The sequence below is a fragment of the Oncorhynchus clarkii genome, chromosome 1 (genome assembly GCF_045791955.1).
Source record: "Oncorhynchus clarkii lewisi isolate Uvic-CL-2024 chromosome 1, UVic_Ocla_1.0, whole genome shotgun sequence".
Taxonomy (NCBI): Eukaryota; Metazoa; Chordata; class Actinopteri; order Salmoniformes; family Salmonidae; genus Oncorhynchus; species Oncorhynchus clarkii.
The window spans coordinates 31,492,991-31,615,823 of NC_092147.1; the positions used below are offsets into that span (position 1 = coordinate 31,492,991).

At 42.1% G+C, this 122,833-nt stretch overlaps 2 protein-coding genes across 15 annotated transcripts; one reads left to right on the forward strand and one right to left on the reverse strand.

Annotated features, from left to right (window-relative positions):
• The first annotated feature begins 30,092 nt into the window (after positions 1–30,092).
• Positions 30,093–50,139, forward strand: LOC139405762 (receptor-interacting serine/threonine-protein kinase 3-like). 12 transcript variants are annotated; one of them, XR_011633908.1, is made up of 13 exons: positions 30,112–30,196; positions 33,292–33,460; positions 33,649–33,979; positions 34,243–34,394; positions 34,489–34,541; positions 40,516–40,683; positions 40,863–40,945; positions 41,123–41,198; positions 41,313–41,377; positions 44,867–44,906; positions 46,014–46,262; positions 46,493–46,933; positions 50,038–50,139. XR_011633908.1 is itself a non-coding variant. In XM_071148208.1 (12 exons), exons 2-12 carry the CDS (start codon positions 33,309–33,311, stop codon positions 49,590–49,592), a joined length of 1,389 nt encoding a protein of 462 aa, XP_071004309.1. In that variant the 5' UTR covers positions 30,093–30,196; positions 33,292–33,308; the 3' UTR covers positions 49,593–49,739. The 12 variants fall into 12 exon arrangements, 9 of the variants coding, with proteins under 9 accessions (XP_071004309.1, XP_071004336.1, XP_071004290.1 ...); XR_011633913.1 differs by having other exon boundaries at positions 33,309–33,460; XM_071148208.1 differs by lacking the exons at positions 46,493–46,933; positions 50,038–50,139 and adding an exon at positions 49,573–49,739 and having other exon boundaries at positions 30,093–30,196.
• Positions 50,140–57,039: 6,900 nt separating this feature from the next.
• On the reverse strand, positions 57,040–79,073 carry LOC139405823 (protein FAM107B-like). Of its 3 annotated transcripts, none has more exons than XM_071148269.1 (4): positions 78,879–79,073; positions 64,684–64,858; positions 62,702–62,858; positions 57,040–59,033 (listed from the first exon to the last, which is right to left on the reverse strand). In XM_071148269.1, exons 2-4 carry the CDS (start codon positions 64,809–64,811, stop codon positions 58,914–58,916), a joined length of 405 nt encoding a protein of 134 aa, XP_071004370.1. In that variant the 5' UTR covers positions 64,812–64,858; positions 78,879–79,073; the 3' UTR covers positions 57,040–58,913. The 3 variants fall into 3 exon arrangements, with proteins under 3 accessions (XP_071004370.1, XP_071004362.1, XP_071004377.1); XM_071148261.1 differs by having other exon boundaries at positions 57,908–59,033; positions 78,465–79,018; XM_071148276.1 differs by having other exon boundaries at positions 58,000–59,033; positions 78,875–79,056.
• Between the last annotated feature and the right edge of the window lie 43,760 nt (positions 79,074–122,833).

Genomic DNA, 122,833 nt, shown 5'->3' on the forward strand with positions numbered 1-122,833 from the left:
AGCAGTCATTTCAGAGGGTTATCAGACTTCATTTGTCACTCTTTACAGTTTTAAAATGTGTTTCTATGGTCAGACCTAGCTAGAAGCCAATGCAGCTGGAGAACATGCTCGCTAAACTTGCTAATTTACACATAGTTTTTTCTTTCATAATAACTATGCTACCCCTAACATGTTCATATAAACACATTTTGTAGTTTTGCTTCTCTGACTCCTTACCTGTAAAAATAGTAATGTTAGCAGTACTTGAATCAAGCTAAACTGCCTGGCAGCCATTTCCCAACCGTCAACAGTTGCTATGGTGATCAAGGTGTCACATGATCGTTTGTCTTTTAAATAAATTGTTCAAACGTTGTTTTTGGGGGGTGGAATAAAAAACTAGTTAGCTAGTTACAAAATGATGTGCACTCATCTCCACACACACTTTATCTCCTCATTCAGCAGTTTTACTATCCAAAGACCCTTAGATATGTAATGTTCCTAGAACTTATTTTCTGCCAACAACTAAATGGGAACCACAGGGGAACGTTTTGTAAAAATTCACAAAAAAATAGGTTATTATTATTTATTTTTTTGTTGAATTTTACCCCTTTTTCTCCCCAATTTCGTAGTATCCAATTGTTGTAGTAGCTTGTCTCATCGCTACAACTCCCGTACGGGCTCGGGAGAGACGAAGGTTGAAAGTCATGCGTCCTCCGATACACAACCAACCAAGCCGCTGCTTCTTTAACACAGCGCACATCCAACCCGGAAGCCAGCCGCACCAATGCGCCGGAGGAAACATCGTGCACCTGGCCACCTTGGCTAGCGTACACTGCGCCCAGCCCGCCACAGGAGTCGCTGGTGCGCGATGAGACAAGGACACCCCTACCGACCAAGCCCTCCCTAACCCGGGCGACGCTAGGCCAATTGTGCGTCGCCCCACGGACCTCCCGGTCGCGGCCGGTTACGACAGAGCCTGGGCACTGCAGTACAGCAAAAATAGGTTATTTTAACATTCTTAGAACAGTGCGTTTCTGCCTTACCAAAATAGTAATGTTCACTAAAGATTCTCCTTTGGTCCCTATGTTCTCAGAACATTCTGTAAAAGTTATTTTTCTAAGAACCAAAGGAGAACCTTTGCAGAACGTTACAGGAAAGTTCTGTGCTAGCTGGGCTGTGTGCTCCTGTATGAAGTCACTCTGGCTCGGTCTCTTAGCAACAGTCGTCAGGGGTAACCACGGCCTCTGCAGATGACACACCGTGCTCTGCTGTGTATGTGTGTGTGTGTGTGTGTGTGTGTGTGTGTGTGTGTGTGAGCCCGGGTACTCATGTAGCCCAGTGTCCATATGCCTCAAACCATATTCCAAACTACAGGCTCTTATTCATCATCTGTCAGTCCTACATATGACATACAGCCATGGAGCAGCATGCATAGCATACTGATTCAAGTTACGCTAGCGAGACCCATTTCGGCACTGATGCTCACACACGCACGCACACGCACAGACACACACACACACACATACACACGCACACAATAATGTATAATCCCACAGCCTCTCACAGACATAAACAGATACTGCCCCCTACTGCCGAATATCATAAAAAACAGTTTCATAGCTGTGAGGGGGAGAGGGAGAAACCATCTGAGATGTCCAAACATAACATTCAGGTTGACCTATATACAGACCTGGACTTCAATGCTATTTCAACACGCTGGTGTTATGTTCTATCTGTCAACTATGTTGTAACTGGCCCAACATCAGACCAAGAGAAAACAGCTTATTTGGTTTATTTTACAGTTGGCTATTTACAGTTTATTCACCATCCTTCTACACATGACACGGTTAAATTGTATGGGAATTCAGAATGTATTAGAATCGAATAAATATTATTAGGAGTCACTGTGTTACTGCTGTTGTTACTATGGTAACAGATTGGAATGTTAATGTCGAGAATCTAATCACAGTATTCCATAATTATACTAAGTTAGAATCATCCTATGTTATTCCTCTCATCGTCTCTCCTCTCTCATTACTCACTCCTCTCTCATCCTGCCTTATCAAAAATCGGACTTTAATTAAATGTATATCCGTCTCTCGAAGCTAACATTTAAGAGGAGGTTCATATTGATGTGTAATCATCCTGTGAAATGTATTTATAGTAAGATATGTACATTAGTGCGATTCAGGTTAATTATGTTATAGCCAAACATTAGCAGGACTGTCTCTATACTCATTGAATATTTGCTGTCTGATGTCCTTTTTTTGAACATATTGAAAGCAGTAACTCCCTTCAATGTGTTCTGAACATTTCATGACTCTAGGACCAACAAAATGGATTCAAAATAACTTCTGAATTTTCATAATTGTAGGTTTGTTTATGGGAAAATATATATTTTTTTCAATTTCCTGAAAATGATCTGTTTTGGAGATAAGCAGTGAATCACAAACACCCCCTCGCCCCTACCATCTTGCTCGGTGGGCCCTCTGTCTTTACATGTTGCTGACGAAACTCTGAGGGTGACTTCCATAGAGTGGCGAGGGGATCAATAAACCCATCAACTTCGGGACACGCTTGTGACTTAAAACCTCGACAGGATCGGTGTCCCCACCGCGGCACGGTTCAGCTAACTTGCGCTAATGTGATTAGCATGAGGTTGTAAGTAAGAAGAACATTTCCCAGGACATAGACATATCTGGTATGGGCAGAAAGCTTGAATTATTGTTAATCTAACTGCACTGTCCAATTTACAGTCGTTATTACAGTGAAATAATACAAAGCTATTGTTTGAGGAGAGTGCACAGTTATGAACTTGAAAATGTATTAATAAACCAAGTTGGCACATTTGGGCAGACTTGATACAACATTTGAACAGACATGCAATGGTTCATTGGATCAGTCTATAACTGTGCACATACACTGCTGCCATCGAGCGGCCAAAATCTAAATTGCGCCTAAGCTGTAATAATACATTGTGGCCTTTCTCTTGCGTTTCAAAGATGATGGGAAAAAAAGAAGAAGACGCATGTTTTGTCTTTGTATTATCTTTTACCAGATCTAATGTGTTATATTCTCCTACATTAATTTCACATTTTCACAAACTTTAAAGTGTTTCCTTTCAAATGGTATCACGAATATGCATACCATTGCTTCAGGTACTGCGCTACAGGTGGTTAGATTTGGGTATGTTATTTTAGGCGAAAATTGAAAAAAAATGTCAGATCCTTATTAAGAGGTTCTGCCTTCCCTTTGGTACCTTTTGGACTCTGAAATGGTTTGGACCCTTTTGCCTGTCCACGACCATTCTCTTGCCTTACCCTATTGGATTAATAAATATTATGACTCCAACCATCTGCCTCCTGTGTCTGCATCTGGGTCTCGCCTTCTGTCATGATACTATACTGCTTGATAGGGAGATGCATTGATATAAAACAGGATCTGTTTTATGGGAAGACTAGGGACATTTATACTGATAGTAGTTTTGCCAGACTATACTGATAGTAACAATGAATTGACTGAAATATTTACATTGATCCATTGTTGTCTATCATTTACACTTACGCAAACAGTCTGTATTCAGTATACATGTAAGAGGCGATTAGGGCATTTTAAATTATTTTACTGTTTGATTACTCACCTTAAATTATTATCTTGCAAAACAAATCTGAGTTGAGAATATCTAATGCATGCACATTGATGTTAATTAGGCTTATGCCAGCAATTATATTTTAGTCTTAACAATTAACCAAGGTTTCTGATTTCTCATTTAATTCAACAATGAAAAGAAGTGCAGTTTGAAATGTATTTATTGAAGATGTCAAGGGAGGAGAAACACAATGAATGCAAATATATATATTTTTGCAATAATGCTAAAATACATGTAAAACGAAAAGTAAAAATAACGAACAATGATTAACAAATGTATTTAAAAAGTTACAATGATCGTTAACTCTGAAAGCACCAAGAGAGGTACATTTTGACCACAACGGGTCTATCGATGCCATAATTAGTATTTCTTTTATTTTTTAAATATTTCAGAAATCTGAGGAGTTTTTCAAGAAACGACTTACCAACCAAAAAAGCACCCTCTGAGAAATTAGGTATAAGTGCCTTGCTCAAGGGCACATCGGCAGAATTTTCACATTGTCAGCTTGGGGATTCGAACAGCAATATTTTTGTTAATGGTACAGTGCACTAACCGTGTGTCAAGTTTCAAAATCAGACATTAACAAATGCACATGACATATAATTAGGCACACCGCCATTATTTTGTGTGGAATTGCAAAATCTTTAAAACAATGGGAGTCCCTTATAGACAGTTTGGTTGTTTAGCAACAAAACTATAGGGCAAAACAGAGAGGGTTGGCTTAGATTGTGGACAACATGTTAACTATATTTTGTTTCCAATGTTTATTGGAAACAAATACATTTGCACAGTGAGCACTTGTCTCTCAAAGACATTGTTACAGTTATTGTTGGCTAGCTAGTGAAATTTTGCTACATTAGCATAGACGTGACATCAGTCAAAACACATCAAAAGAAGACATGGTATCAAGAACAAGATAAAACTAGCAAAATAGATTCCAAACCTTAGCAGGACTATTTCTCTCAAAATTTGTGCACAAACATCTTTAGGCCCCTGTTAGTGAGCATTTCTCCTTTGCCAAGATAATCCATCCACCTGACAGGTGTGGCATATGAAGAAGCTGATTAAACAGCATGACCATTACACAGGTGCACCATGTGCTGGGGACAATAAAAGGCACTCAAAAAATGTGCAGGTTTGTTACACAACACAATGCCACAGATTGGCATGCTGACTCCCGGAAAGTCCACCAGAGAATTGAATGTTCATTTATTTACCATAAGCCGCCTCCAACGTCATTTTAGAGAATTTGGTGTTACATCCAACCGGTCTCACAACCGCAGACCACGTGTATGGCATTGTGTGGGCGAGTAGTTTACTAATGTCAACGTTGTGTACAGAGTGCTCCATGGTGATGGCGGAGTTTGAGTAGGCATAAGGTATGGATAACGAACACAATTGCATTTTATTGATGGCAATTTGAATGCAAAGAGATACCGTGATGAGATCCTGAGGCACATTGTCGTGCCATTCATCCGCCTCCATCACCTCATGTTTCATGTTGCAAGGATCTGTACACAATTCCTGGATGCTGAAAATGTTCCAGTTTATCCATGGTCTGCAAACTCACCAGGCATGTCACCCATTATTTACAGTACAAGTCAAACGTTTAGAGACACCTACCCATTCAAGGGTTTTCTTTATTTTGACTATTTTCTACATTGTAGAATAATAGTGAAGACTATGAAATAACACATATGAAACCATATAGTAACCAAAAAAGGGTTAACCTTTCTAGGGCAGCGGAACCCCTCGAAAACATTCCACTGAAAAGGCAGTGCGCGAAATTCAAAAATATTTTTTTGAAATATGTACCTTTCACACATTAACAAGTCCAATACAGCAAATGAAAGATAAGCTTCTTGTTTATCTACCCATCGTGTCCGATTTAAAAAAGGCATTACAGCGAATACACAACATATGATTATGTTAGGTCATAGCCAAATCAAGAAAACACACAGCCATTTTTCCAGCCAGAGATAGGAGTCACAAAAAGCAGAAATATAGATAAAATGAATCCCTAACCTTGGATTTGTTCAATAATGTGCATATTTATATCCAAAAATCTCAGTTTACTTTGTCACGTTACGTGCAGTAATGTTTTGATTACAAAACATCCGGTGATTTTGCAGAAATACTTATAATAAACATTGATAAAAGATACAAGTGTTATTCACAGAATTTAAGATAGACTTCTCCTTAATGCAACCAGATGTCAGATTTCAAAAAAACTTTACGGAAAAAACATCATCTGAGAACGACGCTCAGAGCCCAATCCAGCCAAATAAATATCTGTTTTTGGAATCAACAGAAGTTAGAAATAACACTATAAATATTCACTTACCTTTGATGATCATCAGAAGGCTCTCCCAGGAATCCCAGTTCGACAATAAATGACTGATTTGTTCCATAAAGTTCCATAAAGTCCATCATTTATGTCCAAATAGCCACTTGTTGTTAGCTTGTTCAGCCCAGTAATCCATCTTCATGAGGCGTGAGCACTTCGTCCAGACAAAAACTCGAAAAGTTCCGTTACAGGTCGTAGAAACAAGTCAAACGATGTATAGAATCAATCTTTAGGATGTTTTTAACATAAATCATCAATAAGGTTCCAAACAGAGAATTTCATTGTCTGAAGATAAACACTGGAACGAGAGCTAACTCTGTCAGGAGCGCGCGTCACGAGCCCGAGACACTCTGCCAGACCCATTACTCATTCAGCTCCCATTACCCTCTCCTTTATAGCAGAAGCCTGAAACAAGTTTCTAAAGACAGTTGACATCTAGTGGAAGCCGTAGGAAGTGCAACTTGAGTCCATAGACACTGTGTATTCGGTAGGCCAAGCTTTGAAAAACTACAAACCTCAAATTTCCCACTTCCTGGTTGGATTTTTCTCAGGTTTTCGCCTGCCATGTGAGTTCTGTTATACTCACAGACATCATTCAAACAGTTTTAGAAACTTCAGAGTGTTTTCTATCCAATACTAATAATAATATTCATATATTACCATCTGGGACAGGGTAGGAGGCAGTTCACTCTGGGCACGTTATTCATCCAAAAGTGAAAATGCTGCCCCCTATCCCATAAAGGTTAAACAAAAAAAACCAAAAAAGTATATTTCAGATTCTTCAAAGAAGCCACCCTTTGCCTTGATGACTGCTTTGCACACTCTTGGAATTTTCTCAACCAGCTTCATGAGGTAGTCACCTAGAATCCATTTCAATTAACAGGTGTGCCTTGATAAAAGGTAATTTGTGGAATTTCTTTCCTTAATTAAGGATTAGCCTCTTTTTTCAATTTTCGTCTAAAATGACATACCCAAATCTGCCTGCCTGTAGCTCAAGCCCTGAAGCAAGGATATGAATATTCTTGGTACCATTTGACAGGAAACACTTTGACGGTTATGGAAATGTGAAATGAATGTAGTTTAATATAACACAAGAGATCTGGTAAAAGATAATACAAAGAAAAAACCAACCGTTCTTTTGTAAAACATTTTTACCATCATCTTTGAAATGCAAGAGAAAGGCCATAATATATTATTCCAGCCCAGGTGCAATTTAAATTTTGGCCACTAGATGGCATCAGTGTATTTGCAAAGTTTTAGACTGATCCAATGAACCATTGCATTTCTGTTAAAAATGTTGTATCAAGACTGCCCAAATTGCCACATTTGTTTATTAATAACTTTTCATATTTCAAATTGTGCACTCTCCTCAAACAATAGTATGGTATTATTTCACTGTAATAGCTACAGTGCAGTACTGGACAGTGTACTGGACATTGCAGTTAGATGCAGTTAGCAGTTAATTTACTCTTTTTGACAATATCAGATATGTCTATGTCCTGGGAAATTTTCTTGTTACTTACAACCTCATGCTAATCGCATTAGCCTATGTTAGCTCAACGTCACGTGGAAGGGACACCGATCCAGAATAAGTTTTTAATGGGACTCTCATTCATTTTTCAACAGGACAACGACCCAAAACACAGGGCTTTTTGACCAAGAAGGAGAGTGATGGAGTGCTGCATCAGATGACGTGGCCTCCACAATCACCCGACCTCAACCCAATTGAGATGGTTTGGGATGAGTTGGATCGCAGAGTGAAGTGAAAGCAGCCAACAAGTGCTCAGCATATGTGGGAACTCCTTCAAGACTGTTAGAAAAGCATTCCAGGTGAAGCTGGTTGAGAGAATGCCAAGAGTGTGCAAAGCTGTCATCAAGGCAAAGGGTGGCTTCTTTGAAGAATCTAAAATCTAAAATATATTTTGATTTGTTTAACACTTTTTTGGTTACTAAATTATTCCATATGTGTTATTTCATAGTTTTGATGTCTTCATTATTATTCTACAATGTAGAAAATAGTAAAATTAAAGAAAAACCCTTGAATGAGTAGGTGTGTCCAAACCTTTGACTTGTATTGTATGTTTGGGATGCTCTGGATTGGCCTGTACAACAGTGTTCCAGTTCCAGCCAATATCCAGCAACTTCGCACAGCCATTGAAAAGGAGTGGGACAACATTCCACAGGCCACATTCAACCGCGTGAAGAACTCTATGCAAAGGAGATATGTCGCACTGAATGAAGCAAATGGATGGTCACTCCAGATGCTGACTGGTTTTCTGATCCAGTCCACTACCAATTTTTTAAGGTATCTGTGACCAACAGATGCATATCTATATTCCCAGTCATGTAAAATCCATAGATTAGGGCCTAATGTATGTATTTCAAATGACTGATTTCCTTATATAACTGTAACTCAGTAAAAAATAGAAATGGTTGCATATTGCATTGACATTTTTGTTCAGTATATATTTTGTTAATATTAGCCAACATCTGGATCCAGTCTTCTCATCATACACTGTAGCTAAAACAAATAGACCCTAGGCCTACCTACCACTTATTTTTGCACCTGATACTGACTACGCCTCAGCTGTTGTTGCTGCTCAATGTAGTCTAGTTGATCTAAAACACGCACCCATGGGTGCATCCCATGAATATCTCCTTTCTCCTGAAGTGTTCACTGAGGCTACTTCCTACAAATCTAAACGTGTTGGATTGGTGACATAGGCGTTGGAGGCATGGGCTATAGAGGGAGTTTACACCAGTCATTTCCTTTCAAATCAGTTATGGAAAGTGTACAAGTGCACACTTTGGATAGATAGGAGAGGAGGAGAGATAATTGGGACATATCCCCAGAGTAGACGTACTCGCCTAGTATGGGCAGAAAGGAAGAGGCAAAGTGCGAGGGTTTACTCCACCCAAAATCTGTCCACAAAAAAAAGACCACCAGTGAGGTATTTTTGTTTGGAGGTCGATGAGAGTGTCAAATTTGGTCAACAGAAATGCAGTTGCTACGTGAGTCTTACTCGGTCAAGCAGATGTTTCGTAATCGTTAGGTCGTCACAAATGCACTGATATAAGTGAACGCATGTGGCATTTCTGCAACTTTGAAAAAATCGAATTAATATCGTAGTTGTGCTTGTTGTTCACATGCGTATCTGCCCTCTCATTGGCTAAAATGGTCTCACCTGATCTCGCCTCCTCCCGCCAACCTTCCATCGTTGCATGTATTTCCATTGTTAGAGTGATCACTAGAATATCTTGTCAATATAATAGAAAATCTTTGGTATGGTTATTGGAACGTTTTCATTAGACAGAGAGCAGTATGAGTAATTTGGTTTAGTGTACTTTATCTCCCTCTATAGGAAGCTACTGCATTAGAAGTAATATCTCTCTCTCTCTCTCTCTCTCTCTCTCTCTCTCTCTCTCTCTCTCTCACACACACACTCTCTTTATCTCTCTCTGTAGGTGAGTAGGTGGGTGGTAGGGGAGGAACAGAAAATACTGCAATACACAGTTTGACATTGGTTGCTATGACAACCAAGGTGAAGCACTCATCTGTCTAATCATGTGTGTAGGTATGCCTCATTTCTGTCTCTGAGAGAGAGAGAGAGAGAGAGAGAGAGAGAGAGAGAGAGAGAGAGAGAGGACCGACCGGCTGTGTAATTACATGTGTGTAAGATAGTGCAGATAGTAAAGCATACATTCCCTCTTAAACTGGAGTAGCCATGTGACTTGTAAATGAACAGCATCTGTCACAGCTCACACACAGCCCACACTCCCACACAATTGGTCCCATGTGGCTCAGTCAGTAGAGCATGGTGCTTGCAATGCTGTGGTTGTGGGTTTAATTCCCATGGGAGACTTGTTTGAAAATGTATGTACTGATTGCTCTGGATAAGAGTGTCATGTGAATGTTTGTTGATTTTTGCAGTTCAAACAACATCTGTGTAAAAAAATGTTTTTGATGAGCAACGCAGCATCTGCCAGCCACACATGGGGCACATCTACCTCATTACTGGCTTTAATTAGTTCCTCAATTACATCATGTCTCACTCACTCGCTCGCTCGCAAGCACACACGCACTCACGCACACACAATATTTCAGCAGTGAGCTCAATTGAAAACTTTTAACCAGCCAGTCAGGCATGAGATTCACATAGAACCCTCTTACACTCTACTCTTTTCATTAACATGCAGCTAGAGAATACCTTTCATTACACACACACACACACACACACACACACACACACACACACACACACACACACACACACACACACACATACACACACACACACACACACACACACACACACACACTTCTCACAGAAAAATGCACACACACTCCATTATAATGAGATGTATTCCCCTCCAGCTCCATCAATATGCCTTAACAGTCTGCAGAGTGAACACAGAGGACTTAACAGTCTGCAGAGTGAACACAGAGGACTTAACAGTCTGCAGAGTGAACACAGAGGACTTAACAGTCTGCAGAGTGAACACAGAGGACTTAACAGTCTGCAGAGTGAACACAGAGGACTTAACAGTCTGCAGAGTGAACACAGAGGACTTAACAGTCTGCAGAGTGAACACAGAGGACTTAACAGTCTGCAGAGTGAACACAGAGGACTTAACAGTCTGCAGAGTGAACACAGAGGACTTAACAGTCTGCAGAGTGAACACAGAGGACTTAACAGTCTATTTTGGTTAAGTGCACCATTCACAGTCAGAGCACACGCACACACACACACACACACACACACACACACACACACACACACACACACACACACACACACACACACACATATACACACACACATAAACACACACACACACACACACACACACACACACACACACACACACACACACACACACACACACACACACACACACACACAATACATGCACTGTGCACACATACAGGCCTTTATGCATTCTAATGCATGCAGTGCAGTCACACACTGGTGTGAGAGTTACAGTACCTACCCGTGGGTCTAACGTGAATATCTGTCTTTCTCTCTTTCTCCCTTGCTGTCCTGGACGGACAGAGGATTGCAGCAGTAGAGACAGGAGAAGAAGTATAAGACCACAGTAAGCTATGTGAGATATGAGATATGAGGTATTTACATTGATGATTTGGTTTTGTTGTACAATGCATCTAAAACAGTAATGACGAGGTGTTTGCAGTATGTCCTTCTCCCGCAATATAGCATTGGCTATAGAACTAAGCTGCTTAGTATTGAAATGAGCCCAACCTTTCATCATTATTCCTCCAGCCTGGATATGCCCAATCATGCCAGGCCATACTAAGCCATGCCAAAGAGCAGGGGCACAACTTTCACCCCCACATTCTAAAATGGCATTTTTGGCCCTCCCCGTTTTACCATTTCTCTGTGATAGAAAAAGCGGCATCGGTGTGCTTTAGGACCATGTGGAAGACTCCGAGCGGTCTGGTAGGCTGTATCAGCAGGCTGGATTTAGGACCCGCGGACACCATAGAGTGTGCAAACAGAGGCAGCTGTTGTCTGTGTTTCTTAGCAGGATCAGATGGTGACAGGTGTCCCAGCAGGGTCAGCCAGCCAGGGAAGACCAGTCTACAGAGCTCAGGTGAATTTTTCAGTATATTATAACAATCAGTGAACGGATACATAGTTCCATCTTGAGTTGATGGGTAGGGTAGAGTCTGGAATCTGGGAATAATGGTCATTTCAATTATTAAACCTTTGATTATATTATTGGATAATATAATGTATAAATGTACACCAAGGTAATTCTTTGTCATGTCTCATCTGAGCAGGATTGATGGTGACAGGGGTCTCAGCAAGGTCAGACAATCAGGGAAGACCAGTCAGTGACGGAGCTGAGGTGAACTTTTACAAATGTAACACTTTATTCTCTCTGTGCAGCAAACACTGGACAAGCCAGAAGCTTCAAAGATTGAAACCATTTTAGAGCAGTCTGACAAACCTCTAAAGTTGATTTCCAAACTGTATCAAGGGTTGATAGAGACTTTCCCCAATGACACAAAACATGTCAAACAAAAATGTGAGGAGGACCTAGGAGACACTGTTGATGATGATGAATGGACACAGATGTGTTTCAATGCCTAGTCATGATCATAAAATCTCAGACATAATTTACTGCAGTTTAAACAATCCATAGAACATACTATACATCAGTGAAAATAAATATCATGGACACAGATTCTCGCTTCACCATGTTTTTGTTTGCTTGGAAATGTTGATACTGGATACTGTTATCAGAAGAAACTGTGTAACCTAGCATTTATAGCAGCTAAGATATGCCCTTGCCAATAGTTGGAAGGTTGTTTATCCCTCGGCAATGTCACAATGGATGTCAGAAATGTCAAGTTATGGATCACTAGATTTGATTTATTACAATATCAAGAGTATACTGTGCAACTTTCATAAGGTATGGATGCCTTATATGAAATACTGTACCACAAAAGGAATCTGTAATAAAAACCTGCCCACGTCAGGGGGGATACCTATTTAGGCAATCCCTAGCTGCTGGGCTGCTCAGTCCTGGCCCTGGGGGTCTGCCATAATGTTGTGTTGGTTGTCACTCTGGCCTAAGCTTAACACATCTGAAACCAATAATGAATGTTTCACTATGCTGAGTAGGGTGTGTTGGGTTTTGGCATTGCAGGGCAGTGGATCCCTAGTGGCAGGACGGGGTGATATTGTGTGTAAGTAAAAAGAGTTCTACACTACTATTAGGCCCATGTTATGAATTACAGGATTAGCTCAGTTTCAAGGGTGTTTATTTAAATAATAGATCAAAAAGAAAATGAAATGTATTCCCCATGAGACCCTCTCTGGGATGCCGTCTTCTGGGTCTGGCGATATCCTGTCGGGAACAAAACTGAACTCCCTCTTCTTACCTCTGCAATCGTCAGCCATACCACAGGAGTGCTTTCTTCACCCCCATTCCTCCCTGTGTGCTGCCTTTCTGGCAGCTTTATGGGCCTTGCACAGCTGGTGAGCAATCCGCCCTTGATTACTCACCAGCTCCCAATCAGCCCCAATTAGTCCTGGCTGGAGAGCACGTCGAGACCTGACACGTCCAGCAGATGGAGCCATCGCCTCGTGATGTATACTCCATCTGTTACCAGGCCTCGACGAGTCTCCCCCTGGTGGCTGACCTGCTGTACGCCACAATATATATATATATTAACCTTTATTTAGCTAGGCAAGTCAGTTAAGAACAAATTCTTATTTACAATGACAGCCTACACCGGCCAAACCCGGACGATGCTCGGCCAATTGTGCGCCGCCCTAGTATTGAACAGACTCTGCAGACTGTTTCTCATATTTGGTTGACACCTGTACAATGTGGAATAATCCCCAATGTCATTTTGTTAGGAGAAATACAGTAGTGATTCTTCAGCTGATTTGGGTCTCGCCTGAAGTGAAAAGCTCTGTGACACTGACATCAGCAGTAATATACCCAAGGCCTAACTACAGTACCACTCAGACAGTACAGTACTGTATTATAATTTCATGTCTCATGCATCATCACCAAAATACAGACAACACAGAAAATGCATCTCCTGAAATGCAAATGACAACTTCCTATTGAACACTTTAGACAAAACGCAAATGCATGCAGATGTGTTTATGTTTTCTCCATGCAGTTGCATCAAGTGAATTACCCTCTTCACTCAATTTGGTTGAATTGTTTCTCTGTAATCACACACAGCAGAGTGTGTGAAATCTACAATTAGCTTTCACAGCTACCAAAACACACACACACACACACACACACACACACGCACACACACACACACACACACACACACACACACGCACACACACACACACACGCACACACACACACACACACACATACACACACACACACACACACACAGAAACACACACACAGAGACACACACACAGAAACACACACGAAGAAACACACACACACTGATACAGAGATCGATATAGAGAGGGAGATAGAGTGGTTCAGAAAAGAGATAGCATACAAAGAGAGAGAACAAAACAATTAGAAATAGATGGAGAGAGAAAAGAGAAAAACAATGACAGTAGGGAACAGAGAGAGAAAGCGATAGGGGATAAATGCACATCCATGGTGTGTGTGTGTGTGTTTGTGTGTTTGCGTTAACGCACATTTGACTAGCGTGACATGGAAGTGAAAAGGTTTAGGTGAGGTGACTGAGGTGAGAATTCTCTCTGTCACAGTCTATGTAGGTGCATTTTGTCTGCAGTGGTGATTATTTTATATGACATTAATACAAATATTATCTTGCAATTTAAGAATGGGGCAGAGAACGACACAGGGTAATACACACACAAACCAGCGTCTGTACTGCAGGGTAATCAATTAGAATACTGCATGATAACATACGGACAGATATTACATTACCCCTCCTCCTTCAGGATGACAGAGGAGGGCGAGAGAGATACTGTAAAATACTGTACAACCTCTGAACACAGAAATCATGCACCCTTTGTCTCTTCATCACCACCCCCCAAAACAGCCCTTAATGCAAAAAAATATTGCATGTCCATTTCTTGTTGCAAATACTTTTTTTTATTTAACTAGGCAAGTCAGTTAAGAACTAATTCTTATTTACAATGATGGCCTACCCCGGCCAAACCCTAACCCGGACGACGCTGGGCCAATTGATCATGAATTATCACTACAACTTCTTATAGACATCGTCAAAAGAGACAAATGCTGATTAAATTATTGTGAATACACACTGTTGGCATATTGCGAGTGCTGTTAAAGATAGAAGATGTCGTTCTCATTCTCAAGCAAGCACACACACAAGTCATAGAGGGTCAATTGATTAGCGGTGAATAAAGAGCTTGGCTCCATCAGACTGAGTCCTCTGCTCTTATCTTCTGCAATCAGCCCTAACCTAATATACTACAAACAAAACACGTGCATGAACGCACAAGTGCACACACACACACATGCACACACACACATACATAATTTTATGTTCTGTAGTGTGTGATATGAATAGACCTAATTTTATGGAGGCAGGAGTGACATCATGTATCCTACTGAGGAGATCAGATGTGGGGCATCCAGGTCACCCATGATATAAGTCAATATTTGACATCCATCCATGTCTGAGGATGTCGGGAGATGACATGGAAACCGGCCAATAAGGGCACCAGTGAGTGCTGTTACCTTCAAGTAGGTTTCGGTTTTGATAGGGCTTTTTGGACTGGGATGTCGGATGGGTGTAACCATCTGCCTGTGGTGCATGTTTGAATCCAACAATAGAACGTTAAGATTGAGATTTCGGAGTTCATGCCTAAACCTAACCTTAATTAAACACTTTGAAATTTGATGTTTGGAACAACTTTGTAATTGGACGTTGAGAATTTTAGAATAATTCTGAAGTGAGACTGTGAGACTGTCCCCCATTCTTTCCCCCAATTTTAATAGAAAAACAACCAAATGTGATTCTCTGTGTTCAAAACAATGATGACCTGGATGATCTTTTTGGCCTTCATGTGACATCGGGTGCTGTAGTTGTCCTGGAGGGCAGGCAGTGTGCCCCCGGTGATGCGTTGGGCAGACCGTACCGCCCTCTGGAGAGCCCTGCGGTTGCTGGCGGTGATACAGCCCGACAGGATACCCTCAATTGTGCATCTGTAAAAGTTTCTGAGGGTCTTACGGGCCAAGCAGACAGGCTTCAGGCTTCAGGCTTCAGCCTCCTGAGGTTGAAGAGGCGCTGTTGAGCCTTCTTCACCACACTGTCTGTGTGGGTGGACCATTTCAGATCATCAGTGATGTGTACACTGAGGAACTTGAAGCTTTCCACCTTCTCTACTGCGGTCCTGTCGATGTTGGATAGAGGCGTGCTCCCTCTGCTTTTCCCTGAAGTCCACGATCAGCTCCTTCATTTTGTTGATATTGAGGGATAGGTTATTTTCCTGGCATCACTCCGCCAGGGCTCTCACCTCCTCCCTGTAGGCTGTCTCGTCATTGTTGGTAATCAGGCCTTCTACTATTGTGTCGTCTGCAAACTTGATGATTGAGTTGGAGGCGTGCGTGGCCATGCAGTCATGGGTGAACAGGGAGTATAGGAGGGGGCTGAGCATGCACCCTTGTGGGGCCCCTGTGTTGAAGATCAGCGAAGTGGAGGTGTTGTTTCCTACCTTCACCATCTGGGGGCAGCCCGTCAGGAAGTCGACCCCAGGTGTGGCCGCCAATGGAATCGTGGCGCAAAAGGCCAGTAACAATCCGTATTATTCAAAGCCCCATGAAATGACACCATATATACATTTTACAGACTCTATTGAATATTCCCTACAATACTTTACTGCGCCACCCAGAATAGTTCTTGCTCTAAGCCAATATTTATTCCATATACAGTGATTCGCATTGGAGGATTTATTTGACCCTGGCGCATGTTTTAAAACCCAGATTTAATATAAATGTCACTTAAATATGAACAAATATGAAACATTGTTAAATGTTTAGACAAGTATTTTTCATATCTCATGAAAACACCGTTTTTTTTACACTTTTCTACTATTACGATAATATGTTTCTACTATAATAATTACCCGCAATATTAGACTTAAAAAGAATCATACGTGGGGGGGACTTTATTTTGAAAATTTCTGAAATTACGTGACACAGAAGTACTTTTTTAGTGTTGTTGACCAGACGCTGATCATGACAAGACGCAAATCAAATTAGCACTTGTGGTGCCACTGGGCAGCGAAAAATAAGTCACTTAACCTTTATGTATTGTAATTTAAATTTGTTTGTAGTAGTTGAGTTTTGAGTTAGATTACATACTGTAGCTACCTCAATTGTTAATTCAAATCATTTTGGGGACTTTAAGCAATTGCTAGCTAGCCAAAATTTAGCTAGCTAGATACAGCCACGTCTCATAGTCACATCATGAGATGTGTAAATGAAAGAGGAATATAATAATATGAATCGATTGGAGATTCCCATCTCCCCATTTGGAGTTTCTGGAACAGCACAGAAACGCCTTATCCAGATGGTGTGACAAAGGCATTTCCTAACAGACCTACTAACTTTCTTTGTTACCTTTAAGGTTGGAACCAACATACAGTACCTCTAGCAGGCAGAGAGGCAAGAACCATTGATTTGCCAGCTCAGGGTGAAGCTACACTGTTCACAGCCCTGTGTAATGTTCAATGTAATTGCATTGATGGACTTTTTAAAACTTAATGTATTGTATTGTTTCACAAATGTACAAATGAAAGGAAATATATGGCTTTTTTCAACTTTTTCAACCCAGAAGCTTTATCTGAACATGGTTCTACAGGACCTCCACCAGATGAAAAAGCTAAGTAGTAACATTAACACAATTTCATCTAATTTCAGTGTAGGGAAGGATGAAACAGCGTCTGTGCCACCAATAAGTACAGATAGTAGTATACACCTCCCTGTACAGTCCCCATAGCCGGACAATTGCCTCAATGCTTCTGGAAATGTGATTGGAGTGGAGTTACAGTACAGTAGTTATAACTCTGAGTGGTCTCAGGCGAGTCATAGAGAGCAGGCCTAGGGGACGGCAAATATGATTGAAACCCGGAACAAATATTTTGTTATTTAAATTACGTTTAGCTTATAAAGGCTAAAAAAAAGTATTCATAAACACTACATAAATGTGATACAAAGCATCTATAGTGGTATGTTATAAAGGGTTCATAAATGTGGCATAACTGTGTGACATAATCATTGAGTTCCCTGAATTCCTATCGAACCTTGTAGTTATGGCAGATAATATTCAAATTGTTGGTGACTTTAATATTCACATGGAAAAGTCTACAGACCCACTCCAAAAGGCTTTCGGAGCCATCATCGACTCAGTGGGTTTTGTCCAACATGTGGACCACCATTTTATTACGTTTGTAATCGCAGCAATTAATCTACTCGAGACCCCAACCAAGGATCATCAAAAGTCATGCAATAAATTCTCAGACAACCCAAAGATTCCTAGATGCCCTTCCAGATTCCCCCCACCTACATAAGGATGTCAGAGTACAAAAATTGGTTAACCACATAACTGAGGATCTAAATGTAACTTTGTGTAATAACCTCGATGCAATCGCACCCCTAAAAACAAAAAACATTTGTCACAAGAAATTTGCTCCCTGGTAAACATCAAATACCTCAGCAACCTTCCAGAAAATTGGAATGGAAATGGGGCTCCACCAAACTGGAAGTCTAACGACTAGCTTGGAAAGACAGTACTGTGCAATATCGAAGAGCCCTCATTCCTGCTCGATCATCTTATTTTTTTCAACCTAATTGAGGAGAATAAGAACAATCCAACATGTATTTTTAGATACTGTTGAGTCTGCACAGAACTGCATACTGAGTCTGCACAGAACTGCCAGGACATAGAATCAATGGATACTCTCACGTTTTTAAATCCTGTATCTCTTGACACATGACAATAGTCATGGCCTCTAAACCTTCAAGCTGCATACTAGACCGTATTCAAAATAAACTACTGAAAGAGCTACTTCCTGTGCTTGCCCCTCCTAGGTTGAACCTAAAATAATGGCTCTCTATCCACCAGATGTGTACCAAACTCACTAAAAGTGGCAGTAAAAAAGCCGACAGTAAAGAAAGCCTCACTTGAAAAAGCCTAACATTGACCGGGTAAATGTAAAAAAGATTTGGCCTATATCAAACCTCCCATTCCTCTCAAACATTTTAGAAAAAGCTGTTGCGCAGCAACTCACTGCCTTTCTGAAGACAAATAATGTATACAAAATGCTTCAGTCTGGTTTTAGACCCCATCATATCACTGAGACTGCACTCAAGAAGGTGTTAAATGACCTTTTAAAGGCATCAGACAAAGTCTCTGCATGCTCGTGCTCCTATACCTTAGTGCAGCTTTTGACTCCATCGATCATGACATTCTTTTGGAGAGATTATAAACCCTAATTTGTCTACACGGACAAGTTCTTGCCTGGTTTAGATCTTATCTGTCAGAAAGATATCAGTTCGTCTCTGTGGATGGTTTATCCTCTGACAAATCAACAGCATGTTTCTGCGTTCCTCAAGGTTCTGTTTAAAGACCACTATTGTTTTCACTATATATTCTACCTCCTGGTGATGTCATTCGTAAACACAATGTCAACTTTCACTGCTGTACAGACGACACATAGATGTACATTTCGATGACTGCCAACCCTGGAAGCCTGTGTTTCAGACATAAGGAAGTGAATTTGGCTATTTTTTTCCTTTTAAATTCGGACAAAACATAGATGCTAGTTCTAGGTCCCAAGAAACAAAGAGATCTGCTGTTGGATCTGACAATGAATCTTGATGGTTGTACAGTTGTCTCAAATAAAACTGTGAAAGACCTCGGCGTTACTCTGGACATTGATCTCTCTTTTGACCAACATATCAATAATATTTCAAGGAGTGCTTTTTTCTATTTTGTAACATTGCAAAAATCTGAAACATTTTGATAAAAAATTATGCAGAAAAGCTAATCCTGTCACGCCTGCTCCCGCACTCCCTCCCTGGAGCTCGAAGACACCAGGCTCCCCAGCATTACTCACTCCTTCCACCATCATTACGCACACCTGCCTTCTCCCGTCACACGCTTGATCAATTATTGGACTCACCTGGACTCAGTCACTTCTGTCATTATCCCTCCTATACTTGTCAGTTCCCCAGCTCTGTTCCCTGATGCTGCATTATTTGTCGTCTGTCCTTATGTTACCCGATGCTGACGCTGTTGCTTGTGTCCCTGGGGGCCAGGGTGAGTCTGTTCTATCTGGTGTAATTCTCCTGTCTTATCTGGTGTCCTTTGTGAATTTAAGTATGCTCCCTCTAAGTGTCTCTCTCTCCATCTCTCCTTCCCCTCCTGACCTGATGACTCCTGGCTGCCCACAGTCCAACTGGTCTTGCTGCTGCTCCAGTTTCAGCTGTTCTGCCTGCGGCTATGGAACCTTAACCTGTTCACCAGACGTACTACCTTGTCCTGGACCTGCTGTATTCGACTCTATGTCTCCCTGTCTACCGCACCTGCTGTCTCGACCCCTGAATGCTCGGCTGACCTGTTGCACCCTCTACAACCCTACTGGTCATCTATGAACGTTTGAACATCTGGATGAAGAATCTGGCCTTAATGGCCATGTACTCTTATAATCTCCACCCGGCGTAGCCAGAAGATGACTGACCACACATCAAAGCCTGTTAACAATGGCGCAAACATTTTGTGGCAGATATTTCAGTGGGGGAGTGGGTGAATATGTCAAAGACCTGACTGGGCCCAGCACCGCACGGTATGGCTGGTTTTGTTTTGTTCGATGTTGTGTACTGAGGAACATGTCACTTGGTTCCAGAAGAAAGCTACTTTCCATTTCTTTAGGTTAGGGGCTTTCATCAACGTCAGTGTTTCTTGGTGGGATATCAACCATTCAAAGTTGGCCTTAGTGGGAGTGACCATATAATTCTAAAGGAGTGACCTGTGTAAAGTATTTGTCATCGTTACTAGTTAAAACGTCAAAAAGTCATAATTATATCTAAACCCTGCCCATTTACACAATTTATCTTGTTAAAATGTGATTTTAAACCTAACCCTAACTAATGAAGGCCAGGTTTGATGCGTTGGTCCACCAGACCATTTGGGCGTAAGTGTCTGGGAATGAGATTAGTTGTAATGTGACTAACATGACTTCACTTCAGAGCGTATGCTCCCGAGTGGTGCAGCAGTCTAATGCACTGCATTTCAGTGCTAGAGGCATCACTACAAACCCTGGTTCAATCCCAGGCTGTATCACAACCGGCCATGATGGTGAATCCCATAGAGCGGCGCACAAAACGTCATCCTTCAGCAGAACATATCACCCTTTTTAAAGCACATGTTTATATCATATTCTGCATAGTGGATTATGTCATATTTGACATTGGTGATAATTTTTTTTTATTTTTATTTTTTTTAGTTTATTTTTATTTTTACAGGGACAGTGCACATTAATCAACGTTTCAGTAAAAGTGCCGGTTTTAGCCAGCCGGCTAATTTTCAACCGCAGTCCCTGGGCAGGTTATTAAAAACAATTACAATATAGACAATAGCAGCATAGAACAAGCAAGACATAGCAACATAGGACAAGCAAGACATAGCATACAGAGCAACATAGGACAAGCAAGACGTAGCATACAGACAGAGCAACATAAAACAAAAAGCAGCAAGACAAAATTCATAAAAGCAACAAAGTGTTTCCACACCTCACAAGCTACAGACAACAGACAACATGGAAAGCGGCAACACACAGCTAGGGACCATGTTCACAAATCTGATTGACCTTTAGCCATGTCTTCAAGCATTTTGTGAAAGTGTGATATGTGGTGCAGTTATGTGTGTCTGATGGCAGTGTATTCCAGACATGGGAAGCTCTCACAGAGAATGCAGATTTACTAAAGGTGCTTTTCCTTAAGGGAACTATACAGTCACCTCTCATGGCAGACCTTGTGGATCTGCTGCCATATGTCTGGGTTTTCTGTTTAACAAAAATGTTGAGTGGAGGGGGAGCCAGGCCATTAAGGATCTTGAATACAAGACATGCGTCGGTGTATTGCACAAGATTTTCCCAACTCAAGAGCTCATGCTTTCTAAGAATGTGACAATGATGATGGCTATTGAGCTTAATGTCACACAGTTATGCCACATTTCTGAACCCTTTATAACATACCGTTATAGATGCTTTGTATCACATTTATGTAGAGTTTATGAATACTTTTTTTTAGCCTTTATAAGCTAAACGTAATTTAAATAACAAAATATTTGCTCCGGGTTTCAATCATATTTGCTGTCCCCTAGGCCTGCTATTTATGACTCGCCTGAGACCACTCAGAGTTATAACTACTGTACTGTAACTCAGCTCCAATCACATTAGCTCCAGACAGATGGAGCCCAGAGGATAACTAAAACACAATTTACTGCATGTCTTTATTTCTGTCAGCCACAACAAGAATCCTCAGCACAAATAAAAAGCCATTTCCTGCTGCCTCTAATCGAACAAGGTTACTTCCTGTCCGCTAACGGAATGAGGTTGTTTGGTCCTTAGGCAGTGGTTCTGGAATGGGTTTGGGGTCTGTGCACGGAGGAGAGGGTTATACTGTAGCTAAGAACCTGTCTAAACGGATAGATGTGTTAATCTCAGCTGAAGGTTGATAATAGTTCCATGTTCTCACAAGCTTCGCCCCGAGCCCCATCCATCATTTACATTTATAATGATGTTAACATGCTAAATAAAATAATGATTACATTTGCAACATCATTAAACCTTTCCAAGAGGAGACACCCCAGAGAGGAGACAGAGTATGAACGAGAACGAGAGAGAGAAGAAGAGAGGGAGAAAGAGAGAGCCTTCTATTGCTCGTTGTGTAAGCAGCCTCTGTACCCACTAATGAGAAGGTTCCCTCAGTGAACTTGGCACAAACATAACAGCAGATGCCCTTCTTAACACATAGGGAGAGGGAGAGTAAAAGAGAGAAGGAGAGGGAAAGATAAATGGAGAGAGAAAAGGATTGTGATGGAGAGGGGTAGAGTGATGGAGAAGGGTAGAGTGATGGAAAGGGGTAGAGTGATGGAGAGGGGTAGAGTGATGGAGAAGGGTAGAGTGATGGAGTGGGGTAGAGTGATGGAGAGGGGTAGAGTGATGGAGAAGGGTAGAGTGATGGAGAGGGGTAGAGTGATGGAGAGGGGTAGAGTGATGGAGAGGGGTAGTGATGGAGAGGGTTAGAGTGATGGAGAGGGGTAGATTGATGGAGAGGGGTAGAATGATGGAGAGGGTTAGAGTGATGGAGAGGGTTAGAGTGATGGAGAGGGTTAGAGTGATGGAGAGGGTTAGAGTGAAGGAGAGGGGTAGGGTGATGGAGAGGGGTAGAGTGATGGAGTGGGTTAGAGTGACGGAGAGGGGTAGAGTGATGGAGAGGGGTATAGTGATGGAGAGGGGTAGAGTGATGGAGAGGGGTAGAGTGATGGAGAGGGGTAGAGTGATGGAGAAGGGTAGAGTGATGGAGAGGGGTAGAGTGATGGAGAAGGGTAGAGTGATGGAGAAGGGTAGAGTGATAGAGAGGGAGATCTTTCTGCAGGTTGTGTGTGGTTGCTCTGTATTATTTATGTGTGTCAATATTTGCTGTGGGTGATGTGGGGTGTTTACAGTGTGGTCTGTGTGCTATTAAAATCACTTCCTGTAATTACAGGAGATTATCACTGCCTTACCTGAAATATTAATACATACAGCAGAAACTTTATGAATATTTATACAGACACACATAGCCACACTCTAGCATACACACACACACACCTCTAAGCTGCATAAATCTACATTAATATTTCAGATGGGATTGAGCACTGAACATGACAGCGTGAATACAAATGCATGGTTGGATTTAATGAACACATGTATGACTGAGTTTGATCAGTTATCAGATAGCAATGCTGCTATATTTTGACTTATGCTCCAACTTTCCCTTTTTCATCTCCTCCCTCTCCCCCATCCCTCTCTCCTCATCCCTCCTGCCTCCCCCTCCTTCTGTCCAATCCCTGGGTGTGTAACATGACCTATTGCCATGGCTACAGCCAGCCATGACAGGACGAGATAACAGGTAGTTCAGTGATGCGTGACACCTCTCTGGGATGGAGGAAACACATAGAATTACAAAGACTAGAATAGAATATTGTGGGTCTAGTGCTTTGTCTCTATTGAAGTTACTTATATTTCTTGCCTGGAAGGCACTTTGAGATGTCACTGTATTTTAAAGTGTTCAAAATGGCCTTGTTGAAAACCAGCTAATTTCATAGTGCTGTCAGTTTCTCTGGATATCCAGCAGCTATTGGACAAAGATGTGGGTGTGTGTGTGTGTATGTTTTGAAATTAATTTTACAATATCTGTACATTATAGGAACACCTGTAATTACAAAAGTACAATGATTAATGTTTTGCTTTAGCTTGAGATTAAGAATCAGTGGACACTTTGTAAGTGCATGAAGAAGTCAACTGTACAAAAGTCAGATGTCTGTGTGTTGAAACTATACATTCAGTTCCTGTGGATGCTATGTCCAGTCTTACTTCTGCTAGCACATGATAGCAAAAGGAGGAAGAAGGATTGGGAAGCGTATATGGTATTACAGTTCAGGGACATCACCCTGGGCTGGGTGAACCTCATTAGGGGATAAAAAGGGAAAACACAATCTTTTGAACTGAGTGTGTTACTTTCAAATTACTGTAAGTGTAAACTCTGGGTTGCAATCCGGCTTGCAATCCTTATTAAACAACCTAACCTCTGATCAAAGATGTTTCCTGTGGTCTCTTGTATGAACTTAGGGCAGACATCCCTTACAGTTTCCTCTCTCACTAGAACATTTGTATTTTATCTGAATCTAGAGAAAGAGAATACAATTGCCAAAATCAAGCTCTAGCCATTAATGAATGAGAAAAAGGACACTTCAAAATGTGTCCTCTCCTGGCTTTTCTCTTCTTTCCTTTCCTTTCCTTTCCTCTCCCTTCCTAACTATTTCTCTTTTCTCTACTTCTCATCTTAAAAGATACACGCATGCACACACACACACCCACACAACCACCCAAGGATGTAAACACACACACACACACACACACACACACACACACACACACACACACACACACACACACACACACGCACACGCACACGCACACCCACACAACCACGCACGGATGTAAACACACACACACACACACACACACACACACACACACACACACACACACACACACACACACACACACACACACTGGCAGCACATTCAGCACCCCTCCCCTCTGGTAACAGTGGTTTCTACTCTACTATGTCTTATAACCAGCCCACTGCAGAGAGATCCCTGTGAGCACGTGGAACATTTAGACAAAGCAAGGGAACATACTGTAGTTCACATCACAGGCTGAAGCACATACATTTATCATGAAATGAAGCATTGTTTGATGCTAATATTTTATTACATAACTACTGATTTCTATATGATAGAGATATAAGATTTGTGGAGGGGTGTAAAGTAGTGTGTAGTATCTCATGCAACACCACCTCTCATGGGGTGACAGCTTACCACATGCTTCAGTTGCTGTGTGTGTAAATGTGTGGTTGTGTCTGTGTATGTGAGTGTGTGTGTGTGTGTGTGTGTTTGTGCATGTGTGTATATATGAAGAACCAGGACCTCTCCCACTCACCATAAGCAGACAGACGGCTGATTCCGGCATGAGTTGGACGGCCATGATGGGGTCCTGTAGACTGACTGAAGTAAACCAGGTAAAACGACCAAACCGCCTCAACTAGAGAGACCTCCTCTCCTCCTCTTCTTCTTCCTCACAGACCAGTCTTCACTTTGTCCTTACCCTCTGGTTGTTGTTTCTACTCTCTTTTTTCTCAGTAGACACTCACCTTCTTCATTCTCAACCCAACCCCCTCGAGACCATCTCCAACTCGTCAGACTGAGGGAACACCGCTACCTCTCTTTCACACTTCACTCGTTTTATAACTCTCTTTTTGTCCTGCTTGTCTTTGATCTCAGATAAAACCCTGTGTCCTTTTCAGTCTTGACCCTCCTCCTGTAGACCCCTCGCCCCCTGCCAAAACCTCCTGGGATCCTTATACCTCAGGAGTACGCCCTCCTCTCTCCTTTCCTCCCCTCTTATCTCCCTTCGCTTGTCACAACACAAAACATGATCGGCAGAAATATGCTCCTCTCTTCTTTATCTCTTCTTTTGTTCCTCTTCAGTCCACAGTTGTCTCTGTCTGTCTGTTCTGTCCTGGGACTGCTGTCTCTGCTCCAGAGGACCCCCTCTCTGGATGTGATATTCCCCCACCTAAAGTGCTCCTTGCAGGGGTAGTAGCAGGAGCTCACAGCCTCTCTGTCAAACAGAGACCCAGGATACTGCAGCAGAGACGGAGCTCACACACACTCACTGATCCCTGCCTCATATCACAAAGCATGACACGAGCAGAAAAAGACTGAGGGAATGTGAGGGAGAGAGATAGAGATACATATAGAGGGAGATGAATAGGGAAGCAGCGAGTCACTGGTTAGAGATTTCCTCGCTGAGCAGAAAGGGTGGGAGAGAAAGAGAGAGAGGGAGAGAGAGAGAGAGAAAACAGACGTCACCTATCAACAACGGCAGAGAGTAGATCAGACGGTGCAAAGGAGCATGGGATTTGGGCAAACACACCTCAGCTAGCTTAATGAATGGGGTGTGTATATGTGTGTTCATGTTTGTATTAGTGCATGGGTGTGAGTGTTTGTGTAACCCCCACTCTGGCCACAGAGTATCAACAAGCAACTGTGTTCCAGACAGATTGTTATAGATGACTGACAGCAGCATGGCAGATAAATAATTCAGATAAATCACTGTCGCAGCGTGGCTTTTGTTCTCTGTATGTGTGTGTCTGTGATTGTGTGTGTGTGTGTGGAGGGGGTGAAAGTAGAGAGAAATGTATCCAAACATGTAATTACACAACCGGTCGGTCCCCCATAGCCTCTCTCTCTCTCTCTCTCTCTCTCTCTCTCTCTCTCTCTCTCTCTCTCTCTCTCTCTCTCTGTCTCTCTGTCTCTCTGTCTCTCTGTGTGCTCTCAGGGCTAATTGGACCTCTAGAGGGCTTTTGAGAGACAAACCCTGATGATATCACTGCTACTGATGGATCACTACAGTAACCACACGTGACACAACCATTGAATGAACCAGAGGACAAAAAAGAGTATGTATCCACCTAATTTTTGAATGTTGCTATAGGAATAGCCGGACAATGGAAGTGATTGGTTCCACTTCTGCTTTACTTCCGTAATGCAGTAAACAAGTGTAAGTGTATGAAGTGTAATTTTAAATTTATTTCATTCAATTTTGCTAACGTTAGCTAGACCTACTAGTAGTTTGGTTGTGATAACATTAGCTGTCACAACTGATTTTTTGTTGTTGCCTCTACTACAGACAGCTATGTCGGTCTGCTAATACAGGACTACTAAAGGCCCAGTGCACTAGTTTTGTTTGTATGCGGAAGACACATTTCAGTTGAATGCATTCAGTTGTACGACTGACTAGGTATAATCCTTTCCCTTTCCCTTATTCATGTTTTTTTTATTCATAATTTTCAGGGGGTGCTGCAGCCCCCCCCCCCCCCCCATACTATATGCTCCAAAACATGGGGAAGTTATATTATTTTTAAACTAATACAATTGCTCAGAGAAAAATGTATATTTTTTACAAGTAGTACTTTAGATAGGTGTAGAAGTTATTGGCAACCCTAAAGATTCTTACAAATAAAATCTAACAAAATAAGATCTGCATTAACATTTCACTTTAAAAAAAACTTAGTCCCAGTTTAAGGAACTGTATTGTGGCCTTCCATGACTTCCAGTTTCACTGGGATATAATCATTTGGTAAAACACATGTAAAATCCATTTGTCTTCCATCACCATGGGGAAAGACAAAGTAAGAGACAAATGGTTCTTTTACCTTCATAAATCAGGCAATGGGTACAAAACAAAAGCTAAAAAATAAATATACCACTTCCTACTATTAGGGCAATAATTAAGAAGATAAACCCCCTAGAGTCGATGCCCACGCCCCCACAGAAATCAAATTAGCATAATGTAAAACATCCCCATCAAAATCCATCTGTTTAAGCTAGAGATATCTGTTTTTTGCTTGTGCTGAGTCTCAATACAGCACATCCACCAATAGCAGCCTTCTGCATCTGCGGTGGAAAGGGTCTGTTCGTCAGACCATGAGAATTTACAAAAATCAGTCTTCTCATCAAAACGTCTGTAGCGTCACACTAAAATGACCCCGCTATGAAAAGATGAGGCCCTCACGAACACATACATGTCAGTTCTCTCTAGGAAGCCCACAAGCCTCACAGGAATTGTCGGAAGGTAGCCCGTTACAAAAATGAATGGAAGTATATATCAAAGTAGGTAGTTTAGTGCCAACTAGTGGTCAATAACATATTTTTTTAATCCTTTAACACTTTAAAAGACACTTTAAAACAAACTTCCTTTTGATTTATTTTTTTACAATATGTTTTTCCAATGTGTTTCTATGGGCTAACAATAGTAGGGCCAATGTCAATGTTCAATGGCAGTAGCGGTGTGTGGGTAAAATCCCTGGGGAAGCCAAGCCAATAAAATAGCCATATCACAACTATGTTGTTTGCTCTATAACCCATTTGTTCATACGCTACCCCGATATACAATAAGGCCGAGACAAGAAAAAGACAATAGTCACACAGTGGCAGAATAAATTCAACTACACATACATTTGTTTCATCACAAATTGTAGAGCAAATATTGCAGGTAACAAAGTTATATGACCTGTAGCATGGTCAAGCAAGTTAACGTTTTTTTGACAGATTACTAGAAAACTACTGATTTAGAACCACAGAGTTACCTCAAGTCAGAACAAAGACAACAGGAGCCCTGCCTCCGCTATTCCAGCACCATCTAAACATAATCAAATCAACAAGGCATTATGCTTAGTTTAATACACTGAAAACAAACTTAAAGATACCAAAAAAATTGTCCAATCAATGTTTCTAAATACAGTATCATATGTCTGTCCATGGTACTGATTTCTGTGTGTGTGTGTGTGTGTGTGTGTGTGTGTGTGTGTGTGTGTGTGTGTGTGTGTGTGTGTGTGTGTGTGTGTGTGCGTGCGTGCTGGCTCAAAATAAAAGTTGACTCATCCTACTTGTAGACTAGTTGAACACCAATGCCATCCTCCTCTCCTTCATGTTGGTAAAATGGTAAAAAATCTCTGTCATACAGTACGCTTTAAGTTTTTGTTTTCATAGGCTACCTAGCTAAAATGCTTGCTAGCCTAACTTACTTGCATGGGCAAAAATGTACCAGCTAAGTTAAATAGCTAGGTAACGTGAGAGTACTAGGCTACATATTGAACTTCGATGGTCTCAGGCTAGTGGCACAATACATTAATTTATAGTTGAATCATAATCATTGGTCTGTACAGATAATTAAGTAAAAACCACAAGTCCAAATCCACATCTCCCTTCATGGGTTATGAAAGGGCCAATTTAGCAAGCTGGCTACTGCAGGACATCAACACAAGCAGATCAGAAACAGACAGTTTCTCTGACAATCATGACATTTTGTTAAGGATGTGATTTTATTGGTGTGAAGCCAAATCCAAACTAGCCTCCCTTTAGGGGAATTTTGCTGCGAAAGGACAACCCACAGTTGAGCTCAGCACTACGCTAATTGGAAAATTATTGGATTTTATTTTTAATCAAGGGAGGCCAAATGCTTCATGGCATCAATCAATCAAATGCTATGGCGGCAACATGTCATACTTTGTTGTTCCAGACAGCATCAGATACATGGGCTTCACATACTGAGACAGATGACGACTGTTTTCCTCACTCAGATGTTTTCTCACAAGAGATTCATCCACTTGCGAATTGACAGAAAACTATCAATACAGAAAGACGGGATAAATTATTTTGACAATTTGTATTTTTTTATTGGTCAAATGTTTGGGAAGCCTGGCTTCTCTTGGTACCCATGAATACCCACCACTGCCTAAATGGGTCCTAAAATTCTAAATCAAATAGTTACATGATCATTGGTATGACCATCTTATGTTAGCTTAGTAGAGGTTCTGGAGGAAAATAAATATCCAAGGGCCACAGTTGGAGAATCCCAGAACTTGGTCGCATCTTATGGTCACCAAGTCTCTTAATCTACAAATAGAGGCCACCTCCATGCCAATAGGCTCTTTGGAAGGGTTACCAGAAAAAAAGCCTTAATTTAGATCATACAATAATCCAAATGCCTTGAATTGGAACCAGGTGCTATATGATAGGAAAATAAAGGTCTTTAGTTGCACACACCAGCAGTGGGTTGAGTGTAAGAATAAGGCTATAATGTAACAAAATGTGGAGAAGTCAAGGGGTCTGAATACGTTCCGAAGGCACTGTAAAATGTAGTGATGATCTCAAATATTACAAAAACATGTAGGCAATGTACATTCCACATGCTAACTGCATTCCATGCTGTCAAGTAAGCACTGACACTTTTACTCCACCTCTCAGATCCAGATACAGGGGTGGAGACTAGAATGCAATGAAAATGAAAGTAAAATTCTTCAAGTAAACAACATTTAAGAGCAAGGGGATTGGGAATATAATCCGTCTAACACAATAATACACGGTAAGAACCTACAAGTGTTATGATTAAAATAAATCATATTTGGAGTTATGAGATCTTTAGTTAGTGATTTCAGCTGCTACTTATTTTAACAAATAAGAGTGTTAAGAATGTTAGGTAAGTCATCATTATCAAGAGGTGAGTTTCTGCTCAGTAAAAGACACTGTCCCAGGGTAAACTAAATCAAAAAGTGTCAAGGAATGCTTTAATCAGTCTGATTTGTGTTTGCTGATATCTGAGTATTCATTCTGGTAGTTAAAACAAACGTTTTAGAACTTTAACTGGCATTTGTAACGTCTGGAGTCAGACGCAGGAAACAGAGAGTGCAATACTGTGCTCTTTAATGCACTAACGCAACACTGGGTGCTCAAAACCAAAATGCCCCAAACACGGGGGACGAAAATAGTACAGCAGAATACACGACCAGGAACAAACACGTTCCTCTACTACAGAACCGAAGGTCACAATTATTAATCCCGCACAAAGAAACAGGCGGGCTGTCTAATAAAGCCCAACTAATCATCACAAACAGGCGCTACCAATAAACATACAAGGAGGGGGAGGAAAGACAATCAGTAGCAGCTAATAGGCTGGCGACGACGACCGCCGATCACTACCAATGGGGCTTCAATACAGTACTGAGTAAAGGTTCTGAATACTTAAGTAAATGTGATAATTTTTTTTCGTATTTTTTGTAAATCAGCAAACATTTTTAAAGCCTGTTTTGGCTTTGTCATTATTGGGTATTGGAGTCAAAAATACACAAAACTGATTGACATGCAGTGCCTTCAGAAAGTATTCAGACCTCTTAACTTCTTCCACATTTTGTTAGGTTATGGCCTTACTCTAAAATGGATTAAAGCGTTTTTTTCCCCTCATCAATCTACACCCTACTACTTTCACAAAGATAGTAAAGCATCAACTTCATTCAAATTGCATTCAAAATGGATAATCCTGTTCAAGATTGACATAGACTTTAGTGAACCATCATTTTAGTCTGCTCTGTACTTGTACTGTAAGGCATTATATATATTTTTTTAAATGTATCTGTGGTAATCATTAACCACGTTTCCATCCACAGTTTTTATGAGAGTAAAGTCATACGTATCTTTCGGTACAATTATAGCTATGACAACGAGAAATGGCGGTGGAAACGCCTTGAAGCTCAAAAATGTATATTATGACCATCACATCGAAGTAAACTTGGAGTCACATGATGATATGGTGTGTGGTCCTCCCAATACATATTGGGAAACCATGTAGTTTATTAGGCTACAGATGAAATAACTTAAGATGAACAGTCATAGGGTGGTGAAAGTGCACGGAAACCTTGATGCCGCTTTCAAAAAAAGATTGAGGGTCTTATTCTGGTGACATGATGATCGATGATTGACTGCCATTTGACAAATAAAAATACTCTCACTCTTAATAATCTCATCATGTAGACTAGCTTACCTGCACAGCCTTCCGGCACTGTATCTGTCTGCGAGCAGTTGGCTAGATCGTACCAGTCAAGACCAGAGGAGGCACATTTGCTATTTAACTAAACAGTTTTTGTGACAAAACTATCGGTAGAGTTGAAAATGGGATAGAAACACATTGAACTTCAGATTTTTTTCGGTAGATGAAAACTTAAGTGAAAAAGTACATTTTGTGTGCAGTATATCATCACACACCGATTACTATCCACAACAAGTCTGTTTGGTGGAAACACCACTGGTGGGAAAATGGCCATCATTTCTTGATGCAGATTTGGGATATTCATGTGAAAATCTGTCTCCAAATGGATGGAAACTTAACAATCAATAAATTGGATACTTTTCAAATAAAAACAGATGGCTAGTATAGTCTCAAATAGAACACAATTATGCATGCTACACCATGCCACTGCATTCATTGCCATCTGGTGGAGAAAATGTGTCAAGTCCTGTCTGTACAACTTCAACATTTCTGACTCCACCCTCCTCTGATAAACAAAATGAAGTGGAAACACCTAAGAGTCTGTAGTGAGAGTAAAATAAATTAAGTGAAGATTCCATTTAAACACAGGAGAGTTGCAGGGAACATAATTTCTTAAGCACGGTCACAGGTAAGGAACTCATAGGATAATGAATACAATGGAAACTCTATCTAATCTTATACACATAATAAGAATGCTACCATTATCAGGAGGTAAGTTGATGCACAGTAACGTAGTGCGGAGACTGTGCCATGGTAAACTAAATGATAACTCAACATTGGGCGGCAGGGTAGACTAGTGGTTAGAGCATTGGACTAGTAACTGGAAGGTTGTAAGTTCAAACCCCCGAGCTGACAAGGTACAAATCTGTCGTTCTTCCCCTGAACAGGCAGTTAACCCACTGTTCCTAGGCTGTCATTGAAAATAAGAATTTGTTCTTAACTGACTTGCCTAGTTAAATAAATATATAAAATTGATGTGCAATGTGAAGCTGAATAACATGCTTGATTTTTGAGATGATTATTTCAGAGACAATATGAGCTTTAGGAAATAAGTCAGCTATTATCATATCACACAAACTGGTAGTCCAGGGCAAAGGTTGAATATGACTGATGATGTGCAATCCTGTAAACTGCTTTATAAGAGGATAGGATGAACTTGGATGAATTGCATTGTTAAGGTACACTTAGAAAAAAGTGTTCCAAAAGGGGTCTTTGGTTGTCCCTATTTTAGGTAGAACACTTTTTGGTTCCATGTAGGGCTATCTGTGGAACGGGTTTGACATGGAACAGAAAATGTAGAGCACGAGGGGTTTTGACTAAACAAAAAACTAACTGTACTCCCATCTCCTGCCTGGTCATTTCTCCACAACACAAATGGTTCTACCTGTAACCAAAGGGGTTAAACCTGGAACCAAAAGGGTTATTGAAAGGGTTCTCCTATCGGGACAGCCGAAGAACACTTATGTTCTTGATATCACGTTTTTTTTCTAAGAGTGTATGGAACAACCTTATAAAGGACAGTGTTAGCTACAGTAGTGTCTCAAAAAGGAGAACCAATAGCATGTGACTTGATGAGATTTGATGCGACTTGACTTGATGTGGAACTTATTTGATGCAAACACTGAATGCCATTACAGATCATTTTGATTGACAGATGGACTGGTCAAGCCCGGCAGCAGTAATTGTTAACAACAGTCTGGAGAACTGGAAAGTGATTGGTGCAGGAGGGTTTGGACAAGTCCACAAAGCCAGACATGTGGTTTGGGGATTGGATGTCGCCATCAAGTTGCTACAATGTGATGATGGGTAAAATGTCTATACTTTAAACACTTGATTGTATGTCAATTAAATGAGTTTTATATTCCATTATAAACTGATTTGTCTTTCATGATGTGGTCAACCATTTTAGTTAAGACAATATTCCTGTGTTGCCCTCACTCTTTCTGTCCACCCCCTCCCTTGTCCTTTCCTTCCCACCCCTAACTTTATGCCAGCTCTAGCACTTCCCTGCATAATGAGGCAGAAATGTTGCGCAAGAGTACAAGCCCCCATGTGATAAGGATTCTTGGAGTGTACAAGGATTATCCCCCCAATTGCGGCCCTTCCATCCAGCTGGGTCTTGTGATGGAGTTCATGGAGAGGGGGACACTGGAATCCCTCCTGGACACCCTCTCTCTCCATCCACCTTGGCCCCACCCCCTTGCCTGTCGCTTGGCCCACCAGATCGCTCTGGGGATGAACTTCCTCCATTGCCTCATCCCACCCCTTCTGCATCAAGACCTGAAGCCCAATAATGTGTTGCTGGATAACAACCTTAATGCCAAGGCAAGTTCCAGGCTCCTGGTTCTGATTAGGCTTTAACTGGTGGGAACACGAGCATGAACTGAGGTTCAATAGCACTATTGCTTGTATTATTGAGGCAATATTATAATTATTATTATTGATATTACCATTAATTGATGATTAACTATTTCAACAAATATAGTTAGATGACATGAGTTATACTGCCAGAAATTGTAATGCATAAACCGAACATAAACTGAAGACTATCTCTCTCTGTCTCTGTGTCTCTCTCTCTTTCTCTCTAGCTTGCAGATTTTGGCCTGGCCAAGGTGTCCCACAGTGTTTCCAAGATGAGCAAAGAGTTCCCTGGGAATGCTGGGGGAACATCTAGTTACATGCCCCCTGAGGCTTTGGAAAATGTGTCATACAAACCCATTCGTGCCTTTGACATCTACAGGTACGTCACTAAATGCCTCAAGAATAATCGATATGGACATATATTACATTATAATGACTCTTTCTATCTCTCTCTCACACATTCTCTTCTTCAGCTATGGTATACTTCTGTGGTCCATCATCACTGGTCAGTCGAAGCCATATCCTGGTGAGTAACACATCTTCATGGTGATTTATACTCACATTCATTGCACTTTGCTATGCATAGTAACGTTACGTTATAGCCACACCGTGGCTGTACTAAATTCTACAGGGACTTCAGGTTACAAAAAAAAAGAAGGTATGGGAACTGTTTAAAATATCGGAACATTATGAAGTGGAAATGAACACACACGTACTACATGCTTGCTTACACATACGAACTTATACATACACACACCTGATCTCGCTCTCTTCTCTCACCCTCTCTTTTATTTTCTATTCTCTTCTCTCCCTCTCTATTGTTGAGAACTGTTTTATAATTTAATGTGTTTATTGTTTGTCTATATTTTTTATGTATTTGTCTACAAATGTATATATTTTGACAAAAAGCAAGGGGAAGATATCAAAATAGGGGCATTAGGGAATAATAACATATTGTACGGAATACATTTGTACTGTAGTGAAGCCGTCTCTAGAGTAATGCAAGGTCACTTTCATGATCATGTGAAACGTCAATTGCTATGGAAATGTGGGGATGTGTTTTTCAATTATGTTAAAGGTAATTATGATGCAACTATGATGGTGATACGATATGGATTACAATTATGAATATTAAGGCTATACACCCACTACATGTTACACACATAGACACTCAAACATGCAAATTGGCAGAGTTATTATTTATTTGGACATCACAAATTATAGTCTTACTCTTATACAGACATCATACACACTCTCATTATATCATATCCAATATCATACACATCAACCTACTCAGATTTGTTACACACATCATTCGTCTCAATTTTCTAACATCTGTGGCATTGGCTCACAGGCAAACAGGCAAGGGAATAAAAAAAACATTGCTAGAACCTATTTCTTGAATTCTAAATATCAGACATTTGAAAGCTCTAGTTTCGACCTTCATATTACCACTGATGGCAGTAACTTTACAAGCACTAATTATGGTCAAATTAGCCTGAGAATAGTATCTAGTTATGGTAAGGGGTGAAATACACATAGCTAGTTATAATTGTAACGGTTTGGCAGATTATGAAAAAGAAGATGAGTATTTACATGGCTAAAAGAAAGGGAATATAACATATACTGTTTACAGGAAACTCACTCTACATGCTTAGATGAAGTTACGTGGAAAAGGGAATGGGGTGGTGAAATACTTTTCTGTCATGGACAAAGGAACTCAAAGGATGTGATGATATTAATTAACCAACATTTCAATCTGAATGTGCAGATAATCAGGAATTATTTGCAAGGAAGGTGGATTCTTTTGAATATGAAAGTGGACAAAATAGAGATTTGGCTCATTAATCTATATGGTCCAAATCAGGATGATCTACACTTCTTCAAAAACATGTATACCAACAAATGATCTAATCATTATGGTAGGAGACTATAAAACAGTGTTAAGTACCTCAATGGACAGTAAAGGTAATCACTGTACAAACTATCATCACCGTGCCCTTAAGGAAATCACAACTATTATGGACACATTAGAAATAGTAGATATTTGGAGACTAAAAAACCCCGACCTAGTGAGATATACATGGAGGAGACTTAATCAAGCTAGTCGTCTTGACTACTTTCTTGTCTGTTTCGCTCTTGCATCAAAGTTTCAAAAAGTTTTAATAGGAGACAGAATGCGATCGGATCATCATCTAATTGGCATTCACATAACTCTAGTAGATTTTACACGTGGACAGGGATATTGGATATTTAATCAAAGATTACTGGAGGACAAGTTATTTTTAACTAAGACAAAATAATTTATAAATGTATTTTTCCAGTATAATATAGGTTCAGCATATGCCCTTATTGTTTGTACCTTCAGGGGTCATTCAATTCAATATTCATCAATAATTAAAAAAAAAAAGCAGTTTCTGGCTAAAGAAACAAGACTAACAAGACTAACTAATAGTACAGGTAGATAGCAATAAAAACGATACTACAGAGATACAAAATACGATAGAGGAAAAACAAAAAGAACTTGAGGAACTTATTCAAGAACGATCTAATGTAATCTATTACAAAATTAAAGCAAACGTGGAGAAAATATGGAGAAAAATGCACAAAATTCTTCCTGAATCTCCAATACAGGAACGCTAACAAAAATAATTTGCAGAAACTCGTTACTGAAGACGGAGTCATCTATGATTCTCCGAATTATATTTTAAAAGAGGAAGCTAATTATTTTAGGCAGATGTTTTCCGTCTCATCCTCTCACACTGAATGAAGATTAAGTTAATAAATAATATAAAAAATTTAAAATTAACAAATGTACAGAAAGATCAGTGCGAAGGCCAAATTACAGAGGAAGAACTTTGAGGCTATTAAATCCTTTCAGTCTGGAAAAACCCCAGGGCTTGATGGCATACCGGTAGAGGTATATCAAATATTTTTGGATATACTAAAAGCTCCATTGTTAGATTGTTTTAACTACTCCTATAGAATAGGTCTGTCAGGTACTCAGCAGGAAGGTCTAATTTCTCTATTATTAAAATAAGACCCAGATGGCAAATAAAAAAAACTGGAGGCCTCTTACACTTCAATCTTGTGATGCAAAAATACTAGCAAAATGCATAGCACTCAGAATTAAAAGGGTTTTACCAGGTATTGTTCATCCTGATCAGACAGGTTTTTTACATGGACGATACATTGGAGATAATATAACTACTAGAAATAATAGAACATCATGAAACATATAAGAAGCCAGGAATGGTATTTATAGCAGATATTGAAAAGGCATTTGATAAAGTAATATTGGATTTTATTTATAAATGCCTGGATTTTTTCAATTTCAGTAATTCCCTTATAAAATGGGTAAAAATAATGTATAGCAACCCCAGGTGTAAACGAGTAAATAACGGCTACTTCTCAGAGAGTTTTGAATTGTCAAGAGTAGTTAAACTAGGGTGTCCACTGTCACCATATCTATTCGTTATGGCCATCCAAATGCTAGCTATTAAAATCAGATCCAATAACAACATTAGAGGATTAGAAATCCAACGCTTAAAAACAAAGGTGTCCATGTATGCCGATGACTTAAGTTTTACGTTAAATCCGCAAGCTAGATTAGATCCCTGCAATGTCTCATTAATCTCTCTGGGATATGTGGGACGCTAGCATCCCACCTGGCCAAAAGCCAGGGAAAAAGCCAGGGAAAATTCAAATAAATTACTATAAAAATCTAACTTTCATTATATCACACATGCAAGATAGCAAATTAAACCTACACTTGTTGTGAATCCATGCCAGATTTCAAAAAGGCTTTTCGGCGAAAGCAAACGATGCTATTATCTGAGGATAGCACCTCTGTGAACAAAGAGAGAGAAGCACATTTCAACCCTGCAGGAGCGACACAAAACGCAGAAATTAAAATATAATTCATGCCTTACCTTTGACGAGCTTCTTTTGTTGGCACTCCAATATGTCCCATAAACATCACAAATGGTCCTTTTGTTCGATTAATTCCGTCGATATATATCCAAAATGTCAATTTATTTGGCGCGTTTTATCCAGAAAAACACAAGTTCCAACTTGCTCAACGTGACTACAAAATATCTCAAAAATTACCTGTAAACTTTGCCAAAACATTTCAAACTATTTTTGTAATACAACTGTAGGTATTTTTTAACGTAAATAATCGATAAAATTGAAGACGGGATGATCTGTGTTCAATACAGGAAGAAAACAAACTGAAGCATGCTTTCTGGTCATGCGCCTCTATCTAACAGTACACTTCAAGTGACCCTCGTTCAAGATGGTCGTACTTCTTCATAACACAAAGGAATACCCTCAACTAATTTCTAAAGACTGTTGACATCCAGTGGAAACGATATGAACTGCAAGAAGGTCCCTTAGAAATCTGGATTCCCAATGAAACCCCATTGAAAAGAGAGTGACCTCAAAAAATAAAAAATCTGAATGGTTTGTCCTCGGGGTTTCGCCTACTAAATAAGTTCTGTTATACTCACAGACATGATTCAAACAGTTTTAGAGACTTCGGAGTGTTTTCTATCCAAATATACTAATAATATGCATATCTTATCTTCTGGGCATGAGTAGCAGGTAGTTGAATTTGGGCATGCATTTCATCCGGACGTGAAAATACTGCCCCGCCACCAAGAAGTTAAAGAGCTAGATAACTTTTCTGTACTCTCTGGACTAAAACCTAATTATGATAAGTGTACAGTATTACGTATTGGATCCTTAAAAAAATACAGCTTTTACATTACTTTGCAGCTTACCTATAAAATGGGCTGATGGTGAAGTACACATACTCGGTATTCATTTCACAAAAGATATAAATAAGCTCTCCACAATGAATTTAAATAGAAAACTTGTAAACATAGACACAATCCTGCTACCATGGAGAGGTAAATACCTGTCTATTTATGGAAAAATTGCCCTGATTAACTCCTTAGTGATATCTCAGTTTACTCACTTACTTATGGAGCTGCCTACTCCCGATGATTCGTTTTTCAAATTATATGAGCAAAAATAGTTTGCTTTATCTGGGACGCTAAACCAGACAAAATAAAATGAGCCTATCTATATAATGAATTTAAAATGGGTGGGTTGAGATTATTAAATATAAAAGCACTAAACCTCTCTCTAAAAGCTTCACTCATTCAAAAGTTTTATTTGAACCCTAAATGGTTCTCAAGTAGATTAATAAGAAAAGCTCATCCATTGTTTAAAAATTGCCTTTTTGCCTTTGTGCAGATTGCCATGTCTCATTTTCGATTAATTGAAATTGATACTTTTTTCAAAGTATCTGTCTTTTTCAAACAAGCCTTAAAGAGCTGGCTACAATTTACATTTCAAAAGATAATATACAAATATTACAACAAATATTATGGCTGAACTCAAATGTGCTGGTTGATAAAATACCTGTATTTGTGGGAAAGATGTTTGAAAAGGGTATTTTGTTCCTAAATTATATTTTAAATTGTAATGGTAGAGTTGTAATTGTACGGGAAGGTCTGCTCAATCCAAGAGTACAACCAATTGATTACAGCATTGCCCCAAAAATGGAGGAGGCGGGTGGCAGCGGGAGGAGGTAGGGAAATGGTCTGTCTGCCCAATATAAAGGATCAAAAAACTGGCGGAGGAATAAAAATAGAAATATAAATAGGAAAGTATACCAAACATCATATCACAGTTGAAAGATATGTGTTGTGTAGAAATACGAAGTGGGTGACCAGCAGAGGTAGATGGGATGGGCTGAGGGAAGCTGAGGGTTGGTATGTGGAATTGGAGACAAGTGGGAGTGGAGTTGCTGTGTGAGAGAGAGAATGACGGTCAAAATATAAAATAAAGAGAATGATGGTCAGAAAAGTCCAAATAAAACATAATAAAAGTAAATTTGAATGACACTAAGTGGCAGGGTTTTTACAACTAATGCCGGATTGCCAGAGGCTGATGCCGTGCAGGTGTTTGTACACATGCATATACACACACTCTCATTCAAATAAACACATACAAGAACACACACATACATGCAACAGTGCCAGACATGCACACAAACATATAAAGTAGGCATTGCTGTTATGATTTAAGTTGTCCTTGATGTCCTTTGTTTTAAATGTATATATTTTTTGCATTGTTGTTTGCTGTTTTCTTCTGTCTTTTCCTTTTTTCTCTTTTGTTCATTATCTTGGTTTTTAGTGCATTGGGGGGTTCTTGGGGGGGGGGGACTGTGGGAGGGGTCTCAAATGGTTGAGGGACAGCTATTGGGGAACTGTTGGGGGATCTTGGAGGGTTCGGGTTTCACAAGATTGTGAAAAAGGTTTTTAAAATAAAATAATAAAAAACAATAAAAAAGTTACATTATACTGTACCACATAGACAATAATAACTGTTCAGAATCATTACATCTACAAGTACATTCAGAGAGAAATATGGCAGGACTGTTTAAGACTTCTTGGAGCACCTTACCTTTACTCTTCAATCTCTTCTAGATGTCCATGCCAAAGAGTTCAGCAGGTTCTGTTTTCTCATCAAAGACAGAAGACAGAGGCCTTCCCTGGAGGCAGTGGACAAAGAGCAGGTCGAGGGGCTAGGGGACCTGGTGGAGCTCATGAAGAAGTGCTGGGACCATGAGCCCTCTAAGAGACCCCCCTTCAAGGGTAAGAGTACAGGAGTGTAGTTGGAATATTCATTTTTTTTATCACATAGGGTAGCTATACTCATCCAGTTAGGATTGTGTACATCTTGATTGTCATAACGTAAGCATGTGTGTCTTTATTTAAGAGTTTTACACATCACTGATACATGTCGTTTGGAACTCTTCCTGTTTATTTTTCAGAATGCTTCCTTGTGACAGGAAGAGTGTTTGAGAAGCACAAGAAGGGGATACAGGATGCCGTCAATCAAGTGCTGCTAAAACTGGTACAGAACAAGACACTAAAGCTATGTTCTGCTATGTACACTACTGTACCACTCAGAATAAACAAATGTATTTGTCATGCATTTAAGTGGTAATGCTTATGTGGGCATTGGAACATAGCATACTAATAACTGTCTCCTCCTTATTCTACTCTTCCCTCTATCATACCCTCTCTCTAGAACTTGGGAAGTGAGGAGGGAAGTAAAACATCAGGTGTTGGCACCCCCCGTGTATCTGCAAGTTCAAAGCCACCTGGTATAACACTTTATAACAATTAATACTACTATTGAACTTGGTATCCAAGTATTGACTTGATTGAGTTCACCTAAATCATAGACCAAATATAGAATGTTAACCTTGCTTCCACAGCATGTCCAAAAGACAAGGTGAATATCTCTGCTGATGTGAAGACTGGTCCACTCCCTCCAACACAGGTAAGTGAATTTGGCCTTCACTGAGATGCATCTATGGCTTGATGAGAAAACACAGAATAATATTGCCTACATAACTCTTGGTCTGCTCATATCCTGTAAACAGTGGCAGATTTAGGTATAGGCGACATGGGCAGCCGCCCAGGGCGGCGTCTTGCAAAAACATTCGGAATGGTGACATTTGCGCGATCGGTTTTCTATCGCTCATTTGCACCTCACTTCAATGATATGTCACCGTGTGGGAATGTGGGTCAATTAACCTTGTTGGAGTGGTGGCCCTGATTCTAATTTGTGAGCAAGGCAGGCTACTGCCTGGGAAGGTCTCCCACTCAGAAGTACAAGATGAAGAGGGGGCGGGGGTAGGTTGACCTCAGATCTCCCTACTGGAAGACAGAGGTTGGGGGAGCAGGGGAATCTATCAAATAGCACACCTCTAACTTTGTACAGTACTAATGCAATTAGTAATGCAATTAATTGTGCAATTAGTTATGCAATTTAGTTTGTGTGTTTTTTTGTTTGAAGTGCAATAGTGTAATAATCAGACTCTCGTCTTTATAAGTGTGTTATTCTATTTGTGCATTTGTGTGATATAGGATTTGTGCAATTTAGTTTTATTTGTGTGATTTTCGTTAGCAATAGGGTAATAGTGTAATAATTTTATTCTCTTTTATTTGTTCTTATATACTTGTCACACACACTGACCATTATTTGCGTTGTTTGTTTCTATGTTTTGTTTGGTCAGGGTGTGATATGAGTGGGCATTCTATGTTGCATGTCTAGTTAGTCTGTTTCTATGTGTTTTGGCCTGATATGGTTCTCAATCAGTGGCAGGTGTTTGTCGTTGTCTCTGATTGGGAACCATATTTAGGTAGCCTGTTTTGTATTGTGGTTCGTGGGTTATTGTCTATGTGATGTTGCATGTTTGCACACAGTATTGATAGCGGTCACTTTCGTCTTATTACTTTGTTTGTTTGTTTAGTGTTCGTCGTGTTCTTTCATCTACATTAAAAGAATGTATTCACATCACGCTGTGCTTTGGTATCCTCACTATGACGATCGTGACAGAATAACCCACCAACAATGGACCAAGCAGCGTGGTAACGGCCAGCAGCAGCAGCGGCAAAGAACGCAGGACTCGTGGACTTGGGAGGAGATTCTGGACGGCAAAGGACCCTGGGCACAGCCAGGGGAATATCGCCGCCCCAAAGCAGAGCTGGAGACAGTGAACAGGCAGTTAACCCACTGTTCCTAGGCCGTCATTGAAAATAAGAATTTGTTCTTAACTGACTTGCCTAGTTAAAAATGAGGAGGCAGCACGGCAGCGTGGCTGGAAGCCCGAGAGGCAGCCCCAAAAATGTATTGGGTGGGGGCACACAGGGAGTGTGGCGAAGCCAGGTAGGAGACCTGCGCCAACTTCCTGTGCTTACCGGAGAGAGAGAGGAACCGGGCAGGCACCGTGTTATGCGGTGGAGCGGAATGTGTCCCCGGTGCGTGTGCAAAGCCCGGTTCGGTACATTCCAGCTCCTAGTATCGGCCGGGCTAGAGTGGGCATCGTGCCAGGTGCCATGAAGCCGGCTCTATGCATCTGGTCTCCAGGGCGTCTCCTCGGGCCGGCATACATGGCACCAGCCTTACGCATGGTGTCCCCGGTTTGCCAGCACAGCCCAGTGCGGGCTATTCCATCTCGTCGCACTGGCCTGGCTACGGGGAGCAGTCAACCAGGTAAGGTTGGGCAGGCTCAGTGCTCAAGATCTCCAGTACGCCTTCACGGTCTGGTCTATCCAGTGCCACCTCCACACACCAGCCCTCCGGTGGCAGCACCCCACACCAGGCTGTCTCTCCGTCTCATCCCTACAGGTGCTCCCGCCTGTCCTGAGCCGCCAGAGCCTCCAGCCAGCCAGGACCCGCCAGAGCCGTCAGCCAGCCAGGACCCGCCAGAGCCGTCAGCCAGTCCGGAGCTGCCCCTCAGTCCGGAGCTGCCCCTCAGTCCAGAGGCGATCCTCAGTCCAGTGGGGCCTTTAATTAGGGTCTTAGACCCAAGGTCGGAAGCGAGGGTCGCCACTCTAAAGAGGCCCTTGAAGAGGGAAATGACTATGGTGGAGTGGAGTCCACGTCCCGAGCCAGAAGCACCACCGCGGCCAGATGCCCACCCAGACCCTCCCCTATAGGTTTAGGTTTTGCGGCCGGAGTCCGCACCTTAGGGGGGGAGGTACTGTCACACTCTGACCATTATTTGCGTTGTTTGTTTCTATGTTTTGTTTGGTCAGGGTGTGATATGAGTGGGCATTCTATGTTGCATGTCTAGTTAGTCTGTTTCTATGTGTTTTGGCCTGATATGGTTCTCAATCAGTGGCAGGTGTTTGTCGTTGTCTCTGATTGGGAACCATATTTAGGTAGCCTGTTTTGTATTGTGGTTTGTGGGTTATTGTCTATGTGATGTTGCATGTTTGCACACAGTATTGATAGTGGTCACGTTCGTCTTATTATTTTGTTTAGTGTTCGTCATGTTCTTTCATCTACATTAAAATAATATATTCTCCTCACTCCGAAGATCGTGACAATACTACAAGTCTTATTTTGTATATATTTTCATATTTACATCGTTTTAAATGTTATGATTGTTTATTTGTGTTGTTCCAAATGTCTGATTAAAAATTACAGTTAGTGGGGAGGGGCTAAAGGTATAAAGGCTCGAGGCCAGACCCAGATGCAGCTACAGGATGCAGATGGTTTGAGTATTAGATATGTATTACTTCCAAAAGGGTAAGCAAGAGAATGGTCATGGACAGGCAAAAGGTCAAAACGAGTTCAGAGTCCAGGAGGTACAGAGTGGCAGGCAGGCTCGAGGTCAGTGCAGGCAGACTGGTCAGGCAGGCGGGTACGGAGTCCAGGAGGTACAGAGTGGCAGGCAGGCTCGAGGTCAGTGCAGGCAGACTGGTCAGGCAGGCGGGTACGGAGTCCAGGAGGTACAGAGTGGCAGGCAGGCTCGAGGTCAGTGCAGGCAGACTGGTCAGGCAGGCGGGTACGGAGTCCAGGAGGTACAGAGTGGCAGGCAGGCTCGAGGTCAGTGCAGGCGGACTGGTCAGGCAGGCGGGTACAGAGTCCAGAAAACAGGCAAGCGTCAAAACCGGGAGGACTAGAAAAAGGAGAATAGCAAAAGCAGGAGTACGGGAAAAACACACTGGTTGACTTGAAACAGACAGGACGAACTGGAACAGAGAGACAGGAAACACAGGGATAAATACACTGGGGAAAATAAGCGACACCTGGAGGGGGTGGAAACAATCACAAGGACAGGTGAAACAGATAAAGGTGTTACAGTACAGAAGTTTAATATGTTATAATTATTTATTTGTGTTGTTACAAATGTCTGACAAAAAAATACAGTTAGTGCAGAATGGTGCTTCTTGGGGCTGTAAGGCTGCTCATATTATGGTTTTCAAACATATCAATTGTGATTTTGTAAATTGCTTTAATTTCTGCTTACTGTAGGATGTGGCTGATGGCTTGTCCTCAAAACCAATCGACAAAGGTAAAATAATAATTTAATTATCTCTCTTCTCCTCTCTCTCTGCTCTTCCCTTACTCTCTATATCTCTCACTTCTCTTAACTTCCAATCATATGAGTGTGAGAACAGCTTGTCAAATAGATCAGATATGAAAAACAGAGTTATTTGCACTCCTTGTCCAGGTATATTAGAAAAATGTCAATACTTGTAAGTGAAAGTCCAGTGAATTTGCAGTCATGCATACTCCAAAAATGTTTTTAACTTTTCATAAATCAACGTTTTGGTCAATAGACTGAAAAAAGTCTGGACACCTTTACTTTTTATAACCTCAGACAGGATGTGATCCATATAGACAAAATATAATTGCTACTACATGCATATGGTCCCTTGCAGCTTTTGCCCATTTGTCATTATATGTTGTCCTATCTGTCTGTCCTGTCTGAATGTCCTGTTTGACAACCCACGTCACTGCATGGGAAATATCCCTTGATGTGATTTTGTTGTTGTGCAGAAAGTCATGTCTGATGGAGTCAGGCACAGATGAGACTAATCAAAAGGAAAAGTGGCTAAATCAACCTTTTCCAAAGCTCTGCTGAAACACTAGCCAGGATCAATCTGCAGTCATGGAGACAAAGCAGTATGGTAATGTAACCTGCCTTGTTTGCGTGGGATACATGCTGAAATATTACTGAACTAGTGTTGTAAGAAGATACTACAAAATACTGGAACTAAATAATTACTGTAATTGACCAGTTTCACACTGAGAGGCGTGATGAATAAATAGATGACCTAAAGTCAGGAGTCTATCAATCTGCAAGACAACAGTATGCATATTACTGAGGAAATATTCAGAATGGAAAATATGGCATGCTCAACTCTTTAAAAAAAAAAGCTTTGTTGGGTGCTGATATGAAATGCATTTTAATAACTCAGATTGTGACTACTGAATGTCATTTTCATTCAGGAAACAATTCTGATGCAAGGTCTTAAGTCATGTTTGTCAAATGATGCCAAAAGAAAAACTTCTGTGTTTCGGTCTCACCTGTATAGTCCTGTACATTCACAGTTAGATTCACTGAAAATCAATCATTCTTTAAGGTTGTTTGAATAACAAATGTTCTCTAACCCAGGTGCCCAATTTGTGGATGATAACATGGAACAACTTGTTCAAAGGATTACCCTGGTGATGCCAATAGCAGATGGCCTGTTCCAGAAGAAAATTATCCATTATGAGCATTACTCTGAAATCACTGCGGCCCAAACCAGTATGGAAAAGATGAGAAAGCTATATGTGGCCCTGCAACCAGGAGGAGCGGTGGCTAAATCAGCCTTTTACCAAATTCTACTGAAACAACAATCTCTTCTAGTCAAAGAACTGGGTAAACTCCTCTCTCTCCTCTTTTGGTATCATACGTATCTATCAGTAAAATATATGTGTATTCCAGTCCCTGCTCCCCTGGAATCAGCTGTAATGTTGATTATCTATCATGAGTTTGAATGGAGAAGGTGATGGTTTGTTATGGGGCTGCAATGTTCCCCCTAGCCACCCTGTAATTCTAAACCCTGCACACAACTGATTATTTCCCTTTGTATTCCTATATGACTACAGGTGGGGTTGTCCAGAAATGAAGTCATAACTTGAGCGGCTTCTACAGTCTTGGTCTGGACTCACTTTTTTTCAAATCTCACACATTACCTCAGAAATATTGGTCCTTTCACACCAGTTGTCAAACAACAATTTGTAACAAAATAAATACAGGAAAAATATTGAATCACGTCATGTCTTTTCCTGGTTGCTTAAGTGTTCAGACTGCCTACCGAAGACAGCGAACTAGGACCCGGACTGGAATTTGCCACCAGACAGGAGAAGTCATACAAAAACCTTGACATCTGAATCTTTAATGGTTTTACTATATAAGATTTTGAAAACCAGTGTGTGTGAATCACAGGATGCTGGTGAGGAGGTGACGGCGCATAGTAAGGGCTGGAATGGAGGAAATACATTCATTCCGTTCCAGCCATAACTATGAGGTCGTCCTCCCCAAATAAGGTGCCACCAGCCACCTGTGGTGGGAATGCTGCAAATGTCTCACCATTATGCCTTAAACATACCTGGAAACATATTAATAAAAAAAAAAAGTTGATCCAATACTACATCTGTGAAATATAAGAGTTTGTCAATGTGGTGAGTGTTCAGGTCCAGGTGATGGATAGGATACATTTTTACTCACAGTGTAAAGTTGCTCTTTATTCTACAGAAAATCACTGTGTAAACACACATCATCCCTACATTATGTCTTCTATCACCGTAGATACCAGTATTCACAAGCAGCACATGGAGAATATCCTTTGCTATTTTAATGTTCTTGTTTTTTAATATGTGGTATATCTGCATGTTTTGTGATTCCTGCATAAGTAATTGCCTCTGAGGACAAAGTTATCTGTATCTAAATCTGACCTGTATTAACTCTGATCACCACTAGATGGTAGTCACTGACCAGATTATGTAGAATTACATTTCTGTCCAGAAAAGTACATGTGCATTTGGTATAGAATAGATATGTTGTATTTGGTGAAGCCTGTAGACCTGAGACCAGTGGGGTAGATGGCAAAGCAGGATCAATTATTTCTGAGATAAACCAACGTGCTCTGAATAAAACATGTGATTACATGTCTGTATATAAAGTCTTAACTCTGCACTTGGAAGTCCACGCCCTCTGATTCAGATAAAAAGGGGTGGAGAATGTAAAGAGAAAACCGAAAGTAAAAATCTGAAGAAAAAGTTTTTGAGACAAAGAGTTACTGCGAGTTATCTGTCCAACACAGACATATTGTAAGTACCTGGGTGTAATGGGTAAAATAAAGATTGCCAATGTGTCAATATGGTTGACTCCATATTTTTGCTCGTAGTAAAGTTGTATTAATTTAATATTTTTATATTTGACCCATTCTAGTGATCTACAATGGCCACACCAGTTCCACAGCGGCTGCTGGCTACCCTAGAAAAACTAGACAAGGCTACATTTGAGACCTTCCAGTGGAACCTGATGGAGGAAACACTCGAAGGCTTCAATCCCATGTCAATCGCCAGTCTAGAGGATGCTAGCAGGCACAAGACAGTGAGTAAGATGGTGCAGGCCTACAAGAAAGAAGGTGCTATGAAAATCACACAGAAGATCCTGGAGAACATAGGAATGATTGATCTAGCAGATAAGTTAAAGACCGAGGGCAAAAAAGGTAATTCAGAATTAACTGATTACAAATTCTGTATGCAACAAATGTACTTTCATTTGTGCATTTTAATCATTCTTCCACATACTGTAAAGTTGATTATAGTAAATATGTAAATGTCTATTGTTGATAGTTGAACATTGAAAGGCAGTTTCCAGGACACAGATAATTAAAGCTACACCTGAACTAAAAATAATTTTCAATTGAGATTCTCCATTGTTATTGCTTTTTATTCCAGAAGAAGGCTTCTAATCTGTGCTCAGGAAGCTGCCCCTGAATGTCGGCCTACTTGTGCAATGAAGTAAAAGCAGTTCTGCATGCCATACGTCAATATGTGCTCTATTTAACTCAGGCTACAAATACAGAACATGTATTGGATGTTGATTCTTTACAAACAATGTCATGGAGAGTCTCTCTCTCTTGCCAGATCAAGATGCTACTCCCCAGTCTAGCCAGGATCAATCTGCAGTCATGGAGACAAAGCAGTATGGTAATGTAACCTGCCTTGTTTGCATGGGATAAATGCTGAAATATTACTGAACTAGTGTTGTGTAAGAAGATATTTCAAAAAATGGAACTAAAACATGACTGTAATTGACCAGATTCACACAGAGGCGTGATGAATAAATAGATGACCTAAAGTCAAGAGTCTATCAATCTGCAAGACAACAGTATGCATATTACTGAGGAAATATTCATAATGGAAAATATGGCATGCTCAACTCTTTAAAAAAAAGCTTTGTTTGGTGCTGATAGGAAATGCATTTTAGTAACTCAGATTGTGACTACTGAATGTCATTTTCATTCAGGAAACAATTCTGATGCAAGGTCTTTCTTAAGTCATGTTTGTCAAATGATGCCAAAAGAAAATCTTCTGTATTACGGTCTCACCTGTATAGTCCTGTACATTCACAGTTAGATTCACTAAAAATCAATCATTCTTTAAGGTTGTTTGAATAACAAATGTTCTCTAACCCAGGTGCCCAATTTGTGGATGATAACATGGAACAACTTGTTCAAAGGATTACCCTGGTGATACCAATAGCAGATGGCCTGCTCCAGAAGAAAATTATCCATTATGAGCATTACTCTGAAATCACTGCGGCCCAAACCAGTATGGCAAAGATGAGAAAGCTATATGTGGCCCTGCAACCAGGAGGAGCGGTGGCTAAATCAGCCTTTTACCAAATTCTACTGAAACAACAATCTCTTCTAGTCAAAGAACTGGGTAAACTCCTCTCTCTCCTCTTTTGGTTTCATACGTATCTATCAGTAAAATATATGTGTATTCCAGTCCCTGCTCCCCTGGAATCAGCTGTAATGTTGATTATCTATCATGAGTTTGAATGGAGAAGGTGATGGTTTGTTATGGGGCTGCAAAGTTCCCCCTAGCCACCCTGTAATTCTAAACCCTGCACACAACTGATTATTTCCCTTTGTTTTCCTATATGACTACAGGTGGGGTTGTCCAGAAATGAAGTCATAACTTAAGCGGCTTCTACAGTCTTGGTCTGGACTCACTTTTTTTCAAATCTCACACGTTACCTCAGAAATATTGGTCCTTTCACACCACTGTTGTCAAACAACAATTTGTAACAAAATAAATGTAAAAAAAAAAAAAAAAAGGAATCAGACCATGTCTTTTCCTGGTTGCTTCATTGTTCAGATTGCATACCGAAGACAGCGAACTAGGACCCGGACTGGGATTTGCCACCAGACAAGAGAAGTCATACAAAAACCATCTTTAATAGTTTTACTCTATAAGATTTTGAAATACAGTGTGTTGGAATCACATGAAACTGGTGATGAGAGGACGGCTCATACTAAGGGCTTGAATGGAGGAAATGGAATGGTATCAAACAGATTGATCTGTCCATTCATTCTGTTCCAGCCATTACTATGAGCTCGTCCTCCCAAATTAAGGCGCCACCAGCCACCTGTGGTGGGAATGCTGCAAATGTCTCACCATTATGCCTTAAACATACCTGGAAACATATTAATAAATAAAAAATGTTGATCCAATACTACATCTGTGAAATATAAGAGTTTGTCAATGTGGTGAGTGTTCAGGTCCAGGTGATGGATAGGATACATTTTTACACAGTGTAAAGTTGCTCTTTATTCTACAGAAAATCACTGTGTAAACACAAATCATCACTACATGTGCACTTTATAACTGTGTCAGCTTGGAGAGCAGCGCATAGAGACCTCTATTTACAAGCAGCCCATTAAGTATATTCTCTGCTCTTTTAATGTGGAACTGAAAGCATTTTAGCAACAGGACATCTTATTCAAATCTTTTTTATACACCCCCATTTTCTGGAAAGCGAGCACTTAGATACATGGTCATTTTCACATTTTCATGAAGTCTTTGAATGTTTGGGAATTATGTATACTAAAGAATTTGTGAAAATTCAAAAGCAATATTGAGTGGGAAAGTGGCCACGGGTTTGGACAATTAATAGACACTGCAGCAAATAAAACCTAATAAAAATATCTGTCTCGTCCAGGACTGGAGTCCACGCAGACCGTTGCTCCATAGCCAATCTGAATATCCACATTACAGCCTTATTCTAAAATTGATTAAATATTTGTTTTCTTCATTCTACACACAATTCCCCAAATTAACAAAGCAAAACAGTTTTTTTGAAATGTTTGCAAATGTATTACAGACAAAAACAGAAATACCTAACTTACATAAGTATTCAGACCCTTTGCTATAAGACTCAAAATTGAGCTCAGGTGCATCCTGTTTCCATTGATCATCCTCAAGATGTTTCTACAGCTAATTTGGAGTCCACCTGTGGTAAATTCAATTGATTGGACATGATTTGGAAAGGCACACACCAGTCTATATAAAGTCCCACAGTTGACAGTGCATGTCAAAACAAAAACAAAGCCATGAGGAGGAAGGAATTGTCTGTAGAGCGCCGAGGCAGGATTGTGTCGAGACACAGACCTGGGGAAGGGTACTAAAACATGTCTCAAGCATTGAAGGTCCCCAAGAACTCCATCATTTTTAAATGGAAGAAGTTTAGAACCACCAAGACTCTTCCTCAATCAAGCTTTCCGCCCAGCCAAACGGATCAATCAGTGGAAGGACCTTGGTCAGGGAGGTGACCAAGAACCCGATGGCCAATCTGACTGAGCTCCAGAGTTATTCTGGGGAAATGGGAGTACCTTCCAGAAGCACACACATCTCCAAAGCACTCCACCAATCAGGCCTTTATGATAGTGTGGCCAAACAGAAGCCACTCCTCAATAAAAGTCACATTACAGCCCACTTGTAGTTTGCCAAAAGGCACCTAAAGGACTCTCAGAACATGAGAAACAAGATTCTCTGGTCTCATGAAACCAAGATAGAACTCTTTGGCCTGAATGACAAGCGTCACATCTGAAGGAAACCTGGCGCCATCCCTATGGTGAAGCATGGTGGTAGCAGCATCATCCTGCTGGGACGTTTTTCAGCGGCAGGGACTGGGAGACTAGTCAGGATCGAGGGAAAGATAATCGGAGCAAAGTACAGAGAGATCCTTGATGAAAACCTGCTCCAGAGCACTTAGGACCTCAGCCTGGGGCCAAGGTTACAACAGGACCTTACAACAGGACAACGACCCTAAGCACACAGCCAAGACAACGCAGGAATGGCTTGGGGACAAGTCTCTGAATGTCCTTGAGTGGCCCAGCCAGAGCCCGGACTTGAACCCATTCGAAAATCTCTGGAGTGACCTGAAAATAGCTGTGCAGCGATGCTCCCCATCCAACCTGACAAAGCTTGAGAGGATCTGTAGAGAAGAATGGGAAAAACTCCCAAAATACAGGTTTGCCAAGCTTGTAACGTCATACCCAAGAAGACTAAAGGCTGTAATCACTGCCATAGGTGCTTTAAACAAAGTATTGAGTAAAGGGTCTGAAAACGCATGTACTGTAAATGTGATATTGATGTTTTTTTGTGGCAAAAAAATATGAAATCCTGTTTTTTCTTGGTCATTATTTTGTGTAGATGAGGAAAATAAACAATTTATTCCATTTTAGAATAAGGCTGTAATGTAACAAAATGTGGAAAAAGTCTAGGGGTATGAATACTAATCCGAATGCACTGTATATGCCAACAATAAATTTGCCACAATGGCCTGTCATCATTCACTTCAAACTGTACTGTGTGTTCACAGGCAATTGCAACAGCTCGACTTTAGTTCCTTACTTCTGTTATATAAATATTCATACACATAGCTCATATAAACAAAGACATTCCGTCGTAAGAACACATACACCCAGCCATAAGACTGACCCCCTCTTCCTTATATAAACACACATCTCATCTCCCTCTAACTGGCCGGTCCCAAGAGCAAAGAACTTTTGCTGTGCACCAATGGGGCCCGCTCTGGCTAGAGCAAGGCCCGCCTCCAACCCTCCGACCAGTCAAGAAGACCGAAACGACAAGACTCCACCTACTTTATTCTATGTATAAAAATGTATGTAACCATTGTATAGGTCTCTTTTTCACCTGGCTCCTTGCCGAGTTATGTGAACTAGGTCCGTGCACGTAAAACTGCGGGACAAGATATCTCTGACTCATTAAAACTGTCTTTTGTTACAACTGAAATTCACTCTGTCCAGCGTCCGTGATTTGGTCTCAACTCTCCAGTATTTGAACACTAACACTTCGCATTAGGCAAAAGCCACAAAATACACTTGAATGGATTTCTGCAAATATGTAGCTAAATACCACTCTTACATTTGGGAAATTGACAGTCCTAGTGATCAAACAACCTTAAAAAGGTAGGCTATCTTTCCCTATGTGAACATCAACAACAGCAAGATAAACAACTAAAGCTAGCCAGAGCAAGATGAGCTCAAATATAATTAAGGAACAATATATTTACCCTCTCAAACCTTTTCAGCTTTTGTTGGCCTTCAAAATTGCATTGACAACCGATGGGGATTATCCTGCTCGCCCTTCTGCAGTTTGCCTGCCAATTTATGCGTTGTCCCAACAAAGCACACATGCTAACTGGCTAAAGTTGGCTAGCTTGCTAGCTACTTCCAGACACAAATGACAGAACACCTCACTGACCATTTTTATATAGACCATTCGTGATTAACAATTGCTTTTTTTTTGCCTACATTTACTTACACCGGCCATATTCAGCACATCTTGCGCGTTCATAAATTATTCTGCGCTCTGGCCCACTCAGACAATAGTAGATAGCTAGCCAGAGTGAATTTGCAAATGCAAGAGATATGCTAACTAGCTAGCTAGCAAATCTTTTCACATTTCTTGCTATCTAATGACATGTGCATCACTAGTTTTGTAGTCCCCGAAAAGCGATAAGGGAAAAAGTCACTCACTAACCCACTCCTCCAATGACATGAAGTCCACCTAGCGGCTAGCTAGCTAATGTTAGGCTCTGTTTTAAGCTTGCTACTACATACATAGATAAGCTACATGTAGCATATTAGCCACGTTATGACTGACTTGTGATCATTGCCCTTTCTAGTTTGACACATCGTCCGTTTTTGTCCAAAACATTGAGTCATTGAAACGGAAACAGTGCCTTCCAAACAGAGGCAGCAAACAATGTACCAGGCCAGCTGTGTTTTACAACCTGATAGGAATATTTTTTGGACTACCAAGAAATGTATTGGTGAATTACGGTATATTAATCATGAATTGAACTTCAACCATCTATTCTTCTAACAATGCCTTAGTGTATGTCACGTAATCAAAAAAAAACTGGAGGGCCAGCTGCTGAGTTCCTGGAGAGGTGGGATTTCCACCTGTCTTTCCCCAACTGCCAAATGGTCACTAACAACGACCGCAGACAGGCACTCCAGGTGAGGGAGAAGCTGACCACACTTCTCATGGCCAGCAGGTGAAGTCCCATGGCAGCATGCGGTGGAGTGAAGGTTATTTTAAAGAAACATCCACCATTGTTGATAAAATAAAATTCCTCAGATTATTTAATGTCTCATTGGCTCTCTTCATTTGTAAGTCATTAAGTGCATTTGAGAGTAAAGACCACACTGTAACCTCTTCCCTCGAACATCAGTATTATATGTACCTGGCATGGTACATCAGGTGAGCAGGAGCTCTAATTAAGGTTATACGACATACAGTTAGGTTGATAACAATGGGAAAGGGTAATCTAGGGTAAATGCAATTAGTACAGTTTTCCACCATCTTCACTGGCCTGACAACAAAATGCAGGTGGACAAAAAAAATGAATTAGGAAGAGATTGGGTTTTTACTTTCATCTGGTCTTACTCTTTCCTCTGTACACCTTTGCAGATCTAATTGAGATACTAAGAAACAAATGAAATTAAAAACATTACAGGAGAAAGTACAGGAAAGAACATGACTGGTATGTGCATTATTGAAAGGGGTGTGTGTGTGTGTGTGTGTGTGTGTGCGTGCATGTATGTACGTGTAAAAAAAAAAAACATACTGAAGATGACAGAGGGTCACGCTGCACCGGTGGTGGACATACTGAAGATGACGTAGAGGGTCACTCTGCACCGGTGGTGGACATACTGAAGATGACGTAGAGGGTCACTCTGCACCGGTGGTGGACATACTGAAGATGACGTAGAGGGTCACTCCGCACCGGTGGTGGACATACTGAAGATGACGTAGAGGGTCGCTGCACCGGTGGTGGACATACTGAAGATGACGTAGAGGGTCACGCTGCACCGGTGGTGGACATACTGAAGATGACGTAGAGGGTCACTCTGCACCGGTGGTGGACATACATGAAGATGACGTAGAGGGCCACTCTGCACCGGTGGTGGACATACTGAAGATGACGTAGAGGGTCACTCTGCACCGGTGGTGGACATACATGAAGATGACGTAGAGGGTCACTCTGCACCGGTGGTGGACATACTGAAGATGACGTAGAGGGTCACTCTGCACCGGTGGTGGACATACATGAAGATGACGTAGAGGGTCACTCTGCACCGGTGGTGGACATACATGAAGATGACGTAGAGGGTCACGCTGCACCGGTGGTGGACATACTGAAGATGACGTAGAGGGTCACGCTGCACCGGTGGTGGACATACTGAAGATGACGTAGAGGGTCACGCTGCACCGGTGGTGGACATACTGAAGATGACGTAGAGGGTCACGCTGCACCGGTGGTGGACATACTGAAGATGACGTAGAGGGCCACTCTGCACCGGTGGTGGACATACTGAAGATGACAGAGGGTCACGCTGCACCGGTGGTGGACATACTGAAGATGACGTAGAGGGTCACGCTGCACCGGTGGTGGACATACTGAAGATGACGTAGAGGGTCACGCTGCACCGGTGGTGGACATACTGAAGATGACGTAGAGGGTCACTCTGCACCGGTGGTGGACATACTGAAGATGACGTAGAGGGTCACGCTGCACCGGTGGTGGACATACTGAAGATGACGTAGAGGGTCACGCTGCACCGGTGGTGGACATACTGAAGATGACGCAGAGGGTCACGCTGCACCGGTGGTGGACATACTGAAGATGACGTAGAGGGTCACTCTGCACCGGTGGTGAACATACTGAAGATGACGTAGAGGGTCACGCTGCACCGGTGGTGGACATACTGAAGATGACAGAGGGTCACGCTGCACCGGTGGTGGACATACTGAAGATGACGTAGAGGGCCACTCTGCACCGGTGGTGGACATACTGAAGATGACAGAGGGTCACGCTGCACCGGTGGTGGACATACTGAAGATGACGTAGAGGGTCACGCTGCACCGGTGGTGGACATACTGAAGATGACGTAGAGGGTCACGCTGCACCGGTGGTGGACATACTGAAGATGACGTAGAGGGTCACTCTGCACCGGTGGTGGACATACTGAAGATGACGTAGAGGGTCACGCTGCACCGGTGGTGGACATACTGAAGATGACGTAGAGGGTCACGCTGCACCGGTGGTGGACATACTGAAGATGACGCAGAGGGTCACGCTGCACCGGTGGTGGACATACTGAAGATGACGTAGAGGGTCACTCTGCACCGGTGGTGGACATACTGAAGATGACGTAGAGGGTCACTCTGCACCGGTGGTGGACATACTGAAGATGACGTAGAGGGTCACTCTGCACCGGTGGTGGACATACTGAAGATGACGTAGAGGGTCACTCTGCACCGGTGGTGGACATACTGAAGATGACGTAGAGGGTCACTCTGCACCGGTGGTGGACATACTGAAGATGACGTAGAGGGTCACTCTGCACCGGTGGTGGACATACTGAAGATGACGTAGACTGTCTAGCTGCACCGGTGAAGGAAGTGGTCGCACTTACAGATAACGTTGGAGAGTCTGGCTGTAAAATTTCCACTTGTTGCCCTAGGCACAATAAATGGATCCAGAAAATAGAAAATGTAGCAGAAGCGCCTGAAGCTGCTGACCCGGACATCATCTTTCTCTGCCCCTCGCTCTGATACCTGTCCGTGAGTCCTCTCCATTCCCTCCTACAGTCTTCTTCTACATAGCCATGAGTACATAAGCCAAACCATCACCTAGTATAACTATAGTTATTAGATAGCGAACATGGACATGTCACCTACTGTACACACAGACACACTTATCTGACCAAATGATCAGGGAAAGTGTCAACCATAATTTCTATTACTATTTCTCTCACACACAGTTATTTGGCCAAATTACCAGGGGTAGTAACTAGCATAATTTATATGACTTTGTCTCTCCCTCACAAAACACACATTTCATTGGCTAGGTTAGCAAGCTAGTTAGCTAGCTAACCATATCTAGAAGTTTACTGCTAAACTGACCTGGAAATCCTAGTCGTGGCCAAAAGTTTTGAGAATGACAAATATGAACTTCCACGAAATTTGCTGCTTCAGTGTCTTTAGATATTGTCAGATGTTACTATGGAATACTGAAGTATAATAACAAGCATTTCATAAGTGTCAAAGGCTTTTATTGATAACTACATGAAGTTGATGCAAAGAGTCAATATTTGCAGTATTGACCCTTCTTTTTCAAGCCCTCTGCAATCCGCCCTGGCATGCTGTCAATTAACTTCTGGGCCACATCCTCAATGGGATTAAGGTCTGGGGAGTTTCCTGGCCATGGACCCAAAATATCGATGTTTTGTTCCCCGAGCCACTTAGTTACTTTTGCCTTATGGCAAGGTGCTCCATCATGCTGGAAAACATCTGTTCCTGGATGTTTGGGAGAAGTTGCTCTTGGAGGATGTGTTGGTACCATTCTTTATTCATGGCTGTGTTTAGGCAAAATTGTGAGTTAGCCCACTCCCTTGTCTGAGAAGCAACCCCACACATGGTCTCAGGATGCTTTATTGTTGGCATGACACAGGACTGATGGTAGCACTTACCTCGTCTTCTCCGGACAAGCTTTTTTCCCCCAAACAAAGGGGGTTCAAAGAAAATTACTTTACCCCAGTCCTCAGCAGTCCAATCCCTGTACCTTTTGCAGAATATCAGTCTGTCCCTGATGTTTTTCCTGGAGAGAAGTGGCTTCTTTGCTGCCCTTCTTGACCCCAGGCCATCCTCCAAAAGTCTTTGCCTCACTGTGCGTGTAGATGCACTCACACCTGCCTGCTGACATTCCAGAGCAAGCTCTGTACTGGTGGTGCCCCGATCCCGCAGCTGAATCAACTTTAGGAAACGGTCCTTGCGCTTGCTGGACTTTCTTGGGCGCCCTGAAGCCTTCACAACAATTGAACCGCTCTCCTTGAAGTTCTTGATGATCCGATAAATGTTTGATTTAGATGCAATCTTACTGTCAGCAGTATCCTTGCCAGTGAAGCGTTTTTTTTTTTGCTAAGCAATGATGACGCCACGTGTTTCCTTGCAGGTAACCATGGTTGACAGAGGAAGAACAATTATTCCAACCACCACCACTGATTTAATGTCACTTTTATTCATACAAAAAAACAATTATAGAAACCATTATAATTATAGAAAGAAAAGTCTCACACTTGAAAGGGGTTCTAGTATTGCTTCAAATAGCATTAGCTGAAGAAGTGGTATGTTGGAGATAAAAAATAAAAAAGTAACCTGGGTGTTTTTTCACACAAACACTCGTCCTGTCCTGCTCAGGTTCCACACATTGAGCTGTAAAACTAAACAGATGTCTCACTACATGGGGCTAAAATGCTACAAACAAACATAAATAACAGCACATTAATTTGGCATTTTTACAAAACACAGTTTTAAGAGTCCATCCAGTGTCCGCTTTACTATTCTGGGTTCTGAAAATGAAAACAACGACAACAATAACAGAAGGAGAACTTTCTGTGGCCGGAGAGAGAGGAGCAGACAGGAGAGAGGGAATGTGTGGGTTCTGTTTGTCCCTGCATCAGGCTTCCAAGAAGACTGGCTGACTGTCCATGTGTAGCATGTTCCGTGTTTTGTGTCCATGTTAAGTCTCCTCTCTGTCTGTGTGTTGAGTGGAGATGCTGATGTGAGTACTACAGCAGGCAGACAAAGCAGTCTGTAGTCTATAGGGGATTCTCTTCTCTGCAAAGTCGGTCTGTTGGTGAGAGAAGCTGACGTGGTTAAGTTTCCTTGGTCACTGCCTGTGGTGAGTGCTGTAGCAGACAGACAAAGAGGTCTGTAGTACTGTTGGTATTTAGTAGACAGACACAATTGTCTGTAGTCTTTCTCAACAGGGTCAGAAAAATCTGAATCAGGAAGTGAATTCCACCTCAGGTGACATGTGCCATAGACTCTGCACAAACACACAAACATACCTCTATGTACACAGTTGCCCTCTCCTTCTCTCTCAAACATCCCCCCCCCCCCCCATGGGCCCCTAAGTGGTACGTTCCTCCCCATTAGCCTCCTGCTTGGTCCTCCTAAGATTGCTCTTCATCTTCACAAACTCAGGGGTGTTCTCCTGCTCCTCCTCATCCTTCTGCTGGTCCAACTCCAGCTAAACACAGATAGAGAAGTATGTTAGGTTAAATATTAGTACAAGTACATTTTAGCTTGTAAACTCAACAAAAAAAGAAACTTCCCTTGTTCAGGACCCGATCTTTCAAAAATCTTCATAGAAAAGGCATTAAACAGTTTCCCATGCTTGTTCAATGAACCATAAACAATTAATGAACATGCACCCGTGGAACGGTTGTTGAGACACTAACAGCTTACAGACGGTAGACAAATAAGGTCATAGTTATGAAAACTTAGGACACTAAAGAGGCCTTTCTACTGACTCTGAAAAACACATAAAGATGCCCAGGGTCCCTGCTCATCTGTGTGAACGTGCCTTAGGCATGCTGCAAGAAGGCATACGGACTGCAGATGTGGCCAGGTCAATAAATAGCTATGTCCATACTGTGAGACGCCTAAGACAGCGCTACAGGGAGACAGGACGGACATGATTTCCCTCGCAGTGGCAGACCACGTGTAACACCTACACAGGATCGACAGGTACAAGATGGCAACAACTGCCCAAGTTACACCAGGAATGTACAATCGCTCCATCATTGCTCAGACTGTCCGCAATAGGCTGAGAGAGGCTGGACTGAGGGCTTGTAGGCCTGTTGTAAGGCAGGTCTTCACCAGACATCACCAGCAACAACGTCGCCTATAGGCACAAACCCACCGTCGCTGGACCAGACAGGACTGGAAAAAGTGCTCTTCACTGACGAGTCGCGGTTTTGTCTCACCAGGGGTAATGGTCGGATTCGCGTTTATCGTCGAAGGAATGAGAGTTACAGAGGCCTGTACTCTGGAGCAGGATCGATTTGGAGGTGGAGGGTCCGTCATGGTCTGGGGCGGCGTGTCACAGCATCATCGGACTGATCCTGTTGTCATTGCAGGCAATCTCAACGCTATGCGTTACAGGGAAGACATCCTCCTCCCTCATGTGGTACCCTTGTTGGATCGGAGGGTGAGGGCTTGGGCCATTCCCTCCAGAAATGTCCGGGAACTTGCAGCTGCCTTGGTGGAAGAGTGGGGTAACATCTCACAGCAAGAACTGGCAAATCTGATGCAGTCCATGAGGAGGAGATGCACTGCAGTGCTTGCAGTTGGTGGCCACACCAGATACTGACTGTTACTTTTGACTGTAGGAGGAATGTATATGGTGGAGGCAATTAAGCTTGGAATGTATTGAGTAATGGGAAGGCAATCACATGGTTGCAGTCACTGATAAAGGTGGAGAGATGTGGATTAGTGAGGAATGGGGGCCAGGGTCAGGTCACATTAAGGGAGAAGGAACAGTTTATTGTCTGCATCACTTAAATTCCTACCTAGCAATAAAGATGTAATGTTGAGGGAAGGAGGATACCTCACCCAAATTGGGAGGGAGATAGATCTATCTATCTATACACACTTGTGTGGAGGAAACATGTCTTAGTCTTTCAGCTGTTTGACCCATTGAGTAAATAAACTTGGTTTGAGCTTTACTAATCATTGGTGAGTTTTTACTCTATTTAGAAACAAACAGTATCAAGAATACATTTGAACATAGCTGAAAAAAATAGAAAGGATATTGTCTCCAAACGATTTGAGGGAGTGCATACAGTCGGCTACTCTGTGTTGAGCAGTTAACAAAGAAACAAGTCCTGCTATATGCTTAATTTAGAGTTATTAATGTAACTTTAGATGCGATACAAATGTTGGGCTATATGTTTTGATTTGTACAAGGCTGCATGATGCAACTAATGAAGTCATGAGCTCTGCTTAGTTTTTTTTGCGCAGGCTGCACACACTTCATCAGTCTCTCATTCACAATTTGACAAGTACTTGGTAATGCCTCAAATTTCCCGGTGGCATCCCCTTTGCGTGGCAGTAATGTCCCCTAAAAAAGTCCATGCCTTCTGTGGCCAGTGGCCGTTGTGCTCTTGGGCTGAATATAATCATTATATATCCCTTGTCCCGTCTGTGTGCTCCCAAGCACCTCTCACTCACATGGCTCACCCAGCAAAACAGGGATTTAGACATTTCTGCAATAAATATAATTTCATTTTTTTATTATAAGTATTCAGACCCTTTACTCAGTACTTTGTTAAAGCACCTTTGGCCGCGATTACAGCCTCGAGTCTTCTTGGGAATGGCTCTACAAGCTTGGCACACCTATAATTTGAGGAGTTTCTCCCATTTTCTGTGCAGATCCTCTTGAGCTCTGTCAGGTTGGATGGGGAGCGTCACTGCACACCTATTTTCAGGTCTCTCTAGAGATGTTAGATCATGTTCAAGTCCGGGCTCTGGCTGGGCCACTGGTTCCGAAGCCAGTCCTTTATTGACTTGGCTGTGTGTTTAGGGTCGTTGTCTCGTTGGAAGGTGAACCGTCGCCCCCAGTCTGAGGTCCTGAGCGCTTTGGAGCAGGTCTTCATCAAGAATATCTCTGTACTTTGCTCCGTTCATCTTTCCCTCGATCCTGACTAGTCTCCCAGTCCCTGCTGCTGAAAATCATTCCTACAGCATGATGCTGCCACCACCATGCTTCAATGTAGGGATGGTGCCAGCTTTCCTGAAGCCTTGACGCTTGGCATTCAGGCCAAAGAGTTAAATCTTGGTTTCTTAAGACCAGAGAATCTTGTTTCTCATGGTCAGAGTCCTTTAGGTGCCTTTTGGTAAACTCCAAGTGGGCTGTCATGTGCCTTTTACTGAGGAGTGGCTCCCATCAGGCCACTCTACCATAAAGGCTTGATTGGTGGAGTGCTGCAGAGATGGTTGTCCTTCTGGAAGATTCCACAGAGGAACTCTAGAGCTCTCTCAGCGTGACCTCGCGGTTCTTGGTTACCTCCCTGACCAAGGCCCTTCTCCCCTGATTGCTCAGTTTGGCCGGGCAGCCAGCTCTAGGAAGAGTCTTGGGGGTTCCAAACGTCTTCCATTTAAGAATGATTGAGGCCACTGTGTTCTTGGGGACCTTTAATGCTGCATACATTTTTTGGTACCCTCCCCCAGATCTGTACCTCGACACAATCCTGTATCAGAGCTCTATGGATAATTCCTTCAACCCCATGGCTTGGTTTTGTTATGACATGCACTGTCAACTGTGGGATCTTATATAGACAGGTGTGTGTCTTTCCAAATCATGTCAAATCAATTGAATTGACCACATGTGGACTCCAATCAAGTTGTAGAAACATCTTAAGGCTGATCAATGGAAACAGGATATACCAAAGCTAAATTGCGAGTCTCAAAGCAAAGGGTCTGTTTTTTATTAGTAATACATTTGCAAAAAATTCTGAAAAACTGTTTTCACTTTGTCATTATGGTGTGTTATGTGTAGATTGATGAGGATTTGTTTTTTTAAATTTAATTTTAGATTAAGGCTGTAACGTAATACATTTTGGAAAAAGTCAAGGTCTGAATACTTTCCGAACACTGTATTCTCAATGTATATTTAAATATATATTTAAATCACAGTATATTTGTTACCCAGATAAAAACGGCTGCATTGGTCCTTTATTTAACTCAGGAATCACCTGTGTGGAATAACCTGCTTTCAGTATACGTTGTATCCCTCATTTACTCAAGTGTTTCCATTATATTGGCAGTTACCTGTAGGTTTACAGTGTTGGGTGTGTGTAAGTATCACAGTGTGTGTGTGTGTGCAGAGGCATGTGTGTGTGAATGTGTGTTTACCTGTTCTAGTTTCTGTTGTCTCTTCATTAATTCTATCTCCAGGTCGCTCCTTTTGGTGTGGGCCTCCTGCTCCTCCCTCTGGGCCTTGAGAACCTGCTCTCGCTTCCTCAGCTCCAGAACCTTCTGGAGCTCTGGCTTGTTCTGGGGAGCTAGGCCCCTAGGAGAAACAACCAATCGCAGGAGCTGTTAGTACAAACATCCTCTTTCATAATATAATTCTCCCTTTATTTTACTCCAAATTCTGAGAAGTGACTTGAGCAGTCCCCTTACTGATAGACATGACATTGATGAAACAGGCGTTTCCATTTTGTTGTTATGCACCTGTGTTGAGTTGGGAGTTTTATGATTTCAAAATGTCTCTGCCTACTGCCATGACATAAACACAGACTTCAGCCACCCCTGTAGTCAGCTAGTTATCTAATAAGTAACTGCATCATAATAGTGTGTTTGTGTTACAGTTAGAACATAGGTAGTTAGGGAAGAGTAAGAGACTGATTGGTTAAGACTGGTTAAGAGCATTGGGCCAGTAACCGAACAGTCGCTGGTTCGAATCCCTGAGCCGGCAACTAGTAATAATCGTCCGTTCTATCCTTGAGCAAGGCAGTTAACCCCCAACAAGTACTGCTCCCTGGGCTCTGATGACGTGGAAGTTGATTAAGGCAGCTCCACGCACCGCTCTGATTCAAAGAAGTAGAATGCATTCGGTTGTGGAACTGACTAGGTATCCACCTTTCCCTAATCCTCCTTACAGAACGTTCCTTACCATCCCTGGCTCTCATCATCACCACCACCATGACTAATCCACTTTAAACCAAATGTAAAAAAATCCTCTCAAGTTCCCCCTCACATCCTTTCACCCCTCTCCTTTCTTCCCATCCTTCATACTCCAGAGCTGTGTTCATGTCCATAATGCACATGGTTCTGTGCAGCGTGCTAACAGGCCAGACACAGTGATGTACAGCTGTCAACAGTACACACTGTGTTTATACATACATAAATACATACACACACACACACTCACACACACACACCACAAGGTTTTGAGCATCTGTCCATTCAGAGTGAGAGGGAAAAGACACCCTTTGAGCCTCAGCACTGATGGTGTGAATCAAAGCCACACACAGTCATGCATGCAAGCACACACGCATAACCAGTGTGAATTGCAGCCACGGTCCATTCTGTAACTTGCATTTTCCCAAGTGGCAACTCAAGGTATTACAAAAATATTTTTGGCAAGATTGGTTCTCTCAATTCGCCGAGATCCATCCATTTATTCTACCCACCCACTCAAGTGCAGAACTGTTCACTGGAAACATACGTTTTAGATTGTAAAAAAGATGGTTGTGATTGTACTGCTATAATACTATTGGGGCAGTAGGAACCTTTACATGCAGTAAGTACAAGTTGATATGTAATAATTCTGAGACAGTAGAAGGAACTAAAGGTTTTATATAATAACTCATATTAAAAGTTTCATGCATTAAGGTTTACATGGCAGTACTGTTATGCATCTCCCACAGGGGTATCCCCAATGCACTGTCATAGCATAGCAACACGCTGCATTAGCACGCAGTCACAAACTTCTAACAGATTCAGGATCAGCTGACTCAACCCTCAACCCTAACCTTAACCAATAGATGGAAATCAACACAATCAAACGGTAGGCAAGGATAAACCTTTGAACCTCTGTGTGCAGAGTTGAACGCCAGGGTTATATACTGTTCATGTCAACCTCATGAATGGCTTGGATCTCATCCATCCACGGTCTGAGCCAGGATGTATTTCTACCACAACACAGTGATCTGCCCTGGGTGAGTCAGTCAAAAGGAAGATAAACGGGTGTTGTATGAATAGAAATGTTACCGTTGCCCTCTCGATTAAGACGAGGATCAGGGGAAAGACAGCTGGGAAATAAAATGTAGTAGAAACAGGAGAAGGAAGAGAAGTGTGTGTTGCCCCAGTGTTGTTCCCAGTCCCCTTACATCTTCTGGTTCATCATGAGTTCTCGATGGAGGTCTTGGTGGTTTCTGGAGCCCTTGACTGGGTTCAACAGCTTCTTCGGTTTGATCATCTCCTCACAGTCCCCCTCCAGATAGTCCGGCTCAGCCATCACACTCCTGCCCCGAGACAGAGACAGACCTGGGTCCACACACCGATCTGATGAGGGGAGAAGACGGGATTCAATATGTTATTAGTCATTTATTATACATCTCAATTCATGGATTCATTTACACACTGTAATGGTCAACTATACCAGCTCTCTTTCACACAAACATGTCAAAATCAGGCTTCAGCTCTGGATGCTATCGAGACATCCATCTGTTTAATGCACCGAGACATTCCAACCCTCACTACTGAGAGGTTGGAGTTACATAATCATTCCATTCCACTAGAGGAATGTTCTATTCTCCAGAATGAGGAAAACATCTGCATAGAGACTCTCACAGGCAGGGCTGGTTCCAAGCATAAGTGACATAAGCTGTCACCTAACTGCAGAAGACCGGCCGGGCACATAGGGTACCTGCCAAAGGGCCCTGACCCCCAGGGGGACCCCATTGATTTTGATATGTCATGCTAATAATATATCTGCATGAGAATGACTAAGTGATTAGAAAATGTGTAGAATTACAGAAAATATGCTTTAAAACAAAAAATTATTCTGTCAAAACGGGGGCCACTAAAATGTTGTGCCACAAGGTGAGGGGCCCCCCAACCAAATCTCGCTTCGGTCCCCCAAAAGGCTAGAGCTGGCTCTGCTCACAGATACTGCTGGCACCAACAAGCCTATATCCATCAAAATATCACCTTTATATGGATATACTACATTTAAAATGTCATCCAGAGATGGAATTACTTGATTACAGACATACAATACAGTCCCTAAGATAATCAGCTATCAACTTAAATAGGGAGTAGTCCCATTACCTATTCTAAATTTCTCACAAACTGATTTGAATATCCAAATAGGTTACACATTTCCATTAGTCCTACATAGATTTGATCATCTATATAGATCAGAGTACAATTTCCTGCAGCCACCAAATGAATGTAAAATGTATGGATAATATATACAGCATGTTTATTTAAGACCATTTCTCCCTGGAGACAATTCCATATTATCATACCAAATCTTCTTATTGTACTTTGCATGAAAACCATATGAAGAGTTATCACGACACAGACAGTCTGCATAACAATAACAAAACACACTGCATATGCAAAAATCCCACCCATTGTCCTTTCATTATAAAACGTTACTTTAACCGGTAACACATTTAAGCATAATAAAGCATAACAAATATCTAGACATTGGGAAATCTAACAAAGGTTCTCCAATTTACTCTGCAGTAGGTGAGGGAAGACTAGTATTCTTCATAGTAGCCATCTCAACTGTTGATTTAAAGTCAGAATAAGCTAACAGACTTCCCACTTAAATAGCTCAATTTGAACACTAGACAGGGGAGGAGAGATTCACTACTGCTGTGTTCCCTGTGTGCGCAGCTGTCCTACTGAGGTTAGAGCAAAGCGGATGGTTGGAATGAACTATGATGAAATGTGCTATTACCTGTACACGGCGTCCCCTCACACACACACAGTTCATATTTTATCTATTGACCTGGAAATAACTTTAATGACAAAGCTCGTCCCTTTCTCAGAGATTAAAGGTCAGCCAGGAGTATAATTAGCACATTCCAAGAATAGGTGCATTTATGAATGGCTTTTGTAAGTAGGCCAAAAACACCAAAATGGGATTTTATAACTGTGTGTAGATTACTTAGGTAGTGGTAAGATTTCATAGCCTGACATAAGAAGTATTCTCATGATTTGTTCATCATCATCATGCAGCGTAGGCTACAGGGCCCAAAACATGTCATCTGAGACACAGGCATGCTAGGCTACAGGGCCCAAAACATGTCATCTGAGACATAGGCATGCTAGGCTACAGGGCCCAAAACATGTCATCTGAGACACAGGCATGCTAGGCTACAGGGCCCAAAACATGTCATCTGAGACACAGGCATGCTAGGCTACAGGGCCCAAAACATGTCATCTGAGACATAGGCATGCTAGGCTACATACCGTTTTTTTTTACTTAATTGGAAACTTTATTAAGTGCATTTCTAGTCTGCGTGTAGACCTGTGTTGAAGAAACAACAACGCTGGGAAACGGCGAGCATGGAGCTGTAATACAGTACGGACAGGTTCTCAATTTACTGTTGATAGTTAGAATAGTAGAATACACAAGGTGTGATTTAGAACTGTGGTTGTGCATCAGTAGTTTTTCTTGTTATGTCAGTCACTGACACAGTCACTCAATTAGCAATGTCAGCTAACAATTTTTAGATTGGTAAGTTAGCTGGCCGTTAGACTAACTTACCAGCTATCTAAACTTATTGATTATGATCGTCATTCTTACTCACTAGGGGGCGGTTGGTGAAGGGGGCCACTGAGGAGAGCTGTAATGTTTACATCTCAACATTAGAGGTCACCGCTGCCTCACACCCCAGAGACGAACAAAGAGCCAGTTGCATAACAAAGAGGTGGATAATAAGAGAAACATCTCTCTCACGTTTTGACTGATCTTTTTCTCTGGCGAGGGCCAGATGTAGATCTCATTATGGGAGGCAGAAAAGAGGTGGATAATAAGAGAAACATCTCTCTCATGTAGGCAGGGATTAGGAGAAAGTGACTGATATTATTATTATTTATCATGCTAATAATAATAATAATAATAATAGTAAACAGTATGGCAGCAGCATAAGTGGTGGGTGGGCATGTGTGAGAGTGTGTCTATGTTAGTGTGAGTGTGTGGGTGTGAGTGTGCAAGAGTGTCAGTGTAGGCGTGATAGGTGGATATACAATACATGTAAACAGGGCACACTGTGTGTGTGTGTGCATGTCTGTATTGGCGTGTTGCTGCTGAGTATATCAAAAGCAATACCCTTTAGTGTGAGCAGCAGGGGGTAGTGGAGCAACCAGGCTGGGGGTATTGAGAAATCATCCGTTTGCTTAACACATCTGGTGCCACTTCCTCTTTGCCCCAGGGGAAGAGTAAGTGACATTGGGAGTTTAAAGGGCCCAGGCTAGTCCCAGACGGGCTGTATCTCATATTCTAAAATGGCTTCCCCACCTCATCTCCTTTTCTTCATGATCAATTATCTGCCATGATGAAAACATAGTGCTGGAAATCTACCTGTGTTTTAGAGAGGATACAAGGGAAGGAAGCCATTTTAGAGTGTGGAGACATGTCCTCTCCCTTCTTGCCTGGGACAGAGCGCTGAGCGCAAACTTTAAAGTTGTGAAAATTCAGTGCAACGTCCAGTGCGCTTTTAAATGTGACCACTGAGGCTGTACTCGCTTTAAGTTACTGTTTTAACAGTGGTCAAGGAGGCTACTGTTGCCATTTGATCATAATATAGGCCTACCAGAGTGGCCTACCATGAAAAACAATGGAGAAAATGCATTCCATAATGCATGGAAATAGCTGTTCTATCATTCAGCCTACAGTAGCAATGTGTAATGCTCAGTGTAGGCCTGCATTCCATGAGAGTTTAGAAGAAAAAAATGCAGGGCTTGACATGAACCTGTTTATCCACTTGTCCTTCTGACAATGAGGGGACTGAACATGTTTGATGCAAGAAACCACAAAATAAATTACATTATTACTCCCATACTATTATTACAGCGAATCAGGCAAATTATGCTACCCTCTATTGGCTACTTAGCTTATTCTAGACTGTCTCAAAATACAACACTGCCCCTTAAGACAAAAAAATAAAATCTTTACCTGACTCGCTTTTCAAATATGTCTGGAAATGTACACGTTTTGGGCTCTTGTAGGAAGCAATTGCTAACTTCTATAACTGGGCTAATAATGCACTAACTAGCAAAGGATATGAACAAAATGTGCCTACGTGGCTACATGCAGCTCTCACTTTGATCTTAAAACAAGCGCATCTACTCACGACTGCTCATGCTGTAAACACAGTTCAGTTCAAAGTAAATTGCACAGACCCATATATGGCAATGGTCTATTTGCATATAGTTCTAATAGAGCTCTGATTGGATATGCTGCACCGGTCTGTGTAGAGTATGGGTATGGCCTGAGTCGTCCCCGTCAATGAAATAGAATCCTACTGATGAGTTCTGCCTACAACAAAATCTCTTGCATAGTTTGTTTTGTTTCGGTATGTTGCATTGAAAGTGGCTAATATTGTGTTGATTCGATCACAATTGCCACAGGAAAAAAGGTAAATGTTGATTGTGTTAACAGGGAAAACTTCAGAAAGTTGAGTGAAGTTCAATATCGTGCTTCTCTGCGTGGCAGTCCTGGGGAGCTGCACGGCAGTCTTGGGCGTGCAGGGCACGGGTGTGACATGCTGCCACAAGACTTTCTCACTACAATACTGTCACAGAGAGCAAAAGACAGAAAGAGAGCGAGAGAGAGTGTAAAACACACATGCCCTCCCATCTTATCCTGTGGGACATACAGCATCTGTCAACACCATGACCGAAATATGATTTTAGGCTGAAAGAAATAAACAGCATTCAGCAGTGTGAGCGTGTGTGTAGAGGACTTTTTAGAAGTGTACTTCCTGCTATTCCAGGCATCCCCATTAAAGCAGCTCTTTCATGTTTATAGGTGTAGGAACCAGATGGCAAGTGTGTGATTCTCCAGTCAGACCTGACAACCTCACTACAGAGGAACTAATACTCTACAAAAACACTGCTACATGGTCAGATGACACTGACATACACAGAGAGAAGAGGAATAAAACCTTGTTATGCATCTTCTTGTTTACTCTTTCCATGTAGAACCCTCCCACAACCTCTACGTTATGCTGTGTGTAAGGCACACTGGGAAACCAGGGGGCGGGAGAGAGGGGTGAAAGGTCAAAATTAACAGAGATAGAGACATTGAGAGAAAGAGAGTGGAACTAGCCCATTCATTACAATCAGTGAGTGAACTAATGGGTGAGTACTTTCTCAAGGGTGTTCACTTGTGTTTGCATTTATAAGTAGTAAGAGAGAGAGGAAGGGATGGAGTGACTGAGCTTGTATAAAGTAGGTGTGTGTGTGTGTGTGTGAGTGAGAGAGAGTCACTGAGTCTACACTATCAGGCTGCATTAGAGTTAATTGAATGACAGTCTTGGCACTGCACAGGGCTACTGCATCAGAACAGATTGTCCTTCACTGGGACTGCATGAACTAACAGCTAAACACACGCACACATCCACTTCCTGTTGTTGGCCTTGTGTCTATGATGGTGAGAGTGATGACTGGTCTCCATGGTGATGGAGGAAAAAAATATTACAATTGAAAAGAAGTTGAGATGATTCAGACCAAAAGACTCAAAGAATGAGGCGTGGGGACACTTGCTTCGTGCGAGGTCATAGGTTGAAAGAAAGTAAGAGATTATAAAACCCTTCCTCTTCGTCCATGTGGTGCCGATGTCCTCATTAGAGAGACCAGCTGGCGGCCTGCTTTACCATATGACCCCCTGCCCCCCCCCACAACACACTTAGTCATGAAGAAATCCCTGATTAAAAAAGAGATATACAGCCTTCTAACTGACAGAGGCGGATGGAGGGATGAGGAGGTGGTGGAGAAAGAGTTATATGTGGACCAGTGATGTTTAGCAGTGCAGATGTTGTTTCTCACTCAGCACATCCACCTAGAATGAGTTTCGGGGGGCTGCGGTCTGGTTTGTATTTCCTGTCCTAGAGCGAGAATAGCAGAGAATTCTAGGGTCTCAGCCCTGAATGATTGCTGGGAAACACCCCTCCCCAGTTTCAAAGTAGGGTGGGGGCCTATACACAATCAAATGTTTCTCAGGATACACACCCACATAGAGCAGCGTGAGTCACGACAGCGGGAGTCGTGTGAGTCATGATCTGTGTCAGAGTCCTCTAACATTAGAAATACTGAAACACCCAAAATGGAACGTTTGTGAACTCTATTCAGCCCGGACGTCATTCCACAGGGAATAGTGAAAAAGTGCAACACACATCCTATCAGTGTCAGCCTAATGCTGAGAGATCATTACAGCTACCAGCCAGGAGACACACAACAACAATCATGTCTACGGCACAGAGAATGTCTGTGTTCTCAAACACACAGTTCTTGTCACCTGCAGCATGTGCAAACTGGTGTTTCCTGGGAAGAAAACTGCAGCAACAGGATTTCCCAACCATGACCTAAGCACTTAACTCACTACATGGTACACACGGGCAGTGAACAGCACATGATAGTATACTTGCTCATAAAATGTATTCAATATAAGCCTACTCATAAGAGGGCTGAATCAGTTACGAGCGTATTGAGTTAGGATAGATAGCTTTGTACAGAAACCAATCTGCAGAGAGATGTTCTCTCCCTCTCTGTGCCACACCCAGACCTCTTCCTGTGCGGCAATCTGCACACTGTACAGAGAGATGGCTCCACTTTCTGTGTACTCTTTCACAATTTCCTGTTGACAGGAGCGTTGTCTCATACTAAGTAACTAACTAACCAACCTAACTAACAAACTAACTAACTCACCAGTCCCAGTTCTACATTAAAACCAAATGTCTCTCTGAAGCCTCGGAAGACAAACCGTCTGTTCTTAGTTAAGCTCAGATATTCTGAGGCACCGAGTGTGGTATTTAGCCACGAGCAGTAGCCTGTCTAAGTTGGACACACTCTTAAAGGGAGTGCTCCTAATCTCAGCTTGATACCTGTATAAAAGACACCTGTCCACAGAAGCAATCAATCAGATTCCAAACTCTCCACCATGGCCAAGCTCTCCAAGGATGTCAGGGTCAAAATTGTAGACCTACGCAAGGCTGGAATGGGCTACAAGAAATTCGCCAAGCAGCTTGGTGAGAAGGTGACAACAGTTGGTGTGATTATTCACAAATGGAAGAAACACAAAAGAACTGTCAATCTCCCTCGGCCAGGGGCTCTATGCAAGATCTCACCTCGTGGAGTTGCAATGATCATGAGAACGGTGAGGAATCAGCCCAGAACTACACAGGAGGATCTTGTCAATGATCTCAAGGCAGCTGGGACCATAGTCACCAAGAAAACAATTGGTAACACACTACGCCATGAAGGACTGAAATCCTGCAGCGCCCGCAAGGTCCCCCTGCTCAAGAAAGCACATACAGTGGGGCAAAAAAGTATTTAGTCAGCCACCAATTGTGCAAGTTCTCCCACTTAAAAAGATGAGGCCTGTAATTTTCATCATAGTTGAAGTGTACCTATGACAGACAAAATGAGAAAAACATTTCCAGAATATCACATTATAGGATTTTTAATGAATTTATTTGCAAATTATGGTGTAAAATAAGTATTTGGTCACCTACAAACAAGCAAGATTTCTGGCTCTCACAGACCTGTAACTTCTACTTTAAGAGGCTCCTCTGTCCTCCACTCGTTACCTGTATTAATGGCACCTGTTTGAACTTGTTATCAGTATAAAAGACACCTGTCCACAACCTCAAACAGTCACACTCCAAACTCCACTATGGCCAAGACCAAAGAGCTGTCAAAGGACACCAGAAACAAAATTGTAGACCTGCACCAGGCTGGGAAGACTGAATCTGCAATAGGTAAGCAGCTTGGTTTGAAGAAATCAACTGTGGGAGCAATTATTAGGAAATGGAAGACATACAAGACCACTGATAATCTCCCTTGATCTGGGGCTCCACGCAAGATCTCACCCCGTGGGGTCAAAATTATCACAAGAACGGTGAGCAACTACGCCGCCAGGGACTCAAATCCTGCAGTGCCAGACGTGCCAGAAGCAAGGGGACCCTGCTTAAGCCTGTAGATGTCCAGGCCCGTCTGAAGTTTGCTAGAGAGCATTTGGATGATCCAGAAGAAGATTGGGAGAATTTCATCTGACCATATGACACCAAAATATAACTTTTTGGTAAAAACTCAACTCGTTGTGTTTGGAGGACAAAGAATGCTGAGTTGCATCCAAAGAACACCATACCTACTGTGAAACATGGGGGTGGAAACATCATGCTTTGGGGCTGTTTTTCTTCAAAGGGACCAGGACGACTGGTCTTATTATACTAATTTTCCACCATAATTTGCAAATAAATTCATTAAAAATCCTACAATGTGATTTTCTGGATTTTTTTTTCTCATTTTGTCTGTCATAGTTGAAGTGTACCTATGATGAAAATTACAGGCCTCTCTCATCTTTAAGTAGGAGAACTTGCACAATTGGTGGCTGACTAAATACTTTTTTGCCCCTGTACATGTCCATCTGAAGTTTGCCAATGAACATCTGAATGATTCAGAGGACAACTGGGTGAAAGTGTTGTGGTCAGATGAGACCAAAATGGAGTTCTTTGGCATCAACTCAACTCGCCGTGTTTGGAGGAGGAGGAATGCTGAGTTGCATCCAAACAACACCATACCTACTGTGAAACATGGGGGTGGAAACATCATGCTTTGGGGGTGTTTTTCTGCTAAGGGGACAGGACAACTTCACCGCATCAAAGGGACGATGGACGGGGCCATGTACCGTCAAATCTTGGGTGAGTACCTCCTCTCAGCCAGGGCATTGAAAATGGGTCGTGGATGGGTATTCCAGCATGACAATGACCCAAAACACACGGCCAAGGCTACAAAGGAGTGGCTCAAGAAGAAGCACATTAAGGTCCTGGAGTGGCCTAGCCAGTCTCCAGACCTTAATCCCATAGAAAATCTGTGGAGGGAGCTGAAGGTTCGAGTTGGGAAATGTCAGCCTCGGAACCTTAATGACTTGGAGAAGATCTGCAAAGAGGAGTGGGACAAAATCCCTCCTGAGATGTGTGCAAACCTGGTGGCCAACTACAAGAAACGTCTGACCTCTGATTGCCAACAAGGGTTTTGCCACCAAGTACAAAGTCATGTTTTGCAGAGGGGTCAAATACTTATTTCCCTCATTAAAATGCAAATCAATTTATAACATCTTTGACATGCATTTTTCTGGATTTTTGTTGTTGTTATTCTGTCTCTCACTGTTCAAATAAACCTACCATTAAAATTATTGATCATTTCTTTGTCAGTGGGAAAACGTACAAAATCAGCAGGGGATCAAATACTTTTTTCCCTCACTGTAAACTGGTTGGAAAAAAAGTGAAGTCATGTTCCTGCCTCTTTGTTAAGAGTTGCCTTTAAAGCAGAGGCTTGTGTTATCACTCACTCACACACGTTGTGACAGGCAGGGTGATAGATTATGGAGTGAATGGAGCTCATTGAAAAGGCAGAGACATCAGTTTGAGTCACGCCATAGGAATGTGATGAACCTACAGAACTATTCTAATACTGGAGCATGACCATAGCCACACACCTCCGAACAGAGGATGGTAGAGGAGTGAGATACAGATGGCTGGGTAACCAAACACCTGTCCTCCAGACAAGTGAAAATCTAAGCAGATATATACACACACACACACACCTGGACACCTCCCCCACAAAATAAAGTGATGGGGTTGGGGTAGAGGGGGCAGTTTGGGGAGACAACTGTCCCGCTCTCCTGTCCCCCTGACACAATGGCTGCTCTATGAGCCAGATATACACGCTCACAGTTGGCACCAACACATGCTAACATAGGAATGCTCAAGGTATATCTGACCAACCATATCTCTTCACTGTATTTCAGACACCACTGCCAGGAGGAAGGACTTTACTACAACAGTCACACAAACAGTTAGAACAGACAGTCAGACACTTGCATCGCTCTTATTGGCTGAGGCCAGTGGTGAGCTAAGACGGTAGGGTGGATTAGGTGCGTTTTGTTTACATACTGCTGGAATTTATTTATATTTTTTTTACTGTTACCGTTAGCAACACGACAGACTACCGTTACAGATAAAGACAGACGGACAGAGACAATAAACACACACAGAACACCAAACAACCAGGTGACCCAAAAACACTAATAGTTATCATATATAGTCTTTGTTCTCTTTTGTGTTACGTTGTCTAAATTGCAGCACAAATTAGGAGCTGTCACATAGCAACACACAATACACAGACAAAAAAATGTTTTCCCTATCCTTTTGTCAACAAGCTATTTATCAATTATGGCACTGGAACTCTTCCCCATTATAATAAGTATGGACAGTTAGTTGGCCTACTCTGACTGACCTCAAAGACTACAGTAATGTACCTCCATTCTGAACAGAGACTGTCTGTGTCTGTGTTACTAATAAGACAGGATCATGTCGGGATTCAGCCAGGAGGTTTTAATCCAATTCATGTAGCTCAGACTCCCCATCTCCTGTATACTTTAACCCAACAAGCACTCTTACTGTAGGGAGGGGTGCTTTTAGTCTTGTGTGTGTGTGTGTGTAAAATCAATTTGTGAAATACAGAGTGGCCTGTTCAGTAATGGTACTTTATTCTGATTGAGGCTCCTGGTACAATGAAGGGAAATCAATGCCGAGCCATAGAGAAGCTGTGTGTTTGTTCCTTGCCATAAAACATTTTCATAGAGGTAGTGTATTAATATGTAACATTAAAAACCTGTTTGTGATTAAAGGGATACTTCGGGATTTTGGCAGAGGCCCTTTATCTACTTCCCCAGAGTCAGATAAACTCATAGATACCATTTTTATGTCTCCGTGTGCAGTTTGAAGGAAGTTGCTGACTAGCGCAATTGCTAACTAACATTAGCACAATGACTGGAAGTCAATGGGTATCAATGGTATAGGTGATTAGGGAAGGGGAGAGACCATGCCCCCTCAAACCTCAATACCGGAGCTGTGCAGCAATAATGTGTATTGGTGACCGCTTCAAATTAGTGGATTCAGCCATTTCGACTGACAGGTGTATCAAATTGAGCACAGCCATGCAATCTCCATAGACAAACATTGGCAGTAGAATGGCATTACTGAAGAGCTCAGTGATTTTCAACGTGGCACCGTCATAGGAGGCCACCTTTCAACAAGTCAGTTCATCAAATTTCTGCCCTGCTAGAGCTGCCTCAGTCAACTCTAAGTGCTGTTATTGCGAAGTGGAAACGTCTAGGAGAAACAACGGCTCAGCCACGAAGTGGTAGGCCACACAAGCTCACAGAACCGGACCGCCGAGTGCTGAAGAGCGTAAAAATCATCTGCCGTTGGTTGCAGCACTCACTACAGAGTTCCAAACTGCCTCCGGAAGCAATGTCAGCACAAGAACTGTTCGGCGGGAGCTTTATGAAATGGGTTTCCATGGACGAGCAGCCGCACACAAGCCTAAGATCAACATGCGTAATGCCAAGTATCAGCTGGAGTGGTGTAAAGCTCGCCGGCATTGGACTCCTGAGCAGTGGAAACGCGTTCTCTGGAGAGAAGAATCACGCTTCATCCTCTGGCAGTCCAACAGACAAATCTGGGTTGGCAGATGCCAGGAGAACACTACCTTCCCAAATGCATAGTGCCAACTGTAAAGTTTGGTGGAGGAGGAATAATGGTCTGGGACTGTTTTTCATGGTTCGGGCTAGGCCCCTTAGTTCCAGTGAAGGGAAATCTTAACGCTACTGCAAACAATGACATTCTAGACAATCCTGTGCATCCAACTTTGTGGCAACAGTTTGGGGAAGGCCCTTTCCTGTTTCAGCATGACAATGACAATGCCCTAGTGCACAAAGCGAGGGCCATACAACAATGGTTTGTCGAGATCGATGTAGAAGAACTTGACTGGCCTGCACAGAGCCCTGACATCAACACCTTTGGGATGAATTGGAACGCCGACTGCGAGCCAGGCCTAATCGCCCAACACCAGTGCCCGACCTCTTGTGGCTGAATGGAAGCAAGCCTTCGCAGCAATGTTCTACCATCTAGTGGAAAGCTTTCCCAGAAAAGTGGAGGCGGTTATAGCAGCAAAGGGGGACCAACTCCATTAATGCCCATGATTTTTGAATGAGATGTTCGTCAAGCACATGTCCACATACTGTACTTTTGTTCATGTAGTCTATTTCTCCCTCATTGCACAGACACCTTGCACATGCAGAGTTTATAGGATTAATAGGTTTACAGTGTAGCCTGTGGTTTTTACAGTGTACGTTATTCATGTAAATTCATTGGTTTAAACTTCCTGTCTGTATATTCTGTGTAGCGTCTGTCAGTATATTACCCATATCCACAAAGCGTATCAGAGTAGGAGTTCTGATCTAGGGTCAGGTTCCTACCTGTACATATAATTGTATTCATTATGATCTAAAAGGAGAAACTAATCCTAGATCATCAGCACTCCTACTCAGAGAGTCTACACAAACACAGATGAAGACATAGAGAAGCAACACGGTATACATTCCTGCTCATAAATACAAATCATATGGATTGTCCCTCTAACCACATTGACATCAATGCAATCGAAAATCACATCAAACAGAAGGACACGGGAAATTAAATAAGAGCAAGCGAGAGAGGGACATGGAGGTAAGTGTGCAGCATGGGCTGTATGTCTGGGGCTCAGGTCAGTCTGCTGACTAATGAACATGGATGTCCTACTCCTACTGCACAGAGACATTACACAATGACTGATGTATATAGAGGACCCTAAACACACACATGTGCATTTTAAGGAATGTATCAAATTGCATCCAAAAGGAAAAAGGCACCTGTAACTGCCCTACTGCCATAGTCCATTCACAATACCTGAGACAAGGACACACTCCATTTCAGCATACCTGAGAGCAACATTTGTTTGTGGGGTATTCCTGCATGCTGCAGTTGGTAATGTAGAGTATATCCTTGATAATCACTGGGGATGATGATATGGAGAACCCCCTACCAGTGTGTGTGTGTGTGTGTGTTGGGGGGGGCATGATGAACAGAGAAAGAGCAGGGCCAGGAGGTGGAGAGAGTGAGATAGAGAAAAGAGAGAAAGGGAAGGGCAGTTCAAAGATCAGAAAACAGATGTAAAGCATTCAGTAAATTCATTTCTAAATGACTACCACGTGTTGGGCCTTTCCCCTCATCCTCACTCACTCTCAACTCTGTGCAATTTACACATTCATATTCTGTATTTCTTATTTACATGTACTGCAGCTCTCTTTCACTCAGCTCTCATCTCCTCTCTTCCACCACTCTCCGGTAGTTGATTACTGAAAGTGAAGTTCTGAGAAATTACTCAAGACAATGATTTCCTCTCTGACCCAATAACTTACACAAACTTTTGGCATTGCAAGCAAGATTTAGTTCTGAGTTCCGAATGCATGTATACTCCAACTACTATCTGTGAATATAATACTTTACAGCCTTCAAGGTGGAATCTCTCTCCTGTACCCACTGGGCTATGCTACAGATCTGTCTAGTACATATGAGATATCTGGGTTGAGTGTAGTTAAAGTTTGACAAAGGTAGCTAGCTATCAGTCGTTAGAACCCTTGGCTATAACTGACCACAGGGACAAGTCTGATTGCATAAAAGATCAAATGTCACAGACACAAAACATAGGGTACACACACACACACACCAGGAGTGTCATGTCTCTGTGGTTGACAGTGAAAGGTCAGTGTGTCAGAGAAGACTAGGGCCATGTGGTCCAGACCTGCAGAACAGAGTGATTCATCACTGCCTGTCTATGCTGTACACACTGATACAATCTCATACCCAATTGTTTACTCAGACCTCAGCTATCCAACTCAAAACTAACAAAAGGCAACTAAGATGATGTAGGTAGCCCACTTCAGTGACAATGTGTATATTAAGTCAAATAGTTAAATAAATCACTCACACACACACACACACACATTGATTCATACGATTTCAATAAGTCTAGGGCATCTTACTTTCTCCAACAGGTTCCATAAACTCATTGGTTAAAGTCCTGAAGTTGATAATGACTGGATTGATTGGAGGTGGGCGAAACAACGGTCAGATGGGCGAAACAACGGTCTTATTCTGAATCTCTTCTGCTTCTTTCTTCACTGTCCCGTTAGCGAAACAATATGCGCTTTTAAAGCAACAATGACTCCCGAGTTTCTGTTTCGCAATATCTCCGTTTCTATAGCCTCAAATTGAACACTTCTTATCAGGGCGGCGTTGTTTCAAGAAAATCAAACAAATCTAGATGATTAAATCGGGCACTACACGCGGCCCGATGGATAGGCTATAGCCAAAGCACACACGCTGCTTTGTGTGTGCGCTCATGAAACAGACACAACTGAAACAGACAGACAAAACGAAAACATACACATACCTACCTAAAATCGATCCCGACGCTACTTCTCCAAGTCGACTAGTTAAATAATTAAAAGGGCAAAGTGGTTTTGAGCCTCATCAGTGCTTCTCCAGTTCACTTCTCCGTTTAGGTGTGTCTGCGAATCTGATTTTGTGCTTCTATGAAACTGTTCAACTGCCCTACATACACATTCGACCCATAGAACATTTAAATGAATGCCGGATGGGCGGGCCAATATGATGTCATGCTCCTCCTCTCTTTCTCTTTCTGCCCCGAGCTCTTAACGGGGTGTGGCAGGGTAGCGAGCGGCTGTGGCTGGGTCTAGGAGACGTATAGAGAGACACACACACATAGAGATCCGATACATACATGTACCAACCGATACCCATCCACATCAACTAGCTGCAGAGAAGAGGTTCAAAAGCTACAAGTTACTCGATGTGTACATCACTGAGGAACTGGAATGGTTGCTTCACACTGACAGAGTGGTGAAGAAGGTGCAACTGGGCCTCTTCAAACTCAGAAGGCTGAATAAATTTGTCTTGGTCCCTAAGACTCTCACAAACGTCTAAAGATGCACAAACGAGAGCATTCTATCAGGCTGTATCACCCGGTGTCACAGGAAGGCCAAGAAGATCATCAAGGCCCTCAGCCGCCCGAGCCATGGCCTGTTCACCCTGCTACCATCTAGAAGGCAGAGAGAGAACAGGTGCATCAAAACTGGGACAGAGAGACTGATAAAGAGCTTCTATCTCCAGGTCATGATCAGACTATTATATAGTCATCACTAGCCGACCTCTGCCCAGTACCGTGTCCTGAACCTTAGACACTGTCACTTGCCGGCTAACCTAATATAGCCAGGCATAAAAGAAAGGCCTGAAACTAGATTCTGTTCTTGATAATAATTTTTAAAAAGGAGTGTCGCCTTTTTAACGTCCAAAAGCAGAAGTTGAGTCCCAGGCTCTCTCTCCATTTCCCCTGAAAACAGGAACTTCCGGCAACTCTGCTAAGACTACTAGTCGGCGACAACCCTGTATTCTACCCTGCACCTTAGAGACTACTGCTCTATGTACATACTCAGTGAACACTGGTCACTTTAATAATGTTTACATACTGTTTTACCCACTTTATACAGTGCCTTGCAAAATTCATCCCTGTGACGTTTTTCCTATTTTGTTGCTTTACAACCTGTAATTTAAATGGATGTTTATTTGGATTTCATCTAATCGACATCCACAAAATAGTAGACATTTGTGAAGTGGAATGAAAAATATAACTTGTTTAAAAAAAATGTAATGATAAAAAACTGAAAAGTGGTGCATGCATTGCTATGATGCCCCTAAATAAGATCTGGTGCAACCAATTACCTTCAGAAGTCACGTTAGTCAGTTAAATAAAGTCCACCTGTGTGCAATCTAAGTGTGACATGATCTGTCACATGATCTCAGTATATATACACAGGTTCTGAAACGTCCCAGAGTCTGCAACACCACAAAGCAAGGGACACCACCAAGCAAGCAGCACCATGAAGACCAAGGATCTCTCCAAACAGGTCAGGGACAAAGTTGTGGAGAAGTACAGATCAGGGTTGGGTTACTAAAAAATATCCAAAACTTTGGACATCCCACGGAGCACCATCAAATCCATTATTAAAAATTGAAAGAATATGGCACCACAGCAAACCTGCCAAGAGAGGGCCGCCCACCAAAACTCACGGATCAGGCAAGGAGGGCATTAATCAGAGAGGTAACAAAGAGACCAAAGATAACCACGGAGCTGCAAAGCTCCACAGCAGAGATTGGAGTATCTGTCCATGGGACCACTTTAAGCCGTGCACTCCACAGAGCTGGGCTTTACGGAAGAAAAAACGCTATGTCTGGCACAAACCCAACACCTCTCATCACCCCGAGAGCACCATCCCACTGTGAAGCACGGTGGTGGCAGCATCATGCTGTGGGGGTGTTTTTCATCGGCAGGGACTGGGAAACTGGTCAGAATTGAAGGAATGGCGCTAAATACAGGTAAATTCTTGAGGGAAACCTGTTTCAATCTTCCAGAGATTTGAGACTGGGACGGAGGTTCACCTTCCAGCAGGACAATGACCCTAAGCATACTGCAAAAGCAACACTTGAGTGGTTTAAGGGGAAACATTCAATTGTCTTGGAATAGCCTAGTCAAAGCCCAGACCTCAATCCAATTGAGAATCTGTGGTATGACTGAAAGATTGCTGTACACCATCGGAACCCATCCAACTTGAAGGAGCCGGAGCAGCTTTGCCTTGAAGAATGGGCAAAAATCATAGTGGCTGGATGTGCCAAACTTATAGAGACATACCCCAAGAGACTTGCAGCTGTAGTTGCTGCAAAAGGTGGCTCTACATTGACTATTGATTTGGGGGTTGAATAGTTATGCACGCTCAAGAAAAAATATTTTGCATCTTCAAAGTGGTAGGCATGTTGTGTAAATCAAATGATACAAACCCCCCAAAAATCTATTTCAATTCCAGGTTGTAAGGCAACAAAATAGGGAAAATGCCAACGGGGATGAGTACTTTCACTGTCTATACACATCATTCACATACATACAATATGTGAACCCACGAGTGTGTGTGTGTGTGTGTGTGTGTGTGTGTGTGTGTGTGTGTGTGTGTGTGTGTGTGTGTGTGTGTGTGTGTGTGTGTGTACAGTACAATTGGTCAAGACAGAGGTCACCACTGACAGATGCGACACTCCCACCAGAGACCACTGTTACTGCAGCCTCCCATCATTCAGGAAACAGATGGAGACAGAGAGAGACTGAGTAACATCATAAGAATTAAACACTGCTTTTACAGTGTAAGTTCATAGTTATGAATATGATTAATCATGAGAGCAAGTAGAACTATGACTAATCATTGAGAGCAAGTATTCATTGATATTGAATTGCAAACAAGCATAGCTTCTGGCTAAAGTGTTTGCATTCTTTGCACTGTAACAGATTTGTTTGCGTGATGAGTAAGCTTACCTGAAACCTGAAGACATACATTAGCTCCCAATACTAATGCCTAGACTTTAGCTCAGTAGGCTAAATCTATATTGTGTTGCACAGACGACCCAGAATACAATTCAGTCAGTTCGGCCTACATACAGTAGTCTTGCCATGTAGTCATGGTTAATTCCTCACAAGCCTGGTTAAAGAAAGGTTAAATAAAAGACTTGCGTAACTTTATTTTCAGTTGTGGATTGTCATGGAAACGGGTATGTGTAGGAAAGTAAGCATGCCACTGATCAAAGGCCTTATCACACACATCTGTTAACTGCTTCCGTTCAGGGGTAAGGCTCGGTGGTTAAAGGGAAGTTTGGGGAACTTTTTTTATGTGGTTTCAATGGTAGTTGGTTGAAATGCAATGGGTTGGATTATATAAGATGATTCTGAAGTTAACTGGTATTTACCTATTATTTATTACTAGATATACAGTATATCAATGGGTACTTCGTCATACTTATTAAAATCATTTATCTACATTGAAGAGTTTGTTTCCATAATGCTATATCCACACATTTGTCACATTTGAGTTTTTTCATCAGAAACGATTGCCTATGGGTACCTTCATGAGTATGTCAAATATTACTGTTCTCAGATTTTTTATTCATAGATTTTAAATGTGTATGACAATGCTATATGTCCATTGTTTAGCTGGAATGGTATGTTTGTATCTCGTATATTTTACTCTGGTATGTGGTTGTCTCACCAAGTTATCTTACAGTTTTGTTTAATCGCTTTGGTACTATTTTCACAAGTATGTGGTAGAATTTCACAACTCTTTGTACAAATCTCAAAATAGATCATCAAAAAGGCTGTACATCACAAAGTAACCTTTTCAAATCAAATCATGTTGTATTTGTCAAATGCGCCGAATACAACAGCCACCTTACAGTGAAATGCTTACTTACAAGCCCTTAACCAACAATGCAGTTTTAAGAAAATCCCTAAAAATGTAAGAGCTAAGAATTACAAATAACTAAAGCGCAGCAGTAAATACTAATAGTGGGGCTATATACAGGGGGTACCTGCTTGGGGGGGGGGGGGGGGGGGGGGTCAATGCAAATAGCCTGGGTAGCCATTTGATTAGCTGTTCAGGAGTCAGGAGTCTTATGGCTTGGGGGTAGAAGCTGTTTAGAAGCATCTTGGACCTAGACTTGGCGCTCCCGTACCACGTGCCATGCGGTAGCAGAGAGAACATTCTATGACTAGGGCATGACTAGGGCTGGAGTCTTTGACAATTTTTAGGGCCTGGTATAGAGGAAGGAAGCTTGGCACTGGTGATGTACTGGGCTGTACGTACTATCCTCTGTGCCTTGCGGTCAGAGGTCGAGCAGTTGCCATACCAGGCAGTGATGCAACCCGTCAGGACGCTCTCGATGTGTAGCTGTAAAACCTTTTGAGGATCTGAGGACCCATGCCAAATCTTTTCAGTCTCCTGAGGGGGAATAGGTTATGTCATGCCCTCTTCACTACTGTCTTGGTGTGCTTGGACCATGCTAGTTTGTTGGTGATGTGAACGCCAAGGAACTTGAAGCTCCTCCTTACAGGCTGTCTCATCGTTGTCAGTGATAAGGCCCACTGTACCACTGTTGTGTCATCAGCAAACTTAATGATGGTGTTGGAGTCATTTGGCGGTGTTGTAGTTGTTCACCAAACCTAATCAGTGTTTCATCTACAAATACCTTTCATAAAGTAATTGCCTTACAGTGCAATACTCACAATACTTCCCATTTGTTTAAATATACTTGATGATCACTTAATCCAACTGTGCTTAATGTTAATCACTTAACTGCTTGGTAAACCAATAGATTTTAAACTGGTTGGTCTACTATATATGGATTTTGAGAACTACAGAAATAGAATGTGTGTTTGTAAAGTATAAACATCTAAATGACATGTATGATACATGATAACCATACAAAATGACTACTTGTTATTGCTAATTGATTTCACATAGTGGTAAGCACAATTGGTCACCATATAAAAGATGGTATGTGAACACTTGCAATTTCTTTCAACATGGTGCAGGATACACAGCAAGAATCAAAGAGCTCCTATACAAGGGCCCGTCAGAGAGGTGGGCATGGGCCCCATCAAAGAGGTCAAAGAGGCGGGCATGGGCTCCGTCAGAGGTCAAAGAGGTGGGCATAGGCTCCGTCAAAGAGGTGGACATCAGAGAGAGGGAGGCAGATGGCAGGCAACTGTTGTGTCTAAGGAAGTCCCGCCCATCGTCGTTGACCATGTGGCAAAAAGAGGCCTTACCATGGCAGAGGCTGCCTGATTAGTTGACCCCAGTCTGAAAATATCAACTGTCTTCGATCATGAGAACATTTCATCAAGAAAACCGTTAAGTCTGTAGGACATGCACTATGCTTTGCCATTACATTCACAGTAAATTACGTGTTATAGATTCTTACAGTATGCTCTATTGACAGTATACTGCCCTCTACCCTCAGAATTGTCAGAAGACCCTGTGGTGGTAGCTGTGGCCGTGTTTTTAGGGGGTGATGGTGCTTGATGCTGCTGTGAACCATAACAAGTGTATCTTTATTGGTGAAGCGGGCTTCAACCTGGGTGGAACCACATTGGCCAACGGGTGACCATCCAAGTGCCTAGACAATGTGGGGGAAAAATCTCCATGTGACTAGCTATTTCTAAAGACGGTGTGGTAGGACGTAAGCCATTACTTGGATCCTACATCGATGCATATCTCATTGTGGTTCTCAGTAAAATTGAGCAGGCCTGTCAAGGTGAAGGGGTCACAGACACTATATGACCAAAAGTATGGACACCAGCTCATTGAACATCTCATTCCAATATCATGGGTATTAATATGGAGTTGGTCCCCCCTTGGCTGCAATAACAGCCTCCACTCTTCTGGGAAGGCTTTCGTCTAGATGTTGGAACACTGCTGCGGGGACTTGCTTCCATACAGCCACAAGAGCATTAGTGAGGTTGGGCAATTAGGACTGGCTCGCAGTCGTTGTTCCAATTCATCCCAAAGGTGTTTGATGGAGTTGATGTAGTGTTCTCCTGGCATCCACCAAACCCAGATTTGTCCATCGGACTGCCAGATGGAGAAGAGTGATTCATCACTCCAGAGTACGCATTTCCACTCGTCCAGAGTCCAATGGCGGTGAGCTTTACACCATTCCAGCCAGTGTTCTTAGGCTTTTGTGCGGTTGCTCAGCCATGGAAACACACTTCATGAAGCTCCCGACGAACAGTATTTGTGCTGACGTTACTTGCAGAGGCAGTTTGGAACTGAGGACAGACTATTTTTACGTGCTACGCGCTTCAGCACTCGGTGGTCCCGTTCTGTGAGCTTGTGTAGCCTACCACTTCGAGGCTGAGCCGTTGTTGCTCCTAGACGTTTCCACTTTACAATAACAGCACTTACAGTCGACCAGGCAGCTCTAGCAGTGGCATCCTATGACAGTGCCATGTTTAAAGTCACTGAGCTCTTCAATAAGGCCATTCTACTGCCAATTTTTATGGAGATTGCATGACCGTGTGCTCAATTTTATACACCTGTCAGCAACAAGTGTGGCTGACCGAGCCTAATCCACAAATTTGAAGGGGTGTCCACATAATTTATATATCTAGTGTATGTCATTGTGTGACAATGTCAGGTTCCACATGCAGAGGTCTTTCAGACATGGTTTCGGGGGCCATCCCCGATTTGTGACCCTATACCTGCCCCCATTCTCTCCTTTCCTCAACCCTATTGAGGATTTTTTGGAGGTGGAAGGTGTACGATCACCATCTCCATAAGCATGCTATACCCTCCTTCTGGCCATGGATGAGGCATAAGATGACATCAATGCAGACCAATGTCAAGCTTGGATTCGTCATTCCCAAAGGTTTTTCCTGTGGTGCATGATCAATGAGGGCATTCACTGTGATGTGGATGAAGAAACACAAACAATGGACATTAGACCGGTGGAAATCTGTCCTTTGGTCTGATTAGTCCAAATTTGAGATTTTTGGTTCCAACAACCATGTCTTTGTGAGACGCAGAGTAGGTGACCGGATGATCTCTACATGTGTGTTTCCCACAGTGTAGCATGGAGGAGGAGGTGTGATGATGTGGGGGTGCTTTGCTGGTGACACTGTCAGTGATTTATTTAGGATTTAAGGCATACTTTACCATAATGGCTACCACAGCATTCTGCAGCGATACGCCATCCCATCTTATTTGCACTTAGTGGGACTATCATTTGTTTTTCAACAGGACAATGACTCAACACACCTCCAGGCTGTGTAAGGGCTATTTGACCAAGAAGGTGAGTGATGGAGTGCTACATCAGATGACCTGGCCTCCACAATCACCTGACCTCAACCCAATTGAGATGGTTTGGGATGAGTTGGACCACAGAGTGAAGGAAAAGCAGCCAACAAGTGCTCAGCCTATGTAGGAACTCCTTCTGGACTGTTGGACTCTTTCCAGGCGAATCTGGATGAGAAAATGCCAAGCGTGTGCAAAGCTGTCATCAAGGCAAAGGGTGGCTACTTTGAAGAATCTAAAATATTAAAAGTATTTTGATTTGTTTAACACTTTTTAATTTTTTTATTTAACTAGGCAAATCAGTTAAGAACAAATTATTATTTTCAATAACAATTTTCAATGACAGCCTAGGAGCAATGGGTTAACTGCCTTGTTCAGGGGCAGAACGACTCGATCCACCTTCAGGGGATTCGATCTTGCCACCTTTCAGCTATTATTCCAATGCTCTAACCACTACCTGCCGTTACTACCAGGGTTGGGTGTAAGATATTATAAAAAATCTGATAACTGTAATCCATTATGTTACCAGCAAAAATATTGTAATCAGATTCCAGATACTTTTGAAAAACTAGATGATTCCTTTGAGGATTGCTTCTAAATTCTTTGAGACTTCTTTGTTTACTCAATGACATTCAAATCAGCGTTGAAAAAAGGTGCACGTTTAAGTGTGTTCCACCTGAGCGAGTCTGACCCCAAGTCAGAGACCACTACGATGGCACACCAAATGTGTTTGATGGATCGAGGGAAAAGAGCAGGAATAGGCTTTTGTAGGCTACAGTCCAAGCTGTCTTCCAATGGTGCAACTGCTGTTGGCATCCAAAGATTATTATATTTGAATAAACGCTTGGATGTAAGGATGACAGCAGTGGTGTAGTCTACGTATTATTGATATCTACATAGAGCATTGATGTGAATCACATTGCTGCTCTCTCATTTGGCTATTTGTGCCTTACAGATTGTGGTTGTTGTGGATGTTATGGATGGTCAGTCCTTGCATCTATAGCTCTATCTATAAATCTGAGAGTGGTTACATTTCTCTAGGCCTATCCCTCAGCTTTTTACCAAAACAGAGAGGGGGTGGCCGTTTTGTTATTGTTTCATCTGTGGATTTGCCCTTTTAACAGCTGCATATGATCAAGATATCAAAGTGTCACCAACAAAAGGTAAACTATAGTCCAATAGCAAGTGCAGCATATGGCATTCATTTTTCACATGTAAATTCCAGTAGTACTCAAAGCATGTCATTCCATGAGCGCAGCATTTATTTTTCAATGCGAATCAATGAGCCCAATCAGTCCTCCATGACAACAAATCATAAACCACAGAGTAGGGCTGGCTAATAAGTTCTTAGTTTTATGGTCCTGCTCAGGTAAAACAATTTGGCTAATCTATACTTCCATATTTCCAAGTTCTATTCTTGAAGATCAAGGGGATTAACATTTATTGGAATGACTGGAATTTTAACAGACTTTTGGGTTTTTTAATGTAATATAATATAATTTAATTTAATCGTATTATTATATGTGGTTAGAAGCGATGGTTAGAAGAAGCCTACATAACCAACCCATAAAGTAAAATGTAACATCCACATACGGCCAGCTATGTAAACTTTAACATTGATTTATCCTGCAATAGATGTCGTTCAGTTGGTAACATACATTTTTGTCTTCTTCTAATGCCTCTTAAAGGGAATGTAATCTAAAAGTCAGATTACGTTACTGAGTTTGGGTAACACAAAAGTTACTGATTGCATTTTTGGATGTACAATGTAGAACATAGTAAAAATAAAGAAAAACCTTTGAATGAGTAGGTGTGTCCAAACTTTGATGGTGACTGTTGAAGTCAGAAGTTTACATACACTTAGGTTGGAGTCATTAAAACTTGTTTTTCAACCACTCCATACATTTCTTGTTAGCAAACTATAGTTTTGGCAAGTCAGTTAGGACATCTACTTTGTGCATGACACAAGTAATTTTTCAAACAATTGTTTACAGACAGATTATTTCACTTATAATTCACTGTATCACAATTCCAGTGGGTCAGAAGTTTACATACACTAAGTTGACTGTGCCTCTAAACAGCTTGGAAAATTCCAGAAAACTATGTCATAGCCTTAGAAGCTTCTGAAAGGCTAATTGACATAATTTGAGTCAATTGGAGGTATACCTGTGGATTTCTTTCAAGGCCTACCTTCAAACTCAGTGCCTCTTTGCTTGACATCATGGAAAAATAAAAATAAATCAGCCAAGACCTCAGAAAAAGAATTGCAGACCTCTACAAGTCTGGTTCATCCCTGGGAGCAATTTCCAAATGCCTAAAGGTACCACGTTCATCTGTACAAACAATATAAAGCAAGTATAAACACCATGGGACCACGCAGCCGTCATACCGCTCAGGAAGGAGATGTGTTCTGTCTCCTAGAGATGAACGTACTTTGGTGCGAAAAGTGAAAAATCAATCCCAGAACAACACCAAATGACCTTGTGAAGATGCCCGAGGAAACAGGTACAAAAGTATCTATATCCACAGCAAAACGAGTCCTATATCGACATAACCTGAAAGGCTGCTTAGCAAGGAAGAAGCCACTGCTCCAAAACCTTCATAAAAAAGCCAGACTACGGTTTGCAACTGCACATGGGGACAAAGATCGTACTTTTGATGAAACAAAAATAGAACTGTTTGGCCATAATGACCATCTTTATGTTTGAAGGAAAAAGGGGGAGGCTTGCAAGCCGAAGAACACCATCCCATCCATGAATTACGGGGGTGGCAGCATCATGTTGTGGGGGTGCTTTGCCTCAGGAGGGACTGGTGCACTTCACAAAATAGATGGCAGCATGAGGGAGAAAAATGAAATGGATATATTGAAGCAACATCTCAAGACATCAGAAGTTAAAGCTTGGTCGCAAATGGGTCTTCCAAATGGACAATGAACTCAAGCATACTTCCAAAGTTGTGGCAAAATGGCTTAAGGACAACAAAGTTAAGGTATTGGAGTGGCCACCACAAAGCCCTGACCTCAATCCTATAGAAAATTTGTGAGCAGAACTGAAAACGTGTGTGCGAGAAAAAAGTCCTACAACCTGACTCAGTTACACCAGCTCTGTCAGGAGGAATTGGACAAAATTCACCCAACTTATTGTGGGAAGCTTGTGGAAGGCTACCCAAAACGTTTGACCAAAGTTAAACAATTTAAAGGCAATGCTACCAAATAATAATTGAGTGTATGTAAACTTCTGACCAACAGGGAATGTGATGAGAGAAATAAAAGCTGAAATAAATCATTCTCTCTGCTATTATTCTGACATTTCACATTCTTAAAATAAAGTGGTGATCCTAACTGACCTAAATCAGGGAATTGTTACTCGGATTCAATCTCAGGAATTGTGAAAAACGGATATTAAATGTATTTGGCTAAGGTGTATGTAAACTTCTGACTTCAACTGTATTTGCATGAAAGATTGTAGCAGGATGTGTTCATTGATCGCACCTTCGATTACACATTGGATAGATTTCATGGAAATTATAGATTTGTGTGCCTAATGTGAAAACTGTTTAATCTACTGCATATTACTTTCAGCACTTGTAAGGGGGATTTGAAACACATATCTTGGATTGTTTGCTATTGGATTAACTGGTAGTTAAAATGACTCAATTGAAAGATATCATTATGTTGTGTTTTGGTGATTAAACCAATGTACTCATTATATTTCACAATAAACTTATATTTTGAATCAATGGCTGTTTGGTAAGAGATGGTTTCAATCAAAATGAATGGAAAGACTGGCTGTGTTACAAGTGTGACCAGTTTGGAGTATTGCACTTGTGAAAATGAACTACATACTTGTGAAAATAGTACCAAAGCGATCAAAAACTGTGTCTTTGAAATGACATCATTCAGTAATAGGCTAGATTTTAAACAAATACATGTCTGTCATTTACCAATCCCATGCCATGATTAGATAAAGAATAAACACAATAATCTCTTTCATAATTCATTTCAGAATATGTATATAGCGTTTTGGAATTAAATTCTTCAATTGGTAACTCTGCAAAACATTGTTGATACCATTTCCCATACAATCAAGCCATTTAAGTGTCCATGGTGACAGTTATTTAAGTAGTAGCCTCTCCTGACCTTTACAGTAATGTCTACTGTTAGGATGCAGAATAGTGAATCTGTCTGATGTATTTGTTCCTGGCTGTAAATACTGTTCCATTCTCACTGGGGTAATCTACTGTTGCCTGGCAGGCTGTGTTTCCACTGTGTGTCTTGGCCCCTTCTGTATGTCAGTGGGGGCTGCTGAGGGGAGGACGGCTCACAATAATGGCTGGAATGGAGTAAATGGAATGGTATCATAAACACATCAAAGACATGTTTTCCATGTGGTGTATATCCCTCCACTGACTCCATTCCAGCCACGATTTCAGCTCGACCTGTTGCTCTTCAGTCAAGAGACTTTTCTTTAAACAGCAAATGGTGCTTATCTTAAACCACGGTAACGGGGTTGTCATCCTGTGAGTGAAAGTTACTCTCTCTGCTCCTCTCAGAATACAGTACTGTTCAGTTGATAGAAGGTCAAAACCATATGGTTGTCATGACATATTGCTTTTGGTCCTTAATATGAAGTTATTAGCAAGTGAAGTGAAAACGTTGCACACAATACCCCATAATGTCAAAGTGAAACTATGTTTTTCAAAATATTTAAACATTTATTAAAAATAAAAGGCAAAAATGTATTGTGTCAATAAGTATTCAACCCCTTTGTTATAACAAGCCTAAATAAGTTCAGGAGTAAAAATGTGCTGAACAAGTCACATAATACGCTGTATGGACTCACTCTGTGTGTCATAATAGGGTTTAACACAATGTTTAAATGACTACTTCATCTATGTACCACACACATACAATTATCTGTAAGGTCCCTCATTTGAGCAGTGAATTTCAAACAGATTCAACCACAAAGACCAGGGAGGTTTTATAATGTCTCGCAAAGAAGGGACATCTATTGGTAGATGGTTAAAAATAGATATTTGCAAAAGATAAACAAGGAAATAGTAACACAATAAATTAACAATAACGAGTCTATACAAGGAGTATCGGTCCCAATTCAATGGTCAGGGTACGAGGTAGATGAGGTAATTGAGGTAATATGTACTTGAAGGAGGGGTAAATATGACTAGGCAATCCGTATAGATACAGTTTTTTACAATCACTTTGGCACTAACCCTCTAGACACAAAAGTCACAACCAATGAGCAAAATGCAAATTTTCAAAACTCTAACACTTTTTCCAATTGCTTGGATACAATACACATAAAGCTAAGATAATTTGTTCATTGAACTAAAATCACCTGTTAAAAATGAGACAATAACATCAAAGTATTGCAATTCAAAAATATAAACGTAACATGTTTCATGAGCTGAAATAAATGATCTCAGAAATGTTCCATAGGGATGGTGGCAGGTTACCACCAGGCGTAATGCCAGACGTACTGTGGAACATGAACCAATTGGACTACATTATCTATGGATGTAATATTTCATCATCATTCTTTATCAGATACTGTTTCTATGGTCCCATGTACCACTTTTCCAGACCAAGTTTTCAGATTTGACATTACTGTACACTCACCGGCCACTTTATTAAGTACACCTATCTAGTACTGGGTAGAACCCCCTTTTGCCTCCACAAAAGACTGAATTGTTCACGGTGTTGTACGTTAAGAGATGCCCTTCTGCACACCACTGTTTTACTCTCTACTCTATATACTCTATATATTGAGTTGCAGGCAGCCACATGATTCGCTGTTCGAATGTAACAGTTCTTGATGAGATAAATCAGGTCTGTAGAGCTGATGGCATGACCTATGTCATTGTGTGGGATAATGTCAGGTTCCACCATGCTCAAATGGTGCAAGCATGGTTTCAGGCCCATCTACAATTGACCACCCTGTGCTTATCCCATACTCTCCTTTCCTAAACCCGATTGAGGAATTTTTCTCCACATGGAGGTGGAAGGTATATGATAGGCGCCCTCACGAACAAGCCACCCTTCTTCAGGCCATGGATGATGCATGCAATGACATCACGGCAGACCAGTGTCAGGCCTGGATTCGCCATGCCCGAAGATTCTTCCCAAGATGTTTGGCTAGTGAAAACATCCATTGTGATGTGGATGAGAACCTGTGGCCAAATCCACAAGACAGGGTTGATGGAAATATAGAAGTGCAGTAATCAATCTTTTGTTTAGATTTTTACAGTAAGCCAGGTGAGGAACACTGCAGTGATGTTTTACAGTAAGCCAGGTGAGGAACACTGCAGTGATGTTTTACAGTAAGCCAGGTGAGGAACACTGCAGTGATGTTTTACAGTAAGCCAGGTGAGGAACACTGCAGTGATGTTTTACAGTAAGCCAGGTGAGGAACACTGCAGTGATGTTTTACAGTAAGCCAGGTGAGGAACACTGCAGTGATGTTTTACAGTAAGCCAGGTGAGGAACACTGCAGTGATGTTTTACAGTAAGCCAGGTGAGGAACACTGCAGTGATGTTTTACAGTAAGCCAGGTGAGGAACACTGCAGTGATGTTTTACAGTAAGCCAGGTGAGGAACACTGCAGTGATATTTTACAGTAAGCCAGGTGAGGAACACTGCAGTTGACCTTTAACTGTTTTTTCCTTTTTTGTAGCTAATTATTTTTGCTTTGATTCAAAGAAACCTATGTTGTGATTTTATTGTATTTCATCAATAAATTTCATATTTTGTTCAATGATTCCACTGTTTCTGTAGTATTCTCTCTACTTGTCCTTTTACAGTGTATTATTTACGTGTAGTAGCATAAGGAAACATGTATCACATATTTTGTACTACAATATTTAATGATTGTACGAACAACTACACAGTGAAACTATCGGTATCTTGTGTGTGGGTGATCTAAATGAATGGTACTATGGTATTTCATGATACATGAGTTATTTGAACCAATGATTCTGCAAGAGCAAGGTTTCTTTAAAGATATGAATGCACAATGCAATGTTTTGAACATTGGACAGCCTGTGTTACAAGTGATGACCGTTTTGAGTTTTGTGTCTAGAGTTTTGAAAAAGGACCACAAGGTTCTGAAATTAGTGCCAAAGTGATTGTTAAAAACTGTAATAAACAGAGTAGCAGCAGTGTATGTGAAGAGCTAGAGAGTTGAAAGAGTAGTGAGTGAGTGTGCATAGAGCCTGTGCAAGATAGTCAAAATCAAATCAAATCCAATTTTATTTGTCACATGCACCGAATACAACAAGTGTAGACCTGACCATGAAATGTTTACATATTAGCCCCTAACCAACAATGCAGAGTTTTAAAATAGTAAGACAAATTTGCTAAATAAATGAAAGGAAAACAGTAACACAATAAAAATATAATAACAAGGTTATACACTCGACATCTATTCTACATTGGTTCAATGTAATTTCAGTGAAATGACGTGGAAACAGTGCTGACTCAAACATTGTGTGTCCAGTGGGTTGTATGAAGTTCAGCCAATGTCGATAGATAAATAGTAAATAATGGTACATAATGGTACATGCAGGGTACACAAATAAAGTCCTTCTGTGTGTGACTTAGTTGTGAAGGACTTTAGGCCTGTTCTACAGACAGATGTTATCTGGATCTGTGGGAGGATTGGACCCAATGACTGTAACTCAGAGCCCGAGGTTTACTCATTACCAAGATAGTCAACTACAATAATGCACAATGTTCTACACTATTAAAAAAAACTATTTTAGAGTTTCACCACAATCTCTTTCTCTCTGTGTTTGTGTGTGTGTGCGTGTGAATGTGTCCATGCGTGTGAATGTGTCCATGCGTGTGTATGTGTCTGTGACTGAGGTCATACAGATTTAGACCCTGCCAAAGTAATCAATAGGAATAAATCCTCTTTTAACCTTGTAAATGCCACAGAGACCTACTGCATACACAGTTTGGGAAAGCAGTACATAGCTCTTCCTGCTGACTGAGCACAGTCATTGCCATTGGATTAGTATTACTAGAAGTGATGTTCCCAGATCTGTTATGGTTGGAATGGCCACCATATTAGGGAACGTTCAGAATTGAATATAGCTTTATTAACAAACAACTCAACTGACATTGGAATATCCAATCCTTTTTGCATGTTCCCTCCATAACCTGTTTTACTGTTGTTGTGGGGTAAGCTCTGTCTTCCTGTGTTGGAGTAAGGAACACACTGTTTACATTAGCTGATACTCCATGGAACAGTCTTTCTATGTCACTTCTGGTCAGACCTACTGTCCCGTCTCAATGAAAGCATTCATAATCTCTATTTAGCTAGCATATGGGGTAAAAACAAGTCTTTAGCCACTGAAATTGTTCATGCAGTATAAGGAAACACACAGACTTACAGAGATGGACACAATGAATTGCAACGATATAAAGAACAGTCAAATGTGGATGGTGAATAATTGAGCCCAGAGGAGAGAACAATAGAGAATTTCTATCTGACTGTCCATCCGTCCATCCACCCGTCTGTCTGTCTGTGTGTGTGATTAAGCTGAATAAGCAGGATTTCCAACACAGGAAAGAGTTCACAGAGGCCTTCCCAAAACACACACCACAACCACCGGAAAAGACATGAGGGAAATCAAGGTCAGTGTGTGTGTGTGGGGTGTGACAGTGTGTGTCTGTGTGTGTGTGTGTGGTGTGTGCACGTCACACTCTCTTTTCAACAACAGACTTTAGGAAATGGGGAACACTGTTATCAGGAAATAAAGAAACCCCATTGTGTCTGAAATGAACTCTCACGCCCTATCTGAGACACACAGGCCAAATAACCAACATACCCCATGACAGGGACAGGGAACTTTATGTTGGATCCAGGAATAGATTTCACCTACTGTGTGCCAACAACATCTATGAGAAGTTAACAGATGTTCTGTCTGCCTGGGTACAGTGTGTGTGTGTGTGTGTGTGTGTGTGTGTGTGTGTGTGTGTGTGTGTGTGTGTGTGTGTGTGTGTGTGTGTGTGTGTGTGTGTGTGTGTGTGTGTGTGTGTGTGTGTGTGTCATATACAGAAAGAGTTAAAGATGTTAATCCTTTAAAAGCGTCTGGAACATGTACCTCTTCTATACTATCAATGAGAGTAAGGGATGCTAAACACACATGCATGCATGCACATGTAGACACTGGCTGATATTTGACATATGACAATCAATGCACCCCCCTTTGAAAAGCTAATCGGGCCAGCCATGTTACCCATCTGTCCCCTGAGTACTCCTGGCACACACACACACACACACACACACACACACAGACACACACACACACACACACACACACATACACACACTAATAATCAGCTTGCCATTGGCCCCACCCAGACATTGTCCCGAGACCTATCGCCTAGGTAACCGTCTGTAATGAGCCACCCTCAGAAATCCTGGCAAGGTGCTTGAACACACACACACCAGTGGCGTACCACAGTTTCCACTGAGTGTACAAAACTGAGTGTACACTGAGTGTACAACAACATTGAGTTGCGCCCCCTTTTGCCTGCAGAACAGACTCAATTCGTCATGGCATGGCATGGATGTTGAAAATGTTCCACAGGGATGCTGGCCCATGTTGACTCCAATGCTTCCCACAGTTGTGTCAAGCTGGCTGGATGTCCTTTGGGTGATGGACCATTCTTGATACACATGGGAAACTGTTGAGCGTGAAAAACCCTAGCAGCATTGAAATTCTTAACACACTAGCACCTCAAACCATATCCCGTTCAAAGGCACTTACATCTTTTGTCTTGTCCATTCACCATCAACCTGTCTCCTCCCTTTCACCTACACTAAGTGGATTTAACAAGTGACATTCATAAGCAATCATAGCTTTCACCTGGATTCAGCTGGTGACCCTATGTCATGGTTATGGGCTCCCAGAGCCTGTGGTTGTGGGGTGTCTTGTACTCCAGTGACACACACACACACACACACACACACACACACACACACACACACACACACACACACACACACACACACACACACACACACACACACACACACACACACACACACACACACACACACACACACACACACACACACACACACACACACACACACAAACAAACTCAAGCAGGCTATCCTTTTTTCCACATCCCTACATCACCACAGATACAGACGTTTTAATGAGTACTCCTCTTGCAGTTTACTTCAGTCGGAACATAACAAGACATGGAGGGGAAAAGGTAATGATCCCTCAGAAGTATTTCCTTTGTACTTAGAGTTCCAAGAAAACGTTAACAAGAAAAACCTAAATACAGTAGACTTTTGAATGCTGTAGAATATGAACAAAGTCAACTTGTGAAGCAAAACAATAATTTGGTGGTTTATTGCAGAGTGAGAAAATGTTTTATGATGATATTTTCCACAGACCCATCTCTCCACACACAAATGTTAAGTGTTGTTTTTCCATTATGAGATCACAGTACGTGCCAGGGGTTTTCCTTCCCAAATATATATCCAGAAATGTGGAGGGAAAGGAGGAGAGGAAGAGAATGAAGGAGTAACGAGAGCAGGAGTAGAGAGGATGATGAAAGGAAGAGAGAACAGGACGTTTGTGTTAATTTCTGTACCTGATAACGTCCCGTCCTCCATATATTCCGACCAGTCAGACGAAGCTTCCTGGAATTCTGATTGCTGATGTGAACCCCCGAGATGAAACAGAAAAGAGCACTGTCAATCACCTCCCAGGTCAAACACACACACACACACACACACACACACACACATGCATGCACAGGCAATCAAGAACATCATGGGCATTACAGTTTTTTTCGATTGCTAAACGACAGTGGGCACAACTGGAGTCACATGTGCAAAACTCTATCTACAGTCTGCACTACCAACAGTCACCTGTGCTAAACAGTTCACATCACCTGCAAAACTCATTCCAAGCAACACAACTCTTAACACATGGCTCAAAACATGCTCAGTACAGCCAAACACTATGCACAACCCTCACTGAGATAACACACACTGTCACTCAGAACACACTGAGAGTAAAAACACTAGCATCAAACACCAATACAGAAAATACAAACTTTTCGTCTTTACAGTTTGAACAATTTCAGTGACTTCATACAAAGTAATATTTTCTTCAAAGAAAAGAGTGACATTCATTCACATGATTTATTACAATTTTTAGAACATAACAATTCTTTAAGGTAAATGAAAATTAGCAGTTTGCTTCAATAGTCTGTAGTAATTTACGGAATTACAGTAATGAGAAAAAAAAGGTAGAAACTAAAAGTACATACTGTAATTCGAACAAATAATTGAGGGGCTAATCCTGCCTCTCTCTAGCACCAGGCCACAGGTTTTCTTCAACATCACATCTAATGTTTTCTCTTGCCATGCACCTGGGGAAGAACCTTCTGGAGTGCCTTATCCATCCCTGGCAGTCCTCTGGACTCGTGTCCTCACATCCGGCACGCATGGCTTCCAAAAGAGACATTTGGTCATGTGGGTGGTGACCTAACACTTTCCACCTCCAGGCAGAGAAAAACTCCTCTATTGGGTTGAGGAAGGGTGAATATGCAGGCAGGTACAAAACCATAAATCTGTGATGTGCTGCAAACCAATCTGTGACAGCTGCAGAGTGGTGAAAAGCAACGTTATCGCAAACTATGACAAAAACTTTTGACAACAACCATGTCAACAATAGCATTTTCCTGCGCATCTGAAAATATTTTTCCTCTTCCCCCTATTGGGGGCAGCCTTTGGGTCCTGTTGTAAAAATATATTTTACAGTCAAACTTACTGTAATATATATCTGTGTAAATATTCTATAATTGCAATACAAAATAGATTCCTGTAATGTTTTCATTTACTGTAAGGATGTAACTCTCACCTGTTTGCATGATGGAAAATTCGCATTACAGATGCCACTGTGGATCTTTGCAGATTGGGTTGCACCCTCAACCCTGCCTCTCTCAATGAGAGACCATGGTTCACGACATGGTCTATAAGTGTAGCCCTTATTTCATCTGAAATAACAGCTCTTTGTCTTCTTTGTCTTCCTCCACGCATCCGCCCTCTCCCTGCCACCCTTCTCCCTCCACGAACCCATCTTCCTTGTTCCATTTCCAAAATGGGTCTTTCTGAGCTCTACCTATATATACTGTAATATGTGTGTGTGTTCACTAACAAGTCTAAAACAAGACACCTGCTTAGCCTTTCAGCTGAAATTGCAATCAGCAGTGTTTGAAAGGCACAAGGCTGAAATCTATTCCGTTTTGAATGTGTGGTTCACAGTTTTGACAGCAGTGTGTTAGCATTTGAACAAAGTGCTGTAAATCTACAGTGTTGTGCAGGTTGTGGTTAAAGTCATGGGATAAGTGTGTAGAGTTTTGAAAACTGTGTTCAAGCAATGAAAAACGAACTAGAGTTTGGTCCACATGAACTGCTGCTGTGCAGACTGTAGTTAGAGTTTTGCACATGTGACTCCAGTTGTGTCCACTGTCGTTTAGCAATCGAAAAAAACTGTAATATGGAGTTGGTCCTCCCTTTGCTACTATAACAGCCTCTACTCTTCTGGGAAGGCTTTCCACTAGATGTTGGAACATTGCTGCGGGGACTTGCTTCCATTCAGCCACAAGAGCATTACTGTTGGGCAATTAGGCCTGGCTCGCAGTCGGCATTCCAATTCATCCCAAAGGTGTTTGTTGAAGTTGAGGTCAGGGCTATGTGAATTCCAGTCAAGTTCTTCCACACAGATCTCGACAAACCATTTCTGTTTGGACCTCGGGGGCATTGTCATCCTGAAACAGGAAAGGGCTTTCGCCAAACTGTTTCCCAGATTCGTCCGTCAGACTGCCAGATGGTGAAGGTGTTTCCTCTGCTCCAGAGTCCAATAGCGGCGAGCTTCACACCACTCCAGCCGATGCTTGGCATTGCGCACAGTGATCTTAGGCTGTATGTGGCAGCTTGGCCATGGAAACCCATTTCATGAAGCTCCCGACGAACAGTTATTGTGCTGACGTTGCTTACAGAGTCTGTTTGGAACTTGGTAATGAGTGTTGCAACCGAGGACAGACAATTACTACAACTACGCGCATCAGCACTCAGCGGCCCAGTTCTGTGAGCTTGTGTGGCCTACCACTTCGCGGCTGAGCCATTGTTGCTCCTAGACATTTCCACTTCACAATAACAGCACTTGCAGTTGACCGGGGCAGCACAAGCAGTGCAGAAATTTGATGAACGGACATTGTTGGAAGGTGACGACCATCTGTTACGGTGCCACAATGAAAGTCACTGAGCTCTTCAGTAAGGTAATTCTACTACCAATGTTTGTCTATGGAGATTGCATGGCTGTATGCTCGATTTTATACACTTGTCAGCAGCGGGTGTGGCTGAAATAGCCGAATGCACTAATTTGAAGGGGTGTCCACATACTATTGTAAATATAGTGTAAGTCATGCAGGAAATAGCTATATAACGAAATTGTACAGGAGTGCTGTGACTGATACTTCAAATCATTCTGAAACGGGCATAGAAGTGTTTTGAGGTTGTATATTGTATGGATTAAAATGTAATTAGCCAGAGCAAGAAGTTTGAATCTATCTAAAGATCTTTCGTTCACTACTTGTTCTATCTCTATCTGTCTCTATTCTGACCATCCAGTTTGTTTGGTTAATGGCAACAGTTTCCCACTTCCTCTGTCACAGATAAAGCAGGTGGCCTACAAACACATCCGGCTCTCTGAGAGTAGGCCACAGATAAACCCTGACACACACACATGCACACATGCACACACACACGCACACACACACACACACACGCACGTACGCACGCACGCACGCACACACACACACACACACACACACACACACACAAGACACACACATACCCACGCACACACGCAAACACACAGACCCACACGACACACATGCACAGACACACAGACACATAGATGTAAAGGGTATGGATCAAGAGATCAGAGTTACATCTGTTCCAGTTGATGGCTTAATAAAGATACAAACGATTAGCGGAGAAGAATTACACACATCTGAACACATCACAGGACCTGGACTAAGATAGCCTATGCCAGAGATTAAATGCAAAACAGAAAATATCAGTAGTAGCGTTGTTCCACCAAATCGGTTTCTTTTGATTTCACTTAATTTTAACATTCTGTCATAAAGGTCACATGTTCATCTTAATAAAAAACACATTTTAAATAAATAAAATAATATAGTAATTGCCTAATAAGTGCAAGATAAAGTAAGAGGGTTGACCGTAACACGGTTGACAGTAACAGGGTTGACGATTTCATCTTAAATCACCCATAAATCCCCCTGTGACAGGGAGAATAGAAGCTTATTGTATGCAACATCATTTGTATGCAACAGATTTAAATAAGAACGTATTCTTAACTGACTTGCCTACGTAGTTAAATAAAGCTTAAATAAAAAAACACATTTAAAAAAAAAACAGTGATTGGCAATCTAGGTGGTTATGCTGGCAGACCAGCCTTCGTTGTGTTTTCACTGGCACACCAGCCTTTGTTGTGTTGTGTAAGATAAGATGAATTCATTAATTCATTCAAAAACACAGATCTTGAAACAACCAATTCAAAAAAAATACTGGTTTTGCTGACCAGCAAAATTCTTAGAACTTCAAATCCTGATTACTTCAATTCCCTCAATTTGGATTTGAATTCACAACCTTACTGTTGCCAGCAACCTGAACTTCCTGCTACGCCAACTTGTCTGTAGGTGTGAAAAATATTGTTAAGAAATTATAACCAGTTGACATTGTCATTTGTCCCTATGGGGGAACCTTTTTGGATGCCACGTACGACCCTGTGATTTGTCCATGTAGGTAGGAGAACCCTCTTGAGTTCCATTTAGAACACTCTCATGAAGAACCCTCTGGATCCAGGTAGAACCAATGACAGGTTTTACAATTATACTTTTAGTATACTTCAGATGTGCTTATGGCAAACAGTATAAAAAATACCTGTAATTTGACTGTAAGTTACCAGCTACTGAGTTGAAGTAAAAACACAGTATTTTTACTGTTAAATGAAGGTTTTATTAACCAGGTTTCCATTCAACCTTTGTAAGCAAGTAAAGTACATGACTAGAGGGAATGTGCCAATACCAGAGTTTGCACGCTCGCTATATAACACATTTTTTCGTGAGAAAACCATCAGTATAGTTGAAAATGCGACGCAAACACATTTAACTTTTATTTTTTATTCAGCACATGTGAATTTACTCATATTGTTTTTATATTGAGAATATTTGTATCAAAATCTGTCACCAATTGGATGGAAACCTAGCTATTGTTGTAAAATTACTTGTCGTTTGTTCACCGTACCTTGTTGGTGGGGCAAAGTGCTGGCAAGAGCACATTAGCATATTTGGGGACATTGTCCAAAGATGGTGCATTTGTGCCAACTGTTAGTGGAAGTGTTGTACCAGTTTAAAACCAGTTATGCATTAGGGGGCGCTATTAAACATTTTGGATGAAAAACGTTCCCGTTTTAAACAAGATATTTTGTCACGAAAAGATGCTCGACTATGCATATAATTGACAGCTTTGGAAAGAAAACACTCTGACGTTTCCAAAACTGCAACGATATTGTCTGTGAGTGCCACAGAACTGATGTTACAGGCAAAACCCAGATAAAAATCCAACCAGGAAGTGCCGCATTTTTTGAAACCGCCTCATGCCAATGGCTGTGAATAAGCTACGAATGAGCTTACGTTTTCCACGAATTCCCCAAGGTGTTTACAGCATTGTGACATCTTTTTAGGCATTTCCATTGAAGAATGGCTGTAAGGGACCATATATAGCATGTGGTCACATGGTGTCTCCCGCAGAAAATCCCACGTAAAATACTTAGGTAGCCATTTTTCCAATCGCTTCTTATGAGAAACCAATTGCCTCGACGGATATATTATCGAATATATATGTTAAAAACACCTTGAGGATGGATCCTAAACAACGTTTGCCGTGTTTCTGTCGATATTATGGCGCAAATTTTGAAAAAAGTTTGCCGTTATAGTTACAGCATTTTCCGGTCGATTTCTCAGCCAAGCAGGATGAAGAAACGGGAGCTATTTCGCCTACAAAAATAAAATTTTGGGAAAAAAGGAACATTTGCTATCTAACTGGGAGTCTACTGAGTGAAAGCATCTGAAGTTCTTCAAAGGTAAACGATTTAATTTGGTTGCTTTTCTTATTTTCGTGAAAATGTTGCCTGCTGCCAGCAGAGCTAGCATAGCATTATGCCATGATAAACTTACACAAATGCTTGTCTAGTGTTGGCTGTAACGCATATTTTGAAAATATGAGATGACAGTGTTGTTAACAAAAGGCTAAGCTTGTGTTTGAACATATTTATTTCATTTCATTTACGATTTTCATGAATAGGAAAAGTTTCTAGGGGTATTTATGTCCGCTGCGTTATGCTAATGCATTTGAGGCTATGATTACGCTCCCGGATACGAGTTTGCTTGTCGCAAGAGGTTAAATTAAGTGGTTTTAGCATTAAATTAAGGAAGAATTAAGTTGATGCCTTATTTGTTCCTTATCAGGGCTGCACTGTTATGGTGTTACTATCCATTTCCCAGTAAGCTCGTGTCAGCTTGCTGCAAGTCGTTTCTGTAAAATTCACAGCAACTTACTGTGGTTGATCTATGTCATACTCACTGACCTGATGGTGTGGCATGACAGTCAGTAATCTTCCAACCTAGAGGCTGGGTCCCAAGTGTGGGACTCCTAATGTTTTATTAAGCTTCCTTGTAATCAAAAAGGTTCATTGAAGGTACAGCGAGCTGCTAGTTGAAAGTATGTTACTGTAACTAACTGACATTAACTTTGCCAATGAGTTACTACCAGTTACAGACTACTACATTTCATGGAATTTCACTATCATCTACTGACAGCAGGTTGCCAATTCAATAATGCCGTATTGACAGCAACTTCCAAACAATTAACTTCCATTAAATTAGTGAGAATTGCACAGTAACCATTTAATAGCTCAAACCTGACATTGTTAAAAGTGTTGCTCAACCACTTAAACCGGTACAACACTTCCACTGACGGTTGGCACAAATACATGAACATTAGACCATGCCCCCAAATATGGTAAAATAGGGTAAAACTCTGTACCCTAACCGTACCCTAATTTTGAGAGTGTGCTGATATATGTTCTTTCTAATAAAGCTGTCCCTGGTGGTAAAGCTGAAATATTCATGCACTTTTTTCAAAAGCTTGCAAGTTCAAAGCGTTTAAGCACACTTTACATTGTCTCCCTGAGCACTGCAATTTTATTATGTTAGTGTTGTCAACTTTTATCAAAGTGCAGAACAATATCCTTGCCATTAAATCTGTAGTCAATCTATGCTTTGCCCACTGACCTGGTAGTTTAGCAGGAAATTCAGGTCATTAGCAACCAAGAGGTTGTGCGATCAATTCACAAGGGAGGTATAGTCTTAAGTAATCAGCAGACTACTGTCCTTTTACATCAATAACACCTTCATTCAGCTTAAAAAAAAGTATTGCTGCTGTTTGCCTGTACTCAAAATCAAATCAAATCAAATCAAATCAAATTTTATTTGTCACATACACATGGTTAGCAGATGTTAATGCGAGTGTAGCGAAATGCTTGTGCTTCTAGTTCCGACAATGCAGTAATAACAAGTAATCTAACTAACAATTCCAAAACTACTGTCTTGTACACAGTGTAAGGGGATAAAGAATATGTACATAAGGATATATGAATGAGTGATGGTACAGAGCAGCATAGGCAAGATACAGTAGATGGTATCGAGTACAGTATGTACAAATGAGATGAGTATGTAAACAAAGTGGCATAGTTTAAAGTGGCTAGTGATACATGTATTACATAAGGATACAGTCGATGATATAGAGTACAGTATATACGTATGCATATGAGATGAATAATGTAGGGTAAGTAACATTATATAAGGTAGCATTGTTTAAAGTGGCTAGTGATATATTTACATCATCATACAATTAAAGAAACGTTTCATCAGTTTAGCATTTCATGACATAAAAGGCAAACATGGTGGAGAGGGAAAGAACAGGAAGGCTCTTTACAACCATCCCCGCAGTAAGAAACACTTCATAACATGCTATGTAAAATATGGTTACACACACTGTATCACCCTCACCCCTGACAAAGAACCCCTCAATAACCTTATTTTTTTGAGTGTATGCTGGTCCAGCATGGTCTAGCTGGTCAAGCTGGTCTGCATAACCACACCCATCATTATAATATTTACCAGTGTGCTCTATTACAGTTTCATAATTGTTTGTATTCTTTATTTCAATATCTGTGTTTTTGCATGTACTTTGATTGATTTATTAATACATAAATGTATCTTATGCTACACAAAAATAAAAAATATACATGTTTCTAAACTAATCTAATCTGTTTTTTGGATTTTATTGCACCCGTTACTGAAATGGTTGTTCCAGTTTAGATGGTTTAGGTAGTCAAAAAAAAAAATGTAATCCTGGCAGGCAGGATTGTGCCGTGGCGGAGATCTATGTGGATTATACTCGGCCTTGTCTCAGGATGGTAAATTGGTGGTTGAAGATATCCCTCTAGTGGTGTGGGGGCTGTGCTTTGGGGAAGTTGGTGGGGTTATATCCTGCCTGTTTGCCCCTGTCTGGGGGTATCATCGGATGGGGCCACAGTGTCTCCTGACCCCTCAGCCTCCAGTATTTATGCTGCAGTAGTTTGTGTCGGGGGGCTCGTCTGTTATATCTGGAGTATTTCTCCTGTCTTATCCAGTAGTCTGTGTGAATTTAAGTATCCTCTCTCTAATTCTCTCTCTCTCTCTCTCTTTCTTTCTTTCTTTCTTTCTCTCTCTCGGAGGACCTGAGCCCTAGGACCATGCCTCAGGAGTACCTGGCATGATGACTTCACCTGGCTGTGCTGATGCTCCAGCATCAACTGTTCTGCCTGCGGCTATGGAACCCTGACCTGTTCACCAGACGTGCTACCTGTCCCAGACCTGCTGCTTTCAACTCTCTAGAGACAGCAGGAGCGGTAGAGATACTCTCAATGATTGGCTATGAAAAGCCAACTGACATTTACTCCTGAGGTGCTGACTTGTTGCACCCTCGACAACTACTGTGATAATTATTATTTGCCCATGCTGGTCATTTATGATGATTTGAACATCTTTGCCATGTTCTGTTATAATCTCCACCGGCACAGCCAGAAGAGGACTGGCCGCCCCTCATAGATTGGTTCCTCTATAGGTTTCTTCCTAGGTTTTGGCCTTTCTAGGGAGCTTTTCCTAGCCACCGTGCTTCCACACCTGTATTGCTTGCTGTTTGGGGTTTTAGGCTGGGTTTATGTACAGCACTTTGATATATCAGCTGATGTAAGCAGGGCTATATAAATACATTTGATTTGATTTGATTCTGAATGCAGATTGTGGGTGAAAAAAAGTTAAAATTGGTGGATATTCCCACTCAGGTTGTATTCCGATAGGAATAAAACACAAATTGGCATACCACTATAATATTACTTGGTACTGGTTTTGTGGGTGACCAGCATTTGCTAGTGACCAGAGTCCAAAACACAGCGAAGGCTGGTCTATGCTGTTTTTTTCAGCAGGGTACTTAATGAGGACATGGTGTAGTAGTCTGGTGTCCCATTACTGCTGACCTGCCAGTCTTTTGTGTTTATGTACGATCATGATTGTGTTTGTAAAATGTATTTTATTTTACACCAACTAATGGTTTAAGGCCTCATCCTCTGCACTGATCTTATTGTACATAGATGCCGTGTTGTGCCTTGTCTGTAGCTCTCTTCATTACTATCACACAGGGAGCGCCCTCCCCCTCCTGTAGCTTCCATTGACCAGTACTTTCACTGATCACTATCAGTGTGACTACAGGATGAGGAAGAGGGGAAATTTCTGCCTTCCTGATCCATGTGAAATAGAGGACTCCTACAGCCAAGGAAGGTGCAGAGATGTGCAGTATTTATGTTACATGTATTTGAAATATGTATTTTGTCATTTGCATTACACTGGGCAATTACTACACTCCAATGTATTTTGTAACAAGATACTTTTGAGAGCTGTAGTTTGTATTTTCAAAATACAAAACCCTTTTCTATACTATTTTTAATAGCAGTTCACAATTTTGTTGCCCCCTTTCACACTGTATTGGTATCAGAAGTCTGGTGGCACTATGGTGTGATAAGAGTGTCTGCTAAATTAACTAAATATACATGTACAGTATATGTAAAAATTGACAATTGCAAGGGATGCTGAGTATTATTCTAATGAGCTCCGTCTCAAAATAAGGCCAATAATAATACCCAGTGTGAGTTGCAGTTCATGTGGTTTGATCATTTTCACTTATACAGTTGGGCAAAAAAGTATTTAGTCAGCCATCAATTGTGCAAGTTTTCCCACTTAAAATGATGATAGTGGCCTGTAATTTTCATCATAGGTACACTTCAACTATGACAGACAAAATTATAAAAACAATCCAGAAAATCACATTGTAGGATTTTTTATGAATTTATTTGCAAATTATGGTGGAAAATAAGTATTTGGTCACCTACAAACAAGCAAGATGTCTGGCTCTCACAGACCTGTAACTTCTTCTTTAAGAGGCTCCTCTGTCCTCCACTCGTTACCTGTATTAATGGTACCTGTTTGAACTTGTTATCAATATAAAAGACACCTGTCCACAACCTCAAACAGTCACACTCCAAACTCCACTATGGCCAAGACCAAAGAGCTAAGGACAAAGGACACCAGAAACAAAATTGTAGACCTGCACCAGGCTGGGAAGACTGAATCTGCAATAGGTAAGCAGCTTGGTTTGAAGAAATCAACTGTGGGAGCAATTATTAGGAAATGGAAGACATACAAGACCACTGAAAATCTCCCTAGATCTGGGGCTCCACACAAGATCTCACCCCGTGGGGTCAAAATGATCAGAAGAACGGTGAGCAAAAATCCCAGAACCACATGGGGGGACCTAGTGAATGACCTGCAGAGAGCTGGGACCAAAGTAACAAAGCCTACCATCAGTAACACACTACGCCGCCAGGGACTCAAATGCTGCAGTGCCAGACGTGTCCCCCTGCTTAAGCCAGTACATGTCCAGGCCCGTTTGCTAGAGAGCATTTGGATGATCCAGAAGAAGATTGGGAGAATGTCATATGGTCAGATGGTCAGAGGAAACCAAAATATAACTTTTTGGTAAAAACTCAACTCGTCGTGTTTGGAGGACAAAGAATGCTGAGTTGCATCCAAAGAACACGATACCTACTGTGAAGCATGGGGGTGGAAACATTGGGGATGGGGATGGGGATGTTTTTCTGCAAAGGGACCAGGACGACGGATCCGTGTAAAGGAAAGAATGAATGGGTTCATGTATCGTGAGATTTTGAGTGAAAACCTCCTTCCATCAGCAAGGGCATTGAAGATGAAACGTGGCTGGGTCTTTCAGCATGACAATGATCCCAAACACACCGCCCGGGCAACGAAGGAGTAGCTTCGTAAGAAACATTTCAAGGTCCTGGAGTGGCCTAGCCAGTCTCCTGATCTCAACCCCATAGAAAATCTTTGGAGGGAGTTGAAAGTCCGTGTTGCCCAGCAACAGCCCCAAAACATCACTGCTCTAGAGGAGATCTGCATGGAGGAATGGGCCAAAATACCAGCAACAGTGTGTGAAAACCTTGTGAAGACTTACAGAAAATGTTTGACCTCTGTCATTGCCAACAAAGAGTATATAACAAAGTATTGAGATAAACTTTTGTTATTGACCAAATACTTATTTTCCACCATAATTTGCAAATAGATTCATTAAAAATCCTACAATGTGATTTTCTGGATTTTTTTCTCATTTTGTCTGTCATAGTTGAAGTGTACCTATGATGAAAATTACAGGCCTCTCTCATCTTTTTAAGTGGGAGAACTTGCACAATTGGTGGCTGACTAAATACTTTTTTGCCCCACTGTACATTTACATTTTGGTAATTTAGTAAGACACTCATATCTGGAGTGACTTACAGTCAGCGCATTCAACTAAGGTAGAAAAATACAACATATCACAGTCATGGCAAGTAAAATGTTTCGGTAACTGTTACTAACAGTATTGTTGCAATTCGGACCATGTTCCTGCAAATGAATTTCTACATTTTAAAATACAACATGTGTATTTTAATTAAACACATTTCAAAATACTTATTTTGATGCATTGCTCTTTATGGTATTTTGTCATCTGTGCCATCCCCGGGGAGGTGATAGTAAGGCAGACTTGTATCAGAGTCTTCAATTGCAAAGTGAGTAATTTACAGGTTCAGGAGTCCATATGAACAGTGACATTTTAGTTCTAAACATTAGTCAAACACTTGTAACTTGCTAATTTATTTCCCAATAAATGTATGTACAGTGCATTTAGAAAGTATTCAGACACCTTGACTTTTTCGTCATTTTGTTACTTTACAGCCTTATTCTAAAATGTATTAAATGTTGTTTTTTTTACCCATAATGACCAAGCAAAATCAGGGTTTAGAAATGTTTATTTTTACTAGGCAAGTCAGTTTAGAACCAATTTATATTTACAATGACGGCCTACCAAAAAGGCAAAAGGCCTCCTGCAGGGACGGGGGCCTGGGATTAAAAAACATTAATAAATACAATATAAATATAGGACAAAACACACATCCCAACAAGAGAGACAGCACAACACTACAGAAAGAGAGACCTAAGACAACAACATAGTAAGGCAGCAACAGATGACAACAGCATGCTAGCAACACAACATAACAACAACATGGTAGCAACACAACATGGTGGCAGCACATAACAAAGGACAAAGGTCAAGAAAGCACAAAGGTCAAGAAGGTAGAGACAACAATACATCACGCAAAGCAGCCACAACTGTCAGTAAGAGTGTCCATGATTGAGACTTTGAATGAAGAGACTGAGATAAAACTGTCCAGTTTGAGGGATTGTTGCAGCTCGTTCCAGTCGCTAGCTGCAGTGAACTGAAAAGAGGAGCGACCCAGGGATGTGTGTGCTTTGGGGACCTTTAACAGAATGTGACAGGCAGAACAGGTGTTGTTTGTGGACGATGAGGGCTGCAGTAGATATCTCAGATAGGGGGGAGAAAGGCCCAAGAGGGTTTTATAAATAAGCATCAAACAGTGGGTCTTGTGACGGGTATACAGAGATGACCAGTTTACAAAGGAGTATAGAGTGCAGTGATGTGTCCTATAAGGAGCATTGGTGGCAAATCTTATGGCCGAATGGTAAAGAACATCTAGCCCCTCGAGAGCACCCTTACCTGTCGATCTATAAATGATGTCTCCTAGCATGGGTAGGATGGTCATCTGAATCAGGGTTAGTTTGGCAGCTGGGGTGAAAGAGGAACGATTACGATAGAGGAAACCAAGTCTAGATTTAACTTTGGCCTGCAGCTTTGATATGTGCTGAGAGAAGGAGAGTGCACCGTCTAGCCATACTCCCAAGTACTTGTATGAGGTGACTACCTCAGGCTCTGAACCCTCAGAGGTTGAAATAACACCTGTGGGAAGAGGGGCTTTCTTCTTACCAAACCACATTACCTTTGTTTTGGAGGTGTTTCGAACAAGGTTAAGGTTAGAGAAAGCTTTTTGGAGACTAAGAAAGCATTGTTCTAGAGCATTTAACACAAAATCTGGGCAGGGGTCAGCTTAGTATAAGACTGTATCATCTGCATATACATGGATGAGAGAGCTTCCTACTGCCTGAGCTATGTTGTTGATGTAAATTGAGAAGAGCGTGGGGCCAGGGATAGAGCCTTGGGGTACTCCCTTGCTGACAGGCAGTGGCTGAGACAGCAGATTTTCTGACTTTATACACTACACTCTTTGAGAGTAGTTAGCAAACCAGCCCAAAGACCCCTCAGAGACACCAATACTCCTTAGCCGGCCCACAAGAATGGAATGGTCTACCGTATCAAAAGCTTGGTCAAGTGAATAAGAAAATCAGCACAATATTGCCTAGAATAAATGGCAATGTTGACATCATTGAGGACCTTTAAGGTTGCAGTGACACATCCATAACCTGAGCGGAAACCAGATTGCACACCAGAGAGAATACTATAGACATCAAGAAAGCCAGTCAGTTGATTATTGGCAAGTTTTTCCAACACTTTTGATAAACAGGGCAAAATAGAAATAGGTCTATAACAGCTAGGATCAGCTTGATCTCCCCCTTTAAATAAAGGATGAACTGTGGCTGCCTTCCAAGAAATGGGAACCTCCCCAGAAAGGAGAGACAGAATAAAAAGGTTGGAGATAGGCTTGGAGATGAAAGGGGCTGCAACCGTAAAGAAGAAAGGGTCTAAACTATCTGACCCAGATGGGTTTTTGGGGTCAAGTTTAAGGAGCTCCTTTAGCACCTCGGACTCAGTGACTGCCTGCAGGGAGAAACTTTGTAGAGGGGCAGGGGAAAAATAGGGAGATGCATTGGGGATAGTCGCATTAGAAGGGGTGGAAGATGAGGAAAAGTTGGATGGGCATGGAGGCATGGCTGAGTCAGATAGGAATCCTGACTTAATGAAGTGGTGATTACAGAACTCAGCCATGTGCTTATTGTCAGTAACAACCACATCATCAACATTAAGGGACATGGGCAGCTGTGAGGAGGAGGGTTCATTCTCCAGGTCTTTAACCGTTTCCAGAACCTCTTGGGGTAAGACCTACAGAGAGAGAACTGCTCCTTAAAGTAACTAACTTTGGCCTTCCGGATAGCCTGAGTGCACGTATTTCTCATTTGCCTGAATGAGAGCTAGTCAGCTTGAATATGCGTGTGCCATGCCTTTTGCCAAATGCAATTGTTGAGGTGGAGTAACTCTGCAAGATCACGGTCGAACCAGGGGCTGAACCTGTTTTTAATTCTAATTTTCTTTATGGGGGCATGTTTGTTAACAATACCACTTTAAATATAAAAAAATAAAGTCCAAGCGTCAGAGGGGATCAAGCTGATTCTATACCATTTTACAGAGGCCAGTTGATGAAGGAGTCTATGACAAATCAGGACAGGTTATTTCACTGAGCAGCCATTACAAACACAGGCTGTAAAACAGTGATCACTAAGGTCATTACAGAAAACACCAGACTGATACCTATCAGGATTATTTGTGAGGATAACATCGAGGAGAGTAGCCTTTTCTGGGTGTTTGGATGATTTAGAGAGTCCCATTGCTTTAGGACTTGGTCAGGGGGTTTAAGCATGTCCCAGGTTAGGTCACCTAGCAAGACAAATTCAGACTTAGTGTAAGGGGTCAGGAGAGAGCTTAGAGCAGGTAGGGTACAGGCCGGTGCTGATGGAGGGCGATAGCACCCAGCAACAGTCAACAAAGAGCTATTTGAACGTTTAATGCTTAAAACCAGAAAATCATAATGTTTGGGGACAACCGAACACTGAAGGTGATCCTTGGTAAAGATTGCCACTCCCCCACCTTTTGAAGATCTGTCTTGACGTAAAAGATTATAACCAGAAAGGTTATCATCAGTATTCAAAACTCTCATTCTTAACCATGTCTCAGTAATGACACATCTGGATTGGAGCTGTGAACCCAAACTTTCAATTGATCTATTTTAGGTAATAATCTTCTAGTGTTAACGTTCAGAAAACCCAGGCTTTTACGAGAGCAGAAATCAGTGAAGGAGATATCAGAGCGTAAGTCAAAATTGGGGCTAGCAACTGTAGATGGGCCAGGGTGTACGTGCACATTTCCAGATATCATCAACAATAAAACAATCAAGGCACGGCAGAGGAGAGCTCTGCAGTGCTGATTTATGACATCTGAATGTGCATCAGATGGCGACAGGATCATATTGTACAGCAATTTCATCTGGTAAAAGTCTGTGTAACCAATAGAGAGTCAGAGTCCCGAGTGTGGGAACAAACATAGTCTGTTTCATGGTTGGGTAAAGAACATTTGTAGTCAACAAAGTATGGAGGAGTCATGAGGCAAATAGCAAAATGCACAAGAACATTTTAAAATATATAACGACTTGGGGCTAGCCATTGTAAATTCAGAGTCACTCGCCCCAACAGTGTGTGTGTGCTGGAGGCGAGTGAAAGCTTGGGAGAGAGAGGGGGGAGTGTGGTGGGGGTACCTGTACCAGGCAGGGGTAAACAACCAGGGCAGACGGTGAACAGATCGCCAGGTGGAATCCAAGCAGCAGTGCAGCAGGCAATGTGAGTAGGTGTCACACCCAATTGGGAGAAGCTTTTATTTATGGAAGCAGATTTCTTGTAGAAAATGCCAGCGACTGGTCTTTGAATAGAAGGAGGGGGCTTCAGAGGACACTTCAAAGACTCCTGACACTTGTGGGCTCGAAGGCATTTTACTTCACACCTTAGTGCTACTTGAATTTGTGTCTCGCTCAGTTCCAGGTTGGAATGGTGTCCTCAGGTCTCTGCTGTTTGTTGGCTATAGCACCCTCCGTATAGCTTAGAAAAAAATAAAACACTGGAAGCAGTAATCTCTCCAGTTAATTTTTGTCAAAATTTGTTTGTAGGTTTGGAGTTTTGATCTGGAGCGAAGGCCATGCTGTGGAGGGTAGCATCCTGCATATGTACCTGCCGAAAAATCCAAGTTTATCTAACTCCAAATATATCCTTTTGTAAAAAACATGTTGAAAAATGTGAGAACTCACATTAAGCGGTGTCTCTCTCTCTGCGAGGGGTGTGTCTTCTTGTTTGAAAATGTATAAAAAAATGAAATGTTACATTTACATAAGTATTCAGAACTTTTACTCAGTACTTTGTTGAAGCACCGTTGGCAGCGATTACAGCCAAAAGTCTTCTTGGATATGATGATACAAGCTTGGCACACCTGTATTTGGGGAGTTTCTCCCATTCTTCTGTGCAGATCCTCTCAAGCTCTGTCAAGTTGGATAGGGAGCGTCGCGGCACAGCTATTTTAAGGTCTCTCCAGAGATGTTCGAACAGGTTTAAGTCTGGGCTCTGGCTGGGCCACTCAAGGACATTCAGAGACTTGTCCCAAGGCCACTCCTCCATTGTCTTGGCTGTGTGCTTAGTATTGATGTCCTGTTGGAAGGTGAACCTACGCCTCAGTCTGAGGTCCTGAGCGCTCTGGAGCAGGTTTTCATCAAGGATCTCTGTGTACTTGTCTACGTTCATCTTTTCTTCGATCCTGACTAGTCTCCCAGTTCCTGCCGCTGAGAAACATCCCCACAGGATGATGCTACCACCACGTTTCACTGTAGGGATGGTGCCAGGTTTCCTGCAGATGTGACTCTTGGCATTCAGGCATATTTCATTGTATAATATTCAGAGAATATTTAGGTGCCTTTTGGCAAACTCCAAGCTGGCTCTCATGCCTTTTACTGAGAAGTGGCTTACATCTGGCCACTCTACCATATTGGCCTGATTGGTGGAGTGCTGCAGAGATGGTTGTCCTTCTGGAAGGTTCTCCTATCTCCACAGAGGAACTCTGGAGCTCTGTCACCTCCCTGACCAAGGCCCTTCTCCCCCGATTGCTCAGTTTGGCCTAGTGGCCAGCTCTAGGAAGAGTCTTGGTGGTTCCAAACTTCTTTCATTTAAGAATGATGGAGGCCACTATGTTCTTGGGGACCTTCAATGCTGCAGAAATGTTTTGAAATGAGTGGCCCCAGATCTGTTCCTCGACGCAATCCTGTCTCGGAGCTCTACGGACACTTCCTTCAACCTCATGGCTTGGTTTTTGGTCTGACATGTACTGTCAACTGTGGAAACTTATATAGACAGGTGTGCCTTTCCAAATCATGTCCAATCAATTTAATTTACCACAGGTTGATTCCAATGAAGTTGTAGAAACATTTCAAGGATGATCATGGAAACAGGATGCACCTGAGCTCAATTTCAAGTATCATAGGAAAGGGTCTTAATACTTAAATAAGGTATTTCCGTATTTTATTTGTAATAAATATGCACAAAAAAACTAAACACCTGTTAATGCTTTGTCATGAGTTATTGTGTATATATTGATAAGGAATAGAATAAGGCTGTAACGTAACAAGGGGTCTGAATACTTTCCGAATGCACTGTAAGTAACTGTGATGTGCCTGTGTTTCTTATTAGGGTAGTGGAATAAACTGTATAGCCAAACAAACGCTGATAAATGCTCAAACATAAACAGATTGTCTATGTAGGCCTATAGGAGATGTAGCCTGACAGTAGGCCTATCAGGACCATAGACAAATAAACAATAAATAGTCAGGTCATATTTATGCACGAAAGGTTTGGTCCATGAATCTGGGGATGAATGAAGGAGAATTATCACATTGGTAGCCTATAAGGTGTGCATATGATTGTGCTGGCAACAGTTAACATCATCACACAATCCACCACAGCCTACTATATGGGAAACTCAAGACTGACAAAACACACATGCAACTATACTGAGACACTAATGTGTGTGTGCCACCCCAGACGTGTCAGGGCGCGTAGGTCATGTTGAACAGGATCTGAGACAGTCCAACTGACACACAATCCACACAGCCAAGGGGGTATCCGTGCATGTTTGTGTGTGTGTATATGTGTGTGTGTGCACACAAGTTTTTAACATTTTGATGGAGAGAAGATGGTCTCAACTGGTATAAAAAGGTGGGCTATTGAAAATCATGTTTGGGCTCTAGATTCCCTCTTGTGGTAGCTTGGTGAAGAATGGCCTAATTCTGATGATGTCAACTGCTGCACAGTATAACATTATTTTATCAGACCAGCATAGTGGTAGAGTAATATCTTGCACACCTATTCAACATACCTTGGGTTGTCTGATAATGATGGAGGGTCTGGGGATGATAGGGTACTTCACCCCAAGCTCTAAACCAATCACCAGCTCACGATGCCCCTCAGCGCTGTCTGGCAGGCAATGGCAGGCCAGAGGTGTCTTAAAGCTGTGGCTCTCCCTCCCTGGCGGTTGACCATTGGAGTTGGAGTAGGTGCCATTCAGAGTTCTTGTTCTGGTGTGTGTAGATATAAAGCTGACAATTCTGTGGTGTGGCTGGTGTTCTAGAGGGGGTTCTGGTTTGGGAACCGGTTGGCAGAGAACAGGGCCCACCACCACGGGGGGTTCTAGATCAGTTCTGCCGGATCGGGAGGGGTCCGGGTCCAGGGACTGTGTAGGGTTGGCTGTAACGTCTGCGGGACTGCCGAAACAGTGGAGCAGTGCAGAACAGGGGAGACCGTGCATGCTGATAGAATGTAGATTCACACGGAAAACAACCATACAAAGCCCCCAATGACAACAACACTTTCCGGGTGTTTCCCCACAACAGGTCTGTCAGGAGTCAGTCAAGCCACAGCGGTGTCACCCTCAAGAGCCTGCAAGAGACAGCTGTTCTCTCCTTTCCCCCAGGTTAATATCCTCAGCGCCAGAAGAAGAGGAATTCTAAGGCCATTCTTCACTGTGTTGATGAGTGCACAGAATATCCACCGGTCAGTCACACTATCTTACCCTGTGTGTTTTTGAGTCCTCCAGCTACAACACACCTTTTTCCTCCACTCATGGTTCAGTATATGATCTATATACTTAGTAAGCCAATGCTTTATCTCTGTGACTAGCTCTTCTCTTCTTCTCTCTTCCTTCTCTCGCTCTCTCTCTGGCAGTACAAAAGATGGAACAACTCTCTCTTCAACACAGTGAACCCCTCGTCCTGCCTACCTGCTGTGTGTGTGTGTGTGTGTGTGTGTGTGTGTGTGTGTGTGTGTGTGTGTGTGTGTGTGTGTGTGTGTGTGTGTGTGCCCTGGGTGTCTGATTACCTATGCAGGTACCACCCAGTCCACCAGTCAGTTAGTGGGATGCTGGGGCTGGGCCATGCTGCTCAGGTGCTGCTTGCCACTGGTTACCCACTGATTCAGAGTCAGTTAGCTTTAAACCTTATTTCAATCCTAACCAGTCTGTGCTAATGAACACATCTGATCCTAGACCAGGCACTAGGGTATACAGGGTCACTTGTGTGTTGTGGTTGGGTTGGGTATTGAGGTCCGTGATAGCTCAGGTTACAGCACTGAAACTGATAAGCCTCAGGTGAGCGAGAGAGAGAGAGAGAGAGGGAGAGAGAGAGAGAGAGAGAGGGAGAAAGAGGGAGAGATAGAGCTTGGCATATCTCCCCACAGAACAAGAGAGAAAGGAGAATACAGGGTCAACTGCTCTAGGGTGACTGACTGCTACTTTAATATTTATACAGGCGAATAAAGCATCCGTTTATCAGTCGCTCATCCAGCCCACGCTATCGTCACACATACATATTTTATGACTCTTTATAATGATGAGGGGTGAGGCAGCAAGCTTCATAAATTGCAAAAACATTTAATTTCTTATACAGCAAGATGTAGACTGGATGCACAAGATATTTCACAGAGAAGTCAACAGTCAACACAGAATAGACAGGACATTGTACATTAAATAACACGAGTATTAGGGTTAAAGGGATACTTCGGGATTTTGGCAATGAAGCCCTTTATCTACTTCCCCAGAGTTAGATGAACTCATAGATACCATTTTTACGTATCTGCGTGCAGTTTGTAGGAAGTTGCAAACTAGCGTCAGCGCAATTGCTCACTAGCGTAATGACTTGAAGTCTATGGTGACTGCTAACAAACTGCACTTTGACTGAAATAGGCAGAACCATAAATATGCCTTTGCACTCTGTTTCTCACCTTCTTTCTCGGCATCTCTCTCTCTCTCTCTCTCTCTCTCTCCCTCCCTCCCTCCCTGGGTTAAGCAGCTTCGTGGCAGGGCAGTGTTACTCATGGACAAATTGAACAATGCGCTGGTGATAAAACATGCATGAGCTGCTTTGTCTGAGGATGTAAACAGAGATTTAGTTTACACTCACTACCTAGCAAGCTTAGACACACAAACACGTGCCGTCTTGTACAGCTAACCTTGTGAGGACACACAATTCAGTCCCAGTCAAAATCCTATTTTCCCCTAACCCTTAACCCTTAACCCTAAACCTAACCCATACTCTTACCCTAACCCTAAACCTACACCTAACCCTAGCTCCTAAACGTAGCTCCTAATCCTAACCTTAACCCTAACCTTAACCCAAAAACCTTAACCCTACACCTAAAGCTGGCTCCAAACCCTAAAAGTAACCCTAGCTCCTAACACTAACCCTAATTCTAACCTCAACCCTAAACCCCCTAGAAAAAGAATTTGACCTTGTGGGGACTAAAATATCCCCAGTTGGTCAACTTTTTGTTTGTTTAAAATGATCGTGGTTCACGGAATGAGGAGCAATATGGGATTCCTTTTTTGTTCTAATGTCAGTTTAAAATGTGCTGCCTTGCAGTTGGGATGAAGTCAGTCCTGTTGGTATGATGTCACTTCCAGAGCTCTGTCTAGACTAGAGCATGACTGACATCTAGTGGTCAATATTAGAAAATGCACTTGCCCTGTCTGATTATAAAATACATTATTTTCATATACTGTACAGTGCAACAAGCTCTCACAGTCTCACGTCAGAATTAGACGCTCATCCATGTTTCTCAAACGTCAAATTTGAAGTGTTTGGTTACTTCTCTGTATCGTTCCAAGGCTAAGTTGAGACATTATCTCAGAATTCTTAAGGTTAGGCATTAACTCTGAATGGTTAAGGTTTGGGATAGGCTTAAAAACAATTTAAAAAACAACTAGCTATTGCTGGATTTGAACACGCAAACTTTGTAACCAGAGGCAAACGCTTACGCCCATCTGACATCCTCAGACATGGATGGACGTCAAATACAGACTTGTATCATGGGTGGCCTGCCTGATACAGTCAGGTGCATAATTATTGGCACCCTTGATAAAGATGAACAAAAACAGACTGTATAAAATACAAATACTGAGCTTTATATAATGAAATAAAAAGGGTGAAATACTTGTACTAATACAATTGAGAGATTTTGTAAAAAAAAAAAAAATGTTTAAAAGACTGGGGTCAAAATGATTGCCAACCATGTTTTCAGTACTCCAGCACCCTACCCTACCCTGCGAGGATAATGACACTGTTTTATTAGACTGGGGAACATATTGGGCGGGATCTTAGACCACTTACGTGGCCAAAAATCTCTATTTTCATGTCATCTGACCATAGCACTGCCTGGAGTTTGATAAATGGCATTGGCAGGAGGATTGAAACTGGTGCTATGGTCAGATGACATGAAAATGGAGCACCGTGGCCATGCAAACCAGTGGTGGGTTTGGTGTTGAGAAACAGAAGCATATGCAGAAAAGTAACTCGTATGGCTCATTGTGAAAGACAAATGACTTATTCACGACAGGTACACGAAAAAGTCCACTTGTGTGCATTACAGCGTCATCCCAACGCATTGTGTGTATTACATTCTTTTTTCTTCATAACACTTGTGTACATTACACAAATTCCAATTTGTTCTGGTTAACGTTAGCTAGGCGGCTAACATTGCTCGGGGTTTAAGGTTAGTTAACATGTAGTAGTTAAAGGGTTAGGTTAAAGGGCTAAAGTTAAGGGAAGATTTAGCTAACATGCCCCTGTAGCAAAAATGCTAATACAGTATTATCTATGATGAGAGTCTAACACAATTTCGGGATTTCTAGACATTCACGGTGTACGCCTGACCAACCTCCCTCCTATTGTTTCTGTTTTAAGTAACCTCATGTGTCCATTTCACAATAATCTGTGGTACTGGGTTGGGTAAAATATGGTGGTGCATCTTTGATGTTCTGGGTCTATTTTGCTACTCTCAAGGCCATCAGACTGTTAAACAGCCACCACTAACATTGAGTGGCTGCTGCCAACACACTGACTCAACTCCAGCCACTTTAATAATGGGAATTGATAGGAATTGATGTAAAATATATCACTAGCCACTTTAAACAATGCTAATATAATATAATATAATGTTTACATACCCTACATTACTCATCTCATATGTATATACAGTACTCGATACCATCTACTGCATCTTGCCTATGCCGCTCTGTACCATCACTCATTCATATATCTTTATGTACATATTCTTTATCCCTTTACACTTGTGTAAAGGTAGTAGTTTTGGAATTGTTAGTTAGATTACTCGTTGGTTATTACTGCATTGTCGGAACTAGAAGCACAAGCATTTCGCTACACTCGCATTAACATCTGCTAACCATGTGTATGTGACAAATAAATTTGATTTGATAACCAATATTGCCTGAAGATTGATGTTGGGGAGAACGCAGCTCCAACTTGCAGGACAACGCCAGCCAGGAGGACGGCTCCCGAGGACAAGGAGCAGACCGATCGGCGAAGGTGGAACTCTCAGATAACGTCGGGATCTAAAACGTTGTCCACCGGAACCCAGCATTGCTCTTCTGGACTGTACCCCTTTCAGTCCGCTAGGTACTGGAGCAGACCCCCAAGACGTCGGGAGTCTAGGAGTAATCTGACAGCATAGGCGGGGCTCCCCTCAATGTCCAAGGGAGAGGGAGGGGTGTCGTGGGGGACGGCATCAGCCAGGGGACCAGGAACCACCGGCCTGAGGGGAGAAACATGAAAAGATCTGGTAGTTAGCTCGTTGACCCTCCGGAGGACCTTGAACACCCTACAAACCTGAGGATTCCGCTTCTTACAGGGAAGTTGGAGTGGGAGGTTCCTGGTGGAGAGCGATGTGGTCACCAGGATGGAACACAGGAGCCCCACTTCGGTAACGATCCGTCTGCTCTTTCAGACGGTGCGCTGGAGTCTCAGGTGAGCATCATTCCATACCTCTGCGCACCTGAACCACTCATCCACTGCAGGAGCGTCGGTCTGGTGCGGATTCAGGGTCGGCTGATAACCCAGAACACACTGGAAGGGAGTCAGCCCGATGGAGGAGTGTCGGTCTGGTGAGGATTCAGGGCCGGCTGATAACCTAGAATACACTGGAAGGGAGTCAGCCCGGTGGAGGAGTGTCAGTCTGGTGAGGATACGGGGCCGGCTGATAACCCAGAACACACTGGAAGGGAGTCAGCCCGGAGGAGGAGTGTCAGTCTGGTGAGGATCCAGGGCCGGCTGATAACCCAGAACACACTGGAAGGGAGTCAGCCCGGTGGAGGAGTGTCGCAATGAATTCTGGACGTATTCAGCCCAAGGAAGGAATCGGCCCTGCCGGACCTGGCAGTGACTCCTCAGAAACCTCCCCAGCTCCTGGGTCATCCTCTCCACCTGCCAATTAGATTGAGGCCAGTACACCGAAAGTGAGACTAACCTTGACCCTGACGATATCCTCTGGAAGGCCGTATTGATGGAAGACCTGCTGGAACAGTGCCTCCGCGACTTGGAGTGGTAGGAAGACCAGAGAGGGGAATGAAACTGCATGATTTTGAGAATCTGTCCACAGCCACCAAATGGTGGTGAAACCATCAGAGGGGAGATCTGTGACGAAATCAATGGACAGATGAGACCAGGGATGCTGAGGCACAGGAAGGAGTTTACCTGCTGGAGCCTACCGGGAAAATGTTGATTCAGTATGTACTGAAAATTAGTTTACAGTGAGCAACGTTCTTTGCCAAAGTGGGCCCCTAGTATTTCTCAGAAAGGGATTGAGTGGTGCGGGTGTCCAGTGGCGAGGAATGTGTGCGCCCAGGTCAGCAACCGGTCTCTGACCCCATGTGTATGTAAATTCGCTCTAGAGGGCAGGAGCAGGTTCCCTCTCCAGAGAATGGAAGATGTCCACAACCCAAAACACGGGGCCAACGATACAAGAGGACCGATTGATGGGCTGGCAGACACTCACTGGGCCCCTCCACCAACGTGGAGCAATAGGGTGTGGGAAAACAGGTCCTCCGACATCGTGATCCCCATGCTGTAATCTATCTCTGACCAGAAGATGGTGGGATTATGGAGTTGGAGCCACAGAAGGCCAAGGATGACTTTGTGCACCGGTGCGGAGGTGATGAGGAAGGGAAGGCTTTCTTGGTGCTTGGGTCCCATGGTGAGGGTGAGTGGAGCTGTGATGTGCGTCATGATGCCTGAGCCAAATGGTCGCAAATCCAACACTTGGACCGGAAACTGAGAGGAGAGCGGGAATAAGGTGATGTACAGGGAGGAGGCAAGGGCCTGGTCAATAAAATTCCCTGTGGCACCGGAGTCCGCTAGAGCTGTAGAAACAATAGATGAGGAACAGCCAGCTGGTGAAATCAATACTAAAAAAGGTTTAGGGGAAAGTGATGGATTACTCACGCCTAACACAGGAGATGGATGATCATGGGGCAAACCCTCTGCTCTCGTGGATCCTGGGTTGGGACGTACCGGACACCATTGAAGCTGGGGCCCCTCCTGGCCACAATAGGGACAGAGCCCCAACTGTCCGGCGTAGCTCAGCTGCTTGGAGCACCTACCTCCATGGGTTCAGGCTCTCACTCAGAACATACAATGAAGGAGGAGGAGAGGCGATGGGGGTGACGATGTTCCCGAAGAAGGTTATCCAGACAGATGGCCATCGCGACGAGTGTGTCCAAGGTTAGATTGTCATCTTGGCACACCAACTCCATCTGGATCTCTTCGCGCAATCCTCTTCTGAATATGGTGCAGAGTGCCCGCTCATTCCATCCGCTGTCACAAAGATGAGTGCATACTCCGTTGTGGTCTGGCCATCCTGCCACAGTTGGATTAAGCACTCACCTCCCTCTCTGCCCTCCGGTGGATGGTGGAAGACCCCCTTAACAGAACCATGAACCCCTTATAGGAACCCAGCTCCTCCTCTCCTCCAGACAGCTGTAGCCCCCACCAACGCCCGTCCTGTCAGCAGGGAAATAACCGTGGCAACCTTGGACCTCCCCATGGTGGGGGATCCCATCTGATGAGTGAAATAGAGGGAGCACTGGAGTAGGAAGCCACAGCATTTTGAGGGAGAGCTGTCATATTTGTCCGGGAGGCATCGCTGACCTGGGTCGACTGTTGGATGGGCTGGTGTGCGGGCTCGCTGGGTCAAACTGTGGTAGAGAATCCTCCGCTTGTTGGAGGTGACACCCCTCTGGGACTGTCGAGCTGTTGAAGAACATGGAGGGCCTCATCCATAGCCTTCCCCAGTTGTGTCAGCTGGTTGTGGTGTTGGCGAAGTAGGTGTCCCTGTTCACTGACCATCTTGGAGATGTCCTTATTAACTGCTGCTTCCATTTGTTGAGGCAGTATTCTGTAATGGCAAAGCAGGGGATTCAGGAAACAGGTGAAATTAGTGAGTTTAATAATGACTGTAGGCCCATACAAAACAACAGATCCGTCTGAAAAGACAACATAACCAATACTGCCTTAAGGGAGTGCTAGATAAAGGGGGAGTAATCAGGGTAGTGATGGAGTCCAGGTGTGCCTCATGATGGGGCGCATTTCATTCAAAAAAATCTTTGATGTCTTGAATCAATGTGGAAAACTGATTGGATTTGAAAAAGTAAATTTAAGTGAATTTGGTATTTTTTTTCAACCAACTTTGAACTACAATCTGTGCCCACTGGGCCGTGTCATTATCCTCGCAAGGATAGGGTGCTAGAGTATAGAGTTAAATAGTAATGGTATCTTTTAGTAGGCACTAACTCCTCCATGGTTCGTTGGAAAAGCATATGGGGAAATGAATGGCGTTTCTGTAGGGTTTTGGTATA

What these genes read in the sequence shown, in the direction of transcription:
- LOC139405762 (XM_071148208.1), top strand. Translation starts at nt 33,309, where the DNA reads ATGGACTGGTCAAGCCCGGCAGCAGTAATTGTTAACAACAGTCTGGAG. An exon ending in TTGCTACAATGTGATGATGG is followed by an intron (nt 33,461 to 33,648) that starts GTAAAATGTCTA and finishes ACTTTATGCCAG; the next exon opens with CTCTAGCACTTCCCTGCATA. An exon ending in ATCAAGTGCTGCTAAAACTG is followed by an intron (nt 40,946 to 41,122) that starts GTACAGAACAAG and finishes CCCTCTCTCTAG; the next exon opens with AACTTGGGAAGTGAGGAGGG.
- LOC139405823 (XM_071148261.1), bottom strand. An exon ending in CTCATGATGAACCAGAAGAT is followed by an intron (nt 62,859 to 64,683) that starts GTAAGGGGACTG and finishes TGTTTCTCCTAG; the next exon opens with GGGCCTAGCTCCCCAGAACA. An exon ending in GACAACAGAAACTAGAACAG is followed by an intron (nt 59,034 to 62,701) that starts GTAAACACACAT and finishes ATCTGTGTTTAG; the next exon opens with CTGGAGTTGGACCAGCAGAA.